The sequence below is a fragment of the Varroa destructor genome, unplaced genomic scaffold (assembly GCF_002443255.2).
Source record: "Varroa destructor unplaced genomic scaffold, Vdes_3.0 BEIS01000006.1, whole genome shotgun sequence".
Taxonomy (NCBI): domain Eukaryota; kingdom Metazoa; phylum Arthropoda; class Arachnida; order Mesostigmata; family Varroidae; genus Varroa; species Varroa destructor.
The window spans coordinates 17,227,420-17,357,555 of NW_019211459.1; the positions used below are offsets into that span (position 1 = coordinate 17,227,420).

A 130,136-nucleotide genomic window follows, 5' to 3' on the forward strand; every position below is an offset into this window, starting at 1 on the left:
TTTTAGTATTAGTCTGATTAGCGCTACAAAGTAGCGTGTTCACGGTACTTCAGTATTTTGTTATTAGCAAAGCTGGAGCTTAAGTACACTTTGCTGTTGAATATAATCCTGATTGGAATTAGTTTATGATTAAATTGAAGCCATACGCGCAAATATGTACATGTAACAAAAAATGTCGTGACACATTCGAAATGATACGCTGCTTCTGGCTGTCTCCCGCACGTCTAACAAACCGTTTGCCTTTGATGGACGTGAGTTAATCAATTATGGAAATTTAACCATATAATTATACTATTTTATTAGTGTTTAAGGGTACTTAGGCCGACCAATTTTACGAGTAACAAGGTGCTTCCCATAGCACCGCAGTATGTCCATGACCTCATTGTGCTTCTGCGAGTGACAGTTTGTCTAAGTTTGGGCGCTCCATTCCGACAGAATGACATGCGAGCAGCTCTAACTTCGCCTTCGAATCTAGCAGCTGCACCTCTCCAAGCGGACAGCGTTGGATTAACAATCCATAGCAAGCTGCTAGAATATTAGTTTTTAATCAATCGTAGATAGTCATATATGTATATATATAAAAGTGCGTGCAGGCTTCCACGTACGACAACTTCTCCATCTATATCTGTGCTATTAACTCACCGTTAGAACTATAAAAATCTGTTGTTAGGTTAGTCTCCTGTTTGGACATTGACAGATTCGATTGTATTTTCATCAAAGTGGGTGTAGTAAAAACTTGAAGTCCTCTATTTTTTTTCATTCATTCAGTTTATCTTGTTGTCACATCTTTCGTAAATGCCATTTTAAAGGGACTTAATAAGCTACACGCGCGGCGTAACACACGGGTCATACGTAAACGCTTCCTTTACGCATACGTCATGTCCTTAAACTCTCGCTTCTATCACTGGTAGCAGCAGTTACCTCGAGTATTTCTTACCGCAAAATTCATCTCGCATTGCCTAATGACAACGACAGCCCGAACAGGAACGGGCTATAGTGTATAGCCGACAAGAATAAGCGTCCTGGTCGTTTCCGGCCCAAAATCTGGCGATCGCAGTATCTTTAAGTGTGTTATTGCGGTTAAGGGTTTTGATATTGTTCGTTTGCTGCTGCGCAAAGCCGCGCATTGGCATGTGGAAGCCGGAATGTGACTTTCGAAACCGAGCAAAATCTACTACGATGCAACAATGATTTTTAGTCGCAGTAATAAATAACGTAGTGAAAAATGACTTGAGCACGCCATAGCGGAAATCACAAGAGTTATATCCGATAGGGAATTTACATGTTTATATTAACTGCAAAATTTGACCGTATTGTATTTTGACATGCCTAGCTTATTTCTTATCTCAAATTTTACTTTTTTCATTTAGTAACGACAGCAGCAGCAACACGGGATTGTCAAAGGTAGACTTATCGCCTGTAAATTATCAAGTTTACTGACTGGTCTGCTGCCCCTCCTCCCCCGGTTTATCAGGTCCGTGCGTGCAAGAATTGTCAAAATGCTGGTGTAGTAACTTCAGGCTTCCTAGTCAGCGCCAGCTGGCCAGTTCCCTAGTCACAAAAGCTACTCATTATTTACTCAATCTCGTCTTCACTGGTTTTATCCTACGCACGTGTCATGCTCATCCTACGCCCGCGTCTTGGGTTTGGAGCGGCACACCCCGTGGCGTTACGATTGAATGCATTACGCCGTCAGTATGACTACTACGTACAACCGCCTAGTGAAACGTAGCGTTACAACGTACCTTTTCCTGTCGCCCGAGCGCTGATGTTGATAAAGTCGTCGTTTCCGCCCTGTCATCCCTATCAGTAACTGCAGCGAGCTGTCAGTTTCCAGCGCCGTCGCGGTCGATTTTCTTAGGTATCAAGTGTTGTTTGCCTTCGTCTTGAATAACTCGAAGAAGACGTCGTAAATATAGGACGTCCGCGTGCAAGACAAACGGCAAGAATTGTGACCAACCTAGCTTGGTTGCAACAGCGGGGCGAACAACGCCTAGGAACACCTTAATAGTCATGGCATCCAATGGTCTCGAAAGTTGCATGCCTCGAATGTGAACAGGACGAGTACGACCCGTTAAGTGTCAACCGGTCGTTTTTGCTGGCAAGAAAAACTAGACGCCGCGATTTACCCTTGACTTCTGCGTAATCCCGTCGATTTTAGCCTTTTGTTCTGACTCTGTCACGCAGTGCATTTAGATTTAGTACAACTACCACTACTGCTAGCCCAAGTGATTGTTACTTTTGCTGCTTCTACTAACGATCGAGTATCAATGGTAAATAATCCTTTGTGTGTTTGGTGCTCGATTCATGTTCGATGTTCGATTCTGTCAGTTCACTTTTTCCTGTTCGTTTTCGCTGTTTCTTTCTTTGTCAGCCATTCTCCAACACTTCGCTCCCTGAGCTCTTCTTTTTGTGATAATACTGCCATTGGCGGAGTAATAGCAGCAATAACTGGTAGTCCTTACGGCATCGCGGTGCCCATTCCGAGCTGATACTGGTCAAAGCCAGTTCTAGCAGCATGGCCTTTGCGCGGTTCGGTCCTTGTTGTGGGCTGATTTGTTCCATATTAGCGACAGTTGAGGAAGAATTCTGCGTGGCACACTTTTACTGCTAGATGAAGTATTATAGCTGGCTTACTAGGCAGCCGGCTGACCGTGACCCTGGAGGCTATGCATATGCATAAAGACGCACGTATGTGACATTTTGTGTGGGAGTTTCCAAACAATCCTCGTGACCCTTGAGTATACCTGAACAGCCATTGCAGCCACCATACCAGCACATACTACTAGAGGTAGAGGTAATTGTAGAATCAGGTCAGGACGAACCGATCAGAAGACGAGACGTAATTTCACGTGACGTCCTTCTTGCTCTAGGTTTCGCCGATTGCGTCACGTATACGTGCGATTATTTTAGCAATACAAGTGAATACATTTTGCAGTGTACTTTGGGATGAGCACATCATGTTAGAGCATGTCGTTTAGGGAAATGCTATAGCTGCTGACGCATGAAAAAATGTTCACTACTATTTAACCATTTGAATTTGGACACGAATGAACTGGTCGGTAGATACAACAGGAATTAAAACAAAAAGGAGAAAAGAAGGCACTTTTTTTTCTCTCCTGTCTCGAAGTGGCGATGTACCATAACCGGCCGACGGTTTGCTCAGTCACAAAGGGAGTCACTCTTTATTGGATAGAGGTGACCTTTATCCCCCTGTCTGATTCCTGCCTGCAATAGCGCGTGAACAGAGCATTATCTGCAATTCGCGCTACGGTCAGACGATGTGGGTAAGTTTTGCATCCGCCCGAGATCGACATTGCTCCGCCGATATTTACCTGTTCTCAGAATATAACAACCACGCAGATGTCGATACACTAAGTGGTCTTTGTATAGCATGGCGGCATAGGGTGGACGGTGGAGTGGAAACGCTGTGGCACCCCGCATAATACTAAATTCTGTACTCATAGAAAAGTTTACTCAAACTTCTTTCCTTCAGCGAAAGTCATTTAAGCTGAGTGTCGAAAAGTTGTGCTTAATTACGTCACTGAATGACGTTCCGTTTCTCGCATGCCACTGTATAACTGACGCTGAATAGAAATATGTACAGGAAACTTTCTAATCAGTCAATATTAACAGGAAAACGACAAAAATATAAATAGAAGAAAAGGTCCCACTAGGAGCCCGAACTCACTAGTGTAGGTGGAGCAAAACAAAACAGGATATTCATTCTTTGGGGTTTGTTTACTTCGCTATGACCCTTTCCCTATGCCTATAACTTCCACGCTTTCTACAGACCCCCCTTAGCAATCCCAATTTGCTATTCACTTCTGCCAGACTGTTGTGGAGTTGGGTTTGTAGTGTTCTCCCTACCTTCAGTCTTCCTCTGAATATTTAAGATCGGAAACGCGGGTTGGGCAAATCACGCAGACGTGTGTTATGGGTACGCCCAACGGCGGCAACGGTGGCGTCAGCATATGGCAACAAACCTATGAAAAGCACATAATGTCTATCGACGGTATTAGCGATGTCGCGCGAGCTTCGGTATAGCTCGATATCTGACAGTGTATGGTAATGATGATGTTCCATGTAGGCAATACTGTAGTAGTAATAATGGTAGTTGTCATCGTTGTCGCGAATTGTTGGTGTCGAGTGTCGCCATAGCAACTGCCGGCAACAACGGCTGCTATTCAAACTACTAACCGATGCGTGCTTTCACCAGCTGTACCGGCGCGTGCTGAGCGTAGTCGATTCGTCCGTAAGGTCCGTCTGAAGGTAGGGTTGTTACGCTTGCTCTGTAACAGCAATCGGGCCCGTTGTCGTATGGGAGGTGGGGGATACAAGGAGAACGAAGGGACCTCAGGGGAAAGGGGAATAGTATCTACGCGCTGTCGTGCCACTGTGGAGCCGCTATTGCTTGATCCGCCACCGATGTACATTGTTGTTTCTGCTGTCGTGCGATGGCTGATGCATCGACCGATGTGTCGTCCGTACGAGTGCGTACCGGCGTCGCATCGACGGTACCGCTGTCAGCAACGGCCCGACGGCAACAGCACGCAGCCACCATCGTTGTCGCCGCCGCCGCCGCCGCTTCGGATTGCCCTTTCCGAACGGTGCTCGGTCGTCATGTAGAACGGCCGTTTGCTCGCCTGGTCGGTCGGGGTGCGTTTGAGGCGAGGAGTAGAAAACCGCCGCTGCCGCCGCTTGTGCTGCTACCGCCATCGTTGCTACCGTAACTGTTATAATAGCTATAGAGCTAAACGGCAGAGACGACTCGGCTCACGGCTGAGTTCGGGGCTCGTCGTCGCTTTAGTCGGTCACTTACGACAGCCACTCGCGGTTGAGTGGTTGCGTTACATAGGAGATATCATTGCCGGAGAAAGTGTAGGACAAACGTTAAATTGACAAACGAGCTAAGAGGAAAAAAAAAGTAAAACGTGTAAAGAAAGAGGAGTAAATCAAACAACTGTTTCAGATTAACAGATTCGCGAAGCCTGTAGTCCGTTTAATTTCAAACAGTTCAACAGTGTTGTTATGTGCAGTTGTTGTTCTCGTTGTCAAAAGTCCAGCACCTCGATAGAAATCGCAGAGTGAAACGGCGAACCCAATTAGCGATTAGGCGGAGTCATAACAGGTGCTTAGCAGGAGGTGCAGGCCGTGGTGCGCGAATACGCCATCGCTGAATTTCTCCTGCAAAGAAGACCTTATTGACGTTCTCTAGATTTGACCTTCACTGCTAGTTGTAGCAACGACAACAACAACAACATGGCGCCGCTGAACAGTAATGGGAATCAGGTATGAGTGTGTAACAATAACTAACTGGCATTGAAGTCCTCAACAGAGAAAGTGAGCGTTAAAGACTGCTTGAGAAAATCGTGTCGATCAGGCCAGAAGGGGTGGCTTTAGACCAACCTAATAGCGAATAGCGGTTTGCGACGGTCGACTTTTGAATAAGTGATAGAGAAGCCCTTTGAACGAAATGCTAGAATATAATATTAAAACTAATTAAATAGACAGTAATTTCGTGTATTTAGTGACTATTATCAATATTGACCTTAAACACCTATTGTAATGCACACAGGGTTATAGTGCCGAGGAAGAAAGGATGAAATGTTTATGACAATTGCAGCTTGATAACCCCAGTGGATACATCAAAGGGCTAATGACATTTCATTTTTTTCTATGACGAAGTCTAAGTTCTACTATCTAGAAATAGTTTGTGGTTTTAGCTGACGATGATAGTGTTAATTTCGAGAATTGGTCTGGAGCGCAACGATAAAATTCGAAGTGGCAAGCACAGTAAGTTGCTTAGCGCATGTTTACCTCAACAAATCAGGTTTTAAGTGGAACTATTTAATAACAGTGCGAATTAAGGATACAAGCAAGGGCTACACGTCATATTGACTCACCAATTTCAGTGCACTTGGACGCACATTGCTTGTAGCCTATGCCGTCCTACACGTCTATGGCGACTCTGGTTGATACTTAGGTCAAACCATTATGAGATTTAGTCATATTTTTATTATTATCATTACTTAACATTCTTACATGTTTTTGTTTTTTAACTTTAGTCTTTTGTACGATGCCTATAGTTATGTCTGTTGAATCCTGAACAGCAACGATAGGGTTACTTACTCAAATTCTGCTTCAGCGATAAATTGATATGGCCAACTCCATTACTTGAATTATAGTAAAAGCTTCCACTGTAACTGCCCATGTGACAGCTTTAGCCCTAAGCATTTTGACCAGAAAACAAGTTTGAGGAAATTGCCGGAAAATATGTTTCTGACATTCCTGCTTCAAAGTTGTTACCCCCCCCCCCCCCATGGGATAGTATGGCCACGCCATTGTCGGTAGCATCTGAGCAGCCCAAGCAATAAGAGGTCGGCTTCAGTTGATCGATTCGTAAAAGGTAATATCGTACCATTCTATTGTAGTTGATCATCCCAAAAGCTCTTCTAGTTATGAATTCTAATGTGTGAAAGTTTGACTGCATTATACACCTAAAAATCACCATTAATTTGAAGTGCAGCTGCTTTTTTTGGACTTGTTGGCATACCAACCGGATGGCTTAATGGGACCGTAACTATGCTGCGTGTTACTTCTCGGAATAATAGTTATAGAATAAGATATATCTATCTTCGTTGTTGGATCGTGTTGACGGTCAGTTGGGTATTGGATGATGGTGTAATTAAGTTCGTCCATCATAACGGATAGTTACCGAATACTAGACCGGTCGTCATGCCTCTGTTGCTGAGTCGGCTACATGTCTAGTAGTCCCTTGCAGACTGTTTGTTCATGTGCGTTTATCGCATAGGCTGTCTGTCTATTCAGTGGCGATAATGGCTATGCTGCCGGCGTCACTGCGTGAACCGATATAGCGGTAGCTCACAGCTCCGTGACTTTGAGACGTCCTCTAGTGGCGCTCAAGTACTCGATACAAGTACACAGGGACACGGACGCTACAAAGTCCGGGCCGTCTACTTGCAGGGCAGAGTACTTGTAGTAAAGTGGAAAGAGTGTAGAAAGGATGGAAATCAAAGCAGCGAATTGTTGTACTGCGTATGATTGTATCCATCCGCGTGCGCAAATTAATAATTTCTTTTTATTGCGTTATGAAGTCATTGCATCCTACCTAAGCGTAAGCTGCACGATATCTGATAGATATGGTCAGGCTCCAGCTAACAGGTTAGCGACCCTGGAAATTGAAATTTTCGTTCCTTTTCTACGAGAAGAAAACACCTAATTGCTCACTATTTACACTCTACGAGAGATAGGTACACGTGATCGCTTGTGCTGATGCTTTGGTTATTGTTTCTCATTTTTACCATAATATCTTACGGTAAATATGTCAGGTATAATAATGCCTGGTGCGGTCAACCTTCAACTGACATGAAGGTCAAATCAGTTGCAGCTTGATATTTAAGTGGCCTTACTAATCGTTATGATTCCTATTGCCTTTGTACGCTAGTCAACGCTAAATCGACAATGGGACGTATCAGCAACATGATTAATAGTGAAATGGGGTCGTAGTGCTAGTTTTTTCAATATTAAAGTTCAACCTATTCAAGCTTTAAAGCAGAGATTTTGAAAACATACATTATTTCAGTATGAAAATAAAGACATTAACAGAGCATTGATGCTATGTGTTTTCTAAGAATTTGCCTATCACTATAAATAAACTTTGAACTTACATAGTAAGTTCAAAGTTTATTTATAAAGATCACTATTGAATTACATAGTAATTCAATAGTGATCTTTAAAACGCTCTATAAGCAGGTGCCACCTTTTACGTTATACTGTTACCAAATGTAACTTAGTTTAAGAACTTGAAGCAACTGTTGGCTTATCAGCTCAAAGCAATACAAATCACTTTGTTTTCAACATAGCCAGAGCTGTGATTCATACTATGATTAAATGTTATTGCCTAAAAGGCGTGAAGGCAGAAAGATAAGTGAAGGCTGATCCATCTACCGGTAGACCTTCTCCATCGTCTGCTACATTTTAGTGTTGAATTTTCGCACTGAAATATTATCATTTAAGCAACCAGCTTACGAGTCGTTCATTCGTGATACCAAACATCAGTTAAAAAATGTGCGAATTATGTAATTGGCTAGTGTCGTGTCTTACTGTAAGTATATTTTCCGTTATTTTCGCTTTAGATAAAGTATTCCGGAGCAACAAATACGATAGCAGGTGATACGCTTGACAATTCGCTGTTCTGTGCCGTCTGCCAAATTACCATTTGACACGAATAATATATTTTATTTAGAGATGGAACAAATGATCGAGACTAGCTCGATAAGTAAGATAGTGCAAGCCGCATTCAGGTTTATTTGGAATCATTATTACTGATTGGTTAAGTTAATTTTTCCTATTAAAAAAAAAATTGAACATTTCATTTGACAGCTATTTCCGTACATGCAGTGACTCAGATTTAATTGCTCAAAGTAAAAAACGAGGAAAAAACAAAATACGATACTTGCCATTTTGTTATGCTTGAAGTCGGGCGATTGTTTGAAATGGCATTTATATGTATCTGGAATAATCTGGATAGATGGAGCAGACACGCTCAAAAAGGAAGCGACAAGAAGTGGCGTTTACGTCAGCATCCTCGTGGACGTTTTTTTGTATCCTTTTTATGAGAACTCGACACAGCAAGGGCAGCTGTAGTGTTGGAGAAACGCTTGTTTCTCGCGTACGAAATTTCTTTAGCGAAGTAGCTTGTAGTTCTATGTAGAGAAAATTTGTTAGCTACAGGTCAGCCAGCTCACTACCAAAACCTATTTTTGACCGATTCGAGTGAAGTTTGCCACCGCGCATAAGATTGAGCGTGTGCTCTATCTACATCAGGGTTATTTCTGATAAAACGGAGTTGACTCTAGCATGTTTAAAAGGAGGCAAAAAGAAAGATGTAGAAGAGAAAATTGGAAGAAAAGATTTCATTGATTAACAACTTTGACACTAACCCTCTTTCAAGAGCAGTGTAGGATCAAGAAAAGGCAAGTGGTTTACTTTTAGCAATGATCTGTTGGTTTCGATAAAAGTATCCGAATATTTTATTTTAGCGCGACATCGACCCGTATCAATTATTTAAAATTCTACAACTATAGTTATGAGAACGCCAGATAAAACGATGCTGTTAATCTATTTGCTTTAAAGTATGCTAAAACTTTCGAAAACACTTAAAAAGATGAGGAGTTTACCCAACTGTTATATTCAGTTACTCAAAATTACTAAAACGATTGCTTTAATACAAAAAAAAGGATAATTGCCTCAAAACAAGACCAAGTTAATCAAGATACGTCCTCCGTGTAGTAACAAACTTAACCCTTTCTCACCCTTGCGTGACGATCCAATTTTATCATATTATTGGTATCTAAGTAACCTTTCGGCAGTTTGCGTGTCGCCAATCTGGTACTCTTTCGTCTCCTTTAATTTTGTTTGCCCTCAAGAAATGCAGAAAAGCGAGACACTACCTATACCTGTTTTTATTCTTGGCTGACCGGTTGCGGTTGACTGCTCCGTCTGGTCGTTCGAGTAGTGTACGACGACAGCCTAGAGGTGGCAAAGAACGTCATCCCCATTTCAACTGATTGCGATTTGCGAGATGCCCTCAATGATCAGCCAACGCCGCTAGCCTGTGGCCTTTGGTGAGCCGTGCATTCTACCATCGAGTGTTTCTTGGCTTAGTAGCAAGCGAATATGAGATTGTAACCGCGTATTTTTAGAGCGGTCAAGAGTAGACCAGCGACGGACGTACGCTGGTACACTTGGGCTTAGTCAACTTAAGCTTGACAGTGATAAGTAGCGCCGGTCGCTTGTCGAGTGTTATAATATTAGTACTTAGGTCTGCTTAGAAGACAAAGAAGTGACAAGCTGTTATTCTCCCTGTTACTCTGTGGTGGCAAATACGTATGGCAAAATTATAGGAATTAAAAATCTGACAAGCCACTTAGTACTTACTGGGCTAATATATGTTAAAATAATAAACAAAATTACGTTTTTTGGCCGCCGCTATTTTACTCGCATTTGTTATGATGACGTATAGCCATTACAGGAGGTAAGATCGACCGTGGTAAGGCTTTTGGCTTCGAGAAACGTGTGCTCAGCTCAAGGTCTCATTCAAACATTCTACAATAATTATACCACAGAAGTGAGAAAATCACAATAAAAATGAATAAAAAACAATGCAAAAGAGGCTTTAGATTTCTGATTTGCTGCTCCTTACTGGGGATTAGACCGCTCAAGATTGAAATTTATATAACGCTGTTTTAGGAAACGGCGAAATTGCGAAATTAGGCTTGCCATTCATGTGCCAAAGCTGTTGGGCTGGTTTATTTCGTCCACTTTTAGCAGAACGGAGTCGGCTCATGCACCAGACAAAGACAAGCCATCGAGCTACACACAATTCTCGACATCTACTTGTTGTACGCGGGATATGAGGTGGAAGTATGCTTGGCTCAGTCCCATTTGCCCTTTCCCTTTTTGCCCACTTAGCCGCTTAGAGTCGAAGAGAAATCGACAACTACCACCACAATTTCTGCTTACGACCCTCAGTTCTGTTTCGGTATAGTACTGGCAAAGCCTGAACTTCGCCAGGCTTTACGCTATAGGCTTCTAATTCTTCTTGATGGTGGGCTTACACTATGTGAGAGGTCACCGTTATATGCCTGTTTGCCACTATCCTCGTCGTCGCTGGAACTTCGCTTAACCTCCCCCTCGCCCGCAGTTGAAGGCTGTTCAGCTTCCTACCCCAGCTGATATGAGGTGAGTCTTGTGTGGTTCCCTTCCGCGTGACCTTAACAATCCTGAAGGGCGGCAGTATCATCACACATGCTGTCCTTGAGGCCGCTCGAAAGAGTCATCGGCTGTCGACCGAAACGATGGAAATTTGCCCGTATAGAAAGAGCCTGTATGCTCCTGGTTTGTAGTAGTTTCGTACCTTAATTACCAGTAAAGTGTAGTTATATACTGCCTGTATGTGCCTTAGTCAGGTCATGTTTAAACAGAAAATGCACGACTATGCCTACCTACAGCCTATTAACGTCTCTTGGCGTCATTAAGCCCCATTTGGTTGAGCCCGAATGACAGGACCACAATTGATAGGCTAACTCACAATGATTCGTATGTCTTAGGGGTATCTGTATTTGTACGTAGACAGAACCGTGTGTCAGTGCAGGGTTCTGAACATGGCAGTCTGCTATGCAGAAGGATGAAATGAAGAAGGATGAAATGTCTCGTCAGAGACTGACGAACGATGAACGTTTCGGAGGTAAACGGTTTTTATCCAACGAGAAACAATTTAGGCTTGGGCTACATTTCCGCTAACAGTATGGGTCTATTAATCCACTGACGGATATAGATATCATAGATCATGGACTTTTTTCTATGATTGCAGAACAACATGAAAACTTGATGTGTGCCTACTAATCAACGAACATAGTAGTGCCGTGTCATAAGAAAGTAGCAAATTGTTATTATCCTGACCTGTATTCTGTCAAGGAAAGGATTTACATGTTAGCTACAGCTGGATCTCTTTTTACTTAACCCTGATAAAGTAATTACCTTATCAACAATATTTACATGTTTTACGTTTACTGTTTAATCTCTCATTGCCCTCTGTGCGATCACGCAGAATCAATATTTTATTATTGGATAATCCACTGCATATTTCTGTGTCCGTTTCTATCAGCCTTCCACTGCACTTAGCCATAATGTCTTGCGTACAGTGTCAACCACGTCACTCACGACTAAGGGAGAATCGACATTTTCTGGTTGACAGCAGCTATATTTTTTTTTCGAGTACCTGCTTAGTTATTATCCGCGTCAGCAATAGTCGACGACGACGCCAAGACGACTCATTATGCGGCTGGCTCAATATGCAAAGGGGTGCAGCAGACCCATTGGCTGCAGTATTATAGTATGATTTACAGTGACTTTGTTCTATTTATATTAGTAGAAGTATTGTTTTTTCATAGGTTAATTGTTTTTTGAACCGGCTCCAGATTGTTATGATAAGAAAGACACTACCAAAGGAAGAACAAGCTGAAACAGAAAAGGTATCGGAAAGGGAATACCAGACCTCTCGATGCACGCGTACGGGAAACCTACAACATGTCAGATAAGATTTTCAGTGGAGTGTTAATGTCGTCTTTCATACATTTCATCTGTTCGCCGTTCCCCCTCATTCTCAAAACCTTTGAGACGGATCGCCAGTTGCCGATTGCGTATTACCGCCGCATATTTAACATTAGCAAATGTACTCACGATAAGATATCACTGAACGGAGTGCCGATATATTAATGTTCGTTGGTACTAACGACACGAACGTAACGACTGCTGGTTCTATTCTACTATTCCCTATTGCTATAATTGACTTGTTGACTACTAAGCCAATCGAGGATGCATGAATTGTAGTGGTAGGGCTTCGTTGAAATAAACGCGTGTGATAACAATATTCGGGTGATTGTTTTGCAATGGGTTGCTATTGAATTTGTTTATTCAACCTTTTTTGAATTTTTGGCATCAATCGGCGGGCCCGTTGGCCTGAAAAAAGAGCAGGTAGGGTTTGTTTAGATTTGATTATTGAAGATTCCTGAGGAGACCCAAGCAAGTTCGTTAGATCGTGTCCAATGACTAGCAAGTCCTGTAAATTATGTGGCCACATTAAGTTTATTCGCTAAATAAAATGGATTCAACCTATCGGTGAAATAATATTGATCGGTGAAACAACCTTGATGAAGTCGGTGTTGCCAGCGCCTTATAATTCGGACCAAAGCAATATTCATGTCGTATGCCATGTGGATAGCTCACTGCGAATTTTAGTCAATGAACGATACCACGCCACAGTTTCGTATGAGCATTTTGTTTCTGTCTGAGAAACTACGCTGCTCTGCAGATCCTGTACCTCATGGCGTTTAGCTATAATAATTCAGTTTATTCTGTGTAACTGCGGGCTGCTTCATCGTGTGAATATGTAGCTACGTAATTCACACTATTACATAGGCGCATATGTTAGGTCTGAAATGAAAAATGCTCGAAATTACATGTTCAAAGGTCATCCTGACATGTTAGTTTTTTAAAAGAGTCGCGTTACTGTTCATTGTATAATATGCGTGTGTAGAGAGAGAGAGAGAGTGAATGGGAAAGTGCTTTTCCGGACTGCTTGAAACGCTCTTGAGCGTTTACTCGTGACGCCCTCTAGCAAGCCATCAATAAATCATGCGAAAGTTAAACCCAATGTAAGCCTGTAAAAAAAAAGTCTTTTGTGTTCATAACCTTCTAGCCTTGATTTTGTTGCCGCGTCTGAAAAATGCATAAATCATTATCGATGCCGCCCCCACCTGCACCATATAGGGCGCGAAACGACATTCATGTGCTTTACTCTATTTAAAGAAGCCAATTATGACTAAAGCGTGAAAGTAATACATTTTTCACTACGAATAAGGATAAATTTATCGTTTAGATACGGTCTACTGTCGGCATTAGATTTGTCCTTATTGACAGTTACGACGCGTGATACCACAAACAGGAACTGAAGTGAGTCAAAGCGTGACTTGTGGTGACGTGGGAAAATGCATTTTCGGTCAGGAACCTGGTTCACTAATTCAGTGTGCGCTGATACGTACTGTATTGAATAGGGACTGAATTAGAAATGAAGCTAAGGTTACGTTGCTGGTTTGAAACTTTAACCGTTTTAAATGTTTGTTTTTCTCCAATATTTTCATCATCCAAAGCTGCTACGCCTTTTAAGATTTTTGGATTTTCTGCTAGTGGTTTCAGTCATTCCCAGAAATATCCAGGACATTAAATATACGGGGCGAAGTATGAGTTGGCGGGTCGATTGATTGATTTGTGCTAAATTATGCCGCCCACCCTAGCCAAAAACTAAAGACTATGTATATAACGCTTGAAGCTGCCGGCTCTAAGGCCGCTATAGCTAGGACTATAATTGCAGAACCTTGTAAGCATGCTTGTACCGCGTGAATGATCCATGATTCTATCGAAAAGCAAACCTGCCAATAATAATTGCAAGCGAAAAAGTTACACACATTTTAACTCACAAAATGACACTATTTAGCAAGCAACTAACGGCAATATGACTGCATTAATTCGGTGATACAGAGGCAGGATTGCCTAAGTAAATTTGTTTTCTTATCCTTGGCCAGAGTTTGCCAACAATTTACCTGTACCAGCGCTTTTAGAAAAGAGAAGCACTTTTTTTCGATCTGATTTATTTAATATGGACTGAAAATTCTTACTAAATTTACGAAGGGAAACTGATATTTAATATTTAGGTACTAGCATTAGGGAACAATAGAATATACTTTTTCAAGTGTATTCAGTAGTAGCTCATATTTTATATATTTACGTCAAATTCCTTACCTTTTTATTTCAGTACGGTCGCGGTGACAGTTATAGAACGGCGGTGAATAAAGGTGGTGCGCCCGACGATGGTCGAACAGCGGACGGGCGGCCCCGTGTGGCCAAGAAGAAGGGCGAAAAGGACCTGGACGCTCTCAAGCAGGAAGTCGAGATGGACGAGCACAAGATCGCGCTGGAAGACCTCTACGCCCGACTGGGCACGAATCCCACCACGGGGTTGACGAGCCAGCGGGCACGCGAGGTTCTAGAGAGGGATGGGCCAAACGCACTTACTCCACCGAAGAAAACACCTGAGTGGGTTAAATTTTGCAAGAATCTCTTCGGAGGATTTTCACTTCTTCTGTGGATAGGTGCCGTACTGTGCTTCATCGCCTACTCGATCCAGGCGACTACATTCGAAGAGCCTCCCGACGATAACCTGTACCTTGGAATTGTACTCGCCGTCGTAGTGATTGTCACCGGTTGCTTCTCATACTATCAGGAAGCTAGATCGTCCAAGATTATGGAATCGTTCAAAAACATGGTACCGCAATATGCCGTTGTTATTAGGGACGGCCATAAGATGAACCTTCCCGCCGAAGAAGTTGTGGCCGGAGATATTGTCGAAGTCAAAGGCGGCGACAGAGTTCCTGCCGATATGCGTGTTATTCAGGCACAAGGCTTTAAGGTAGGCATGCCATGATGCATACCCTTATCAATCCAAATTTGGTTCGATGAATAGGGGAAAATTATTTGACTGTCCCAATTGGCTGTACCTACAGCCAGTTAACAGAACTTTTCACTCGGCTTCAAGAAATGTCAGAAGCGAAATAACGTTTAAGTCAAAATATACTTACGTGTATACGGTCCCAAAAAAGCAAAATCAAAAAATATTGGCAGTCGTGACCCTTTCAAATCTATCTGAGGTATGTTTAACTTGAGAAAAGGTTCGTTATATAGTAGAACACTCTATTAAAATAGCTCAGCGGGTTTAAAAAATATCCTTACTCGACAGTTACGTATGGAAGGTGCAGAAGGTTTCATGTATGCAATAGTGGTACCCTCTAGGCAGAGGATATTCAGGTTTATAATGTACTTTTAGGTGGACAACTCTTCACTGACAGGAGAATCTGAGCCTCAGACGCGTTCCCCGGAAATGACGAACGAGAACCCACTGGAAACCAGGAATCTTGCATTCTTCTCCACCAACTGTGTCGAAGGTATATATATTACTATAACTCTAGTGCAGATATTACTCGTTTAAATGTCAATGCGGCTTCCCACTATTCAGGCTTATTTATAATTTAAGCCTGAAAATTATTAGCAGAATAGGCTAACTCAGTTTTTTTTTCTATTTTAAACGTACCTTCTTCTAGCAGTTACTAATTTAATTACAAACTGGCATGAGCAAGTGAGCGAGCAATTCAGAAGTAGTCAAATTAATTTTCGAGAAAACTGAATTTGACTCTCCGACAGGAACCGGACTAGGCGTGGTGATTAACACTGGTGATCGTACCGTTATGGGTCGAATTGCCAACCTCGCCTCGGGTCTGGAGATGGGTGAGACACCTATTGCACGTGAAATTGCCCACTTCATTCATATCATCACGGGAGTGGCCGTATTCCTGGGAGTGTCCTTTTTCATCATTGCCTTTATCCTTGGATACCACTGGCTTGATGCTGTCATCTTCCTTATCGGTGAGCAACCATTTACTGCAATGGACAGTTTAGCGAAAACTCTCACGTATGTCTACACTGGCAATACATAAATGACAAAAAGTTAAGCAAAAGCAGTACAACTGAATTGGACAGCATAGTAGTTTTGAATAACAATAAAATATTTACATGCTAGATTTTGCTATCTACTGTTATAGGAATCATCGTAGCCAACGTACCCGAAGGACTACTGGCCACCGTAACAGTATGCCTGACTCTGACCGCTAAACGTATGGCTGCCAAGAACTGCCTCGTGAAGAATCTCGAGGCTGTCGAAACCCTTGGCTCCACCTCGACCATTTGTTCCGACAAGACCGGCACTCTTACCCAGAATCGTATGACTGTCGCCCACATGTGGTTTGACAACCAGATCATTGAAGCGGATACCACTGAAGATCAGTCTGGCGTACAGTATGACAAGGTACGGAAGCTTACAATGTTTGAAATAAAAATACCGCTCCAACGATAACTGTTTATTCTAATTTATGGTGCATAATCTAGTTTTGTTAGATAGGGCAGGTCAAATGGTGGAATTTTTATTCGCCTATAATCTTGTGCGTGTAGCAAACGAGAAACAAACCTTATCAATGCCTTTAAACACATTGCTAATGCGGTAGATTGGATTTACTGCGCTTATTTATAAATTTTAATCGCAACCGATCCAGACTTCGACCGGCTGGAAGGCCTTGGCCCGCGTATGCATGCTCTGCTCACGTGCCGAGTTTAAATCGGGACAAGAGAACGTGCCAATTTTGAAGCGCGAGTGCTCCGGAGATGCCTCTGAACAAGCCATTCTCAAGTGTATGGAGCTTGCAGTCGGCAATATTTCCTCCTACAGACAGCGCAACCACAAGATCTGCGAAGTACCATTCAATTCAACCAACAAATACCACGTCACTATTCACGAGACCGAGGATCCCGACGATCCTAGCTATGTTCTTTGCATGAAGGGTAAGCAATGGGGCATTTCTACAGAAATCGAAGACGATTCTTTCAGTGGAAATCGTACAAATCCATTGCGGTAAAAATTACATCCGTTTTTCATCTTAACTAATGTGTATGAAGCTCTTCCTTTCAAATACCTACCTATGTATGTTATAAATACCATGATTCAATGTGAAGACTGCACTAACATTGGCCAGGCTCTTGTTGTGGTGCCGATTTTTAGGTGCCCCCGAGCGTATCCTCGACCGCTGCGGAACAATATTCATCAACGGCAAGGAGAAGGTTCTCGATGAAGAGATGAAAGAGGCCTTCAACAACGCCTATCTGGAACTGGGAGGACTGGGAGAACGCGTCATTGGCTTCTGCGACTTCAAACTCCCTGCCGACCAGTATCCCAAGGGTTACCCATTCGATGCTGACGAGCAGAATTTCCCTCTGACCAACCTCCGTTTCCTTGGTCTCGTATCTATGATTGATCCTCCCCGTGCGGCCGTACCAGACGCTGTTGCTAAATGCAGATCCGCTGGTACGTACTAGTTCCCATTCGCATTAATTAGCTTGTTAATGATAACTCAAATCTCAAAAAATTGAATGAAGGATGATGAAAGCAGTGGCAAGACCCTTATAACGTCGCATTTTGCGTTGAAACTTGACCGTCGTCACTGATTCGTATTATCGCTTACAGGTATCAAAGTTATCATGGTAACCGGCGATCACCCAATCACTGCCAAAGCTATTGCGAAGGCCGTCGGAATTATTTCAGAGGGCAACGAAACCGTTGAAGATATTGCCCAGCGCATGAACATTCCTGTCGAAGAAGTTAACCCACGGGATGCGAAAGCTGCCGTCATTCACGGCTCGGAGCTTCGTGACATTCAAACCGAACAGGTAAAATTCACTTGGATTACTCTATCAAGACAACACGACAGTTAAGCATTTTGTAGAAGTAATCAAAGGCTTAGTCAGAAGGGCGTGCTTCGCAGATAAGCGTAATTATTCTTAACCCTCCCACTTACGTTTTATTTTGATCTAACGCTGTTCGTGTTGTTCTTTACTACTATGTTTATAGCTCGACGATATTCTACGACACCACAGCGAGATTGTATTTGCGCGAACTTCACCCCAACAAAAGTTGATCATTGTCGAAGGTTGCCAACGCTTGGGCGCCATTGTCGCTGTAACCGGTGACGGTGTGAACGATTCACCTGCCCTGAAGAAGGCCGATATCGGAGTCGCTATGGGTATTTCCGGCTCTGATGTATCAAAACAGGCTGCCGACATGATCTTGCTTGACGATAACTTCGCCTCAATTGTTACAGGCGTTGAAGAGGGTCGACTAATTTTCGATAATCTGAAAAAGTCTATTGCGTATACGCTCACATCTAATATCCCCGAAATTTCTCCTTTTCTTCTATTCATTCTCGCTGATGTCCCATTACCGCTGGGAACTGTCACCATCCTCTGTATTGATCTTGGTACCGACATGGTTCGTATACGTCTGATTAGTTTACATATTATTTCACAGGTTAGAATGCCCAATTGTGTAAATGTTATAATATGCGAATTAGGAAAGCCCCGCCTTTCAAACAGAGCATCGTTAAATTTAGATACTTAAATACACCATTGAAACGAAGACACTTCACTTCTTCATCCATCTAACAGTTATGATTATCACTTCATCATTTTGTAGCGTATGCATTATGTCCTATGCGAATAATGGACGTCTAGGTAAGGCTAACGAAAGTCGTTTTATTAACACTGACACTTTATTTCCTTTCTAATTATTATTAATATCATTTTACTCGCTGCTCTGGACACTGCCTTGGATGTGTCGAACGGTTTGACGACGGTCTCAAACTCAATATATGCTTGCCATTCACTATCCCAATATAAAATGGTCTTCGGAAATTCGGATTCGGATCTGTTGGGCCAATTTTTGCTATCTTTAAATGTTAATGAAATAGGTGCCCGCCATTTCGCTAGCGTACGAACGCTCCGAATCCGATATTATGAAGCGAAGGCCACGAGATCCTCAACACGACAAACTTGTCAATGAGAGGTAGGGATCACACGAAAAAAAGAAGACAAAATCATTCCGGAGCGATTGTTAGAGCGGTGCTAGTCATCATTTGTTTTTGGTTTTTCTGTTCAGCGTAAGCTTGGATCATGCTTGTGTAGTACGATAGACGGTTATGTTATGTTTTATTATGTTTTGTTTTGTTTACTTTGTTGGGATTGCGTTTGCCTGATTATTGCACCTATTTAGGTTCCCGCTGTTTCACTTGCTTACGAACAAGCCGAATTGGACATCATGAAGCGTGCCCCTCGCGACCCGAAAAAGGATAAACTTGTAAATGAGAGGTTGGTCTATTCGGTGATGTTTATTTCGTTTTAACGTCTGTTGATTTCGTCGATTGTGTGATGATACATCTCTTAAGTCAACACTTCTCCTGCAAACATAAATCAACCACTAAGTGATATATGTACATAATGTCGCGTTTTTTTTCTAACACGAGTTGCTACTTCTACAGATTGATTTCGATCGCGTACGGTCAGATCGGTATGATGCAGGCCGCTGCCGGTTTCTTCGCCTATTTTGTGATCATGGGTGAAAATGGCTTTTGGCCATCGCGTCTCCTCGGCCTCCGTAAAGAGTGGGACTCAAAGGTGGGTCAGTCGCTTTTTGACAGATCTATTTGTTTTCTGTGCAAATGTTTTTCTTCTCAAAATAGCATTTTCGACAAATTTCTCATTAACTTATAGTAACTTCATTCGCAAAGTATGTAACGCAACCAATCGTATATGATGAAGGGACTTTAACCTAACGCGCCAGTTTACGATCTATACAACGCTTCCTTATCTATTGCGTAAATTCACATTGCGCAGGCGGTGAACGACCTCGAGGATTCGTACGGACAGGAATGGACGTACCACCACCGCAAAGCACTCGAGTTCACCTGCCACACTGCCTTCTTTGTCTCGATTGTTATCGTGCAATGGGCCGATCTTGTGATCTGTAAGACACGACGTAACTCAATTGTGCACCAGGGCATGCGCAATCACGTGCTGAACTTCGGTCTAGTCTTCGAGACAGCCCTGGCTGCTTTCCTCTCGTATTGTCCAGGCATGGATAAAGGTCTGCGCATGTATCCACTCAAGATCAACTGGTGGTTGCCGGCTATTCCATTCTCGATTCTAATTTTTGTGTATGACGAGATCCGTCGTTATATTCTCCGCAGGTACGTTGTCAATGTATACAAATATGTTAAAGGCTGGCTGCTGGACCGCTTTCTATATGTTTGTCTACTCCTGCGTGCTTTGTTAGTCACAGCAACATAAAATAGTTATGATATAGAATGCGATACTGGGTACTGACTGGGTGGGCTTCGTAGCTAGTGGAATATTTTTTGACCTTTCAAAAAACGCCCTAGACCTAATTGTTATATAGCAGTTAAATGCTCGACTACTAACTGAGAGAAATGCTACCAACTGTTTACAGAAACCCTGGTGGGTGGGTCGAACGCGAGACCTATTATTAAATTGCACCTCTGGAAACACAAGCTGCAATCGGGGGCTGCGTGGGGACTCTGCTGTCGCTGTACTAATGTCACGTTCTGGGATTTGACCGTACTGTTCCAGTTGACAAAGGAATCGGACATTAGATCGAAAATTAGCGACTACAACTTAAAACAACCACACCGCGGCCATATTATAGCTCAAACGTTAACATATGCCAGCTAGACGATAGGCACCTGTACAAGAGTTGGCAGAGGGAACGGCTAATTCGTACGCGCTTGCGAATTCAACCATTAGTCAGTTATTACGAAGGTGAAAAAGTGAGCAAAAATCTGAATTAACATACGAAAGCGAAAATGAGTTACTAAAAGATTGAAAAGAAGCAAGAAATATTTGACACATGTTGCCACTCAGCAGACCACGTAGCTGACGATTATATCAGAAGCACTTACAACAACAACAACCACTGCAAACTACAACGCAAGCGAACAACAGTTGGACTATGTCGTTACATACTGTACGAACTACGAGCGTTACTTTTGCCGTAGACATGCCTAAGCAAGATGTTTTTAGACAAAAAAACAAAATGAAAGCACTTGTTTCCGCTATGAAGTTTTAATAACGATTACAAAAATTCTATTGATGATGAAAATAAAAACAAACGAGAATGATGTGATTATAGGCTACCCAATAGCCTTCTTCGAGTTGCATTATTAAGGCCTCTCCCGGCGGCGGCGTCTCCCGGTCAACTTGCTCAATATGCCAACCCTCTAGGGGATACCCGACGCAAGCTGACGAGTTCGGCAGTCACACCCAGTACTACCATTATTACGCGGCCGCTCGCCATTCTGTTCGACCCTCCACTGACGAATTCTCGATACCAGCCAATTGTTCCAAATAACGACAGAAATCGAAGCTATTGTGGTGCACAGTAGTGTGTAAGAACTAGACACAATTAAACATAGCCACACAATGCAACCAAAAACAGCAACAGCAGCGGTAGAAATTGTTGCAACAAGAAGAAGAAATCATCTTGAGAATTAGAGGCCACCCCACTTCGTGGTGGCTGCTTGACTGCTTGTCGTCGAGCAATGCAAAAATGATCGACCGAGACCACTAAATCGGCGAAGTTTCCTGTTTCATTGCAACAACAATAACAACAACAAGTGGGAGCGACCTGCACAAGGCCACGACTCTGCGCGGCCAACGGGTCGGCCGCTGAACCGGCCACCGCCGCTGCTGTTCGTGCTGCTGAGCTTTCTCCTCTAAATGATAAAAAGGTAACAAAAGCAAAGAAGATAGCTGTTGTAACCTTAAGCAAAAGAATTATAGAGCGCAAGTACGAGAGTTAGATCTTAAGTAGAAACAAAAAAATATATATACAAAAAAAGTATGTGTGTAAACAAGCGAGCAAGAAATAGCGAGAGAAAGCGACTTCGAGAGAGAAAGGGGATGTGAGGGTCAAGAAAAATTTCGAGTGAAATTAAGACAGGTGAACCGTTCGACTCGAATGCTTTAGACGGTGTCATCATCTTATCGGCGATCCATCGAAGATTACTGCCATTATGACAACATTCTAAGACTATGAGCGAAAAAATTATGACATCGATCTCAGCCAACTGTTGATATTCCAATACGAAGTGAAACAGCAAAGACAAACGAGTATGATTATTCAAAAACCAACAACAATAACATACCAAAATAAAGTCGGTACGTAGCCGAGGCTTGCAGCCTCAATAAATGGTCGCCTATTAGCGGTAACCGTCAACGATTTCAAACATCGGTCCAATTAGTACTGTACATCAGCAGGCGGTGCAACAAGACATACCCAATCTCGATTCCGCGTCGTACATCCGTACAAACTGTAGTACACTAACCATCATAGAGAAACTTACACACGTAATAATTATGTCGTCTTTACGTTCGGATAAAAGTGAATTGTTGCTGTTCCCAATATCCACAGATCGTACTTTTAGCCGGTGAACAAAATTATAATGAAACCACAACAATGGCAAACACAGCAACATAACCAAGAGCCGCGGCAGAAGATACTAAAGCACGTAATGCGACGAGTAGGAAAATCTCTGGCGTCCCCCCGCTGTCTAGGCAGGAACAGCGTGTCAGACGGGCGACTTTTTTCCTGTGTGTGCCCTATGAATGCACAGATTAGTAGAAGCTTTAAATCGATCTATAGTTCATAGCAGAAAAGTAGATGGCCATTCAACCCAACACTGCTAGACACATGCGAGCAGACGACCAAACGTTACTAGAGCCTTCTGCTACGAAACATCAACAAAAAACTAACGAACCATGCGACATTCGTTGTACAACTTATGCCGCCAGTTACGTCGTTCATCAACTTCACACACAGGAAACACTTCTGTTTAGCAAGAAACTAATACTATATTATACTGCGATTGCCTGTACTTTTATGAGCCTTTCTTGCCTGCACAAAACTGTGAACAGTAAAAGCAAACTGCCCCTGATGGATTAACCATTCGTTAATCAATTTAGTTTTGTGTCCGGCGTACCGATGTGCGTATTGTCAAAAGGCTGTGGAGGCTAGATCACCCCAAAGCGTTCCGATAAAGTTGAATCATAAGAAAAGGTGAGATTTGCTCTAGAATTATGGTCGTGACAATTTGTTCATGCGGAAACAGATCTTCCATACCGAATGTAGTGTCATCGAAGATACCTACTGGGTTAAATAATAAACACAAATAATCAATCGGTCGCTCGAATGCTTTGAGAGCAACTATTGATCTAGAGTAAAGCTCTAAGAACAATTAGTGCGATTTAAGAAACTTAGGACTGCTTTTTAAATAATCATTAAGAATGAACAAATAATTTATGAACGAACTATTAGTAATCAAGCAGATTATAGATGAATGCGGGATGTTTGTTCCGATGCTCGAATCGATTAAGTCGTCATTAACCCATTTCACTCCCGATGCTTGTTCTACCCTTAACAGGGCCGGAATTGCTACTTGTTTTTTAATTTTCTTTTCAACTCTATACATGATGTTGTTAGCATTAAATATCACAGCGTATGGCGCAATGCCACACAAACCTGATTGATCAATTGACCTAGAAGCACTCGCGTCTCATTGGTGATTCTTTCGTCATCGAGTCATTACGTCGTTATACGTAATAGCGTTTCTCAAAACATCCATAAATATATGATGGGTATATGTATCGTTAAATCGTATCGTATGAGTATATGTAAAGATTATCTTTACTGTCAACAATAAAACCTCCTCTTCGTTCAAGGTACTTTTTCTATGTACGGCTGTTTTTATCTTCAACAGCTCTAACTAAAAGCCATTCGTCCCTTAAATGCTTAGCTAACAGTTGAGCTCTTAGAACGTGTGCGCTAAAGAATCATCTTCAGCTGCCTTGCTCGCGTTGACCCAGCTAAATCAGCGTTTTCAGACAGAGGTAGGACTACCCTAGATTGCGTTTCAAGGTAGGTAGAGGAGCAATGTATACTATATCATAACCCACATACTTGGCCAGTGCGATTCACCGAAAGAAATCGGTTGAAACAGATGCGAAACGAATAACTGTCCCAGCCAATCAGCTATTGTCAGAAAAATATTCATCGAGTCGATCCAGTTTCTTGCGAAAGAAGTCAACGGACAACGCAGTTCTTTATCGCCATCAATTTCTCCACTGCAGAAGATGCCCCTCTCACAACATGTCACTTGACAAATGACAAAACAATGACGACAACAACAACAGGCTGGAAATAACATCCATAAGAACAGCAAAGTGCAATATAAACATTTAACATTGACAACCATGACACACAGAGCGAAAGAACTAGCAGGTCATGAGGAAAAAAGCGATATATATATATATATATATATATATCTACAAATAACATAGAAATGAAGTATTAGTATCTATATATATGTTAACCAATATATTGACGAATTGGGTGTCTGTATAAAAGTTTAGCGTGTGTGCTTGCGAATATAGCGATGATGATGATGATGATGATGATGATCGTGGCGATGATGATGATGATGAAGGCGTTCGGTGTCGAAGTAATGCCAGTGGCAACGATGTTTAGGGAATCGAGCAAAGGTAGAAGGTAAACACAGATCTTGCTGATTCACACAATCGTGATCGCACGTGACCGTAGGTTGATCGATCGTGACGAGACATTCGTCTCAACCCTGGAAGGAAAAAGGCAAAGCTTCCACAATGATGAAACAGAATCTGGTCTGTGTTTAGTGATTACGGTGATGATAAAAACAATATTCGTGAACTGAAAATGTTGATGATGTGAATAACGACGGAGGCCATTCTATTAATTATATCTACTATCACAACTACTAATTACCACAACTGTACTACTAGTACTAGATCTGTACTAGTAGGGCTAAAATGGTGAAAAGCTGATGACTGAGATCGATGGGATGAGATGGTGAAACTGATAATATAAATCAAAAGTTCAACACCGACAACAAAAAAAAAAAAAAAAAAAAAAACTATTAAAAGTCGAAGATGTGTGTTTTCATGTGCATGTATAATAGCATACTGTTTGTTAGTGCTAGATATTGATAAACAAACATTAGATAAATTAAATAACGCTGTCTGTCACGCATCATATAAAAGGAATTATGCAAGTCAATATTCTGATATATAACTTTCTATCCTAAACAACTACGAATTTAAGCACACACGCGAGTATCTTCATGACTGTAAAGGCTGAAATCTTCACGAACACTAATTGTATTCGAAACAGGTAAGCAATTCAATATATGTGAGAGATGGGCGGCCCGTTAGAATTCGATCTACGGTCCGATGTAGGCCATCCAAAGATAAGGTTCAAGACGGGTTATTTTATAATAGTCTAGTGTGCATTTTGAGGCTATTCGCACAACCGAATCGGCAGTAATAACAACAACCGTAGTCTTCGCATTGGCGTAGTAGTAGCGTGTTCGCCTACTAAACTAAGAAACGTGTGAAGTGGTCTAAGTTGTTTCGTGCTGGAAGCTAACCATCCGAAATGATATTTATCGCTAGTTGCGGGCGAAAAACATTTAAAAACCGACTGAGCCACAAATCTGAAATTTTTTGCTAAAAATAAAGGCGAAGCCGCGAACAACCTGCAAACGTGTCAGACTAACTACAGATGGATAGACATGAATCTAGAGCAAAGGTGCAGAAACCAATCTACATATACAGAAGGGGACAAAGGAATTTTTCAAACTCCAGCCAAATATCCTCCAACTGCACGGTAGATATTGAAATTAATAAAATCAACATAAACGACGTTGGAAGTGATTGTAATATGATAAGGTTGACAAAAAAAGGCCTGAGAGTCATTTGAGATCGTTGAAGTTTAACGATTGATTAAAACTATATAACAAAACCCGCTTGAGAAATCGTGAATAATAATTATAAAATCATAGAGTAAATAAGCAACAAAATTAAGGCATTACCTTTCACAAGATTATATGAACAACAGCTAAGAGGTAATGGTAAACAGAAGACAGATAGCTTGACATTATGATATTAGTAGAGCATATTTAGAGATGAAAGTATAAACCTAAAGTTGGACAGATTACTTCCTGGAAAACTTAAAATCCAGGAGCCAAAAAACGGAAGCAACCCCGAGAAAGCTACTAAGGGCCTGTAAAAGGATGCTGCACCAAGGGCGCTGCACCCGAAGGGAGTAAGGTAAGGCGTTAAAAAAGACGCTCGAAACACAGGCGTACGTCAGACAGGATATAAATAAACATGATAGCAAAATAGGGCTCAACTATCGTATGTACTTTAGCATTATAAAGTACAAAGACAGAAGCTTTACTTTTGCGGTGAGGACGCTATATCGGTCACGCTTAGTCTTGTGGCTAAAAAATAAGTTTTTTTCAAGAAAGTGCATACCACATGCCAAGGTATCCATAATTCATCTTATTCCTAAACAACGGATAATTGGAAGCTCTACAACAAAAGACCAGTGAGAGTAGCTACTGCGCTTCATGGAATGTTTGTGGTAATGCAGAAGTTAGACAATAGCAAACTGATCGGGCCATACTGGACCACTTCCCCGTTTTGGGCCGATGAATAAGGGACAGTTAATCTGTACTGGCTAAAGCTATAAACTGGGTATGCAAGCAGAGCCTATAAAACTTTTTAAGATGTTTTAGTTAATAGATTAGTATGAAAGCGTATATCTGTGCCAATAGTAACCCACGCGAAGGCAATGGCAATACTAAATGCAAATGTAGTCAATCAATTAGGCTTTTCCGTGGCAATCAGCAACGAAAATTAAGGGCATAGAGTGTAGCAGTCCTGTAAAGATAGCCATAAGCATATTATAGTCTAATATGGTGATATATGTTAAACGTGTAACTGACCAGCTTTTAGTAATTTTACCCAGCAAACCGTGCGTTCGTGATTATATCTCTTAAATATGCCGCATGTGTGTTAGTGCATCTTTGTAGCCAAATATTTTCCCTCTTTCTAGACTTGATGATAGCTGGTCTACTCTGTTTTTCGTCTTCTTTTTCGTCCTGGCGACAGCCTGTCATCGAACATATCGTCAATAATAAATTACATAACGTGATACCTTTTTTCATCATGGTTCGAAAGGCGAAGTCTATAGCTATTCTGAACGTAAAATGTAAATATCTACAAGTTATCTACGATCTTAGGGCGAAAAAAGCTTAGCAGCGCCATACAACAAGTGAACAGTATCCTTTTACGGCTGTCACTTAGAATCCGAGCCTATTGTCTCTCCTATATATCATGTGAAATATAAGCATTAAAGGAAGAGTGTTCTTAAGCTTCAAAAGAAACGACCTTAGGAAATGGAAAGCACCACCCTATTAGGCGACGGTCTTTCGCATTTCTTTTTCATTTCTGCTTTTGAACCAACAGTCGCCAAATCGGGTTCGATCCCCCTTATGGGGTGTCGTTAAGATAAGATCTTCATGCTAAATTCAGTGATCGTAGATGAAATGGTTCAGTATATCGAAAAGATGAGTCGTTTGCAGCTTCAGGTTTGTTAATGTGATCTGTTATAGCAAACGAAGCATAAATAAAAAAAAAAAAAAGCTACCGATATAATAAAAAAAAACGTAGTACAGTGATAATTTTGCAGTGCTACTGTGCTCATTTATTCTGACAAACTTACCGGACGACGTTCACAACGTCTACACATTTTTACTTCTCACTATTTTGCCGTTAATCGGCTATGACTACTTAAATGTTTCTATATTTTCATTCAGTTGAGGTAATAAATTATATATAATCCATATACTTAAGTGAATACTTTATTTAAATGCTGAATTTCGTTGTGGTACTTTAAACATAATCCTTTAAAAAAAAAAACTTTTTATGATCTCTGGCAAAGTTCAAGCCTCAAGCATTGACATTGTACATATTCATCTGCATTTTTTTACAAATAAGTTTTTAACTTCAGTTAAAGCTTTTTAAAGTTTTAGCTTCAGTTACAAAGCATCTTGCTCGGTTCAGTTTTAATATCTATAGATCATAAGTTAGCAGTTAAAAGGTACCACCACTGAGGTGGTACTCTAGCTCAAAGAAATTCGTTTAACTGATTAGCGGACGATTGAGTGCATCTTTATATCACTTCTAACTCATCAAAAGTACAATCCTCATAATATTGTCGTCGCTTGGAATGGGCAAAAAGCCTTTCTGTTCGAATTATCTTATTAATTAACTGACAGTTTGTTGTCGTTCTGATAAAGCAGCACATTTTCTCAAGCCTTGAAGACGCACTAGTTATGGTGAGCTTTTACACCAGGGCGGCGGCAATTAACCTGCCTTTCTATACTACTAGTCTTTAGGTTATTTTTTCTTATATTAAACAAATGCATAAGGTCGACTGACGCATTGTACCTATATCTAATCATTAGCAAATAAGCTTGAAAACTGCTGTTTATTTTCTAATCAAGTATTCTCTCTTATCTTCACGCCCATGGACTTCATAAACTTTATAATCATCTAATTCCTAGCTCTGTCCGTGTAAGAAAAACCGATTTAATTAGAAATCTCATTTTGCAATAAATTAACTAAGTGTTTTTTCTTAATGGCTAATCTAATCTATTTCACACTGACTCATGTAAATGTTTGTGCGGGTCGCTTGGTGTTTAGTTATAATTTTTTTGTTTGAGTGTAAGTATCTCATAGTTTACTTGCATTAAATTCGTGTAAATACTAGATCACTTACTGATGCCTAATGTTTGACTTGCTTGAGGAACATTGGATGCCGATATCCGTAGGTGACTATTTTTTTCTGATTACTCGTATTCAGTTGAGCTGACCACCGCCTTTAAAACAAGCAAGCGTCTTTAAAGAACTCAGGAAATAATTCATTTTGAGTTGAATCATAAGTTGACATCGTGTAAATAGTTCAAATAGTGATAAATGTAGACCGCAAACGAAGATTCGAGCTATTTTCTCTATAAAGCTATAAATTAAGTGTGACAAGTTGTTACGTCTATAACCTACTATATAAGAAACAAGCGGGTCTTCTTTTATACACACACACACACACACACACCTTTATTTCTATTTTTTTTTTTCTATAAAGGCAGTAATTCACATATAATTACACATTTCCGAAAGTGGTATTTGAAAGTAAGTTACTTTTCGTAAATTTTAACTATTACCGGTTATAATATAGTCGCGCCCTACATTCTTATTAGAGAAGATTTATTGAGTTCTTTTTCCTCTAGACTTTTGCCGAGCCTCATGCGAAGCATATAGCTATATCATTTCAAATTGTGCAGTGGGCTAATAGTACATTTACTAGATAGCCGCTTGTATTAGAAAAGTTGTTAAATTACTGGAAACCTTTCAAAGTTTTATTTCTAGTCTTTGACCTTATCCTCATTTAGTGGAACAACTTTATGCTACATATTAATATATAAATAAATAAGCAAGGTTTATCAAAAATAGACAAATCACAGATTCCGCTAGTTACATCGTGCATAGCGTACGTAGAAAATACTGAAGGTACAAAAATAAAAATGCCCAAAAGATGAATCTGCAAACTGTAGACACATGCTTACGTGTTGTTAGTAATAGGAAGTAAAAGAAATTTCCGTTAGAACGATCAGGTTGGCCTTAAGCTGATGCAATGAAAACCGGGATGTGGTTTCCTACGTAGGCCAAATTACCTGCACTAGCTCTTGTTTTCAGTTTTGTTTGTTGCAGTACTTATTGGTAGAATGCTATATCAATGAACTGGAAAATTCAAAATCTCTTATAAATTTCATCAAACATTAAAATTCTTTGATAGCTGTTTGTGTGAGAAAAGATGCGAAAATTGTCTAAAGCTATTAGCTAACGTATCATAAACTTCTTTGCGTAGATGTAAGTTCTGCAAAACATAATTTCCTATACGTAAATTTATTTTTTCCCTAGAAAATATTTGGAAGGAGTATCTGAATTTACAGTTTGCTATTTGTTTAATCTCAATTTGATCTACGAAATAGAGGTTGGCCAGCGTCAAGAATAGTGCGAATCCGCTGAACGCCCTCCTTTCGCTGGTATTTGAGTATCCGAGGTCAAATAGTTACGAGGACAAAAAGTTCCCAGACTCTGATGGACCCAATGTCCTTGTTTGTACGATTTGTGGAGAACTTAAAAAGTGCGTAAGATTTACAAGAACATTAGAAAGAAATTTTGCTCAGGACGGGGTAGAAAAATTAATAATCTCATTCGGTAAACATTGTTTCGGTTTAGATATTAATCGATTCTCTTTTAAATGAAATCACCCATCGGTAAAAATAACTAAATAATACTTTTAAGCCTGTAAATATTAATGCTAAGAGGTTTTAGTAGTGTTTAAAATGCTCTTAAATACATATTCAACGCTTCCTGCCCTGAGCTACGTTGCATATCAGGACTACGATAACAGGCAAGATGACACACGCAAATGTGTGTTACGACAAGACTGGTGTTACTGAGTCTACTTAGCTAACTTATCGCACCTCGTTCGATAGAAAAACTCGTACTTGTTTCCGATTTATCCTCTAATAAAGAAAACTTTTGCGAAAGTAATTGCCCTACAATTTCAACTCGAAAAACAGTCGGAGCTCTAAACTATAAGAGTAAATGTCCAGACTATTTGTATAAAAAACACAGATCTTGCTATCCAACCTATTTTGAAGACATTTTAAAATGCATTTGCTTCTCGTAGATCTATATAAAAGAACATAACTAATAAACTATAGCTAATGAAGACCTACTTGCAGTAACCGGCTTTCGATTAATTTCAACTCAGTCTATTGCGAAAATTTACTGCCGCTCCAAATCTTAGAACTTATTCGTTTTATTTTGATGTGTGCTCTGTTGATTTGCGGTTGCCAACCGAAACCGCCGAAAGACCGTAAAATGCAACGCGATCGTAACGCAATACACGGAAAGCATGGTCGACCACAATGGCTCTGAAATAACGATTTGCGAAAGTTCATTGGGAAAAACTGCAAAGCCGACAGGAGATCTGAGCTACTGGTACACGTACGAAAAGAAGAAAGCAACGAAGGTTTTGTAAAGGATTAAAGATAAATGATCAGTATTCAGCAGTCTCTGGCAAGGCTTGTTCTCGTATTTATAGAGTTTAAGGCGTTGATTCGAAACGCAAGTTACGTTCGGTGACGAAAATTATGAACTGCAGACTCTCTTGCTTCGATATAACTTTCCTGTCATCAGTGTCAGTTGCAAAGGCTCTATAAGTACGCGTTATGCTCTAAAAATGAAAACATCACGTCTTTTTACTAAGAGATTGTTGCATTTTTTTAGTTTATTCAGCAATTTATTTAACGCCTTATCATCTGTACTGCATCAGTTGATGATACCCCCTTCAGTACTCTATCTAATCTTCGTTCGTTTTCATCTGTAATTATGTTTGTTGTCGACGTTACGCCTCCTTGACGTTCACCATCTTATCATTATCACCATCACTGTGATCATCATAATTAGGATACATTGTCACTTTTTTATTAACCTTAATAGCTGTTTTATTTACTATCGTTTATGATTTTTTTAATAATAAGTCGTGTCGATATATTATGTCTAGCAGACGACGACAGGGAAGGAAAGTGCAATGTGAATTCAACGGGTAGTAAAGCTTTAGATGACGCACTTTTGCTAAAGTTCCCGTTTCAATCAAAACCTAATAGATTTCCATCAGATCTCTTTCTAACAGAACTATTTTAAAAAAGCAGGTTGAAGAGAGACCGCTATTGTAGCGAAGAAGCTCACAAGTAATAAGCAGTTTTAATGCTGTTGTAGTTGTGTGTATTTGTATGATGCGCGAACGTTGATATTTATTTAAAACGTTTAATTTTTGTAGGATTTTCGGCTTTCATTGCCGCTGTTACAATATACTTGCTTATAAGGAAGGGCTTCTATCCTAATTAATCTTACCTTACGTATCGAACCCATTTTCCATATTCGAATTTTTCCTGAAGTGTGATTCTATAGGGTATTTTATAATGACATTTCTTTTTTGCGATGCCTTTAGCTCTATGCTTTAAACTGTTGTCGACCAAACGCACTGTTTTAAGTTAAAAAGGTGCATTTTATGCCCAAAGGTAGTTTTTGGGCTCATTTTTACACGAATAGGCTTTAGTTTGTTTTTTAAACCCGTTTTCTTCATTAACCCCTGTCTATTTTTATTACCTTATGGTTACAAAAACCTGACTATTCTCAAGTATTTTATAACTACTGTTGGGCAAGTAGGTGCTTTCTCTAATCCACAAAAAAGTGACTCCAGATCTCCGAAATCCAGCATAGCGCCGTTCGCATACGCGCAAGGCCTTCCGAACCACGCGATATGTTTGTTGATTTTAGATAGAGCAACAGCCCTGGACGTAATGCAGGGAGTCATTATGTGAATTACAGACGATGGGATCTTCCGACCCTCTGCACCTGTCCGCCGATTTTGTTTTCAGCAATAGTTAGATGTTACTACTAATGATAGTATCGGCCCCTCTAGGTTAGTAAGGTATAAATTTTTGGTTCTTTACATTTTTACTTTTGCACTCAGGAGCTGAAATATGTTTCGTGCAGTTACAGTGGAGTGTTGTATTGTATCTATGCCGCCATAGACCGCTTCATTCATCAAAGTGGTCTTCATTTATCAATGTCCATTTTCATTAATGACGGCACCCCCCCCCCCCCCCCACCCCCCAGACAACCTTGTCACGTTCCACCAACTGTTGTTAATACATCTCAGAGTCGCATGAGCCTACTCAAATGCTTCTTTAACTGATACCAACGAGAAGCAGTTAGTCAATATTTGTACCTCACTTATTCTTTGATTCGTTCAGCTAGATAGGTCTTCGGTTCGTCCTCTGAACTTTGCACCCTCATGCTACAATCGCGCTATCACTTTGTCCTGTCAACTAATAATATGCATAGTCTAAGAATAATGTATACTTAACGCACCATTCTTTTATCTTTAGCAGATGTTCATAGCATTAAGATTGTTTGTTTTTTACGATACTACGATAATGAGTCTGTATACCGGATCTATCATCCATTATATTGTTAGAGACACCGCTGAAGAACAACAAGTGCGCATTTCTGCGGTCGTTGAATAGATAACGTTATATTACGTGCAATTTAATGATGGGCTATCCTAACGAGAAGGGTCGCCATGAGCACGAATTCCCATTTCGGCACATATTGGTCAAAATTACAATCTTTCTTAGAAACTGCAGCGTTCGTAGGCCGTCACACAAACCATTGAGGAACAATCTAACGACCCACACGAACTCACTGCGGGTAATGTCTCGTAATGTCATAACGTGCCTTTATTTTAAAAACTGGCCACTCGAGAACTTTTCACCATACCAGTTAATATCTTTCCATACAATACTAGCTGAGAGACATTAAACTTTTTGTCATTCGTTATGCTAATAAAAATTTCAAGAATTTCACAAGTTTATAGATGTGAAGTAATGATTAAGAAGGGTCGGACATTGTTTTTGATGACCCTCTCCATTTGCCATTCTTAACCAGATTGAATGCTTGCCACATTCAGCCTTTGCAGAAATTGACATATATAAAATTTGAAAAAAAGCCTGTGCGATATCTTGAAATTGTGCAGACTAGTGTATAATGCCTCACAGACGTCCATAAGGGTTCTTTATGTAGAAACTGGCTGTGTATTATTCCCGCTTTTTATCATATGCGCAAAAATCGGTGCCAAGAACAACAGTTCTCAAATACAGAAAGACTACGTATGTACGTCTATGTTAATGTCTAGCATACATAACGTTTCGTTTACGGTGTACCTTGTCTGCAAATAAGGGAAATGCATATTTGTGTTACATATAGATGCAATATAATCCTATTTTGATTCGTCTTCATCATGTCGATATAATCTTCAACATGTTGAAACGTATATTATAATAGTAATGATTAGTATAGCAATATTGATGCAATTATAAAAAGGAACTATAAAAAAGGATATGATTGATATTCGATAGCGTACGTGCACGAGATTACTTGGCTGTTCGCTTAACGCCGATGACATTAATCTCGAAGCCATCCAGTGCAGAATTTTGTAAACGGCATGTCTACCTGTCTGAACTGTTAATAACAATTATGGCCATTGGATAGCTATTTCTCGTATAGCAAATCTCGTTTTCAGTTGCGCGGTGTATGATCGAAACACCTATATAGCCTATAATATTTCGGTTACTTCGTGTTAGTAAATTAGTCGGCTTAATCGCTTACTGCTGTTCGTGCTTCCGTTAGCTTGCGAGGCAAAAGACTATTACTTAATGTGGCATTGGTATTTCAACCGGTGTTGCTCATGATTGTCGGCGCTGAGTTACTATTTAATTAGCTCGTGTGCATATAAGTGTATATCTCTATGATGCGGTGTTATCGAATGAGTGTTTCATGCAAAGATAGAGGTGCTACCATTGAATGTTTCCAGTGAAGATCTCTGATGACCTTCTGTCACATTCTCTTTTTTAACCTGTTTATTATTAGAACCCTATTGGACAATGGGGAAAAATGCCTTTGTTCACAGTCGATTTTTCCATCAGTTTTAGCCAAGGGGGTAGCGTCGGTGATTATTTGTATTAAATGCGTATTGATATTATTGAGTGTATATTTTGTGTAATGATAAAATTTGATAGGCAATTAAGTCTAAAAAGCTTTACACGCCTATTCAAAACTTATTTCAATTTCGCATTATAGAACAGACACGCATGCACCCTATACCTCCATAATCAAATATTCTGACAAATGCACGCTTTGCCCCAGGAGATTATTATGTACAAGCAATGGCCATATCCAAAGAAGATCTCTGTCTCCGAGGGTACCACCTAAAATAAGGCTGCTGTGGCTATTCTGCCTAAGTGCAGGGTAACATAGTACGGATAATCTAAACCAGACAGAAACTCAGCCGTCCTATTGAGGGCACGACTGAAATTATACCCAATCAAATACAGTCAGTATTTTTTTTTTCGAAAGGTGAGGTACCTATTCAGTTCTATAGGAAATCAGCTAAAAACATTATCACAAATGTTCGATCGAAAGTTTACACAGGGGCAATGTACGTTCAGTTTGCCAATTCGGTAATGAACGTCTGTTTAGTTAATACAGTCAATGTTGTTTTACTAGTTCTACACGTTATATATACTTAGAACAAGCAGTGAACACGTTTAGAAAGTAAATCGGATGTTGTCGTCATCTAAAAAAATAATAGCTTGCGATTTTTGTTGGCAGTTGTGCTAACTGAATATTACACCCTTCGTCCATTTTGAACGGCGCGGAAATGGGCCGTGGGGGGGGGGGGTGACATTTGTCTAGTTGACGATCAAACGTCTAGACTACTAGTTTTTTCGTTAGATAGATAGAATAGAGGGGAGCTGGTGGATTCGCGTTTCCAGCCCAGCTGATATTCGATGGCCATTTGGTCTGTACACTGTACGCAAGTATATAGATATATCGAAGATAAAACAGATTTTTTTGCGTTTCACTCTTGTTGGCACGCCTGTGTACGGGTTCTTGATAGTTGTTTCTTTTATTTATATAAACTTTCCTAAAAATAAGTATACTTTTTTGACAGTATATGGACCGGTACCAATTACTAACCACTACTGTGAGGATCTGTTTTATGGCGCATTCGAAACGACTCCGGTGAAGATGACGAATTATGTTTCCAACAGGAGAAAGCCCCTGCACTTTATCGTCGTGATAATACTAGAAGATCTAAAAATCGTAATTGGGCTTCTGATTCAATAGCTTATCGTTACATAGATGTAGGTTTTTGTAGGTAAAATAGTAACCATATGTGAAGAAAAAACGAAGTTTAAATAATTCCCAGCTGTGAATATATTTTTTGGGACACAATATGGGGTATAAATCAATTAACTCCTAGACAATCAGTCCTCAATAATGCAGTGCGGCTTATGTTGTTCTTCCTGTTGGGATAATCTAAGGAGCGTGAAAATATTGGTAAACGGTGTATGTTGTGAGCGTGATTCGTGACAACCTGTCTGGTTATAGAAAAACTCGAATGGCAATTTCGTCACAATTGTCAATGGTGCGAATCTCAGTTAAATTTTCTGTAATAGCACAGAGATCACATCTAGGGTACTAATAGATGTCGAACAAGATGCTATATGTTCGTATGATTAGTATTATCGAACAGCGATCTTCGTGAGTAACAGTAAACGCGGCAGAAAGGAGTATTCGCTATTACTTGCCTTCAGTGCGCCACACACGGTTGATTAAATTACACTAGCTTTTTTGAACCTTATTGATTTTTTAAACCTAAATATTACTAATAATAATAAATATAAACGTCAATCATTATATATGTTATTATTCGTTGCAGGGACGAAATAATGCCACCTGTTGCGCTGGGTTTGTAACCAAGAGATATGTGCATGTTAGGAAAGTGCGCTTATTATTACATATATATATATATAATTATTTTCCTTGTCGTAGTAGTTCTATAATTTGCCCACTATAATCAATGTATGAACGAGCATTAGCTATGTACAGAACATACGGTATAGTACAACCTGTCGTCGTCGTCGTCTGCTAGAGCCCGTGGTCTGTTAAAGAACGAAAAATAAACATCAAAAACAACCGGCTACCCATTCGCCACTGCATGAAGCCTGTTATCTTGTCGTTGAGCTTTTTTCTCTCCACTGCCTTTCTATTTGACAAAGTGAAACTGCTGGCACCATGCCTTTGCATGATGCATGTTGTGCAACATCTGTCAACAACAGCTTCTCGTTTATTGATACTATAGTTTGGTATTACTATGTCGAAGATTGTTAGACAAACGATAGTTATCTGTTATTGTTATTGAAGCCGGTTTTGAACCTCGCTGGGATCGTATATTGGTTGTTATCGCTTTTCAAGAATGGTTAGAATAGACCAACGTACACAAACATCTGATAATTATGATCAATATTCTGAGGTGACGTTTCAGCTTTTATCATGCTACTTACTTGAAAACGTGTACGTCACTCTCCGGTACGAAAAAACGTAAAATGGCGCCCTCAATATCAGGGATTTGATTGGCGCTAAAGATTTTACTTTCAGATTAATTTTTTAAGCGCAAATAGGAAGTCTACCTCGTGTTAGAACTATCACTGTTAAAGTATTTCCATTGTCCTGTTTGACACAGTTGCCTGTAATATTCCCACCAGGCCTAGGCATCGGATAAACGTGTGTTCGACCAAAACACTGCGCAGCCCTACAACAGCAGTAGCGATATGAGCGTCCGGGGGAAAACCGCGTCTGACAAGTGTGTAAGTCGTGTATGCGTTATCAGCATATTTGTAGAAGTGATTGCCCGTTGATATTACCAATGTAAATTCGGTTGTCTGTGCGCGTACATTCTGTGTGTGGCATGATAAATAGCGGAAATTGTACGAAAATTATTGTCACTATAATTATTGTTGTTGTTGATACTAGTTAGTACTGTTGAGACGTTCCCTTTTTATCTACTGGCCCTTTAGTGATCCGTTCCGTTTCCCCAGCAGTTTGAGTATAGAACAAGAACTCAATAAATGACAAAACTTACTTTTGACGTTGTCATCATCAGTCTACGTACACACTAAACTTAGAAAAATGTACAAGTATATATTTAGATTTATGCTTGCTGTTGCATTGTATATTGTCATAGGTATGTTTATGGTCTCTCAATAATAGTGATAATAATACATTAATTATCGTCATCGTAAATAGTTTCATTAATATTTCGCTTTTCTATCTTCCTCCCTCTCAGTTTCTGATCATTAGTCTCATATTATGACTGTTTCGATCTTCAACTGACCTCTCACCATTATATGAAGTAATATTATCATGCATGATGTAAATATGATTGGGGTTATGTCACATATGATCATTCGTACTACTAGTCTTTTCTAAGTTAGTATTGTTTTTCTCATTTCATTGTCATTATTACAATTAATATTATTCTTATCAGAGTGTTATTATTAATTAGTACTATAGCGTCAATAATGTGAAGGGTGAGTCCCCTTGTAGTACGTCGCGGGGTACATGGAATTAATCCATTTTTAGCGTCTCATTTGGAGTTAGTACGCAGGGATCTGTATCTGGCCTCTGTGAATTGACCCTCAACCTTTCGATTCATTTCTTCCTCCTCATTCTTTCTCATCGGCATATTTCCTCTTCATCGACAATATTATATATATATATATTGCCGTGAGCCGATTCAGGCTAAGCGAGACGACACTCCGGCGGCGGCGGCGGCGGCGGCGGCGGCGGCTAAGAGTGGTCGACTTCGTCCTCTAAACATCTTACATGGAATTTTCTATATGAATGTATAGAATATACAAGCTACGTTGCATTTGGTAGTGTTATCGGCATTATTCTATATAATAATATTTGTTTCCTCCACGTCGTCTTATCATTAATAATTACACATTACACGGTCATGTTACAGCGTTTGGTTGATGATGTTGCGATGGTGGTCAGTGGTTGGCAGAAGTAAATACAGTAACACTAACAACGGTGAAAAAATCACCGAGACAAGGTAAATATGAAAGTTTCTTGACAGCAGTTGAGTGTAGGTAGGGTGTAGATGATGATGACATCGCGCAGAAGGTATTGTGCAATGTTAGCAGTGACGCTAATAGGAATAGCTATTACATCATCATCATCAGCAGCAGCAGCATTATAAACTGTCACTTATTGTTGCGGCTGTACGTAGTTTAAAAGTGATACAAAACGGTAAACAGCAAACTGATCTTGTCATCCGCTTCCGTGCGCTCTCGTTATTCGACCACATCCGGTCCGTTTCCACCCATTCTGATCCTGTTCCATTCACACATGGCAATATTCATAGTTCTATCAATATCTAGTTATTTTTCAGCACTGCGACATAATCTGCTTCTTTATATATATATATTTGTTATTGTTCCTATTTTTTCATATCGTCTTTATCACCATATTTTTTTTACTACCATTAAGTCTATTTTCATTTTTCGAGCGATCGTTTGTGTCCTGCTCTTCCATCTGGAGCCAACAGGTCCGAACCTATGAGGTGTGGGTTAAGAGGGTGTTTATCGAAACTCAAAAAGTTTGCTTAGAAATCCACTGTTCCTCATGGTATAGTATACCGGAAATTGGCATACATAGTCTCCGTATTGTGGACGACCCAAGACGTCTCGAAAGCTGGAAGACAGACTTCCTTGTTAATAATTTTTTTTCTCCAGTTTCGGTACATGGCTGGCATCAAGTGACAATCGAGAATGCATATTGGTCTCTTGTTAACTGTTTAAGTTAATGCATGAGTGCCAAAACTGCGCGTACGATTATCATGATAGATGGGACTTGCGTTGCACTTGCGCTTACCCATTTTTGCGTATCGTAATCAGTACTATCGTATTACTTGACACGACATATCTAGTCGTCAGGCGTGTTACCGTCGATTGCATTATTTCTGTCTGTGTAATACTAATAACAGCTGGCTAGCTTCTCCGCTGCGTTCTGGCTATCTTGTATGTATTATTGAGGTTTCATCGGAGGTTTGCGGCTTTAGAAGTGTCGCTGCTCTGATGGACATTTATCTGTTCTTGTCTGGCCGAGGTTATCTTGGAGAGAAACATTCGTCAGCTGATCAGACAGTTGTCAACCGGTCCATCAGTATGTTTGTCGTTCGTTTACTATTCTTCTTATGTATGGTTCATGTCAGATATATTTTCTAAATTGTATCTCGCCTATTATTGTTACCTAGGCGATCATGCTAATGCTTTCGCCCTGTAGCATCGGTTCTTAATTTACTCAGATCTTTCGCTCATATATTTATTTCTTCGTTTCTAGCCCTCGGACATCTATCGACTTATTGCTAACAATACAGCAGCAGTATAATATGATTAAATTGGTAATAATCAGTATTTTTGCGCTTGCGAGCAGCGCGATCTGTGTGGGACCACGCCCGAGCTTCTTCCTATTACGAGCCATTTGCTATTGTAATTCTTGCGCATCTTCACAGTATTCGTCTTGTCATTGTTAGCATTTTCAATATTATCGTTCGTCTCATAGTTCTTACGAGCCATAACTGCGTGCTGAACATCCCTCATACGTACCACTCCTGGGGATCTTTGACTTGTTCCGACTTCTTATTGCCGGCCACGGCCATACCTTTGTGCAACGTTGAATAGGCTGGCGCTCCGCCGGCGATGCCTCCGCCTGAAGCCACCCCGTACGGAATGCACGCACCACCACCGCCTCCAGGTCCGCCGGCACCTAAACCTCCAGGACCGATGGGCGCTCCCATTCCGGGACCTGCACCAGGGCCTGTGGCTCCAGTTTCACCGACACATGGATTATAGTATAAGCTGTTTGGCTTGCAGGCACCACCAGGTCTGCCAGTGCGAAACCGGTAGAGAAGCAATGCGAGTATGACGAGACTGACAAGTATTCCCGCTACGATGCCTATGACGAGTGCCGTTCCGTCGGCTGCCACTGCTGTGTCAACACGTGCAGGCTGTTAAATTAATTAATTAACAACGGTTATTATTATTATCATTTTCATTATTATTATTATTACCACATTGTAAGCAGACTTTCAACGAAGCGGAAAATGATTTTAGGGAAAATAATAATTCGTTCACGATGTAAAGTGCAGGTACATTGACGCAAAGTTTGGACTTCTAGTACAAGAAAGGTCGCTTAGAAGCCCTTAATAATTAAAGATGTTCCAAGTAAAATATATAGCGATGTATAAAAGGAAAAATTTTGAAAGATGATGATCAAGAAAAATGTTTACATAATGTTTAATCCGAAGCAGACAATCACGAATTTTATGTAAGAAATCGTTAGTTAGCTACTTCCGAAAGCGGACGGCAACCTCGCAATTACCCTGGCTGTCTGTCTTTAACTCACTGATTAGGCACGAAAAAATTGTTCCGAGCGTCTGCCATAGGTTGCAAGCATTGAGATACCGTTAAGCGCTCAGATTCTACAGGCTGGGCGCGGCTAGCATAGAAAATAATAAGCTGTGAATATCGAAAATCTCAAATAAACATATAAGTATAAAGTACTATATCCTATATAAAGTTCGTCATCATGATTATTTGAGTTTACCTTCGTTTTGCTTTTGTCTTTGTTGATCTGCGTCGGTGTGTGAACTTCAGGAATGGGTACGGAAAACACCTCCGGGATGCCCGCTGAAAATGAAATGCGCTACGGTATAACATGTGCGTTTATTATTGTTTTGGTCCAGCATCATTCGGTTAAAATTAATTGTAGGTAGTTAGATAACGAAATCAAGTATATCAGAAGACAGCGTTTACTTGAAGTTGTTCGTGGCTTGAATGGTGGCCGTGTCGAGAATGTTTTAACGATGATCCATTCATGAGTGGTAGTTGTAGTTGATGGAGATGGAGTTGTGGACGTCGTCGAATATATCGACGTTGTCGTTCTAGATAAAATAGCAAAATCAAATACAGTGAAAAAATGTACCAGTTGTATCAAATGCATATACAAGGATTGTTCGTTGGGTCATTGGTAAACATTTAGTTTAAACACGCTACTTTAGGGACGATGTCTAATAGCTAACATATGTATAATATAATATACACATATATATATATATATATATATATGTATCGGCAACAAATCAAAGGAGACGTCAGCATTCTTGACGTAAACAGCATCCGTTTTTTAAGCTTGTAATTATTCACTGAATTACAAACGTGGGAGTAATTCAGAACTTGCAAGCACTGAGATAGCGTTTTAAGCGTTCGGATTCTATGGGCTGGACGCGGTTAGCATGGGGGGTTACATAGAAATATGAATGCTTATTTAAATTACTTTACGTTACCTCCATCGCTTTGTTATAACGTTTATCCTCGTTCCATTACCTGGCCGTAGTCGTGGTTATTTGCGAGTGATCTCCGCTGTTCGGAGATTCGTAAGGAGCTCGGGGCGTTACAATAATACCGCTCGATTGCGATCTCGATCGAGTGGCATCGATTCCGTTGCCTGAACCTTCTTCGACACAGTCCTCGTCGTCATGACATGAATAGATGGCTTTCTTTTGTGAGGGTCGTGATGTCGTGCCGCCGCTACCGGCCGAAAAACCAACGGAATTTCCGTTGTAATGTGGCGCCGAACTACGCCGTTGCGAAGGGATGTAAACGGCCGTTACGAGTTCATCGCCCCCGCCAGCTGCTCAGTGGTTCAAAGATCGTTCAAATGGACAGTTCGTAAATTTATGGAACAAAAAAAAGAAACTACTCAAAAGAGTTTGTTAAACTATTGATTGTGCGCAAAGGAACCCAGGCCAATTTCTATAGATACAAGTACGTATAGTATGTTTCTTGCTTAAATATATATTTGCTGGCGGTTCATCCACAATTTACTTAGGCTTTACTGATTGTTCGTGTCGTTAACAATACGACCAGACCTGTACCGTCAGTGTGTGCAGTACGACTCTTTGTCATTACCTGAGTTACTATTGTCATCAGCCGCGTTATTGTTACAATCGGCGTCGTCATCGTCGCTTTCATAACATCCCGACCCTTCTGAGTAAACGAGGTCATCGCGTTCGTAAACTTCTACTGGAGGTTTCGCATCCTAAAAGAGAGGTCGAAATTAAAGGTGAGGCTCGAGCTAAGCTAATGTCTTAAAGATTCTGTGAAAGCTATATATTTCATCTAGCATGTAATGTAAATGTTGTATAAGTTTATTGGTGTATAATAGAAGGGAAGGACTTACGTTCAACATGAAAGGTTGATCTGCTGGGTAGTTATGTGCCGGGCTGTACTTGCTTTGAGCAAGGGACTGAAGGCGAGTGGCATCACCTTGAACAACGATATCGCCCCTTTCAGCGCTGAGCTCTAGGAGGCGAACTCCGTTAAGTACCACTCCGGACAAAACACCTCTGAACCCTTTAGATACTGCTGCTGACGCAGAACCAGATAACACGCCCCCGAGCTGAATCTTAACATCCGCTGAAATCCCACCTCCGACGGTTTCATCGGCTGCGCCATCTAATACAAGACTCAGGCGAAATGTGAGTGGGGAAATAAGAATCGAGTATACGTTTGCCATTTTTGTAAGTTAATCAAAATTGCTAGTACCTAATAAGTGGTAAATTATTACCATTTTCATAGCGAAGCATGCAAGTTTCATAGCGAAAATTGTACTCACGATCATCATCAGCTAGCTGTTGAAGCTGCTTATGTTTTCGAGTCTGTACGGGCAACTGGTCCAGTTGAAGTGTAGAGGCCCGCGCTCGGTGCGTGAATCTCACTATGTGATACTGTCTATCATGCACATAGACACCCGGCACATTCAGTGCATAATCCTCACCAGCCACGTTATAAATGGCAAACAAGACGCCGTCAATCTGAATCAGAAATTACTTATGCATTTAAAGCGTGCTTGCTTTTTGTTAATCAATAAATTGTACGTTTTCCACACTTCTTATATGTATGCGGATATCGAATGCAATACTTACTCCCATAATGAGAGCTCTAAGCCAATAATGTTGTATAAAAAAAAAGGAAGGGCAATTTTAATGTATAATATTTATATTTCGGCTACGAATGCTAGCACTTTTGTTATTTGTAAAAGAAGCAAGAAAGTCACAATTGTGGTCACATTATCGAATCGTTCGAATCTGATACTATAATATACATAAATAGATCTAGTAGGCTACATGAAGTGGGAGAATACAATTCGAAATATAAGCTTACAATTTCGATTTGGATATAATCGCTCGTAGCGAGGAATTCAACTCGAATGAGTACAGCATTGTCAACTTCGGCGACTAAACCTAAAGCGAGTGCATCCCCGGCCCGGGGACGACGGAGAGCGGATGACGTAAGCAGCAAACCACCGCTATGAAATTCATATGATGCGCTTTCTGCAATAGTTAGGCCAGACAAAAGAGTCGTTTGTTATTGTTACGTATTTTACCCTGTTAACCTCCAGCGCTCAGCTGAAGATATGCTTGGACGACGCCCGCGACAGGTGCTCAAGAAAACCTTTCTTAGGTTATTATAGGAACAGTGTTTCTAATTTGGTCTATTAGAAAAAAAAAGATGTACATATACCAACACGATCGTATCATTGGCGCGTGTAATTATAGATGGTAAACAAACTTTCTGAGCTGTCCCATTGTCATATTGTTAAAAAGCAGTGTGCGATAACGATTTTTTGACAGTAGCGACATGATAACACATTGTGTCGAATGTAGAAACTTATGTTTTTCTTTGTCGTACCTTGGGTGCACGTTGCTCCTCGGAACGACGTGAATGAGCAATCACAGCTGAACGAATGCCCACTGGAAGCAGCTGGGTCAGTTTGCTGTTTGTCTGCGTTCGGACTGCTGGAGTCCTTCTCGTGACAGACTCCCCCGTGGGCACAAGGTTTCGATGAACAACCGCTTGCTTTTCCTGCAATTTACAAAGTTCGGAGAAACAATGATGTCCGAAACAACTATATATAACTGACTCAGTGATTTCAGTTTACTGACTTGTCGCGCTAAATGGGCAAGCACATTATTGCTTTTATTGCGTAAGTTTTTCCCTTTCAAACTGTTCATCAAAATCCAGAGTTGTATCCCCGTAGCTAAAACAACGCTTAACTTAACGGCAGTACTAGACGCAAAACTCGAAACTAATTATTGTTGTCTCATGGAGCCAGAATTTCTCATTGATACTTTATTTAAATGTCGTCTAGCTCACAACAACATAAAGCTCTTGGGTTGACTTTAATTGAGCTGGAAAAAATAAGTATGAAATAACCGTTGTGAAGAACGTTATGTCCGTAGCTGCAGTTGAGTACCGTTTTATTTTCTCAAACCCCTCAATCTGACTACAATTATCCACACGTATAGCTTTAACATAATCTAGTTTCTAATCCCTATTTTACTGTGGTCAAGAAGTCTTTGTGTGCATCCCTCCGGCGGTCGGTCAGCCTGTAAAAGAAATTCCTCTAGTCAATCGCCCGACTATTTATCGGCATTAGTTGATGTAAACTGTGAGAACAAATCACTTGCAGTCCAACGAGACAAAGAGTAATTCAGAAAAAGGAAAGCTTTACGATCTGAAATTAGCCGGAGAAAACTCTTCTTTGCTTTCCACGGCTAGAACGGTCTGTCTTGTTTTTTACCGTCTACGAAAGATCGACGAGTTGATTGACTGAGAAAAAGGTTTCTCAAGACACGGCTTCAGGGATGAATCAACGATAGTGGTTTGGGGTCGCTTGCAACTGATTTGACGGCAGCGTTAGCGTTCGGTGGACTGTAGTGCGCTGTACCAGAATGCAGTATAGCGATGCTAAAATGAATACCAATCCTAGTTTGCCCCGCCTTTGCTTTCATGCTGTTTAATCAGGCCGGCAATATGGAAGGCTCCACGCTACCCAATGTAGAGGGCGAAGGCGTTTATTAAGAGGCAATCTGTAGAGCGTTGTTCAAGCTTCGTTCAGATGACAAAGGTTCAGTTTCATTTACTAATTTTTTGCTGCCGGAAATTGAGATAAATATACGTAACTTGTTAGCTAAGGCACTTCGTAGTCCTGTTATACACGTATACGTATCATGGGACACTCACGAAAGACTCACAAAAGCGTCGGTAAATTTCACCGAATTAAAAGATGTGGGTAAGCGAAACACTTGTGGGGCCGCTTTGGCTATAGGCTGTTTAGCTTCTTGCTAGTTGGTCCGGACGGTGCTATGTCGATGTTACAGTTTTTCTGCGTGAATTTATCATTAATTATGTTATCGGAGTCCACTCTTTATATATAGGGCACGAAAAAAAGATCCTGTTGTTTACCGTTCGTCAAATAACCTGCTACATGGTCTATTCAGTTACAGACTCTCATCATACGAAATGGTAAGTAAAAACAAACAGAGCTGTTCTCTAAGGCCTATTTGGATCTTTTTAGTATTACCCATCAACGTAGGATTATACGAATTTTTTTCAATTTTTCACCTCGGCAACCTTGCGACACGACATCACTAGGGATAACAGCTTCTTCTGCCAACTTGATGCTTTGACCATTAACGTCCTCAACGCCGATGCAGCCTGCGAAGCCAGATTGCGATGAAACAGGGGCAGGGAGTATGCTGTACTCTCGTACACCGCCAATGTACACCAAACCTAATCAGAACATAGCAGATCGTACACGTTTACGCTTAGTTTTTCTTACGATGCTCTTGGTTAACTGTTTAACCCATTCTAACAACACCTGATACTAATAGATGTTCCCGCCAGCCTAACTGTGTTCAATGTCGGATATCAGCTTTTAGTGGTTTTTTGTTCGTGTACCATGTGTTGTGCCGTGTACTAGACGCTACCTTGTAAAAGACTAGCGTCAAGGGTCTCCACTGCTCCAGCCTCCTGGTCATCAACACGAAGTCGTAGAAAGCCGGTCGTAGAGTGTACTCGAACTGAGTGCATAGCATTATCGCTCAACAGCAAGCGGTCATGAACGACGTCACTTCGATGGCTGACGCTTCCACTGTCACGGAGAGCATAAGCAGCTATACAATACAACATCCACATGCCGAGAAAGCAGAATTAAGACCGTTCGATGACATGTCGGCGAAATACTATTAGAAAACATTTAAATTATTGCCACATCGGACAGAATAGCTGCTGGCGAACAGCAGTAATGCTTAAACCAGCATAAGCTCGTGTTGCTATTATCGTTATATTTCTTGTTGTCGCTTGATATCTAGCATGAGTATGGATAAATTATTCTTCGAATTCTGTTCTGATGAAATTTAGCTAGCTAATCTTTTAATCCGACATTCTCAAAACCAATATGGTTTGTATATACATAGTTTTTGAGCTTTGATATATTGTTTAAGTCATCGTAACGTGCATATTAATACGGTGTCCATAAAACCCCTCTCTTACATGATTGATAGGACGACGAGGAAAATGACGATGTTGACCTGTGTTGATGCCTAAGACTTTTCGATGAATCCTGACGGTCGCTTTGGCTCTCAAAACTGCTTCCATTGTTATTTGGCATCTCTCCACGCTGATGGCGTCCTGTTGAAACAGCCAACGTCGCTGCTGCGGCGCCATACGTCGCTGAAGGCTGGGTAACGATCATCTTGAGTCGAGCGTCCTCGAGTTCGAGGGTGAGCCCGCTTCCGTTAGCGCCAGGCCAATGAAGCACGAGACCGCTGTCAACCGTCGGCTGAATCCGGAGAGTGATCTCAAGTCCGCGAAAAGGCGACGCACTCAGTGCTACGAAGCCCGTGGGCGCCGAAAAGGTCGAGAAGTGCTCACTGTGCCGCGACAGCAACCAGTATGACATTAATAAATATTAATCTATATACAATAATGTGTTAATTAAGAGACGAATTCTTGGAGAATTTAAAGAATAATACACATGTGTGCTGCGTTACACGTCTGTTTACGAATTTAAAGTTCAAAGAAACTTCTTGAATGCTAGCCATGCCTCAACAAACCAAACGTTTGTTATGTGCCTGCGGCGAAGGCTACACCCTACGATCCTATTAAATCAGTTGAACTATAAAATCAGTCTTGTAATGAGACTTATTATAAAGAGATACAGTACATTTGACGCTCACTTGATCAGACGTCAAATTTGATATTTCCATAGCGGTAGATAGTTTTGCTGACACAATGACATTTAACTTCTGAAATTACCAGTCTAACGGTTTAAAACATACTCTATGTATGCACGCATTCATACACGCAATCATACACTACTTGCGCACGCACAGAGCTGAACTTTCGAGTTTTTACCATTCAATCGAAAAAATTCACTCTGACATAAATATATTGGTCCGGGAAAGTTAGTTGGGCTAACTTGAAAAGTTTAAATTAGCTTTGCCAAATGATCTATTAGATTTTTTTTATGCGATTTGTGTGCTTCGACATCAACAGTACATTGGCCATTTACTGTTATTAGAACTCTGTGAGGCATATATCTTCCACTTGATCACGAAGTACAAATTAAAAATGCGATAATCCACGGCGAAGTAAAGCTGAACGTTCTATCACCGAGTGCTCACCGAGTGTGTTCTATTTATAGAATTTAGTGCTAATACCGCAGTTTCAGCTAGTCTTCTGGAGGTCTAAATCCAACGTGAAGTGTTACTATATGTCCAAAACAAAAAACCCGTTATAGTTTTAACCGAATTATTTGCTCACACAATTCTCCATATACTTCTAGCAAAATAGTGAATAAAGCCGAAGATAATCTTCACTGAATTATTAACGTAAAGTTTTCATTTTTCCAAAAAAAAAAACAATGTTTACCTTGAAAGGAGCAGCGACCCACTAGCTTGAATAAGTCCAGGCGGAAGAATGTTAGATTCAATGGAAAAACCAGAAATCTCTCCGGGTCTTAACGACTCTGACAAGGGTACTCCATTGACTCTAAGATGTTGAATTTCACCGACGAAGGAATGGGTCGCAATGGTGTCGGCACCGCCTCCATTTGTGCCCCCCTCGAACCGAAGGAGCTGGTGACCGAATCGAAGTGAACCCATACGAATCCGAACATTAGATGGAGTTTCTAGAACAGAATGAACCAGTACCTTTAGAATGAATTGTGCAGCGCCTTCTCGAGGTAGGCTGACCGGAAAACGCCTTGTTTCCTGATCACGTTCCGAAAGCGGTCCCGCTTTTGGCCATGCATCAAATTTCAAAGAGAACTAATACTGTTTAACGTATATTTTTTACCATGCGCTGCCTCTGCTGTTGCTTGGCGTTGCCGAGCACGGCATTTATAATATCGCAGCCACATTTGAAAGACGCCCAAGATTGTGTAGTCCCGTCGGCGTTCCCCTTTTTTATACGATTTGCTTGGATTGCAGATGTTCACACAGTTGGTTAGGCCTTACGATTCTGCCATGCTGTGTATGTAAGAAGCTTTCAGGTATTTCTGAACATGTGACCACATATGTCTATGGACATGGACCTACAGCGTGGTGCAACGAAAAGGTTTCCAAAAAAAACACGGTACATTTCGTAATAGGCTGCGCTACCTTCTTTTATCGTACCTGAAGTTTGGGCAATCAATATTCGAAGCGCCTATATTACGGCTGAATCTTATTCTAATATATATGCAAATAAGCATTTTGGTATAAAAAAAAAAGTCTTTTTCAATGAATGCCTTAATATTCTTAAATGTTATTACTCATTTTTTTATCCTTCCTACTGTGGTTTACCATGTGCGAACGCGGTTAAAACTGATTAACTTCAATGAATAGAAGACGCGCAAACTAGATCCAAATAACTGTTCGGCGCCTACAAACCTGCAAATGTTGACTCCTGATCAACCATAACAGCTACATTAGACGCTGTTCGCAAGATCCGAACATAATGCCATGTACTATCGTCCAAACCGTAGCCTGTTACCGTGACAACCTGCCGCGCAAAACATGACAAAAAATACATCAAATATGTATATATATATATATATATGATAAGGCAATAGATAATAAATCTCTCAGAGAAAAGAAACAACGTAACTTCAAGGGTTGGCCTTTTATCTACTATTTAAGAGTGTCTCGAGATCTACAACGTTTGTCTCTATGCGCACATGATTTAAAGCTCCAAATAACGTTCTGTTACGATAAGTTTCGCCTATTACTACTCTGCCTTGTTCGAGCCGAAGGACTTATCGTAGTCTAACATGTCTAGAAAGCTCGCAGAGCCCATCTGGTCATATGGGACTGATCAAATTTTCTGCTGGTGTTGATCAAAGTTTGAGCTGGGCAGTAAAAAATCGTACGCGTGGTGTTGCTATTATTTACGATAGTCGGCCAAAATTGCACTATCGATTCCGGTTAGTTAATCGAAGCTCTGCTTACGATGGATGCAGTTTTGTTTTTTCTCGTGGATACAGAGCTCGATCTAACCTTGTCATGGATAGGAAAGATTTCTTTATGCACGGCATCGTACAAAGATGCCATTTGTTCGCGTTGTTGGATATGCAGGCAGCGGATGTTTGTTTATTGCGACAACTTGGAAGAGATGAGGGAGCATCTATGAATCACATACTTTATTTATTGATACTTGTATAGACATTGCTACATGGCATCGATCATATACTAAACAGCAAAAATGCTATTTACAAAAAAAAAAAACATACATATATAAACCATCAAACGGAGAGACGAGTCGGCTAAACAACTGGAAGGAATCGATTGAAATATGGTTACCAAAGAAAACTAATTATAATCAACAGAAAGTGCTCGGCATTTTGTTGCTGTACTATCTGTTAGGCAGATCAACACCGTTGCAGATCCTGAGAAAGCAAACGACAACTCTAGATAATCGGTAGTAGTAAATTATTATCGCTCAGTGCTGTCCGTATAATATTTAAAGCATCTGTCCGGTCCAACATATTCCCTATTACAGTAGATTTAAGTATGTGTTACTAACTATCACGGATATGCTCAAAATGACAAAAGGCTAGAAGGTCATGGCCTTCATTTAAACAGACGTAGTGTCATGTCGTCACTCACCTGTGAACCGTTTCTTTGACTGAGGGAAGCTGCTGAGAAACGGTAGGCGAGACGGAATTTTCCATCCTGGAGGGAGCCTTGCAGAAGGCCTCCGGGCTGTGAGGCAAACACGGTGCAACTGGACATCTCCGTACGAAAGCGAAATACGATTTCCTCGCCGAAACTTGCCTGATGTTCGGGTAAGGTCGCCGTTATGTGTTCCGATCCAGTGAAGTGCAAGCTCAACGCAGCTGGATTTGATGTATAGAAACGTAAGGATGCTATTTGTGCTCGCAAATTGAATGGTTCCATAAACAATCGCGGAAAGGGTGAACTAAATCTATGGAAACTGCTCATAATTGATGTAAGTCAGCAGAGTATAGTGTAACGTTTAGTAAAAATGGCACACAATCTCCCGATATTCGTAATGGTATTTATGTGCTTGATTCTAAGGTAAATTCATTATTCGTATGGCAGTAAGTCTTTAATGCGATTCTTTAATGATGGATTGATTGGCCAATTGGGCATTTGACATTGAAAGTGGAAGGCCACTTACGAGTTTCGCAAGTGGGTCCTGCAAAATGTGTCCGTGAGCAGTCACAGATCGGCCGATTCCAACCTTCATTACAGACAGCGCCGTGAAAGCACGGGCTCGCTGGACATTTGGGTGCGCCGGCACGACTACAACCACTTTGAACTCCGGCTACGGCCAGATTTGTCCTGAGGTCAAGCTTAACGCCACCAACCGAGAGATCTCGGAGACAGCCAGCAAAACCCCTGTGTAAGTCTGGTTCTGACCACAGCCCTTCAAATGTGCATATACAAAAATCGTTAATACGTTTGCCTAAGAAATTTCAGCTTTGCAACGCTTTACGTATACCGATATGATTCTATGACTAGAACTGGTGTTCAAAAAAGACTAACTTGGAAATTTGGCTAATAACATACATACCATATTCAATATAATCATCTTAAAAGCCACTACGCAGGTGTTGTCTAAAATTCAAAGGTTTTTGAATTAATGTAGCGTTTGGTACACTTTGATGGCCATCCCACACATGTGTATCGCCTTGTATCACTCGATGATTGACTTAGATTGGCGTTCTATAAAGAGTCAACTTATCTTGATTTCGCTAAAGCTCCCTCTATATTGCAACTAGTTTCTCTAATTACTGGCATTAGGAGAAGTAGTTTTATATCCAAGACAGATAAGTATGGTCTCATTGTCTCGGAAGTGCCGAAATACCAAGAATAGGGATTAAGCCAGAGTAAACTACGGTGTGGAATAAGATAGTGCCCTCCTGGTCAAGAGGACGCACCAGACGGATAGCTGTTCTTGCCAAGATCGCTGATTCCGCCGACGAACAGCGGTCCGCCAGTTTCGTACAGACTCCCCGGCGAACCATGAACTCTGAACTCTCGAATCGCTCCGTTTGTTTCGGCGTTGGATGCGCCCGGACCTCTATTTCCCTGTGCGTCGTGATCCGCGCGGAATATCACGTATCTACATGAGCAAAAAAAAAAGAAGAAATATATGACCCTTATCTTTATTTCAGTTGGGTCATACTTCTAGTGTCTGTTTGATGTTAAAGTCCGAAATAGGTTTAAAAAAAGGCGAAGGCTATGAATATACCTTCCCCCATTGGGGGCTTCCGACATTAGGAACAGTTATATTGTATTCTGCCTTTGTATGTCCTCTCCGCGCGACTTGTCGAAAACTATTCTTTTATTATTTCCATTTTTACAGGTAACTCAAGGGTTGGTGCATCATAAGGAGGAATATCGACATCACGGGACTGTCCTATTGTAAAAGAAATGACTAAGTTGCGTAGATTTATATGACGTACCCTGTACGATCCATTGAGAGGGTAAGTTTATGCCACTGGCCATCGCTGGTTCGCCCTCCGCCCGGCAGAAATACGCTGGCTCGGCGTCGAAAGCCGCCGACTCCGATACGCAATTCCAGATGCCCCTGAAAGCAAATAGCACTCACATGTCTCGTTTTTGCAACAGAATCAAATCAAGACCAAGCATCTACATCATACTGGAGAATTATAGATTATGTTTTCAATATTGATGGTTAGTTGTATTAGGCTACATTTTGATGTTTACATCGTGAAATCGCGTACTTCGTTGCTTTTTGTGCGCAATTTACAATTCTCCCAAGTTTCTATAAGGATAATCTCAAATACTATTGGCATCGCATAGGTTTTGAGTCGTTGTATCTATTTGGAAACTAAGAACATGATTCCCCTCGACGAAGTAGATGTAATAATTTGACTATGGGATATAAAACTCGGTTTTCTAAGCAAGCTTTTCCAATACGAATTCTATTGTATACGAGTTAGATATCCTGTTGGAGAAATGCGACCTATTGGAACGGTCCTATTTGGGATGGCACAGGGTTGACGTAAAATCGCGTTGTACGATATACTTTCCAAGTATCTTAAGCAAGCGATATTCATTTTATAACAAACTTGGCACGAGGTTACAGCATCATAAAGCCTTCAAGCCTAGTTTCTTCCGGACGTTTTCGGTCGTACAACTAAACATATAGAACAAAAAAAAAAACAAATTCTTTAATGTATTTCCGTCGTCACTACAATCACCCGAAATCGCTCATAATAAGTTGCGATTTTTCCAAAATTTACATTAAACACTTTTTTTGCTCACTCATCTACTAGGATTCTTGTTTGTAACTCTTGTAAAAGAAACATATCACGGTTTTAAACAAGCAGTGCCACATTTACTAAAGAAAAACAGTACTATCTGTTGATAAAATCAGCCATGAAATTGCCCCGCGTATGCTATGACATACTGTATTGAATTTACATGGGGTTTAGGACATCATTGACCCAATCCAACTTCACTTTATTGGTTCACGGACGGCTCTTTTCATTCTGACTGCAGTAACGACGAAAACTCATACTGTGTTTATCGAATAGGAGGTTCATGTAAAGAAGGAATAAAAGCATATGACCCCGGGCTTCTGTCTGTATGGAACAAAGCCCCATGACTCAATAACAAAGCGTTTCTGTACGCTAACAGGGACCATTCGAAGAATACAGATTTCAGTTTTCTATTATTATTTATAATACAACTTTATTTTAATATGCAAAGCAACTTTAACGAGACTTCATAATTGGGACATATTGTAAAAAACCGCTAAGAAACATCGGAAGCTCGTAATTGAAATGTTGCGGCCTTGGCAACCGTTTCAAATTCTAAATGTTGTGCTAATTTACATATGTACTTGTATTTTAAGCCATTGGTTTGTTGACGATTTGCTGCTGTTCGTGTTCAGCTGGTTGAATCGAGTTCGAGTTCAAAAAAGCAGGATCAAAAGGTACCCTTGTTTTTGCCGGCAAAAAGGTTGCCTGGAATTCTACTAAATAATATATTATCTTAATAGCTTATATATATAATATAATATCTTGATAGCAAACGATCAATAAAGCTGCAGAATAAAACACATGTGTCCAACTGTGGTTCTATTCTGAATAAAGTGCGCAATTCCTATCTCGTACTTATTTATTCATAAAGTGTTGGCTTCTTCACCACGGGGCAATGTCTTCGAACAACCGTCTCTAATTATTTTCTAACCGTAATCTAATTCCTTCGCGGCTCCTTTGACATCCAGTTTCTAGACTTCCGAGGTCCCACTCGACTGCTTACATTATCGGAATAACTGCATTATCTATAAATGTCGTTAGACAATCCATTACCTTCAATACTGGTTATTAACGACATGTTGCCTGCTTAGCAGGATCTGTGGGAAGCACGAATCATGTGCATATTTACCCTGCAGCACACTGCCGCGATGTAGTCTTAGCAGACTGATTGTCTGATAAGTCCGAGCGATATCTGGTCGACCGATAATTCAAGGTGAATGACAGGCGTCGTCTTCGCTCATGGGCAGTTTAAAACGTATGGAATTGTTTGCTGCTACAATATGTATGAAATCCTGCTGACCGATAAGGACATGCGGTGTCGTTCGGTTAGTGATCCAATGATGATAATATTATAGAATAATTATAATTTTCTAGTTTCAAAAAAAAACTGGCCTCTGCTGACCGTAATCGGGACACAGCTTCGTAGCGTCTTCACGTCACCCGGTCCAGCATAATCCAGATGCAACCCGCTTCTATATAGGTTACCCAACAATGAGCTGCGTGCCGATTATAGGTTCGTGGGTCCGTACGCGCACAGCGTGACTGTCAACTACAGTAAGATATTTCATGCGGAAAATTCTACCTGGCGAAGCTCAATCACAAAGAAGAAGGCTCGTTCATTGTGTGACATCGTTGCCGGAGAGGAATATAGAAGGACACCGGAATCCTCTGTGGTACGAAACTGAAACGAAATTTCAGATCTTCCTTTACCGCCGACCCATCCACCGAGAACGGGCTTTCGCTTGTTATAACCACTGTTTGAATAAGCTTCACCAGAAGGCGTCCAATTGAGCACAATCTGTAAAGACAGCGAAAGACGTTCCCTAAACTAATTATCTGATTAGCTTTACAACATCGAAATACCATAAACACACTGTGAGATTCACAAAGACACCGAATTAAGTTATTACTTCTTCACTAACACTCACAATAAATGACTCCGGTGTGAGAAACGAGATCGCCTGATCCTTATGGTTCTTTTTCGCCATAGCCCCGGTAGCTCCGAGCGGATTAGCCGAATCCGTTCCGGAGGGACTACCCTTCGATCCTGCTGTGGCCGAGTTGTTTGCGCTACTCCCTGAACAGCGATATTCGATTTCGCCGCTAGCTGTTATGAATCCAAGGTTGGTCTTGGCGATGCGAATCAGGTCGAGATGCAGTCCTGACGAAACCAGTTCTACCTACGACGAACGTTCGTAAAAAGAAATTAGCCATGAAATTGGCCACCAGTTCGACCTACAGGTAGCAATCCACTGAAACGGTAACGAACAAACTAGAACAACGTTTGAAGCATAACTTCCTTCTACTTGTACGTTTTATGGCCATTCCAGTTCCTAACGGCCTAGATAGAAGCAGAGGCTCGTTGAAAACGGCGGACGATAATCATTGGGAGCTAGCTAGGGTCATATTTATCACGAAGTGTGCAATCCGTTATTACATGCTTTTGAAGGCTTGTGGACCCAACTCAATTGCTGGACTGTCATTAACAGCTGTTCGTTAATTACGACAATGGCACTGATGGTAATGGGTTTTCTTCAAATTATTAATGTTTGTACAATTAATCCGCCGGCGCGAGGTTGCAGCGTCGTAAAGTCTTCAAGCGTTTCAATGAAAAATACCAATAAAAATGCTGATAAGAGAACTAAGATACCAGTAATGACTAATCTGAGAAGATCATTATTCAAGGGACTTCACTTTCCTACGAAATATAGTGGCGTCAGATGCGTACAATAAGCGATGCGTGTGGTTTACACACAATGCGTTCTCTAATGTAACTGTAGTACACTCAATACGATTTCTCTATAAGCAAATAGAAGTGGCTCAAACTCTTCATGGTCGAATAGATCAAATCACAGGTACCTCGCTCTGCTAACGCTTGAGTTCAACAAAATAGCAATACATACATAAGGAGATATGTAGCTACATTGACGATGTGTTTTCAGAACGATAGTCCGTAAAACGTAACGTTTATAACTTTCTCCGTTAAAGCTTGGCACCTATTCGACTTGCGCCCGCCCATCTTTCGATCGTAGACTAGTGCATGACACGTAAGTTACACCTCTGACTGCTTTAATGAAAAGTACGGACCGCTATTCGGGTTCGTTTTGTTCCAATATGTCTAGATAAGTTACGACGGCAAAAGGTCGCCGGCCGGCAAAGGTTCGGTGTCACTGTGTCGTCAAATAACGAACTGATGATTTAACTGTAGTAGTTACTGTAGTAAGAGTAGTTACTGAAGACAATAATTTCACTCATAGGAATAAAGTAACGTACGCCTATACTGATTAGCACGCCCGTGTTGATCACATAAATGACAAGTTGAAGCGCCCAATGAAGGTGGACCATGCTCCACGAGAAGGACAAGTATGATAGGTATGGATTGGATCGGTGTTCTGTCGCTGAATGGCTCTGAACTCATACGCTGTGTACCGCTGATATTATTCAAGCAAATTGAAGGATTTCTATGGGCCTAATGTGGTTCCGCCATACCGACAGATGAACGCCTGGGGAAATACCAGTTCAATGCCAGGGGAAACATCATTTAATGAAACATTGCCCAATATACATTTTACCGATTCTTATGTATGCTTATCATAAATTAGTAATTATAGCGTTAAGGCAGGTGTATATTATTATCTTTACCTACTATTAGCATTCCTTCAATGAACACTTACTTCTTTGAGGCAGCCAAAAAAGTATGGCGGCCCGCTGCTAATTCCAGCTTCCGGCGGACTGGTGTTTCCAGAAGCTCCGACAAGGATCGTCGACGTGTAAAAGTGTTCCGGGCCCTCTCCGACAGAAATGGTTCGAGTCGCCTCTTTCCCATCGACATTCAAGCTGATCTGTATCGAAAATTACGACTTTCGCTATAGCTTTCATTAATGAACTCGGCTATCAATCATGTCGTGTGTCAAGCAAAAACAAACAACGGGTGTCTTGCGCCTCACGTATTCCGTCACGTGACAACTTCCATTTACTATAGCATCGAAAATTGCACTATCATTTGAGCGATACACAGACATTGATATATGTTCTTCGGTCTACAGTAAACCTATAGACTCATCATCTGTGAACGAGATGCTGCGTATTGTTTCGTCTGTGACCATTCGGATAATAGGACGAGGTACATGGTTTCGCTTTTACCTTACCTGCGGTAAGCACCGTGTAAACAGTAGAGCTTTTAAGCACCTCAAGGCGTCGGCGCCTGCGTTTAACCTAACGATTCGAAATGCAATACGCGACCTAAGCCCCTAGAAATTCGAGGGTTAGAAAATATTCTAGTACGTATTTGGCAGTCTCCAGCTTTAATGTAGAACAGTAAACCGGAATTAGTCAAACGTCGCGACCAGTGTCGTAGGTTTTGAGGAACATTAAAGAAGTTAACTAGTTTCTGGAGCACATTTGAAAATCAACAATGATTACAACTCCTGAGCATCAGCTGCAGTAACAGCTTTTCATTGCCGTCTACCGTCAGATGGCATCCGTATCGTAGTGCTATTTGTGCATAGATCGACTGCTATAGAAAATTCTGGCTTGTGCCTACTTTCAATGTTTCTTTCACTATGTGTACTGTGGCCTGCAATGGTGTCCTGCATGTGTTATTACGTCGACGCAAGCCGTCCTTGTCGACTCGCTAAAAGAGCGAGATGAGGGTATGTTGCGATGTGCTTAAATGCAATAAAGTAGAGAATTAAACAGAACGCGGAACAGCAACATCACGCACATTTCTGGCTAGCGATGGAATCGTTTGTGCCTATTCGAATATGATCGCCGCGTTAAACGTACCACTTATGTAATAAATTAGAATGTGCCCTTCATACGTTTATCAAGTTGAAGTAGTAAATAGATCGATGTAAAGAAAAGGTAAGAAAAATTGTTGATAAGGAAATGCTAGCAAACGGCAGAACGCAGCTGACGTTTAATCACTCGTACACGACTCGGCTCTATATATATATATACACATATGTATGTATATATATATCACACTAAGGGATTATGTATAAAGTTGCGTCTGTGTCAAAAAAACAAGTGCTGATCGAGAATCACTTCTATTATGGAACAGAGAAACGGAATAACCCCGTTAACGGTAATGAATATGATAGCAATGATGCGACTAAGGTAAGAAGCGTTTTAGGAAGCCTGTCTGAAAATAGAACAATGATAAGAGCGTCTTATTTGACCTTGTCTAAAATGTTCCGCATTCGGAATTGGGACAGCACATTATGAGCGTTACGATCAAATACATATGTATTCTACCTGATCAAGCCTTCTTGTGAGTACGACTCGGTGCCATCGTCCATCATCGAAGCGTTTGCCTTTCTGTATGGAGTGCGAGCTGATAGACAAAACAGTGGCATGCGCAACGGCTGTTTTGCCCGCAACGTTGGCATCTGGCCCTCCACCGGCGTCCAGTTGACGTAGAGCCCCGTTGTGGCTGTGACTCTTCCATTGAGGGAAAGTGATCGTGACTTCAAATCGGACGCCGGCGACCAATCGAAGCTCGACCGATTGCGACTCGTGTCCGAGGTACAGAAGTGTTACTTCATCTGTTACAAACAAGAGACAATATATGTATAAAGCAATTTCCGAAGTTTGGCACCGATGTATCTATCGGAGATCCAAATACTAGTTAGTAAATAACTTACGATCGTAGAAACAGTCGTTAGCACGAGAAACGAAAATGTATTTTTCTAGACAAATTTGATTGCTGAAGTAAATGTTATCATGCTTCTGTTGAAGCCCAAAACAGATACGTGGAATATTGTTTTGTTATTGGGTTTACGTTTGCGTCTCGTGGCGGAAATTGTATCCACATCTTGACAAGGTAGAATGTTTTAGGATTAACCAATAGCTGAAAAGCTGATTTGTTATCGTAGTTAACAAACGCTTTATGTTTTTTACTCTCGGTATTTAAACCTTTGAACTATAACTGTTTCAAACGGTTCGATCGTTCTACGTTGGACAATCACCCCTTCGTTGATGCTACGATAATCTAATACGTCCACAAAGTTTTCTTCTGCTACTCGTTACACGTTGGATAGGTATATTTCTGGACATTAACGCTGTTGTTTACAAACGAACGAACACACATGGTACGCACTTAGAAATGCGACTGCCGTATATATAAGCGTCAATTTAGAAACGCTTGGAAATCAGCTATGACGTCAATATTGTTTAGCTGGGATAGTATTCCGGATGAACGTTGACGCTTTATGTACGTCGCGTTTGACCTAATCCAGTAAAATGACATAAATACCTATTACGTATCGACTGCTTGTATTCACATAGATGCTTAACAATTTCATGTAAGCGACGTTTTTCGTCCTAAACGCTGATTCAGAATATCTGAATAAGTTTCGTCTGCCCGTTTACCACGTCGCATCCTTGCCTGTGGAAGACGGTTCCTTTAGTTAGAGCTACGGCTGTCTTTCGGGGGTCGCGTAAGTGACATGCGAAGCTAAAGCCGCCACTGTTGTCTTATTTTTAGGACTCATGCTACGATTGTTGCCAAGATCAATCAATTGCTCTCGCACAGATTCCGCCCAAAGAAAGGGGCCGCACAAAACGCGAAAAAGATCCCGGGAAGGAGCGATGTAAAACGAATCATGTCTGCTTAATTTAATGAATGCACGACGTCATTACTAGAGGCGCTAACTGCTATGCACGTTAACCATCACCCGGTTTCATCGGAACGAAAATGCAGCGACCGCGAGGCAAGACCAACATACGTCACCATCTCGTAGCTACTCCTGCTGCTGCTGCTGCTACTATCGCTTGCCGAGATATACGCAGAGCTAAAAGGGTACTTGTAAGGTTCGGTACACCGGCAGGCCATCCAGTCGATCACCGTCGGAGAGTTTCAAATTGTCTGGGGGCGTGATAGCGACTCGGGACAAGCAGTGGGGTCAGGGGGCAGCCGGAAGGAGTTGACGGTTTTCACATGCAACATCGAACACTATTTGCTGGCCTTTCTGGCGTATCCCGCAGCAAGCGACTTTCTGGCGAGCCAGGAAACGAGATCGAATAAAGTTGTCAACAATGGAGCCCCAACTCTCTTCGATATTTGCAGATCATGTTATTTTTTTATTACATTCGTACTTGTTATGTCAATACATCATTTGCAATTTCAATAAGATAGTTGTTCGACGAAAGCGGACTGCAAGCCAAATTCAAGCGGATATATTGCCACCGAAATCGGCTCCAACCGCCATATAATGTTGATTCGTATATTTACATCTGTCGCTCGCCACCAGTCAAGACTGTATTATCACCGGGTACATTTGAAGTATTCAAGCTTTATTAAAAGCTTGCTCCTCCCTTTTGGTACTGATGGCCTAGTTATTTTTCTATTATTCTGCCAATCACTCGTCGCGTCTAAATGCAGATGGCGCACTAACTTCGTTTGTCTATTAACGGAAACTTCTTTTCAAAAACTCCTGGCGGGAATCATGGCGTAAAAACTGTATCAGTTTCGAACATCTGCTACAGCACCCTCACCTATGCCAGCGTGGTCCAGAGTGCCCGGTCGAATCGTTCGTGCAACAATGCAAATATATAACATTTCATCGCTATTTACTATGAGATACCTAGTGTAGCTATGCTGTACCTCTTTATTTGGCTTTCTGCAGCTTTTCGCTCTCGTCGGGTTCTTTGCGATCGTTCATCCTCCGGATGAAGACGTCGAAATAGCCTCAATACCTACCCACCAGTATAAAGCTCACAGAGAACTTCGACACTTTGAAAAAACCGCTTCAATCGGAAGTCTTTACAGTCGAAAGAGTTGAATACTTTTTCTCACTGCAACTTATTCGTTGTTACCGAATTCAGCTGAGTTCGGCGTCCAACTGAGAACTCTTCAACGCCTCCGACTCGCCCATATGACAACGGCCAAAGAGCCACTGGTAAACGCGTGCCGTACAACGTCATCCTGATGCATTGCCCTCGTCTAAGCCTAAGGCCGACACTAAGGTGGCTCAACGAGCTGTCTACGAACAATTCAGCACTAGCAATCTACAATATATATATATATATATATATATATATATATATATATATATGTGGCCGTTACAAGTGAATACGGCGAACTCTGGAATTGGATACCATGCGTCGCTAGTAGATGAAATTTTGCTGGGATATCCTCCAGTCTTCTAGAAACCTGTGAGTGCGAATCAGTTAAATTAACTCCAGAAGAAATGAGTCCAGAGGAAGGAACATCTTTTGGCCTTGGAAATCAATGCTCGGTAGCTAGTTATTGTCCCTCGAAGGCCACAGCACTGTGAAATTCATCGAAAATTGGTGGAAACATTCGGCATCGAAATCCCAGGCAAAGGCACAATACATGAGTGGTGCGAACGTTACACGAAGAGAGAATTGGAGTGCTCAAAACCAGTAAGAAGGCGACCAGATGTCGGAACCTGAAGGACAGGAACGAAAACTTTACGGTTCCCATGTAGCATGTTACAAAATTATAATTTCCAAGTACTGGAAATGTGGAAGCTTTGTAAAGAATAGGTCCTCCGCAAATGAACTCCAAGTCAGCTAGAAATGCATCTAATCTATTCCACATGAAATCTGTGGAACTTCAATCAACAAAAGTTTGCGTTAAACATACGGTCACCATAGACGAAGAATGGTTCGGTCTCTATCGCCAGCCAGAACGGGACATCGGCCTAAAAATATCGAGTTTGGTGATAGGATCCAGTAGATTCGAAGGACCATCGGCTACTGTGATATACTTGCAGAAAATAAAACAATAATTACAGCTCGGCGTCTTGTGTTCCTTCGGAGACTCGTGACCGTCGGCACGGTAATCGAAAGCACGTAGTAGCATTATTTACGGACAACGTCAGTGAAGTTTCATCATTACTCCTCAACTATTTTCTGTACTGAGTAACAGAGTATACAACGATGGCAACCCAACCTCAATCAGTCTAGTTAAGAAGCTTATCATACTCTGAAAAGGGACCTGGTGGGCAAACATATTCCACTATCGAATTACTTCGGGAACACATAGAGAAATTACATAGGGAAACGAGAATCGTAGGTACATATAGTATGTCCAGAAGCTGCCAAAACGCTAAGTTAAGTGAGTAAAAACAAAATTATTAATACACATTAAAAGCATTATTCTAGCCCACTTAGTTGAGAAATTACTCAGTTTCAAAGTCCGCTGCCGAATTTGCTTGTAACAGTTCTAACATTGCTCCTACCGCAACGTGAGAAAAAAGCCAAAGCAATGCCTAGAGCACAAGACTTAGAAGGTATCTCTGCGTGGGGACTTGCTGTCGCTAAATTGCACACTCTGACGTCACGGGCACATAACCCATAAAATAACCCGAGCGCGCCTGCATCCCCCATTGCTCCCTGTCAACCTTCCCCGCATTCATCGGGTTCGCACGCCCGCCGACCGCCCACGCTTGCGACGGGTACGCTTGACTGCTTATCAGAAAAGCAAAGCCAAGCATTTTGGTTGAATGTTGGTCCCCTGAATAGAGCCTGAATTTGCTGACCAACGAGCTCATGAATGAACTTGGATGAGAGTTGGTCTTCTTGTGTGTTAATCGTTTGGTTGTAACATGAGGCGGATCGACCACAGTACCGGAGCTCGAGATCACGAAAGCACGACGAGTTATATTGTATGATTTAATAGACGTTCGTAGAGAGACTTTCGCAGCTTTCATCTTTTTTCGGTGTACGTTTAAGACTTTACCAATCGTTGGACGACATTTCTCGATTGCTTTGCAGTTTCGACGGTTCCATAAAATTATTCGACGGTATTTGACACACAGTAATATTAGGATCATTTCAAATAAGCTCAGCATATTAAGAACGCCCTTCCGACTGTATTATTTACGAAGCAATCCGAATTCGTCGCAGGTCCATCTTCAGTGCAAGGCATGTTCATATTGAGTTTGCCTTTTTGTGCAGACGCTATCCATGGTATATATATATATATATATATCATATGTGTGTCTGTGAATGGTATCAAATATTCCTCTGGGGGGAATATGAACCAATAAGTACATTACTGTCCAATGTCAGCTCGAAGGGAGTTAAACCCTCCCTGCGTGGACAAGTCCACTTGATGGATATGTGTGTGTCGAAGATTTTCTCACACATATGCACGATATTATCTGAAACCTGGCCACTATACGCTGATCTCGACAACAGCGCGTTAACATTTCCCCTATGTACCCAATGTCTATAAGCCGTTGCTTTACTGAAACGGGACAGATCTGTCGCCCCGCCGAACAGGCCTATTCCGACCCTGTATTATTATAAGGAATTCGTCTCCCATTCCGTTCCGCGCTCCATTGTGCGCTTGGGTCTGTTAGGCATGGTCGATCTTAGTAGACCCAAATTCATATGGCTAGATCCAAGTTTTTATTGCGAGGCTGGGTTCGTCAAACCTCTGCTCTTACAGCTGTCCTTCGAACTTCTCGTCGGTATGGTGAACTTCGCGACAGGGAAAGCGCTCCTAGAATTGAAAGCTACGTTTCGTAATGGAGCCTGTAAAACCACCAGGGTAGGTTGGAACTATTAAAATATGTTTGTGAAACGAGTTAGTTTTTCAATATTTTTGCCTACTCCAGATGATGAAGTCATTCAGTTAAATAGAACGAGCTAGCTGTCAGCATGAAAACGTTAGTGTGGCTGAAAACACAGTAAAAATAGTAGGACCAATTCCTACGTGGCCTAACGATGTTCACGTATTATGAATACAATCCTGTTGTTTCTGCGTTGAAAAGGACTTCAGATCGCTTTGATCTGCCCAGTCGCTCAGTGGGCTGATAACGATTGTTAATCTATTATCATGTATTGTAATGCTTGTACAGATGTACTAGGCGATATATTTGTACAAGCGTTAGTGAGAGAAGTTTAAACGAATCGATTGAATGTATCGGTGTACTTTTATCAATGATGCTATTGCCAAAAACACGTAGTGCAATACGCTACGTCTTTACGTTCACCTATGATACGTATATGAGTCAGCTGACTGGCTGACAAAGATGGCTCGAGCGGGTCGCATGAATGGCTCGTTTACGTGAATACGGAATAACTGTCTGTGTATTTGTACGACGAAATAAATAAAGGTAGCACGCTTCCATGTAGGTGTATACAAGATAAATCGAGCAATGAAACGTCGGCGCAATTCGTGATGGCCCTAATGCTTTCGGCCTGAACGCATGCCTCTAAGGCTTCGTATAGACCTGATGTACCCGCGTCTCAACCTATACGTATATTACGTTTCCTTTTTTCAAGCAGATGTGAACTCATGTGAATGTTGCCCAGAGCCTATCTTCTAAGCTGGTATAGTAGACAAGATAGCTAGCGTGTGATGGGACGTTATAGACGACCCTATATAAGCTACATACGAATTTTTATATAGGCGAATGATTCATTATGGAGGCGAAGAACGGTGGGCTATTGAGATTAACGAATAAGTAATAACAGAGATGCGCTTTTCCCATAACAACGCAAAAATATATGGTCATACAAAGCTCGCTTTCCAACGTTAGAAGTTACTTATTGATAATGCAATAAGCAAAGAACGATATATATGAAAATAAGTTTGCCGACCGGATTTCGAAATTGACTCGCTTGGCCAATTCAGCCCTGTGCCGTTAAAGGCATCATCAAACAATGTTCGGTTATTCATTCCCTTGTAACATGTACCTGAAATATCTTCAGGTGCTTAGCGCTGATTATTTAGAGTACGATTACTTCAACAAGCAGTGGCTTCAAGTGTCCTTTTAAACTAGCAAAGGATCAATGACTGAAGATCTAATGGCGATACTGTGTTCGTTCCGCCTGTTTAGTGCAACGAAACTGTATATTCCCGATTCATTCATATAAACGAAACGCGCATAGATTCTACGCAGAGAGTCATTTGGAAGTAGTTGCTGAAATCCTCTTCAAAAACGGATTTACCCCGAACAGTGGCTGCGGATTACTTCGGCTCTACCAAAAGTAGATTTCATCAAACTTCCTTTGCAGGCTAAATAGTTACAGAATGTTGCAATAGCAGGCACTTAACTTCGGCCTAGCAGATACTGCTACCCATGTTGTATTATACTCGCTTTGTTTCATCTATCGATTTTACCATAACACGCCATAGCGTTAATAAAATGCTCGTTTGGAAGTGGTTAGTTCCTTAGGGTATCAGTCTAGGGTCTCCGCTCGCGTTACCTGAAAAAGGAATCGGAGCGTCTCGTATTTTCCACTCCACAATGATTTGCGTGGCAAGTAATCAATCAGTTGATCATTCTAATCTCTGGATGAATATATCCTTTTTATGAAATAAGCAGTAGACCCCTTTCCGTCATTATCGGATACTTTTGTGACACGTGCACTTTTCTGCCTAAACCGAACCACTAAATATACACACCTCGTGGCCTATTTGTGACATTAATTTATATTATTAAGCAGTTGAATTTATTCAGATCCATTCATTTATCGGCCGAAGACCTTTTTTATTTGCATTTGTATTACTTTTATTTGGATATCATTATGTACGTCGATCGTTTACGAGCTCTTTGAATAATTGTGTTACTTCCTGTTGAGATTCAGTCTGACCGAGTGTGCGGCCCTCAGAAGGTCAATGCATATCTAGCATGAGGTTCACACTGCTATTCAACTGTCTAAAAATCTAAATTTTTGCTGAGGTACACCTAAGCCCTCTTTGCGCAGATTGAATTGATTTAGCTGAACAAATTCGAGCTAAAACCAATCACTGAACTAGATTTTACAGGAATTCTTAATTGTCGTAATGGTACGATGGTTAAGCACCAACAACGATAAACTATTTAATGAGCGCCTAATATCTGGATCATCACAACTCATGATAACTGTTCTACGAACGGGGACAGTTATTCCGATCCGTATCTCAGAACCACTCATCTTCTGCTACTGGGTAGATTTTTTTGCTTGCAGACATTCTCGTAAGTAAGCTTGACGTATTTCAGTAAACAGGCGAAGTAGATCAAGTCGGTGTCTGACGTCTTCGGACAAATCGTCAACCCTCGGCCGCATCCAAAAGTCATAGTGTCTTCCACTAGACACTCCCACTAGTAGGTGATATATACACAATTGATTCACACTCAACCGTCAGGCGGTAAAGCGTCAGAATGCGGTAAAAGCAATCAGTCAAAGAAGGCATCGACTGACGCCGCCGATTCATGTAAGAAACGAACGACCGATCTCCGCACGATGAGAAACTTTTGCTGGGGACCAATCGCAACGGGATCGTTTTGCTCTTCATCCACATCATCGTCCTCCATCATCGCTATTGCTGTTGTCCTTTTTGCCGTTGACGTCGTGACCAGTCGAACGCACGGATTGATATATAAATCGACCTGATTCCTAACTGCGCTGTTCGACGAGAGCCCTATTGGAGCCAGCCAATGGTGACGGCTGGCTCAGCAGCAGCGGACAAACGGCTCTGTTCAGCTTCGACTTACCCGATCGCGAGGAGCGAGCCGCGGCAGTGGCCTGGGGTGACGGTAGCCTTCGTCCTAGACACCGCCGGCACGGAATTGGCGGCGATAGTAGCGGGACCGACGCCGACAACGTGGATGGCAGTTGCGGAGGCAATGGCGGCAGCTGTCGAGCATCGCTGCATCTGCGGCTGGTGCCTGTTTCAGGTCCTCCGCGCCTTTGGCGTCTGGGGGAAGGCATAATCAGCTATTGATTATTGATTGATGTTCCTTAGCCCACAAACGGCCAAACCACCCTAGTTCCCTCTGTTCAAGCCGCGACAAGCAAGCTAGTCCTAAAGTCTACCACACCACTCCACTCTCTTAACTTCCTAACTTTCTCGCTCTTTGTCATTCCCTTTCTCGGCTCCTGAGTTTTCGCCTTCAAGCTCCCTTCGCCTAGAAAGCATCCTTCACAAAGACACCATCGCCCCCCGCCCCTCGTCGTCTCTAAAAAAGCCTCACTGATTACAGCAAGGCTCTACGCGGCCCGTTGCTTTTTTACTGCCTTATACGCAGTAGCGCATGGCCCACCTCTCGCCTTATGTGACCATCTATGTGGCTATTTTGCTTAAACTATCTTACCCCTTGCACATTTACCCGTTCTTGTTACCCTACTATTGCTTCTTCTCGTTCGGATTTTTTCATGCGTGTTCATTCTGTCGCTCTAAACGATGCTCACACGATTGGTGACTACTTCCGCCGTGTTTGGCGCCGGCAAGCTAATTAATTAAGTAACCATCATATGTGATTAATGACATCTTTCTGCACAGATAGAGCCCTAAGCCACGTATCGGTAACCGGAAAAGGCACCGATGAATGGTCACCGAGAGTGACCGACACTGGTGTGAGGCAATGGGGTTCGTTGTGGACGTACTGAGAAGATCGGAAAGGAATGAGGTGTGTTTCTGGGTCAGACAGATCACTTGTGATAACGTGTCCCTTCTGGACCATATATGAGTAGATTGCCAAGACAATTAACATAGGATAGGTTTGACTATAGATTCGACTAAGCGATGTCTACATGAAGGCATTGTAAATGTCTATTCGCCAGGAATATAACAGTTGCGTTCAGAAACTTGTTGTTACTTTTTCTGATAACGGAGCGTCATCATAAGGTGGTAATGATGCTGGTATCTATGATAGTTATGCTATTGAACTTTTTATCGAGAGATCAATACGGAGTGCTGAAATGTATGGATAACGCTGAGTAGCCACTTAAGAAGGTAAACCAACTTGGAAGAAAACGCAGAGAGCGTCAGAAAAAGGATGAAAGTTCAACGAATTTCCAGATGGGTGTTGACTTGTGACAAACGAGATAATGTAAACAAAGTTGAAAGATGTCCGTAGTAAAGCAAATGCAACGACCACAACGTAGAAGTAGAAATCTAGTGACAGTGGGCATTGGCTAGCTTTCAGATTAATAGAGATATCGGCACACTAATAGAAAAAGAAGATGTTGGTGAATAGCGGTCGAAGAGTTGGGCTCAGGTAATTGGCAAAAAAAAAACGTACAGCAAGAGGAACATCTAGGAATTAGTATAATTTCCATAGAATTCTCCATATTTAATTAGGCTGATTTTAATAAGGCGGCACAATGATGCATTGAACTATAACAGGAAGTACAAGTATTGTTTTATCATACGCTATTGGTCATTTCGGCGAGCTGGGTTTGAAGGTGCAGTCATATATGGATGGAGTCCTGGACATGCCAAGGAGCCTATTTTTTTTTACCCTGACTTATTATTCTAAAAGCCAAGCCTAGATGTTCACGGTATCAGAGACAATTCCAATTAGCCCTCGATGTCTTAGAAATTAACTTCACCTATTCAAACGAAATAACCGTTGATTTGTGTTACAACATATGCACCCAACATGGCTCTACGATTTTGTGCATAAGTGCTTTGATATATCGTTATTAATTATAGGTTACTGGGAATAAAGCAAGGGTCTTTCTGAAGCGAGCACGAGAACACTCTAGGCTGCTTGGTTATCGTAGGGCCTGGCCGTTATTATGCCCACCAACATTAGAGGCCTTCTGCAGAGGACAAGTATTCTGTAACGTGTGTTTATATATTGTACTACGTAGGGCCAAAGTTGTTACCCTTTAGCGTTTTGACGAATCTGAGGGGCACATGAGAAAAAAATGCTCGGGCCGGTAGCCTCGTGAAGGCAACGTAACGATACATTCGGGATATTTGTTAATCGACCCCCTACAAATATTTGACAGGGCAACGATCGGTGATGAATCATTTACATCTAATTACGGTAAGAAGAGTGTCCGTATCTTAATTCAGCAATTATGTAGATCCGGTTCCGTACATAGGTTGCTTTATTCTCTGTTAGAATAGGATTTATGATCTTTTGCATAGCGCTAACAAAGCCAGTCTACGTAATACAATTCCTCTGCAGTACGCGTTTGAAGAACAGTCACTACGAGTAAGGGGTTTTAAATCGGGCGCCAATCTGTAAATGGCCGCTTGACTGGCGACAAACTACACAAAGCTTACGATTGGGATAGCTGCCAATACCAGGGAGAGAGAACTAAGTGTATTATGAATCCTAGCCGGACTGGTATATTTCCTCTTAACGAAATAAAAATTTTTCGGATTTTTTCATAGTTCGGTTCCTCTGTGATTAATGAATTTATTTATGCGCTAAAGCTACGGTGCAATTATACCTATAAATGCTCTGGCAAATACAAAATCGTAATATTAATAGCAATTTTGAGTTATGATTTAAGTACGACCTACATGACGGCTCCATCTGCGTATTTATATTGACAACTATCGAGCGGACCATTTTAGTTCGCAGTCTCATTAATGAGGCCAGTGGGAGATATGGCGTATACGTGCCGAAAAAACGCTATCGCTTGGCGAAATCGCGTCACAGCCTATTGAAACTAAATAGATTTCAACGAGCTGATGAGATGACTCACACGAGCGTTAACCAATTTAATAGGCATCTACATAATCTTTTGTTGTCGTACGAATGAACACCAGCTTCGAATTGACAAGTTCGCCATCTTGTAAAACTGTGAGTGCCACACAGTTTACGGTCATATAAAACGAGAAGTGTAACGGCATTCGTGCCGTAATGAAATCAGAATTTGTTTGTTGTTTGATAAATACTTGGACAGGAATACATTTGCATGATTCTAAGGGTCGTAGTCCTCACCACGAGACAAAAGCGGGAGTGAACGGGTATAGACTTACCTTTATTTTAGCGCTCCCTTTATCTTGTGATCTATATATTTCGATCTTATCTTTGTCTCCGAAACTAGAATTGAAATAGCGACCCACGTCGCGGCTATCTCATAGCTACAATGATTTTACCTTTCGCACCGTGTTTTTCCGTCGGCTAAGCTGCCCAGTAAATAGAGGGTTGTAGCGTTCCATTAAACTATAGTATTGTAACGCAGCTCGTATCCATCAGTCTGTTCGTATTAGCTTTGCGTACCATTAGCCAAAGCTTTGTGGCAGCAGATGCGTCTACGATCAGCCGATGACCAGCCAACGATTCGCGTACATATGCATGTTTTTATATCTTATAATAATCGTCATCATAATTGTAGCGCTCAAGGAGGTTAAGGAGCAGGCACTTACCATTGCCTGTGCTACTGTTTGATGGGTCATCGTTCAAAACGGTGCCGGACGCGGCTGCCATTGTAGTTCGAAATTGTAATGATATGTTTTCCGTTGAGGAGATGATCGGCTCGCGTTGATTGAAACGAAGGAAAGATGCGGCCCCGTTCAGCTGAATGACGTTTTCTCCAGCGGCTGCAGCCGATGACGACGGTGGGCTGTCCTTCTCTGCTACTCGTGGTCATTGAAGCACAGAGAGATGGTTGAAAACATGCCGTTCACTGATTAACTGCACATACACACATATATATATATATATATATATCTATAGAAGTATTTTTCAGATCATTACATTAGAAATAGAAAGCAAAGAAACTAATGTATGCTTAAGTCAACGGGTGCCATTTCCTTGAACCTGTGAACTAATCGTTAAAACGTATAACGAACGTCTGCTCACGTTTGTAACTGTCATTGCAAAATCGATCATTATGTAGGTTATCTTTGCAGTCTTGGACATTCTTTCCATCGGGACATATCGGCCCGTCTGGTGTGTCTATACATTTTGAACCCCGACCGCACGTGTTCCGTTCACAGATAGCTGGCGCGCCTCCGGCGTTACTATGAAATCCTGTATCGTCCTGGTTCTGTGACGTTGACGATGGTTCAAGTGCGGCCGACGCTCGCACGTGGCTCGGTCGCAGTTCGGTCAAGGCCGGTCCTTCAGGCGGCCCGGATAGGATGATATTGCGCAGTTCGCCTATGAACGGTCGCTCGAAAAACGCAGTCGGAACGGACCACGAATTTAATCGGAGGTCTCTAGCTGTCAACGGTTTCTCATTGCTGCTTTTACGAGCAAATGTGTTTATTGATCTGGAAGGAACAAAGCAGAGTTCTGATAGATGTAGATGGTCATGCACGTCGCTACGTTGATATTAACAGCTCATGTGTTGTTTATCATGAACCATCGCCATAAGCTTTATAGATACTTTGTTAGTCCTCTAATAAATATTGCAATATAAGATATGAAGCTAAATTAAAATAGCGATAGCACAATGCTTAAAGGGCTCTCATGGAGAAAAAGCTTACGTTTCAAATAAATGCGACAGACTTGAGCACTTCTGCATTTCATTTGTGACTACATCTTCTTTTGCTCATCTCAGAGGGTGTTTCAGGCCCACAGATACCCTATTTAGGTACTATACACATACGGAAACACTATACACTTAGGTAAATATTTTGTTGTCATCCATCATGTTCCATCGTCGTTCATCTATAGAGCCTTAATATTAACGGTTTAATATTTTTTTTTTGGTTTAATAACCGAGTTTAATGCTAACTATGGCATTGGTCAACTGTTATTGCTATAACAGATAAGTAATAATAAGATATAAGATAAGTATAACAGATAATCTACTTCTACACGACGGACACAGGGTTAGGGTAGCGAAATGGCTAAAACAGACTTAGCCTGTTTTTTATTTGAACAGTTGAAACTTCACAGTACCAGCAGGCCCAAAATGGCCAGCGCTGAACTGGGATAACTGAACGATCGAAGCACACTGAAAAAACTACTAAGGTCATCTACTCAAAAAAGTATAACAATTCAACGTATTATACACAAAAGGCACAATAGCCTAACCCAAACAGTATAAAACGAGATCTGTGATTGCAACAATGCAATCAGAATAAGTGTAACGCCAGGAAAGTCTTGATTCTTAGGGGAATCAGGACTGTGAGTTTGCCAGTCTGACAATTAACTCAGTCAGCCGCCGGTGACGCGTGTGTATCGTAAAAAACGGTAACCGTAACAAATCAACGGGATTAGTTCGATGCGGCAGGACAACAGCTGTAACAAACACGAATTTGAGTTCAAGTTAAACACTCTAACAATTCTTGCTTTAGATTCTACGGCAAAGGTAATCGAATAGTTTTACGTAACTTCTAGTGTTTATGTATAGTGTGGCTTATGTAATTGAAACGTACTTAAACCTTGAGGTGTCGATAGTTAATGAAAGCGGATAAGTCCTTGGTGCAAACCTCACGAGTCGACCGACTTGACATATAATATCTATAGGTACATTTCATTCAAATTAAGCTAGTTAACTTACAGCTAATGTCATACTATGTTGCGACCAATTCGTTCGTATTTCTAACTTTTACCACATAGTATTACACGTCACTGTGAACTTATCGAAGATTAATGTTAATCCGCCTGCCTAGAGTAGAATGCGGATCATGCGTATTCGAGCTTGATCCTTTTACGTATTATACTCCGCACTGATGCACGTTCGCCTAAGACAGTTGTTGTCCACAAAGAAGAAGATCAATAGATCAAGTTAAATTTCCAAAGGAAGAAACGACGTAAATGTGCTTTCTGGTGATAGCGCGTGGTCGACTTCAGCTCTCCTCGCCCCATTCATTCGAACTCAAGATGGCGTCATCAAATGGAGCAATAGTACTAATGCGTTTCTTTAATGTTCTACAACTGAAAATTATAGTTCTGTAGTCCACTCTTTTTTACGATTCGCCACGGAACGCCGTACAACAGAGAAGAACGGAAACGATCGCTCCGTAAAAAATTACAGATACATACATAACGTCATCATATAGACTCTAGAAACGTGCAACATCCTGCAGGCATTTCGTATCGAATATAGTTCTAGCGGGAGCTCAACATTCAGCAGCCTCACCAATGACTATCTGTGACCTCCCAAAAATTTGTAACTTCACTATATTACGCTGAACATTTCACTATATTACATCGAAGTTATTATCTAACATCAAGCACGGAAGAATTTTCATGCAATTATCGATCTGAGCTTGAACGACACGGATCGTGTTTAACGGTATTCTCTTATTTGCCTAACTCCAAAACGGTCTATAAACAGCTACTAGAATTGAAGCATTCGCCATGCTTCAATATGAAAATATTGCATTATTATGCTGACAGAAGTCTACCTTTGCCCCTGTAGTCAACAAACTGATGACTGGAAAACTTCAATTAATACGGCTCGCGGTTGTCCAAAAAAATAGTAAATATAAATATTCATGGGTACGTTTGACAGTGACGTACACAGTATTTGTTCCGGCCTACCATGCTAAGGCTATACAGATGTGCGAATAAATTAGGTCGAGACTCACGGGTGGGACAGACCGCCGAAATACATGAACAGGTCGGCTGACATCATGGAATCGTCTGCTTCATCGGCGTCCGGAGTTGAACTCGATACTATGTAGGATGCTGTGCTGACATCAGATCGCAGTTCTTCATCTAATCGCCAATGTGTAAATTCTGTACCTGAGCGGAACATCTCAAGTCGATGCCACAAGCCGTCAGAAACGTTTCGTCCTGAAGGAACAAATATAACAGTTAACCGTTGTATAATTTCGACTACGGTTTGTTTTGCCGACACAATTGATGGCGTCCTCTACGAGCACAAATACGTGACGATTTAGTGGGAGAGCGCTTCGGGAAAGGACAACATTAACTGGACACTGTACCATTATGCGCCGTGTTAATAATAGGGCGTCTAATAGAAAATTTGCTCACAGGGGAGGCGAACGAGGAAAAGCTGGCGGTGACGAAAATACTGAACTCTTCGTTGAACAAGAGACATTGTTCGTTGTAAACAATTGCCTGGGTAGGGTTCCAATAGGACTCCCTGTTATCCATCGCTAGCAGCTTGTGCGCATCGCTTCGAATACGTAACCATAGACATACAGCCATCGCTTGTTTAGATCTCAGCGTCAGTAAATGGTCACCATGGCATATTGTCACCCTATCGTTTCATAAATCTATTCGAACCCAGATACGTTTAGCTAAACTCGCAGACTACAACCGATTGAAGAAAAATATGGCATGAAGCACTTCATATCGGGACTGACGCTTCACAATGTAAGGGTACTCAAGTGGGCCCAGCTGTGCCGTAGGTCTTTTCTCTAATGATTTCCTTGGTGGTATTACCTTACGATTCAATACACCATAAGTAAAAGCTAAATATCAGCCATAAGCTTGAAAAAAAACTAAAAAAGCTTATTGGCCCCCTACTGTTTGAGGTCCCATCTTTTCGTTTGCCTATTCTCCACGTATAAGTATCGCGATTTCAATATCTTAAAGTAAATGGCTTTACTACACACGGCTGTAAAATTCAATCCGAGGTGTAAAGGAATAAAAGCTCGATTATGAATTAATTCAAGATATTAGGTTTGAATGAAATGAAAGCAAGAATACTGCTTGGATATAAGGAAGACAGAATGTCGTGTACGAAGTGTCCAGCTTGTCGTTAGTCTTTTCTAACTGCCGAATTTCCGCTCTGTGTAGGTGAAGTATACGATTTACTTCAAGGTTCGAGACATGTCTGCAACATCTGTGACTCATCAGTGTAGCAAACCTACCGAACGTGATTCGGCTGGCTATTGTTGCCGATGAGGTGATTCCTTGTTGACTTCCCCGCTTCTGCTGGCTCGTTAAGCTGCGGTCGCCACTCCCGGTGCTGCTGCCTGTCGGCAATCTATACCGAAGCGTCACTCTTCCATCAACGAGCTTCGCCTCAACGAAAAAACCGTGCCCAATTGCGTCGTCGGCGTACAACAAGAGGCCATTGGCATGCAACGAGCGAAATTCGAACGCCAGCGAAGCATTTGGTCCTGCGTACCACTTCCCGCTGAACTGTGACGACTTTGATGTAGACGTTGGAACGTCTCCCGGTGGTGATTTCTCGCTAATTATGCTGCTCTCTGACAGCGTTGATTCTTCACTGAGGGTGATCTCTAGTGCCGAGGACAAAACCAATGCTAATGCCCAGGGAGCCCAGCGGTGAGGACGCCGCCGCATGCTCTGAAAACAGAAAGAGAACGAGGTTAGCTCAATTGATTGACGTTATAACGCTGACCTATATAGACTGGCAGTGCAGAGATAGAAAGATTCATTTTATCAACAGCTGTTAAATAGATGACTGAAACTGACTATGGCGGGGACTTGCAAATTCTTCGTTTGCTACCAGAGGTCCAGTTTAACGTTTGTAGGCAATTGATACTGATGAATGGTCAACCGTACACACAAAAGCGATACGACTCATTCATTCATTCATTACAGATATATTCTTGTGAACGATACGTATTTTCTAGCGCTTCATTTTGAGGCAAATGAATATATTCGATTTATTCTTAGCTGTTAACATAGCCTAGCGGTCATTGTTCGAAGCATCAGGTTTTTCATAAGGCGTTTGTCCAAAGTAACACTGCCGTTTACGAGCCGTGCCCTGCCCGTTGACAGCTAGCAGATTGTCTTCTTGTTTTTGTTTTAGACTAGGTTCCGCAGTTCGCATAAACTCAAAGGCGACTTCAACCAATTGGGGGTGAACAGCCGTTGGGTGATGCACGAAGTCGACCTTCCCGCCTTTGCCTTGAAACGTAATGCTAATTGCAAAACCAATGCCTTTTTCCTATCGTGCACTAAACCACAAGTGCCGCTTGTGTCGTTGAACGTACTCGAACGGATAAGTGTAAATTTTGTTAAGTGAAATACGCGCTACAAATACACAGTAACCACTAGGATCATCTAATTTTTTTAAGGGAGTTCCTCACTTGTCGCTGCTCGATAAAGGCTACACCCAGATGGTCTTTCGTCTGTTGTAGCCTTTCCACAAATTCAATCAGACTCCAACATTCATTTATAGGTGTTGCCATCAGATCCGCGATACGGTAACGAACGACAAGTACTGTGAGCAAAAGTTGGCAAAAACCTAATAAAACTTAAGCGGTCACATAAAACAAGTTATGCCGATACATTTTTCTGTGCGAATACCGCAACGCTCTATGACTGAGCATTAGCAAGGGTACCCACCCTGAAAGTACCTTTTATGCAAAAGGCAATCAAATGATCTTCGCGGCAGTCTCTCACTGCAAAGCAAATAGTTGAACATAAAGATCTAACTGCGTATAGATGATGTTATGTATTGTATTGATACATTTGTTCACTAGCGAATTAAGCGGCTGAAATTGGGGGGTTTGCGTCGACCCTCTCGTAAAGTGCTCATCGGAAATCATTACGATGGCGGCAGTGTTGGGGCAAACGGGTCAGCAGTCTTTGCACTGAAGTAAGAATGGGCGAGACACATTCTGGCTGTACTTGTCGCACCTCGACGCGTTCCAACGTTCCTTCATTTACGAGAATTCTCAGCTCATTAACAGTGTATGCACTTAACGAATTGTCGCGCATCATCGTAGTGAAAGGCCTGAACAACTTCGCACTGAGCTCCCTTGCCAACAATGTAGTGTCCATGTTTGAGCTGTATCTTTGATAGCCTTTCTTCCGGCACGAATTACAGAGGTAGGCCCAATAAGTAATGCAAGCCATCAGAGACAAGTTTGACGATCCAAAAACGACTCCTTTCTTTCTGGGATTACATTAGTTTCAGTGATGTTAGGTCCTACTGCAATAGTAACCTATACATAATAGTGAACGATCGTTGGCCTATGAATACTTTTTATCTGGAACAAACAGAAACGCAGACTACTAACGTGTATGACTAGTTCACTTGGAAGCAGGTTCATTGATTGATGTCAGCAACATATATACGAGTACTTTGTACAATTAATGCCTTCCGAAGCTGGGTCTACTAGTTTGCATTGATTTTCACTATTGCTATAGGAAAGTTATAGAAAAAGCTATCAAATACAGACACAGCTGTATTGAAAAGCAACCGTAATTCAATAATTGTCGCAGATTCACGAAATAAAAAAAACTCTAATAGTCCAATTCACCCCTACTTCTAACTACTTCGGAAGAAAAATGTTTTTGGATTCATTTGCTCACGTACCTAGTTGGCGGATTTTCTAGTACATATTTTGTATATTTTAAAACTATATTGAAAACCATATTTTTATAGGTTTATCGGTAATCACGTTGGCGACTGCTAGGGTTAAAACGATTTCATTATAATCCGCCGAGTTCGTTAGCCCTTCTACCAGACCACTCGTTTCCGGCACGAAACGAACCTCAAACCTAGACTACAACATTTCCCTCAGGTTAGCAGGCAAGAACGTTACCCACCAAAATATCCGGGGGCTCTTCATAGTATCGAGGTAAAGCAAAGACAACTCGTTCTAGCTTTTGACTTGTGTAGTAAAGTAATTAATTTACTTACTCGTTTGATGGCTATATCTGTTTCACGGTAGGGAATAGGCATGAATATTGAAAGCTAAAGATCCATTATCATATTATGCCTTCCACATCTCAACCTAGATGAAGTATTTTCCTGCCAACAAGTCGTGCCAGCGACATCAAGGGTCATGCCCTCGAGGAAGTCAGAGCTAACGCTGACAGATTTCAGTCTATGCTATTCGCCTGTTTTAATTTCAACCCGATTTCCTCCATATCTAACGCACTCGGCCGTATGTAAGACATAGCACTTATATTTGTTGATAACGTTCTTGGATGGAGTATATACAAATCTATGTATAGCTGGTCGTTCAGCGAGCGCCAAACTCAATAAAAAAATAATAACGCATTCGTAGTCAACAGCGGCGTACGGTCATCAAGCGGGAAATGTTCTTCAGATCTGCATTGGAAAAATGAAAGAGGCTGGTCAAGGCTGGAAGTATATATTCGATCAAAGAGAAATATTCTGGGAGACGGGCTAATATGCCTGCAAAAGCTGATCGCCATGAAACACACGTTTAGGTAGTGCAATTACGCTTTTCCTCATATGAGTTCTGATCGTATGAAGAACAATAAAGTTCAATGGATACATACTTCGTAGAATGTCCTGCAAGGGTTTTTCTAGCTTACGCTATTAAAAGTGAGTAAACGAAGGCGTTTACGCCGAAGGCACAGATCATTCAATTTTGAGTAAATCTGCTCCTTATTTTTGATTCATAGATAGCAGATGCCAGTGGCAAAATTTCTGACTTTGCAATTCAGAATAATGTCAATGTTCTGCCTAGATATGTACGTGAATAAACAATGGATGCGGATGATCAGACGCCCATCTCTGTCCTGGAACAGGCTCGCACTGTCTATCATGTTCTGACTTTGACATCCAAAGACAACGCAATACGCAGGACGGGTTTTAATATTAGTACTTTTTCCTCTAACGTTAACTACTTCTACGTTAAGGTTCTCGAAGGGAGGTTATGTACCCTAATTCAGGCACGTGTCAATAAATAGAATTTTTTACAGTCTGAATGTTCATTTTGTAAGTTCGCCACCTTTCACTTGCTAATTTCATCTTCTGGACTATTTGAAGTTATTTGGCAAACGCTTCTTTGAACCCAAAAGATCTCCAAATTAGCTATACACAAGAAAGTTAATGCAAAATGGTGCTTAGTTCAAATCATTTGTTCGTTTTAACCTAAATGCCTTAATAATGTCTACAGATGGTATATTGTCAACCCAATACCGTCTCATTTTTACCACTACATCAACCTGCCTGCTAACATACGCTAGGGAACTCGATACTCTATTAGATCAGTGATAGCCTAGTGAGTAACGTATATGCACGCTGATTGTAGGAGCACATTGTGATCTAGGTTCGAATCCTTCTTCGAATCGTCCGAAAGACTTTGTTGCGTGGTGGTAGCTGAGACTCGTACGTAAAACTCGAAACATAGAGGGCGGTCGATATTGAGAGGATAGAAATTGTCGAAAGGAACTGATAACGACTCAGTTGTCCTTGGGTTCAGGCATCGTGTGCCAGCTAGTTGGTCATAACGGCAGCCTTCAGTGGGCCGATCGACCGGCATTACTCATATTGCTCATTGTTTATTTTCCTATTAGGCTAAAATATTTGCAGAAGCAGTTTGCTGCAATACCTAGTTGCTGGCGACGGTTCTCTGCATCGAAGCTTAGCAGGACGCTGCGGGATACCTCCGTTTATCTCCTGTCGCAATAACTACGAAGTTAAAGTTCGCATAGATGGCTTACACGCACCCATGTATTCAGAAAACTCTTCCATGTGCCAACGCATGAATGCTATACCCTGCTGGCAGACGAAGGTGCTCTATGTAAATCTTTTTAGTGATAAATGTTCACTCGTTTTCTATCTGTTTAGATATTATAGCTAACTTACGGGAAATTGTAACAGAACTTTTAGCACAATACTTGACGTGATAGTGTAGTTACGTATTATTTTGTCGACCGCTGCCTATTATTCACTTCGCATTGCTATAAAATAATACTCATTGAAACTACTTGCTCGTGCTTCTAAGAGTGAAGACCTTGGCTAGACGAGCGGCAGAGGATTCAGAGCACTTGCCTTGCGTCGTTGAAACATCTGGCGCCATCTCGGAGCACATGAGAATACTCAAACAGGGGAAATAAAAAGGATGGAAGGAAGATTTGCAGAGCAAAGCGATTAATAGGCGCGCAGGGCAATTGCGTGGTGTCCCACTTACCAGCCGTGGCAGTCAAAACGAGCTTAGACTAGAAAGCGTCTGGACGAAGTTTTGTGTATAATTATGCTGCACTGAGTATTGTATCCCGATGACAGATGGCAGAAGGTAAAATGGAATCGAAGCCGGCAACTCTCCTTCGACAGTTTGTGGTCCTTATTAGATACAGCCAAATGGAATCATCAATACGTACCTGCCATAGAACATTACAACGAGATGGAAACCTCGCCCAAAAATATCGGTCTTCCCGAAGCTATTTTTTTTTATAATGGTTAACGGTAGCTTGCACTTCCTACGAACGCCATGAAAGAGGTTGTGCAGCATAGTGGATGCTCCAGGAAAACATGAACGCTACTGAATGTCACGCTCTTCGGCCTTCGGAAGAAGGCCTTCGTCACCTAACTGGAAATGCCTGACAGTCGACATTTTGAAGAATCAACAGACAGTTTTATAGGTGAACTCGATTTCTGCGATACGCAAATGGAAATAGAAAATGGCCAGAATGGTTAACACTACGTTACGAAATTAGGCCAAACACGTTAGACAACAGACGTAACAAAGAAGGACTCCATAAAGCATATGGCTGATACGTCGCATTCTAGAACTGTCGTTCACCTATTAGTACCGCTGGTGTCACTTATATAGAGACAACAAAAAGTCAATCACTGACGATATAATAAAGGAAATTCGATTTAGCTCGCATCAAGAAAAATGCTATGTTGCTTAAGTCTAAATGAATCACGACCATAGGACCTGTATTCTGAGAGCAAAGATATGAAGCCCTAGAGTTAGCGTTCGTGGCATAGTTTTGTGAATTCGTTTAAAATCCAATGTACCAGGCGCTTACTCGAAGTAGGTCCAAGCGTGTTCTGTTCAGAACTTTTTTGCTAGGGGGACAGTGTAAAATACGCTGACGAGCATTGTGCCGAAAGACTGAGCGCCTGAAGTTATTTTTAGCAGTTTTCACATGCGGTGGCATGTAGTGACTCCTGGCGTCCTTGATTCTGAACTTACTCACATCTGGTTGTTTGTATGCCATTTTCTAACGTAAGGTGGGGTGCAGCAAATATATACGTATGTATAAATGTTTACACCTCTTTACTTTCAGGTACATCTTAATACTGTATACATAATTGTGCGGTCAGTCTTTTTAAAATTTAGTGTTTTATGCTCTCTGTTTAATGACCTGTTAAGAGATCAAACAGATTGAGCCGTGTCCCGTTTAAAAGGAAATCTATAAAAATCTATCAAGTGAACTTTCCAATTTCTTTTAGGAAAAAATAGGAAATATACAAAATGTCTAGGATATCTTCTCTTAGGTGAACTGAGTTATTTGGAGCATATGAATTTGCATGAAAGCTGTAATTTTTTCTTAAAGCAGCTTTGATAGCAACAAAAACGACCCTGCCCAAAAAAAAGACTTTTTTCGTTCTGTCGCTTCTTTCTTCAGTCATTTTTTTCTATCGTTCGCTCTTTATGCCTGCACGCAAGATAACAGTTGAATTATCAGAATTGACTTTCAAAGCTTTTCCAAGTTTAATTGAAATTAATTGCGTAACATGACGTTTTGCTCATCCTTAAAAACGAATGGTGACTGACTACCCATTCCTTCAAATTTCTTTCTTACCAATTTCTTGAACAACAAACTTCTCAAAAGTCCATGTGCTCGCAAAAGGTGACAAAAACTGAACTTTCACTCTCGGCCAGCAGTATTACACAGGAAGCTTGTCGAAGGACCAGCCCAGTTCAGGCGCGGTGCCATTTCCTCCACCTCGGCCTGCATTGGCAGGGTGTCGGTGCAAAGGTGCAAAGTTTAACAATCCCTACCCGGTTCGCTTACGTTAGGCCTTCGTCCTGAACTGCCTTTCGTGTCCTGTGTCTCACGAATGCGACAAACTGTGTCTCTTCCTGCCTTCACTCTCGTCTTCGCGGCCTGCCGCCTGCCAGGTCACAGGTCGAGGCACACCCATTGCTCTGTGCAGGGAAGCAACGAACACCTAAACGCTACAAGGGCAAATACACACAGCTGGATCCCAGCACCACTCACATCAACCTTTCTTTCCCGGTCGTTGGAGAAAATAAGAAACTCGTGTTGTTGTTGCTGTTGTTATTGACGCTATAGTCTTTTGTAGAGCTGCAGAGTGTTGCCACTGTGATACGGGGGAGAAGGGGGGAAACAGTCGAGCCAATGAAGCCAAATCACACATTGGGTTCAGCCTTATCGGATAACGTTTCCCCGGCTTGCTCATCCACGGTCGCGTAACACCACGTCGATAGATAGAGGGGAGTAACAGAAAGAAAAAATAAGGGGTGGACTAGTTGGGGTGCGCGGTTAAGTACGTGTAAGAGTTCGTATATATTTGTGGACACGGCCCTAGCCGCCTTGGGGCCGACTCTGCCGATTGCCATCTGCAAGTAAGCCGTATACGCGACACGGTGATCTAACGTCACGACGCAATGTAAAAACTCCATAAAAACTTTGGCTACGCTGGAACTTCGACGAGTTTAATGGCAATGGCGGCGGCAGCGAAACTAGGAGAACTTAAGACGAGGTTAGTTCCCAGCGTTGGATGTGCCTAAATTTAACCAGAAGGAAATCATGAAGGAAAAACGCACTTTTGTCGCATTACTGCGCACCGTTCAATGCCACAGACGCTAGCTGCACGGAAGCATGGAGCTCGGACAAGCATTGAAAGTCCCTACTTGTAGTTGAGATCTACGTGCGACCTCTAAGCGTCAGTAAGGTTTTGTTAGCTGATCGAACAAAGGGTGCGACAGACGTAGGAGACTTCAAATCGTCGCTTTCGTGGTAAGCACTGATATATTGTATCGAGCATTCAAGAAGTAAATTTGAGAATGTTCTTTACGGATTAGCCTCCTGCGCTACGATGTTCTGCTGTAGATCGTGATAAGACGTATCCAGTTAGATAGATTACTGTTGTCAATCTTTGCGAAATAGGCCAGTATTAAAAACCAAAAGTAAAATTATTATATATTTTTATAAGCCGTTTTAAAACTAGGGTAGATTCAATATCGTTCTGCCACTTATGTATCAAGTGATACTCCTTTCCAGTTAAATCGGTTGTGTATGCATCAATTCTACATGGTCAGTTTAGGCGAAATCGACTATTTGGCGATCTGCATAGGTCCTTAGTGAGGTCAAAAGAACTTTGTCCTAGTGTTTTCGTAGATATGATGCCTCAGTTAGATATACGCAACGTTTGTCTAGTTGGGCAAAACATTAATTGTACATAATATCTAATATTTTCTCTCAGATAACAGCAGATGAACAGGCAAAATTTGGTCGAGGGCAAAGCCCAAGGGTGCCCATATCACCTAAGTTTTCACTGCTCGTTGACATTTATGTCCGTTTTTTTTTTAATTCAGCGATCATCTGCTTAGCGACAACATTATTCAAATACCGTAAAACAAAATTTTTTCAAACATTCTGTATTTGATAGTTGATCCTACTTGTCACGCCGACCTAGCCGCTATACTGCTATTAATAGGATTTCTAATGATACTTGCTGTCGATAGCCGCGCTAACGTAATAGGATTCAACTAGGAGACTTGGCTTCTGAATGAAACAGGACGGTACATGTGGCTTGTTTAAGGACCGATATGACTGTTACGCACTGAATCGGTCTGTAAGACAGATGCGTATCATAAAATTGTTTGAAACAATACTAGCTCTATCGTAGTGGACTAGTTGCTGGGACACAATCATTTTTCTTTTAATTTCATTTTAAATGTTATTGTGCATCGCCCAAATAAGCACGTCTCTGTGCTTACGCCGAAATGCAGCCGAAAGCGGCATTCGCAAAACGATGCAAGTACATATTATCGATAAGGTTAAAACTCAATACTATCGGTATACGTTCCCCTAACTGGATTTGCGATAATGCCATGTTTTATTTATTCTGTAGATGTTAATCAACTGTGCTTAGTTAAAAGGTACCCCTCTTAGATTAAGTCATCATTTTACCTTGTATTTTTAATAACCCTTATCGAGCCTCATGTACACAATCCGACATATTTCTGAGCCAGCTTGCAGCAGACGATAAGAACAATGTCACCCATTGTGTCACACGGCCATCCCGAGTTTCTGCTTATCGCTGCTCCTTCGTACAGACGTAGTCTTGATTCTGTTCTTGTCTTCGCATCCATTATACAAGGAGGAACGTCTCGAGATAGCCGATGCCAAGAGTTCCTTTCTTTCTATACACAGATGGTTAAATGTAAAACACAAAAACGGCGGTACTGTGTTTCTTTCTCCTTGACCCCTCCATCTGCGCATGTGTGACCGACCAACCTTGATGATTCCCAGAAAGTTGAGGCCTTTTACATTTCCTTTCAAATCGTAAATCTCGAGCGTTTCAGCTCGGATACTGATCTTTTTCCTCAGCACTCTACGACACATTTGAACATGAAATGTATAAAATCTTAAGCAACATAAATTAAAAACCCGACGCATATCATCGCAGGGAAAGCAACCATCCATTCTGTGGACAGACTGACACTTTGGTCGAGCTTATTTACAAGGAACTTTAGTGCAGAAGTTGTGTCGCTTTCATTCTGCGCATACGTTGTCATCACATCTCGTAAATGAAGGCAGTGCGTTATCTCGTGACTAACTGTGACGAAAGTCCTGATTGGCATAGTAAACGTACCATTATTGGACGACGAATAGTTTTTTTGGCTCTGAACGACACCGGTTTGCTAAGAACAGCTCAACGACCCTCTACTGTTGTAAATATGCTATAGTCGAGCGGATGCATGTTATCGCGATATTTTATCATGCCTATCATAGAATAGCTTTTAGCATTCTCCTTCCAAATTCGTCGATCCTCCGAAACAGGATCCTGTGTGTCGGCTAGGTGGCTGACCGAACTCCTCTAATAGTGTTAAAATTTTCGACTGTTTGTATAATCGGAGTCATTGCCCCTTCAATGCACTTCAAGAAATTCGATTTTAAGCCCCTTAGATATCCTACTTCCTTGTAGAATCTTGGAAATTTCAAAAGCGTTTACGAAAAATGTTTACAGATAAATTGTGTGATATACTACGAAGACTACGTTGAAGTTGTTAACGAAGCGGCTAAGAATGATTTCCAGCCCGCGATAGATTTCGTCTCATCAGAGCGCAAGCAAAACTGCCGAGCGAGCCATTCCGAAAACTGTTCCTAATGTCATGATCCATGTATTGGATAGTCAGATGGTTCCAGGGGTGGCCTTTTAGGGCTCTAGGAGTCACCTGCTATAATGATATAAAATTCGGAGCCCGCATTTCAAGAAAGTCGGCTCCTGCGAAATCTGATTCTTCGGACATTCTTAGGTACCGTCTATACATATATATCAGATCGTACAAATCATTAGTTCAGCGTTAGCTGACGTATCAAGGCCTTCGTTATTCGAAAAATACCTTATAAGCTCGTAAGCTCTCTTTCAGTTCCTTGTGCTGCGTCACAGAGTACTAGCAGTGAAACAATATTCGTAAGCGTTATTCAACACTGTCTCAGCCGTTACACAGGGAAGAGCTTTTAAAGGTGATAAGTAAATCACCTTTCCTTTCTATTTTGCTTAAAAAAGGGGAGGCAGGGATGTATCGTTAGGTCTATTCACAGTGTCTTCCTCGCAACGTGCTGCGCAGTTTCGCCCCTGTTCCGCCCCATTTTTGGCCTCAGCTGCACATGACCCTTCTTCTTTTCGCTCAGCTCAAACCAAAAGCTTTTTTCGGCAGATAAAAATAATGTTTTTGTTACGGTAAAGAACAATGTTGCGCCGTCCATCTCGAAACTGCTCTACGGTCATGCAGATAACAACACCTAATTTCTGTAGTCGACTAAATTTTTCAGGTAGTTAATCTACGGGAGCACACAGTCCGCGCAGATAAATTAATGTAGGGGAGGCCGCGTCTTTTTTCTAGTCGGTTCTATTGTGCAGTATACGATATATTTTTTTATGTATGCAGGAGATGTATTCCTATTGAAATTCTTAGTAATGGTAAAAAACTTAGCAGGCATGAACTTTAGCAGTGACTCGGCGTCCCAGCAGCGTTGACGAAGAGCACAGCTTAGGCCAACAGAGTCTGTGCCCTTCTGGAAAGAGGCCAAGATACTCCCATGGTTTCCTGTAAGCTTTTCCAACCGTTACCGGCCACTTCATCCCACTAAGGTCCTTACGTAAACCTTACACTCTTCCCCTAGCGCCCACGCCGAGAACGTCATTGACGCGGTTTCTGGTAAAAAATAAAAACAAGTTCATTGATCCAATTAAAATAGAACAGAACAATGCAGCAATCTCACATAAGTAATTTTGAACAGCATTATTCGAGTGGTAGTGGCGGGAGGGTGATAGTATTAACTGTAGTGCTGTAACTCGGAATCAATAGATAACACCAGTATTAGATGTAAAAACGTTAAACATTTATTTAATGATAGAAACAGTGATAGTTGCGTTCGAATTTATATACGTTTTTCTTTACAGAAGCCACTGATGCCGTCATCATATATATATATATATATATATATATTGAAGAAGGTTCCTGCGCTTTCTTTACTTTACAGTAGAAAACATCGCATTTTTACTCCTGTGACGATAGATTATTATTTTATGTAAGTTCATATCATTGCTCACAACCTTCTTCCATTTTGCCAACCAAATTATGTATGTCGTCTTACCAGAATGGTACAGGTTTCTTTCTGAAAGAGTTTCTGAGCTACGTTTTGAAATGATATGTGTAGAAGGCAAGGCTACCAACGAAAATGGTGCCCAGTGAATGGAAAAGGTCAAAACCCGACGACGTATATTTGGAAGAATATGGAAGTTGCAAGTATACCTCCTATTCGAAGTCCAGAAAGACTAGCTTTAACGATGTGTGCCCTCGCGTTATCATGACGCAGGATGATCCGTTCTTGTTTGTCGGGTCTTTTCCCTTGAACACCCTGGTTGACACTACGCGACTCAATCAAGTAAGCGTGCCGAACAACTATCTGGTTCGCAGGAAGTAATTTCCAGTGAATCAGGCTTTTGTAGTCTCATCAAACGGAAAGCATAAGTTTTTTAAACGAAGATCTGGCTGAATCTTAAGACTTGGATTTCTTCCTGGAGCCACTTGCTCCAGCCTGTAGTTCTTGTTGACACTTCTCAATAGGAGATTATAATTCTGATAAAAATCGATCATTGTGACTGAATAATGCTTGATACCAGGCGAGATATTGAGATGCAGCGCTAAACTGTAGTTCGCTGTTGGATCCAGAGAGCTGATGAGATTCAACCATCGTCCAAGTTTTCGCAAATACCAAGAGATTGAAGTTAGTTTATGATGGTCGTGTGGCTACAACCCATCTTTTCGGCCGATTCCTAAGTTGTTGTGAGTGAGTGAAGGAAAAAATTCCCTTCAAAAATCTGTTTAGATGGTCGTTTTCAAACTCGAAGATTTGAACCGGGCGGGGAACATCGTTCTACGCTAGATCCTCTGTTCAAAGTTGCGAAATTACTCTTGAGCAGTCCTTTAAGTGATGGCGTTGTAGACAAATCAAATGTTTCAGGCTGCTCGGACAGCTTTTTGGCCTCGACGAAATGCATAACACAGAATATGTCAAGAAGGCACTTTTTTTTACGTGAAAGAGCCATCCTTGAGAAGTTCTTTCGAGAAATTGCATTCACAATAAAACACCATTGCAATACGCTGATAGAGTAGAAGCGTTTTCGAACCGTATATTAGAAGTGAATGACAAGTGTGAGAAAATGGGAAAAGAAAGCCTTTTTAAGCGCCGGAACTTTCTTTTCAACCTAATCCTTAACCCTATATATGTAGATCTTCTACCGCTATTGGCTGTTAAAGCTAATGTATGTATTTCCTTGCCTGAATTGGGGCAACCAAAAGACAATAAAAGCCCGATTTGTTATTTCGAGTTTTGGATAAACAACAACGTTGCCTGGCCCACCCTGAGTCTGTTAGCAAAGTGCGAGATCATTTAGGCGTCATAGCCACCTCAGGACTACGTAGATCACGGTTCTGTCAAACTGTTTGGCAAAATCGTAATAAATGAATTATCAGTATGTCCAGGTCAGGCGTAGTTTATTCGGGCAGTAACTAGATTAAACCATCGTTAACATAACGCCACCATGTACGCAGGGAACAACAAGTAAAAAATACAAAAGAAACAGCACACATTGAGGCGACACAGCCGAAAGAAAGGGTAAATGTCAAAGCTTATTAGACATCGATAGTCAGGCGCTTTCGGTTACGTCAATGGATAGCCAATGAGGCGTAACTGTGCGTAACGCCATGAGGCTTAAACGAGAGGTACAGACGGTACGGGTGGTCCAGATAGGACAGACCATTTGCCAGAGAGGATACAAAAAATATACGTCAAATTACATGCTGCGTTTACCTTTCTTGGATACATGTTTCATTATGTAAATTGCCTCGTTGAAATAAATCTATCGAAGAGCGGATTCTTCATGCTAATCGTCACATGGTCACAAAATATATATATATATATTGATAATACTGCCGCTAGTGATCTTTTCTTAACCTTGATAACATGTGCAATCTGAGGCTTGTAAAGGGCACATGCGTGTATGACACGCCTCATTGTGCTATTGCGTAGGAACAGATCGGCAAAGCCGTTCCGCGCCTATAAGCTATCCTAATTCAAGATCTCGTCTATCTTTCTATCTGCGTGTCCGTTAATCGTGAACATCCTAGTTTCTGATTCGTTAAAGAGCACCAAAATCTATCTATCTATCAGTCATATACCAGTCTGTTAGTGAACGTTACGGCACCATGCAACAAAAATAACTGCGCCTACATATTTGTCATCGTTTGCCTCTGGAGGCTGGTTCCATATTTCATTATGAGCTATTTTTTTTCTGTGGCGCTGATGATGTTTGTAGATATATCTCGTTTTGGTTTGGATAACCGGTAGTGCGTTGTCTGATGATGGTCGAAGACAGAAGCGATATCAGCCTAAGCCAGAAATACGACGCCTTCTTGCCTCGCCAGTCAACATTCAGACCGTACGTTTTTCTTTTTACTGCTTTTATTCTCATAATCATCCAACCTCTCCCATGATCTGCCTCTTGTTCATTGGTTTCACTGTGTCTCGCAACACGATCAGATTGCTCAATAACTTTACCCAGCATATTGCTGATGTGATGATGGCTGGTGGCGTTGTCGTCGTTGCTGTTGTTATTCTTGTTACAGCTGATTACTTCGTCTATCTATCCGTTCTTCCATATGCGGCCTATTTCTGCTCTCCTAGTTATCATTGTTAACGTTGGCACTGTTACTACTGGAACTTTGCGAGCGTCGAGCGAGAAAAAAAAAGGAAGAAGAATCACATCAAAGAAGACTCGCCCCCCCTCTTCTAGTTGCTTTAGCGGCCTGCCCTTTGTTCCTACTAACACTCCCGAGTCGCTATACCTACAGACCTACTCGCACAGATATATACAGCCACATTCACAGTCTATAGTGGATATCCTGGCTGGAGGTTGAAACTTCCGGCTACCGAGTGGACGCTGGGTGGAAAAGAGGCTGCCACGTCCGAAGCGTCGTTGAGGGTACACTACTTCCGGCAGTCGCTAGCGGCCACCGCTGCTCGCCCGCGGCTTAACTCTGCCCCAGCGGGGTCTCTACTAGCGAGTCCTGTGTGTGAGAAGTGCTGCTGCAAGTTGTCTTCATCGTCCCTGCAGCTGGTACTAGCAGTATGGACGTTTACCGGTCTGTCGATCGGTGGGCTTGGCGCAGCCACCACCATCGTAACCCGCTGCCGCTTGTCGCTCTCTCCCTACAATCTAGTCTGTCCCCGCACCCCACATGCGTTACCGCCAGCGTCCCAACCGGGAATACTGCTATTCTCATGAATGGTTAGGCGACAGACTCTTACAGCTCGTCTGAGAAAACCAACCCTTTCGGACTTTTACTCACTCCGTAGCCTCAGACGCAAACCGTGTACCTAACTCCGTGCTAGGAAGTAAGTAAGCCTTGTTACCCGTACTGGTCACCTTAGTTTTGCTTGGTCCTGAACCTAGTACAGGCCTGCCGATTACCCCCCTGAATATCCAACAGCCAATGAGCTGGCCAACATCGATAACGACAGTGACAACCCGGCAACCACCGGTCTGCAAACGGTATCATCAACAACGCTTGATTTAACAGCAGCGCCTTCAGCAGAACCACCGCCGAACTAAAACGACTGCATCTAACACTCTAGCCCACCCAGCAAATTCCCTTTTAGTTTTCTATTGCTCTTTCACGTTCTTTCAATATCTTCATACTGTCCATTTCTCTTGGCCTGACCTCGCCGGCCTATGCCAACCCAATTCCCCTTTTCTATTTGCCTTCGTGTGTTCCTTTTAGTCCTTACCCGACTCCTAGCTGTTGGGGTTCGTCCCTCTCTAGTTACGGGTTTTTCTTTTCTTTCCATACTGCCACCGATCCAAGCGGATGGTGCTTTGTATGCAGTAGTGTTATGCCGTTCATTCGGTTGGCGTGCAGACACCCGTCTAACCCCACAGAGACATTCGTCGACAAGTTTTCCTCACTGTTCCAGTTTCTCGTTCCCCCGTGAATCTCATTCTATCTCCTTCAGTTCTCTTTGCTCCTTGCTGTCTCGTGTTCCCCGGTAGCCCGACCCCCACAACCTCACGCTGTTCAACCATCCGAAGGTGTGCATTCTGTCAGTCTGCAGCTGTGCAGAAAGCGGTCTGGCGAAATAAAGCAGGCAAGCCAGCAAACAGGCAGGCAAGAAAGCAAGCGGGGGTAAGAAAGAGCGTCTACAACCGACCGGGCACCACAACCGAGATGAAGGAAAACGAACACATTGCCAAGTTGCTTGACTAGCGAGACATGAAAGAAAACTGCAAAGCAGATGGCAAACCGATGGAGACAAAGAAATGGACGGAGAGAGAGAAATAAGTGCCGAACTGGAAAGAGAATTGTCGTGATGCTCGTATTATGACGCCAATGTCTACTGCCACTACGGCTACTCTCGCCATTGCTACTGCAACTTCTGCTACTTTCCTAAGACTAGCTACCGTTTCAGGCCGCTCGCAGTTGCTCTATCTAGTTTTAACCGGTGCGAATCCAGGTAGATCTGATGGTTCACCGTTAGGGCACAAAACAATGGACAACGAAACGACTCGGAAGCGCGAAGGCACAGGTAACAGTGGACAACAGTGAGAATGAAGAAACTTGCGCGGGCACCTGAGAACGAAAAAAAGGGAAGCGCGGGCGAAAGCGAACCAGAGTTGATGTGGACCGCGGGCTGCGGGTAAAAGGTGTAGAATGGAATAAAAATAGAAGAACGCTGAGCAGGTTGAGACGATGGGGAAGAACGGAGCGAAGGAACGCCGATGCTAGCGGAAAAGAGGCTAAAAGGCTGTCACCAGAGAGAAGACGCGCAGCGATATCGCCGCTGCCGCCGCCTCCGCCGACAGACGATAAAGAAGCAGAAGACGCAACAAGAAAGAAAAGCGAACAGGCAAGAAAACAGCAGAATTCAAGAAGGAAAAGGGGAAAGGAAAAGCGCGACGGAATTCTGGGGGCGCTAGGGACTAGGGCGAACACAGGCCGGCGACAGCGGAAAAACATCCACCTACTTGCAGTTTACTTTTCACATCGGTTAGAGGGCTGAGAATTTCGGGGATTTAAAAAAACGGGTTCAAGAGAGAGTTGGAGGACAACAAGGATGAGATGCAGCAGTAAAGTCATGAGACCGCTTCTATTAGCAAGGAGGCAAGTAGGCGGAAAATTGAAATGGGCTAACTGGTGATCGTGGTAAAAACAAAAATGATGCACAGCGAAAATTGCCGTTGTTGTCATTTGTAAAAATCTGCCATGACACTGCAACAGTAAAATCTATAAAAAATCATAATGTCAAGCCACACGTATTTTTTGTGTATAGCAAAAAGCATACGTAGAAGCAGGATGCAGCGCTAAGGGTAAAGTAAACAGAGATAACAGACGGAATTAGGGTTAAGCTAGTGAAAGCTATATGCAGAATACGATCAAAGATAACAATGGTTCATAAACAGATTATTGGAAGTGAACAGAACTGAGCTCGTGGTATAGCAAATTAGCGGGTCAGTCCATAAGGTCGTTGCCATACCATACACGATTGAAGTAACGATCATGCTTTCTAGTCTTTCTGTATTCAACTAATCGCCCGCCTCAAATAGGTATAATAAAAATCGAAGTAACAAAAAAAAAAAACAGGTAACATGCGTAACAAACGTAGAAGTATATGGTATTGTAAAACTTTTTAGGTCAATTTAACCCGAAATTCGGAATCAAAAAATAATGGCGTCATGCCAATAGTAGACAAGGCAGCTTTTTCGAGAACTTCTTAACGGGCTCTATGTAATCGTATAAGCGCTTGTCAGCCTGAATACTATGTTCATGTTGTGGAAGAAGGAAGGCGAAGCCAAAGCAAGCTGGATAAGAAAGCCGTCATACTCGTTGGTGACAGATGAAAAAGGGAACAGCACATTGTTTGGTCGCCGCGCTATACGCGTCGAGTTCCCTAGATCCCCGTGTGGGAAGGCAGCGCCCGGAAGCGAGAAAACCCAGACAGTTTGAGAGGAAGTTTGAGCGATTCAAGTTGGCAGGGATCCACCTTGGGACTATCGAAGACTCACCTAACAATGTCACCAATGACAGTTATAAAGCTGCAGGAAACAACCAACTATCGACGCAACTCTCCCTTTCAAAAACAGCAGTGAACGGCAAGAATAGCAGAAAAACCAGCAACAACGGAAAAAATATGACGCATGTGGTTGTACAGGGACATGCCAACATGGACTGTTTGGTTGAGGCGACAAGGCGGGCTAAGGTTGAATAGGGAGAGAAAAAAAGGAGCCACAATGGCTATACTTTTGAAGAATTTAAATATCATTTGAATAAAGGCCGGATGTGGGAAGGAGGCAAAAGCGAGGTGCTGAAATAATCTACGTTCACGGATTTACGCTGCTGAGGACCCTCCCAGCCCAACCACTGGTGTTAGTGAATCGCGAATTTTCGTAGTCACCGTGAATATCTCAGCCCTTGATGAACATTTAACCGAATAAACTACTGGCTGAATTTATTGCTTGCGGGCACCTGATGAAGAGGCGGGGGGTACTAGAAGAGGCCGCATGTACTCAACAACTGAGCTACCTAGATTACATCGTAAAGCAAGTTACCTGTATGTGTCTCTGGGCGCAACATAGTCCGTTACTAGCTTCAAACCATCTTTCGTCATCGAATGACCTGAGTCCTTTCTACCAAAGGCGCCCGTAACGTACCACTAATTAGCAACAACAAAAGTTGCTGAAAGAACAATAATCAAGTACTAGAGAAAAGGAATAACGAAGGTCTGTTGTTCGTTTTTGCTTTAATAATATTTTAAACGAGAATGACACTTGGGCATAACTAGAGCCTATTGCGTTGACTTAGATGTCATAACGTATAAGACGGACTATGTCCTATTCTATATTGTCTGGTTAAAAGCTATACGGCATCATCATCAGCATAACAGTACGGGGTTGACAACAAAACGATAACTTTTTTTACATTCTCTTATATACTTAACAGAGATCGTCGGTCCTTGAATTGTCGTCTTTAAGCAGAACTTATAATTCAAGTTTCAGAATATAGGTGTGGAGCCCACACCACACAAAGGCTGCGGCACAAGTTTATACGATTGATCTAATATGCATATGTTGCTTTCCATAAACCGTACGTATGTTTCCACCGCCGTGGGGTAGATTCCAGGATCGTGCCGTTATAGAATCATACACGCACGCCACCGCTGCGAGCGTTATTGAAATGTCAGCGACATCCCACGGCATCGTCTACCAGGATTCGGACGCCACTCAGTTGGCCCTCCACTCCTCCTGGGACCTGGCACTTCCCGCCACAAAAATTTGTACAGGATTTGTACAAAACTCTCACTCCCGCTAGCTCCCCAACTAACTTCACAACGCCTCGAGCCTTGTCGGCCTAGACAGACCGGTCATGTATAGCAGTGAACGGGCGAGCGAATGTATACGCATTGTTGATCAAATCTTCTAGCGGGGGCTGTAGCGACGGCAACTAGTCCTCGAAGCCTTCGACAAGGACGTTGTAGTTGGGGACAATTTGTCGCGAACGTATCGCGGGGGTTCACGCACTAAGGCACTATGCTTATTTCGGTTTTTTTTTCTTTCTTTCCTTCTTCATTCATGGCTAGGTCCTTCCACACCAGACTTTCTCCGTACCGCGGTATTAGTGTGCGGCTGCTTGACGCTAAAGTTGCACCAACTTGGCGCAATGTGCAGGTAATCTCGAGTGAGCCGCTGGACCGATACGATGGAGTGCTAATATGGAATACAACTTCCAGTGAACTTCAGCGGTTTCTAATTCAGCGAGCACCTTCCAATAAATCCACGATAGAAAGCCGTCGTTAGCATGATACAGCCCCACAGAGTTGTCCATGAGAGTGGCCAACTACTGGTTAGAAAGTTTGCAACAAGGTGGCAGCTGCCTGCAAATAATATCGTTGCTTGCATATCTAGGAAGATGAGATCAGATTTTCGGTACTGCGTTGTCTTCTTTCCGATAGGAGTTTAAGCACTCAAAAACTAGATACAGAATTAAGGCGCTAATCTGACGGACAGACCTATGGTTGTGAGCGAATTGGCGATTAGTGGCTACGCGCGGTAGGCCTGAATCACCGCATACAAGAATTATTGATTTCGTCATCCTGTTTATTTATCTCGGTTCCGTAAAACATTTATAAAATACTGGAAGTCATTTTTTTTTAAAGCAGTGAATACTTGGATTTTTAGCTTGCAGTTCTAAATGAAATATTTGAGTCGGTCGAGGACACAGGAGAAAGGTATACAATTACGGCACAAGGCTCGATCAGTGGCGTTTTCCCTCCGAGTCACTTTATGCCACTGATCATTACCAGTTAGGCCATTGAAGTGGAACATCTGTGTGTACGTTGTTGTATATCTATTTGACACCTTATCATTATATAGTTTACCATAGTGATTAATTATTTGTAAAACGTTGGTACAAATAATGAGTTTCGGTAGCTTCGATGCGAATTGGATTGATGCATCGATATTCATGAAAATTTCAGGAACACGTAGAAGGCTGCACAAGGGAGATTTGGCATAAGAGGCAATTTTCTTATTTGCATTAGGGCAATAAATTGTGTAACCTTACAAGAAAAAATTGCCTGAAAATTAAAAACAAACTCTTATAAAAATCAGCCAACATGATTTCTAACCCGTCCAATAATTAGCTGGATTACAGCGACCACTATTCAGAAAACAAACATGTGTAATACGGGGTAACTTGAAAGTTTCTAATTTGTACCGCCCTACTCTTGGTTCCAATTAATAATCTAATAATTTTAGAGAAACCATCCGTTTTTAGATTTGATTACGTATGCTCCGCGCAATCATAGCGAGAAGAAGACCCGAGATCGTACACGAAACACGATATATTTATATAAATGATGGTGATGATGTCTGCTGGCATTCGCATAGTTGGGACTTCAGCTTTCACAGAGGTTTTTCTTGATGCTAGATGACCATGATCACGCTGTCGAGAACGTCTTCAGCGTAACGGTTCGGGTCGGTCAGGATTCTACGCTATCAAGATAATGAGAGTTACTAACGAAGATAATGACAGGCCACACTGTACATTATCAGAACTGATTCAGCCTGCTATACGAATGGTGCTCATATACTTAGCCTACAGTCGCGTTTCAGGGGAAAAAAAAGGAAGCGTGTTAAAAATCGCTCTCGCAGAGCTCCATTGGCTACGCTGCGCCAAGAACAATCCATCGTTCTGGCTTCTGAGACGGCCATGGGTTTGCTGTCTACAAGAGCGATAATAATGCTCGTTCCTTTGCCATCGACTTCGTGATTTTCGGGTAACGTTTTCTCCGTAATACGTGGGATTTAAAAGCGCTGGCTTTTTAGATAGTGTGTTGGGAGGTTCTCAGCAAATCTTCACGCGTCTCTATAACCCTTTAAAATAGGGATGGAAAGTTAATTTTAAATCGTCAACTTTCCTTAGTACTGTAAATGTAATACTCGTATGCATAGGCTAATTGGACTAGTGGACAATTCTGGGGTAGACATAAAATCCTTCGATACATAAAAGACCACGTGTCATTCCGTTAGCGCTAGCAGGTGCCTAGACGGACTTGTATAGTTCGAAGGAATGCCTAAAACATCACCGAGGCAATGACCCGACAACCTTGATTTGTTATCGGCGCTTAATTGAAGTTCACTATAAGAGATCTTATTATATTGCTTAAACATGTATCGCCACACATCTAATTTTAAACGAACGCTGATTTGGCATTGAAATCAGAATGCCTTCACTCTTCAGAAAGTGTAATACAATTGCTAATGATGGAGGCGCCGAAGCACTTTGAACGTAGCGGGGCCGGACTTGATTAACCATCAGTCTATGCACAGATCGATGAGGACAAACATCATTAGGTAGAGCTGATAGTTTGAAAAATCCATATTAATAGATTTTAGATCACTAAGCTATACAAAACAATATCATGACTTGGATTTATTTGTACAGTTCGATATTGAGCAGCTCACATTGGTAAGCTATTAGTTTAGCCAAAAACGGTAGACGTATAAATGTTCAGACGTACATTACATTTGAGTGAGCCGTTAAATGTCGGTGTTACTCTGATAACAATCAGTTCCTTTAGCCCTCAAGAACTCACCTACCTTTCGTGATTTTACGGTTTACTTTTGGGAAGCAACAGACATCGATATTTATCACAAAACCCTAGTTACACCTATAAAATGAGCTTTTCACATGGCAGGCTAGTCCAGAATCGGCTCTACGCAGAGGACGCTGAATCCGAAATACGGATACATCCGATCAGATAGAGTGTTGAGGGGAACATAATACATCTCGACGCAGGATCACAACTCGCTGACAAAATAAAAATCCCTTTTCATCTCGTATGCTACGTTGGGAGCGAGAAGAGCCCGGTTGTGAAATCACACGATAGGAAATGCGGACAAAAAGTAGTGAGTAAAACTTTCAGTCGGCGCAACTGTTTCTTCGTGGGGCAGATATTGGGCCCATTACCCCAACTGCGTGGTACAGCTGCGGTAGTGAGTTCGTCCCAACGCCAAAAAACACTCAGACACAAGCCACCCATAACAACGAAGTGGTCATGATGATAACCCATAAATCAGATGATCGCAACGATAACAACGTCAACAGTGACAACAGTGAAGGTAGCAACGGCGATTCGACCGCTTCTCGAAAACTCCTCTTTATTTCTCTCACATTGTCTGCACCGTCGTCTTTGCGCAGACTTAGGGACTTCCACACGCGGACGAAGGGCCCCACAGATAAATCAATAGGCGCCTCCCATCATTAACACAACATACAGTATTATGGAGATCTGTAGAAATCTAGCTTCAAACATCCTGTATACAGATACATTCACGGAGAAAATCCAACATCAACCCTTTAGGCATTGTGGCCTATCTTTCTCAGCCCAGGTTCGCGCTGTTCAAATGAAGCCGCTTCGCGTCAAAGACACATCTACAATAGGAAGGACTCAAATGTATAATAAGATACAACGGAACGTATCCACATATCACAGTCATTGAAAGTTGCGATGTCATAGCGTAGAAAAATTAAGGCGACACGATAAAAAATATCATTCCGCTACTCTTCCATACCTATGCACGTGTTGAATGGCACTAAATAACGATCCCGTTCCTGATTCCGCCTCTTGCCCAAGGCCGATCGATTTAGCTGTACACGATCTCCGTACCGTTAGCGATAGAATTTTATGCGTATTTATATTCGGTCGGTCCCTCCGTTCCATGCACGATGTACGCGTCTCGAATGCAGCCAAAGTAGTCACGACCTCAATAATTATAACACCGTACTCGCCACCTCGACAAAACCTTCGAACAAACCGCCTGTCCATTGTTGTTGTTTCTTCGATATACTCTGCCAACATAAATGTAAGGTGTATTTTTTGTTCCCGCAGGGTCGTGTTATGGCCGCGCATCATCTGTTTTCATTCATTTATTTATATACGTCGCAATTGTTCAACGTGCGGTCACGTTAGGATAACTGACCAGTGAATGTTCGAGTTATACGTTTACGACACAGAGGGCCACCTAGAGGACATTTTAGAATTACGAGTAGCGACGACCATCTCTCGCTTTCATACAATGTATGGTAACAAACCGTGACGTACAATTGCTGATGCCTGCATCCGCCTACGTTGTCCTACTTCGTCTCGAATGCTCCATACTCGTTAAGATGCTAAATCGATGCGACACCGATAGTTGTCGTAAAATCGTTCGGAGACACTTATGACAGGCATGACAATATGTGTTGCATTATCTCTACTGACATTACTAGTCATTGTGATGAAATGGACTTTTTTTGTCGTCGCGTATGGCCTAGATTGGCCAGCTTGTAGCTAACTGTTTCTGTCGTTGTCGCCAGCTGGAATTATTGACATTAAGGGGCACAGCTTTAGATGTACCAATGATAAGTAGATGAAGACACACAGAGTCGCGGCGCTTGATAGAATACGTACTGATGACTATCGGACCTCATATTGATGCGAGGAGATAGTGTGTTCAGTGAAGGACGAACCTATTGTGATAACTAGGACCTAGTATATACGTAAAATAATGACACACCGAATTCTGTTGATAATGAAAATCGTGTGGAGAGAGGTGACCGTAAACGGTAACGTGCGCCTGTTTGAAACAAGTTGATGTTATTATCATTGTTACTGTGCTTTGACATTACCTAGATTATCCTATGGAGTTTAATTGAATCAATTAATAATATCTTTGACCTCGAACATAATTCAAATCAGCGCTGGACAAACGACGAATAAGCGTTTGTGGGTACGACATAAACGGAATATATGGATCTTGTCTCTAGACATTTTAAGAAAATCTTAAAGGTATCAGGAAATTATGCACGGCCTATCCGGGCCTTTAGCTCTTGTGCGCTCGCCGATTCTAAGATAAACACTTTTACTAGGTAAGCACATACGGCAGCAAGACTTTGTGCGTGCCGGTGTACCGTGCCCTTATCTTGCCGTATTTTATGTGTGCATATTTCATCAGAAATAATCAATTCGATACACGAAAAGCATGATACCCAAGACGTGTAAGACGTCGAGAAAAAACGGCCGCTATCGAGAACAGTATTGCGTACAGCTTTCATAGAACTTGAGAGCCTTTGACTGGGCTCAGGCCAACGTACTACAAAACATATATGTACATGCGTTCCTTGACAGAACTAACATTCGATACTAAACGACAGTGAACAATTTATTTTGAGCCTCAAAATTTGATCTGACCGCTCGACCACGTTTGGAAATGATTATGGCTTTCCTAGACGACAGTCACAAGCAATGAAATCAGTTATTACATGACTGAAGAGGAGTCAATGAAGAAAATTTGATAACGGGATAAATCTCAGGTACAGGTATACGAACGTATGTCTGCGGAAACAGAAGCCACAATACAAACAAATCAACCAATTAAAACAGAAAGACTGAAACGTCAGCATATGCTTGCGCTCAGACGTCCTCCATATGTTATCGGCCGGAAATTGAAGACAGAGCTGCTTTCCATGGATATAAATAAATATAGACATTTCAGAACTGGTGCATTATCTACGGAGCATGATGCGGCCGTATAATAAGGCTCGTCCGCAGGAGAACGTGTGGACTAGCATCGTAGCCTGGCGTGCAACTTTTCTTTTGGACATGCAAAACCTTCATTTTCAATTCCAACTATTCTACTTATTGAATTAGCTATTTGTGCAAAGTACGTACCCAGAAGATGCGGCAGCATTAATAATATTAAAATTAAGCTAGTTACACTTTAACTTCGGCAACTGTAGTACGACTGTATACTAGATTAATGACAATGTAAGTTTATGCTATTTTTCAGCGAATCTGCTTTTTAATAACATTTTTTTTTTAAAAATACCAGGCATTTAGAAAAACCCTGCAAGGTTTAAATGAATAAAGCTCGTCGACGGATGAAATGCGGAGCCCTCGTCGAGACGAAGGCTGAACTTCGCTCCACCGAGCGCCAGACATCGCCTCATTTCGTAGATGGCTATGTAGTTTAATTAAGATTTTGTGAAAACACGTTAAATAAGCAAAAGACAATATCTTCACATGGATGATTTTCAAATGGTAAACGACACAAAGTGACGATAAGATAACCATTAATAATTTACTATATGCCTGTGCTTTGAACTAAGACAGAAGGTTCGTGGTTATGACTCTAACATCACCTACACAAGCTCGCATTTCTGCTTTAATAACGCATTAATATCACTATACTTACATACTTTTGAAATGAAGGGTTATTGTGTTCTCTCGGTTTTGTTTTTTAAATTTGCCGCCATCAAAGCTGGAACAGCTAAATAAGTACACACAATTATTTTCCGGCCGTTCTTAGTGAAAATAGTACGTGGCCGATAGTTTTTCGCCTCGACACGTTATCTATTTAAGAACGCAAGAAAGATGTAGAAAGAAACGGAAGCTTTGCAAAATGATCAAAACAAAGAAACTCCAACGGTGCTCCCTGATTGCCCTTTGGAGTGGCCTCTTTCTACCGCTTCTTATGCTCCCTCATTGAACAATGGCGTCGCGCACTACCTAGTCATACGACGAGTAAATACGATGATAAGCGACACCCGACATGGCGAGATCTGGTCGCATGTACAACAGGTACTGTTTAAGCATTACCCCAGTCGAGGATTACCAATTAGCGCATAAACAAAATTCTCTCTGGCCACTGGTAATTATACACGAATCATTATTGTTCTAGCATAAACTTAAGATTTGGACAATATGAGAGATTTTTAGGTACGAAATTCACAATACTAGCGAAAAAATCGCGTACTTTTCAGGCCGCAGTTGAACAAACAATATAATAATCAATAGTTAAACTATATAAAAATCAGCCCGCATCATTCCAAGCAATCCTTTCTCATGTAAGTTCTAAATTACATAAACTGCATTAAGTACAACTATCTTGTCCAACTCAAGCATCATCGGTCACCATCTTTCGTGTACACTATAACGGCTTTCAAACAAAGAGCCGCAAATCGACAAATCCAATAGACCACGTTTCGAATGCCGCATAGACCATCCTTCTAAAAGAACCTTCTTCTATAGTAACTCGTAAAGGTATTCTGCTGATATCAGAAATATCATCGCCGGAACGTGTTTGTATTACGTACGGGAATAAACTAGCAGGTTTTGCGGTCTGATTTCCCATCCCCTGTGTAACTTGCAAGCTGCAGCGATTGCCGTAAGACAAATACCTCTTGTTCGTCGTCTAGTTCTCCGCTTCGCCTTTTTCACCCTGATTCTTATATGTTCTCGATATTTCACACCTCTAATAACCACTCGTACAGGCGAGAACGGCGCTACCGGTAAGTGTAGCGGTGAAGGATCCTCCTTCCGTCATGTCCATGCCGTCTTGTGATGGATGTGCATGGATCTTTCCACTCACCGTGTGGAAATCAAACGACCGACCACTCTTTCCAGTGCGAGTACTCGATTCTCAAACTTGCGAGCAGGTTATAGGAGGTCAGAGGAGGTAGAAAGTATTAAAGAATGACGAGTGCCAACAGCGACTAGAGGTCCCCTAGCACTTGCAGCCGCATTCCAGCAGGCGACGACAGCAGCGGCAAGCGCTCCGCCGCGTTAAGCGGATCACGTCAACATCCCCTTGTACGCACTCACCCAACGACTCTCTATCCACACGGAAAATTATACCCCATTTCCCTCCAGCGTCCTCATCCAGGTCAAGCCAGCCCGCCGTCAGGTATCAAGGCCACTCCATCAAACGTGCACAACTGCAACAACGGCAGGTAGGCAATCAGGCGGCCGTTCTGCCAGCTGAAATCGACTTCAAGTTACAGCCAATACGTTGACGGCGGCAGCTACAACGACAATAACGACAACAACTATGAAAGCCATTGGTTGGTCTGTTTCGCTACCAACAGGCAGCTGATTTGTTTTGGCCGGTGTCGCCGATGCCGGATCATGGCCTCAGTAAATAGGATCGATATCCAGTACAACATGACCGGTTTAGGTGAGCACTCACAACATACGCAGCCTGTGTGCGGTGCTAACTTTGCGGTAATTCGTGAACAAATGGATCACTAGGGAGAGAGAGAGAGAGAGAGAGAGAGAGAGAGAGAGAGAGAGAGAGAGGAGGAGGAGGAAAGCAAAATAAAAAAGCAAAAATAAGAAAGACTAAGTATCTAGTAAGCAAACGGGTATGTTACTTCTTTTCGACAGATGATCGCTCGTTGTGAAACTTACCATTGTCAAGTGATACACAAAACTGCATACAGCAGTTACAGCGCTTAAATGTTTCTTTAAAAGAATTGTTTTTTTTTGTTGATTGGGATTTTTTAAAGTAAAATATAAATCTAGTAAATAAAAAAAACACCAATCTAGTTATATTTGAACGATGCAAATTCAAACATTATAATACAATATGAACTAACTATAAAACACACAGTAAATTTGGGTCAAGAAAGGCATATTGTTAAAATGTTCTCCGGTGAATGTACGGAAAAATTTGCTCGGGTAAGAATTTTTTTTAGCTTCGTGATGCCGCCGCGTTTGTATCTTCGCTACGATTGTCGGCAAGGGTGAACGGCGACGCTCAAAGTCTATTTCGGGTCCTGCTAAAAAGGGTAAAGTCATGCTGCGTTTTCTTTTTTGTCATCCCGCATTTGTGTCTATTATTTTATCACTACCTCCATCCAGAGGAGGATCCGCCCAGAGGGGGGGGGGGGGTTTTCTGTGAGAACTGGAACGCAATTATTCCACGATGGTACGTCCTCTAATCGGTTTTTTTAGTTTCAAGCCTGCCGCACTCCAGCGTACGATTCGCTTTACAACCGTGCAAGACGTTTGCGAGTACCGAGCGCTATACGAACACTCGTACGAATTGACTTGCGTTTGTAGCGCCTATTGGGCAGAATTGGGTCAGGCTATTCTTTTCGAAATTTAGTGATTTTATAATTAGCTGACACCCGTGTACACATGCAGATAGGAGCAGCGGCAGGTACAAAAAAATGTGTTGACCTAAATAATTCGATGCCAGGCCAATCACACCTGTTCTTTTTAATACCATCACAGCAAACTCTGCTCCTATAGCAACCGCTCGGGAATGATTTAGCTTATGCAAAATTGCGATCTTTCATGCTGCTTGTCTAGTAGGTTAACTTGCCATCTTTTTCTTTGTCAATTAAATCACTTAATTCCACTTTTTCTCTATTAGCGAAAGAACCTACGGAATGCCTGATAACAGATACGCGTTACCTGTCCGAATCATAGGCGACCTGAAACGTTAAATTTCAACAAGCATCTTTTTAACTAGTGTTGAACTTCCACTAGTTAATAATAACGTGACTAAAGGGTGTTCACACAGCAACGAAGGAAGACATTTCCAGTAAGCCTGTCGTCACCTTTGGCAGAAAATGGAATTTCTACTAATGCCACCACTCTGATGGCTACCATCTAATTGAATTATACTCATGTTGATGAGTGTATCCTTTGCACACGCATAGTTTTATTAGGAGAAGGGTAAATGGACTCAAGGAAAACCACGTAGAATAGAATACTCGCACTTAGCAGGTCATAACAAAACATCACATATTTAGTCAGGCTCTAAGGAGCGGACCTAAAGAAACCTCGGTCAATGAGTAAGGAAGTGCTACTCGTGGAAATAGTAGTCATGAACTTGTACGCATTCATACGACGGTACTTTTCCATTCGATGGAAAGCTACTTTCCACTATTGAAAACTGGCCACTGGTCAACTTCCTACGGCAAAGATACCGCTATGTACACATAATTTACTGCATATTTACAGTAATTGGTCATAAAACGCGTCCATCAACTTCCAACTTGTCAGTCGCTAACACTTCATTTCTCGATCTTTTTTCGGCCACCTCTATTACAGTAATTTATAAGCTGCCTAAGACAGAAAACGTTCCCGCAACTCAGGCTGAGGGAAACACATAACGTCGACGAAAATTCAGTCCCACGACAGCAGCAGCGGCGGCAGCAGCACGAACAAATCCGCCGATAAAACAAAGTAACGGCCTTATTTTCTATCCACTATTATACACCGGGTACGTCTTTGTGGAGTTGTTTAACGTTGAAGGGCGAAGACAAGGGGGTGCGATTACTGTAAAAAGGAATCCTTTTCCACTCACTCGGCTGTGGACGCTCATTCATTCACCAAAAAAAGAGGTAATGTCAGGCCAACTAGGGCAGGTATAAAAGAGAGAGAGAGAGAGAGATGACGAGATACCAATCCTGGTCGTCGGTACTCCCAAAGGCAACCAACGCAACGAGGATCGCTCCAACGAGTGTGATAAGGCTGGCGTGACTCGGCTCATTGGGAGGTGAGAAGAACACCGCAAAAACATCAAGAGCCAGGGGTCTTAACGCGTGAGGGGTCGACATAATATTGTCGTCAGATATCTCTTCTTGTCAGGACTCTAGGAGAGGCGATTCGTGGTGATGGCGGTAGTAACGCCAATAGTGGCAGGACAGACGACGATCCTCTCTCTCTCTCTCTCTCTCTCTCTCTCTCTCTCGCTCTCCTAAGGGAGCTGGGGGATTGACTCTCTTCCAAAGGTCACCTACTCAACGGTCCTTTCCCTCAACATTCCATGAACACGGAGATCTGAGCACATGGGGAATTAACGTAGCTAGCCAGCTCTCAACGTAGTAACTGTTAATGTCTTTTCCAGTTCGTTAAATAAGCTAGGTCAATCAATGGGAATCTATTGTTAGAATGCTATGTATAGTTGACACTTGTGATTAAGCATACGAGAAATGGGGGACATGGGTTGCACGCAAAGTGACAGCTAACATGAAAATGATATGAATACGTGATGTTCGATCATATCGACCCCTAAAGTGTCGTAGAGTTAGCGTATTTTGCGCAATCCAACAACACGGACAAGCCTTTATTGCACTAAATACATATCAGATCCCATTGCCCAACGTACCAATCAAACAAACGCTTATCCTTCTCCTTTAATAAGTAGCTCGTGGCCTTAGGTTGTCATTTTTTCTTTGAAATTCAAGAACCCCGGCTTATTGAATAAATAAGACTACCACTACTACAAAGACTGTTCGATCAGCTCCTCTATAATTTTACCAGATATAGGTGTCGAACGAACCTTAAATGTAGTTGACATCGTAGTAGTTATCGCGTACTATGATGATATTTTCTAAGCTCGAATCGAGAGCATGTGCCCTGCTAAGAATCATCGTTGTCCAGGAATATGTTAAAGCTTGGTTGCACCCCTATAGCAATCAAAACGGTTAGTGACGAACGAAAACAAAAGTCAGTCAGTTTAGCTGCAGCTTCAATTTTGACAAGCCGAAAACGGCATGCTCTAGCACGCTTCGAACCGAGCTCTCACTGTTTTCTTGTCGTCACATCCTGTACTCCGTTGAAGTATATTAACACGTCTAGCTGGTAGGAGCATCAGCCTTCACAAGAATCACTGAATTGCGTAACCAATAGCAGAACACTGATAACGGCATACGTGAAAAAAAGCGAATCGTACGTAATTGATCCTATGCAGCAATGTCCACATCGTATCATAGTTGAAGTGTACACGGGCTGCAGCAGCTAAGATAGTTGATCGTTTCCTCCACTTGGCTGGCAGGCACTCCGTCTTACATTGTTCAGTCATGTATGGCCTACTTTCAAGCCCAATAGGATTATACCTATAAAGAAGACAGAATCGGTACCGACTGTTTTCCTGTCACAGGCACAGTTAATATTCCAGTTTCTCCTTTGAGGGTATTTGCCTTTACTTCGGCGTTCAACAAATTTGGCGAGACCGAAGAGGGACAGAATTTAGAAGATCCAGTAGTAGTTTCTTTTAGTAAAATTTAATAGTTTTATCGATGGCCGCAAGGCAAATGGTAAACGTACTTTGCACGTCTGCCGTGAATCTACTAAAGCGCCATTAGACGAGATGTGTATTCATACCAACAACAGAATCGATGGGATAAAGAGATTGAGTTGTTCTTTGAATGCGGATTGTACAGTGCATATACAATTGATTTGGTCCTAGCCTTGGTTTCAGTGTCTCATTTTTCTGATTACACTTTAGGGGCTTGCGTGGCGTTTAAACGACGACGTGCACCCGTAGCAATAATAGGAGTAGTTTTTATTTGAAAGTTATATTTCGATGCGTAGGATCTGTTTGGCCCGAGTGAAGAATACTGATAGCAAAACGTCTTCAAGATCCTAGCAAGGGTTTCTACACAATCGTCCTGGTAAGATGCCGTTGAATTCTGTCTAACTGTTGACTAAGCCGTGTCGCAGGCATTGCATCAGATTGCGTCACTCTCGAGATCATTCTAGGTCGTATGGCGTGTCTTTTGGCAAGATTCAAGAGAACTTTGATATTACGATAGGTCGTGAAGCAGGACTTTGCGGGACGGCACGTGCGAAATAATCTGAGAATGTCTTACACAATGCCCATTGTGTGTAGGAAAGGAAGCATCCACACGCTTTTGAAGCGGGCTATAAATATGTGAGCTTCGCCCGCTTCATCAACTCGGTGACCAGACTGCACACCTCTGGACCTTTCTGACTCGTCTACTATTAGACAATGGTAAATGGTCGTTCCACTGATGTGAGTTCTCCTGTCAAAATTCATTCTTCAGAAGCGCAAGCCAGTCAGGAAAACATTCCATGTTTTCTAGCGCGCTTGTGTAACATCTATATGATTATTTGTGTGTCTATTCTGACGATAGTACGTTTTTGTAACGCAAAATCTCTATGATAATAAATTACCCAATAGTCGTACACAGACGGACTTCGGTTGGCAAGCAAAACCGTAAGAAGTAATTACAAGATGCTACAATAATGGAAGTAAGTAGATCTGACATATATTTGAACATGCAGACAACATACGCACACCTCAAAGTGCAGAAGGTATTTACTAACTTTTTATAAACACTAGAATCCTTTCCGTTACCGAACCCGTAATGAACCCATGACTGTGATGCAGATTGCGGGTGACAGACACTTCGAATCAGCTACGGAGCAGCTGGTGCGTGGAACGACGTCACTGCCCCGACGGTTGTTTGTTACGGCGGACTTTAAGGGGCTGGGAGGAGCCTGCTTAAAAGTGCAGTCGAAAGCCTCTCTAGACACCTCCCCGTTCTGCTATTGGAAAGATCTATCGATCTGAACGATACCGATTTTCCATTTTTCTTCGTCTTTAATTCATGACAAAACAACTCTACAGGCATTTTAAGAGGAACTAGTCCTGAGGGGAAACTTTTTAGCCAAATGCGAGCGGCATTTACACGGTTGACAATTTGTACTTTTACAGGAGCGATTCTGCGCGCACCTAGATCAGCTGTGCTTTGCTCTATATTCGGATAGTGTTATGTAAATGTGTTCGTTAAGTATTCAATGCCATTGACTTAAAAGGGAATGAGCTTGTGGCTCCTGAGTTACGAGTCCTATTACCTCTATTACTGCTGCAAGTTACTTCTGAAGTTGGCGATTAAATGGTTTTTGTGAAGCATAATGAAGTTGAAAACGCTACTGTGTAGAATGGGACATCCATATCGTTAAGTTCTCAAGCAAATTAATGTTTTTAATGAGACTCGCAGTTCATTCACGTCTTTGAAAAACGTCAAGATGCCAGTTTCTCCTTGAAATGCCGCTTGATTTGGCGCACGCTGAAATCCGGACCAGAGTCATACGTTGTTTGTTGAGATTGAACGTAAACTTATTCGAGTACATATATATGTTATTAGGACACTATAGCGTTACTAGGTCAAAGTGAGTTCCTGTCTTTTCGTGCGTCTTTCGTGATCTTCGACAAACAAACCAATTTTATTCGACAGATAAACATTGGTAAAAACCGAGTGTGACGAAACTTCGTAAAAGTCACTAAAGTAGATTGTGCTCTACGGTTAATCGCACTTTATAGCTCAAAAAATATGCAGGTTTAATATGCAGGCTACATGAACGCTGCTAACTTACAGGCGCAGTTCTTCTCGGAATTCGGTCGATCAGGATCTATAGGCGCCTTGATTTAGGTCTCCACTTGCACAGATTGGAGTGGGAGTCTGCACTGGTCCAACTATAAGAATAGCACATTTACAATTAAAAGATTTCTTTGCAAACAGGCCTGAATTTAGCCAGACAAAAATGGAGCAAATTCACTTTTTTTTTTGTACGCGGCATAAGTAATAGGGTTCATTTGTGTTCTTTCTCAATCTACTAGTAAATCCGAGCTGTATTTTTAAGCTGCGTTTCGTGTCGAGTTTTGCCTTTGTAGTTTCTATGGCAGAATCTGTTGAACTCCACTCAGGCCTGTTCAAATAGCCAGCGAAAAGAGTTCCCCTTGATTATATTTGCTAAAATTTTAGTCAACTTTTAGAGTATTTATACTGCAATTTATCTGAGATACGTTGTCAGATTGTGAAGGGCATCAAAGTAATTTAGTGAGTATGTAGGGAGAAAATGAAAAAAAGGCTTGAGTACTTGTGCAAGGCGAGTCCTATTTTTGGTTGGGCGTATTTTCTTTTTAGCTTACTTGTGGAGCCGTACATTTTGCCGGCACGCTTTGTCGGGTTGTTGGGGCTTTTGAAAGGACTCCCATGATATATAATATAATACTAAAGACAAACGAAAAACGGACTGGGGCTCCTGTGCGAAGAAACTCTTCAATTATAAGAATGGAGCGGCCATCAGGGACTAAATGACGCTGTTCTACAGTAAATCTAAATTAGGAACCTATCTTGTGCTAGCCTGGTACAGAGAACGATAAATATAATTGCCATTATTATAATTTTTGAAGCACCGATCCAAAGGAGCGTCCCTTATCAACGATAATATATATGCAACCTATAACGTACCTTATAATGGACTAGTTCACTAACTGATGGTTAAGCTATGATCATGAAGTGTGTCTATAAAAAGAAGCTGTTCAAAACTCGTTATATATATACACTCTTATGACCGAAGCTATTTAAGGTTATTAAGGGAATATCTTTTTCATGGTAACGCAAATGTTCACTGAATGACTTTCTGCTCCATGATTTACTCAATCATGACATGTCAGCATTTTGTTCAAGCTGTGACCTCCGTTTTAATATGATTGTTAATAACACGCTTAAAAACATGTTAAGCCGTTTGTTTCTATCTATTGTTGTCTGAAATAAGCCGTGCAGATGACACACACAGCGCCGTAATGATGCACGCCGACTCTGGGTATACTTGATTACGTATATGTTCATTGCCGCTATAGCATTGTTAGTATCGCTCGATGCTGAGATTAATTTCGAAAAATTTGGTGATAATCGCGCTACGGACGATAGCGTCATGTCCACGTGAATCACTTCGTACCCCTTTTAAGCGAAACATTCTCACCACACGATTCGAACCAAACTTTCCTATTTAGTGTTTTTCAAGCTTCATCTTATTTATCATTATCTTCTATCTATCTATCTATCTTATTTAGTTGGGCAAAAGAATTGGAATTTTGAAAAATAACAACGACATTTGACACTGTCATTTCTGCCCTCTGTCTCCCTGTAGATGTAGTCTTCGCTACAAAGTTGTAGTATTTAAATGTCTCATCAATGGATAACTAACGTATGCAAGTATGAAATACATGAACATAATTAGTCGCTTCATTGTCGCCCTTTTCAAATGTGCATATATTATGTCTTATGTATGGCCGTAGATATGGCCGTTCGCAGCCTGTCATCCCCATTTATCCCTGTGAACTTCTCTTCTGCATCTCATCACAGGCCCCTTAACAGGCTTACTACTAGCATCTGCGAGAAAGAAAATGAAATTACCTCTATTAGGCGTCATTCCAATATGATGCTTTATAGCTATCTTCCTTTCTTTTCCCAACTTTCCTCCACGGTAGCACTGCATGTAGTAAGCTGTTAGACGTGTTGGGAAGCTGGCAATTGTGTGCCGGCGTGCGTGCACGCGTCTGTGCATCGCCTAAGACTGGCACCGGTTGTCTCAGCCTTACCCGTCTGCATGGACACCCAAGACGGAGCCACAGCATTATAGTTGATTGCTATTGCTAGGGAACGAGCTTAACATAAGTGGCGGCATCACCCTCAGGATGGCTTCGCCCAGAACTCTTTCGTCTTTGACGCGCAATGCCGGGCCGCTTTGTAAGGGGAATGCAAGCAGTAATGCACGCATCGTATTGCCTGTCCCTATTCGCATGGGACAGAATATAGGGAGAGCATATGTTGGCCCTGAGGACCCCACATCCGCTTTTCATTGCTGCACTCAGCGTGGATGACCCAACAAAGGGACATTCCAACGCTGGTCGCGACGGCGAAAGACAGAGGCGACAACGTCATCTAGTCCGAGTCAACCCACAACAGTCGACCCAGCCCTTAGGAGGCCCAGTTTTTCTCAAGATTCCTCGGCAAGATAAGCGACCATTATGCTTGCGTCGAGAAGGCAGTCACACAAAAGCTTCCAATAACTCACGGTCTCGGTAAGCGTGCCACTGTAGGAAAAGCCCTGTAGAAGCGGCCTTACAATCCAATCACAGGACAGCGTCCAGCCAGTGCCGCCGCCATTTCTTCAACTTCTAAGCCTTCGTTCGATATCCGACCTGCTAGTCTATGAGCATCAGGACATTAAAATGATTACCCTTTCTCAAACAAAGTCCAGCATTCCTAGCGAGTGTAAGGAAAGGACAGACGAGTAAAGATCGAGACGAAAGCAACCACCGTAAAGATTTGCTGGGCATAGGCGCGCTAACAAACAGATGTTTCCTTAAAAGACGGGCTAAGATAGGAATGAGTGGATAGACAGTTTTCAAACTCTGATTTAAATATTTGAATGAGATCTAGCTGAAGGTGGCAACAGCGTGAATTGTTCCAGACGAGAATAAACTTAGGGCTTAAAGTATACATTAGTCGGTACCAGAAACGTACATCAGTAAACGTACAGCTATTGGTTCTCCATAACTGCGCTAATGTATTTACTAAGAATTGTCGGAACACATTAAGCTTTGCTTATTTAATAACTAGAAGCGTGAGCTGATAATTTAACGAAGGTTTAAAACATTTCAAAAAAAGCATGGCGTTTTTTACAAACTGAGTATAGAAATTTAGTAAATAATATACGTGAAACCGAATCCATTATACTTTTCATTATGCAGCAAGATTTGGCTTCAAAGAAATCTGCGATCAGATCAGGATGGGCTACAATTTGGGTCTATAAAACTGTTTTCCTGACCGACACTCTAGCCAGTTTGGTCCTCGATAGTTTTAAGCGTTTCTGGTCAATAAAGATCCTCAGCTTCTGACTGATTGAAAACTACATCGATTTTAAACTATATATTTGTTGTGTTCGAACGAGTACATTCTTCTGCCTTGTCAGCTGTCGGCAGACACGGCCGGAAGCTCCGCGCGCAATGATTTAACCTGTCGTTGGTAGGACCATACCAACAGTCAGCCTCCGGTTTCGCTGGCAGGTTCTGTTCCACAACAACAGTTACAAGAGCTTAAGTTCCTTATCGCCCGATGTTCAATAGATCGCCCGTATCGATCTCGGGGTGTTCCGCCAATAGGGGCAGATTTTGCGTTTTGTTCCATCGCTCATTCTGTCGTCTTCGGAAACGCAAAACAACACAGAAAAGGTTGTGAAGAAGCGACACAACGCTCACATCGTCTTTTATTACTACAAGACCAGCCGTAGCAGAGCTCCGTTTTCGCCCGTCGTCTAAGGACGTCGCCTGGCTGGCTGCGAAACACCACAGATGTAGGAAAGCAGCAACATCGAAATAGCCACTTGATGATAGCACGATACCGCGCGGAACCACCAAACGCCACCGAATAGTTCGATCTCAATGGCGGAAGCAGGGGGACGAAGCTGGCGGCAGGCGGCTGCCGTGCAAGCAGATGAAATTGGCTGAACTCAAACGACGTCGCCTCGCAGAGAGCAGAGACAACTTGCCGATCTCATACCCATTCTCAATTCGGCCGAGCAAAATAGAAGAAGCTAGACAGGAACGGCCACTGTAGAGCCAGACGGACAATTTTAGCAAAGGAAGCCGAGAAGTAGAGTAGATTGAGGAACTTACTAGAACTGGAATCGAGTGGCGGCTTGACGAACAGCAGCGGATCGTTTCTCTGTATCGTTGCCTCACCGACAAAGGCAAGCAGGAAAGCTTCTCTTCACTAGCTCAAAAAAACGTCGGTCAGAAAGAGGCGCAAGACGGTTCTTTACCTCTTTTCCGTTCCCTTTTCTGTTCCCTGCCCCCTGCACCAATGGTCACTTTAGAAGAGAAGTTTCTCAGCAAAAATCGTCCGTGTCCCATCTCAACCTCGACGAAGAGAAAAGATTGCAGCAGCAGCAGCAGAACGGTGCTTACTGGTCAACCGGGGCAAAATCGGGAGCGGTTGACGGGCGCAGCGCCGGTGGCAGCAGCAGGACTATACGACTACATCCTTGATGATTAGGACGGCCACCTCATTGTACCTGAGGACAGGGCGGATAGTCCTGGACAGCAGCAGTGGTCTGCGAATTGTTGGAAGGATCCTCGCAATAGCTTAGTGGGTAACGTACTTGCCTGCTAGCCTTAGGAACACGTGGTGGTCTAGGTTGGAGCTCAGTCGACTAATGGGATGCCTAACAGCGACACTGGACGTAAAATTCGAAACATAGGGAATGATGGAAGAACTGAACTAATTTGAACCAGCAACCGAGAAGCGGTAGCGCCATTGTACACAAACCAGCTGACGTAAACAAAGAAAAAGCGAAAACATGGGCAGGCGTCTGTGGTATGCCGTTGGATCCAAAGCCGCTTGCGCTGTTAGTCATTCATTCCGGGTAGTGTAAGACAAGTAGGAGTGTCATCCATCTGAGACAAAAGGTAAAACGCCGTCGAAGAGTCTTCGTTTTAAAGGGTCAGGCACAGACGTTGTTTGTACAGGCAGACAAACAGTAGTTCAAAGACGGGTTCTGTGGATCCCTTCTGTGTCGCTGAATGCCTTTGTTATGGAATAACCACGGAACAAGCGGAAGAATGCTCTATCAACCTACCGGTATATTAGCGCAGGCGGGACAAGTTGAAATAATCATGCTGAAAGCTTATTGTATCGCCACTGATAAAAAGAGGAATTCCAAAGAGGTATGTCTAATAAAATATATGTCTACTGCATCGAGTTAACTGGAACAGTTTTAATCAGATTTTCTCAGTCCGATACTAATTTAGCGTTCTGTGTCTGCTATTCAAACCATCTCAGCTTGGGTGATAAGCGCCTATACTGATTGCAAGTATGACGGTTCATGACAAGTACATGACTGAAAATACGAGGATAGAGTTCTCTGAAAATGTATGTGCTTATTACTTCGTGCTTCACAGTGACTAAGATGTAAACCTCAAGTCAGAAAGCGAGCCAGTCATTGGCTTTCATGCGAAGAATCTCTGCGTAGATCAAGCACCTACCGGACTGTATCGCATACAGTCTTTGTTGTCATGAAGTTAACCCTTTTCCCGCAAAGAATGGTAATTAAAGGGACACTCCGCGTTGCAACTTCTTTTGACATCCCCATCGCTTGTCAAAGCCATCTTGATCGCTTGAATGCTTCGTGTACAGCCAGCGCCACCGACCGGTTACAGATGTAAGAAGTTTCACCGGGATGACGACGCTCTTGTACACAACATCGACATGTCCTTCTATCCGGCCCTAATAGAGCCATTATTCGTGCGTCGGTTCCTGACATAAGCCTAAACGTCTTACAACCGTCGTGGCAGGGTTCAAAACTTAACCTTCAAGGCTCTCTTGGCTGCGTATCTCATACGCGCACAATGATATGAACTATCCTGTTTATTATAAAGCAATCGTGGACTTTGTCGACAATATATACGCCCAAGAACACTAAGAAAATGTCAAAGACTTATCTTTGTACAAAGTGATAAAGTCTTTTTTTGATTGCGCCTTATCAAGTAAGTTTCAAATAATTTCAAAGTCGAATAAGTTAGTGCTCGCACTTACCGATAGCGTAGGTTTGCAATTTGAATCAATTATCAGCGTAACTTTTTTTTTGAGTAAATAAACGTCATAAAATCATTACAGCACAGAATAGATATCGCCATTATCATCGATCGAACTAGATAACGTTCGATGACCAAGACAGAAAAATTACGTAGGGAGTTTTTGTGTATTAGAAACCTGCAAGCTTAGAGCTATCCGTGCGATTAATGGACACCTAGAATCTTCTTTGGCTCGTCAAAACACAAAAGTCCGTTCATTCTCTGCTAATTAATTCTAAACGAGTACAAAGCAAATGCGAAGTCAGTAAGGCTTGTCGTACCCTCTCGATATACGAAAGTTATTTGAGACAAGTGAACTTAGATCAACCTGGGAAAATCGTATGTTATGCTACAATTTGCAACCATTTTAGATAGTTGAAGGCCAAGCAGGATCATCTATTCGGGTGCGTTCGTGACACAGTGAACAAGATATTTTTAAGCAGATGGATAAAAAAAACTCTTTGACTCTTTTACCGAGTTTTTCCACCTCTGTCTACTGCGTGAACAAGTGTTCGGGATCTAGGACGTCGCCTTAAGTAGAAAGTCTAACCGTAGTGGGTTTTTCTGAGCACATTCGAAGTTTCTCTAGTAGATCTAATAATTTCGTGTTATGGTAAGCGTTCGGCGACGGTAAGCGGTGGCCCTACGTCCATCATTAGCATGGCAACGCGCTCAAAAGAGTTGCACGTTAACCACTTTGTATTTCGAAATTATGCAAAGTAAGTATGCATAGGAATGCTAGTAGTCCATCCTAAGCAGATACCCTCTGTTGAGTGCGAGAAAATAGGCGAAATACACCACACTATATGTCTATATATGTGAGGGTGCGATAAGTTTGTTTGTTTTTTGATTATTATTGCATTATATATATATATATATTATGACAACTGCTAGTTAACTGATATCTGTTAGTCACGTATGTTGGCGTAAAAAATCCTACCATACGCCCATCACAAAAGGGCACATGTGAAAACTGCGTGACTAGGAGGCCATAACTTCAACGTGACTTCAGAACAAAGAAGCTTCTTAAAAAAATGATAATATATCTGGAACCAATACTAATACAGGAAGGACAAAAGCCTGACGAAAGCGAAAAGACATCAAACAGTGCAGGCTGAGATATTACGAAGGGTTGTTGTATTGTTTACCATCTCATATTTGACAAAAAAAGGTGATATGGTTTAATTCAGATAAACTTTATTCAAAATATAAACGCCAAAGCCGCATTCGTCTATAGCGATTGAGATCAGCCAGAAGTTAAATACTTGATGGTGTAACTGATGTAGCTCAATAAGAAGTTCCTACGATATCTGTGTTATTGATTCGGGAAATTCATATGGAGTTCCTGCGCTTAGTTAAGTAGCAACGCCTTATGTGATGATTTGCGCATCAAATAGCAGGCTAGAAACGCGCGTAATTGTGAAGCAGTAGAAATTCTGTACCCACTGAAAACGATCTGACGTGCGAGAAGACCTTGATAATCCAAAACTAGCACGAAGTCCATTACGCTGTATCGCCAATACCATATTTAACTCGCGATTCGTTTAAGATTTTTTATTACTATTATTATTTAGTACACTGCAGATATTATTTAGTACACTGATTTATTAGCTTGAAAGCGTTCGCAGCAACTCGTGTGCCTAAAAATGCCCGGTTGAGCTTCGTTGAGCATAAATTATCAATATTTGATATATGAATCCGTAATTAGGTTGTTTGTCTACCGTGGCCCAACATGTATGATGGTCCTGCTCTTTAATTCGGAGCACTATGCCATAGAAGTGAAGATCTCATCGGGTCTTCACTGTATTATTTGTCATTTGAATTTGCGACTTGCAAAACAATCGAGTGGATGTCAACAAGAATATATATCTGCTAGCTGTTTTAAAGCAGGTTCGAAGATTTCTTCTCACATATCCGGCTAGCAGCAACTCCTAATCGATACTACGCCCATAGTGCCCATCATGTTAGCGACCTCAAGCTTTTTCCTGCTTTTGCAGCTCAAATAGGGGGACGTCACTTGTCAGCAAAATTCACTCAGATAGTCCATCAGAGTTGAAAGACTCCGTGAGTAAAGAGTCCCGCATCAACAGCAACACCAGGAGAGGTGGCCTCTTATAGCCCCGACATAGTTTACTACACCCGCTAACATTACGACGAAGACTGACGCAATTCGAACCAGCTACCCACTAACTAGATAACTAACTAACAATAATAGCAGAGGAACAGACACGCATTCGGCAAATATCTAGAGGTGCGCGCGTACATCCGTAAACAATTCTCTTAGTCGTTTGCTCCTTCCCTTTCTTTTCCTTCACTGTTGTGATGTTCTTTTACGGGGGTTGCTTTTTTTTTACAGTTGTTGCTACTATTTTCGGCCTTCGAAGCTTCAAGGTCTTTTCCTTTCCATTCATTTATCCACCTCGACGAATCTACTTCAGCCCGGGTCCAAGCACTTAACAGAATTACAGACCACGACTCCAATGCGCACTAGAACCTCCACACTCGCCTAAGAAGCATCGAATGTTTAGGCCCGGGCGTTCCATAGAGTTTCGTCCGTCTCGCACACGACGCTAGTGTACGCCGGTCACTGACGCGGTTGCCAAGCCAAGCAAGGACCGTTCACGTTACTGGACCAAGTACAAACTCCGAATGGCAAGAAAGAGCCAGCACTTACAAATGACTTCTTCTTTTTCTGCGAGTAAAGAAACGGTACGGCGGAACTCTGTCGCTCGGCCTATGCGCCGCTGAAGGAACCAAAAAGTGAGGCAACGACAAAGCGAGATGCATTCCAAGGCGGGCGGCAGAAAACAGACGAGTCCGGGTTAGACTATTTGCTGCGTGGGAAAGAAACAAATCGTACTGCCCCGTACGGACCTTCGCTTTCTAGGCCAAGCTGTTTTCCAGTGTGGGAGAACGAGTTGTCTTTATCAGGCCTTCTTGGGCTAGTTTAGTTGCCAGAAAAGAAGGACCAACACACCAAGGAAAGTACTCACGTATCCACTCGTTTCACTTGACATCGCGGAAAAGCGCGCCGTATCTTAGGAAAACATCCGTTTCGTTGCGTTTGTATTTTAATCGTTCAGGCCAGAGATATGTTCTAGCGTCCCTGAGCGCTATTACTTCACAAACGGATGCCGTTACACCTTGGGCAAAAACTACGACAGAATCTCATATTTTGTACATGAACTGGCAATTTTAAGTTATTATGCGTGTACGTAACTTTGGTCCGTAGATCTTCTGAGAATTTGTCACAGAGAAATGTATAAAGTGTGCCGCCTCTTCTATTGTTATCGTATGAATAATCTTTAAAATGAAGGCACAAAAATGTGCAATAGTGGCTCAGTCAGCTTGAAGACAGTGTGTAAATATGATGCCCAGGATGCGTCTATTTCGCCATGTGCATATACACACATATATATATATATATGGGTGCGTGTTTTTGAGAAAATACATGTAGATTAGTGTTACGTAATCATTTAGTCTGTGGCTATCATAAGATGTGACGCTGTTTGTATACAATCTTAATCTTACCGAAACTTAAAATAATCTAGTAGTAGATAAACAAAAGGGGAAAGACGGCCACCTAAGCGACTTTCGGTTAAAGTCGTTACCCAGAAAATAAAAAAATGCGTCCCTGTGGAACACCGTGTGACATAAGCGGAAGCGACTGGATAGGATCTGATGAAGCCCGGTACGTGCTCGAGTAAATCTTAAGCAGATGTTGAAGAGGTCATCAACGTCAAATTCCTCCACTGGCTAGCTGAGTAGCAAAACCTGCTTAAAGCGACAAATCGCGTTCAAAAGCGTTTCCACGCAGCGAGAGACGAGACCTACGATGTTTAAGCCGGGCCAGTTAAGAACAGGAGAGCAATAAGGAGGTTTCCTTGCTAGGACACTTGCGTGCCAAGACCAAAATAATAATCGTTTAGCGCTCTTTATGCGACACTAGAGACACTCATTACTTCAATAATTTCGATAACGATTTCCTAATAAATTAAAATGACATCGCTTGCTGGTAAGCAATATATAGACAAAACTAGAACTCAAAGTACGGCAAAGAACAGCGATAATTGTAAGACAAATAACAACTAGATACCGAATTTAGTTAGATTTTGCTACATTATAAGATCAGGTAATATTTAGCGAAGCCCGTCTTTTCCTTTTATCTGTTTTTACAAGTTTTGTTAATGTGACACTTCAATAGACCGACCAAATTACCTGGGATCCGTTAGCTTTGATATTATTGCTCCTGGTAACACAGACCAGATATCTATTCAAGGTCTGCTAAATTGGCCTTGACCTGTTATTACGACGCAGTGTCTAAACATTTTATTACGAGCACCCCGTAGATGGTCCGGTGATGGCTTAGTGGGTAACGTATTTTTCTGCTAACCTCAGGAACACGTTGTCGCTTAACTTCGCACCCGATTTCGCAGTCGTCGATAAGTCGTTTGTTACCTGCCGTACACACCATCTAATATTTATAGAATATGAAGACTCTGTTCGTTAAAGGTACCTGTTATACCTACTTGTTTATATCATTGTTTGAGCTATTATTGAACACTTGTTCTTTTTCGGCGATTCAAAAACTTCCTTCAACGTAATCTTAACTTATTTTTCACTTACCGGTCCATAGTGAACTACAGCGGATGTTTACCGGACACACAAGAATAGACATAAATATCGTCAGAAACGTCTTATTATTAGCAAGCAATGATTCATCCTTATTTGTGTCACGCGAAGGTAGGGGAATTGTTTTTAAGAGCACATCATTTTTCTAGCCGCCCATCTGTGTAGGGGGATTGTATAACTAAGCCCATTCAATTTGATCGGACCACAACTTACTTGTGATCCTTTTAGAGAAGTGTCGAATTTATGCTTAGTACTATCACAATTAAATAACAACCTTTTTCGGGCATGAGTGCGGCTGCCAAGAACGGTGGAAGTTGACCGTGTTTACTTTGACGTTTGCAAGTGTTTAACAAATTCATTTGCTGGCAATTATTTTCAAATATAAGTAAAAGGACGAGAGCTGGATTTGTGTAGTTTTTAAGCCAGGCGACGATGTTCCTTGCTCGAAATATCGTATATAGAATTAGAATAGTAATACCTTTTAGACAACTATAGAAAGCTACGAAACCGAAAATATTGCTCGTCATATATAATAAAGTCACGACGTTGCAATTAAAAAGTCCTATATAAGCTCTACCGAAAAGTGTTTGTCAATAAAAAAAAATCAAGTTTCCTAATTTTCTACTTCTCAATTGTGAAAAAAAAATACATTTAAGCTCATCTGCTCCTTTAACATGCACCTCGTTGTCACTTACGGGCATTTTTGTGAGTGTCTATCCTCGTTGACGCCTCGGCACTACTCCTTAGCGTCAACAGCTCTCGCGGCCTTCACACATTCGCACCTACGAAACAAGTTCCTAATTTTATATATATAATATGTTTATCTACAAGTTATATGCGCAGTAATTGGTCTCCTAGTCAATCGTAAACAAGCCACCTATAGGAGTCAGTCACTGATAATCCAAAAGTGCTATCTCTCGGCACCCCGCACACACGCCCACACGCACACATGTAACACTTCAAGCTGCTCTAATCATCCGCTAATTGCTATTGCGGTCACTGGCTTTCATTCACCACTTATTTGTGTAAAATCACCGCTACACGATTAGTTGTTGTAGTTATAGCATGTAGATGGTGGTAGGCTGTCTTCGCACTGCGTATCTAATAATCCACTTGTATAATGCAAATCACTAACCAGTTCCACTGATGGCTCGACTTCAGCTTCACGCTCATCTGCCCGCACCAGCAGTGTTAAGCGTAACCTCGTAAATCCTCACCACGGCTACAGCGGCAGCACCAGCGCGGGTCAGCCGGTACCGTGATTAAATCTAACGCGCGCTTTTGTTTCTGTTAAGAGATTGTCAAGCGTCACGAAGCAAATCCTGTTCCGCGTCTGAAGAGATCCTTGCTTTAACGTTGACGTCTTGCAGCGCCTAATTTCACTGTTCACTATTCGGCACCAGTGACGAAATCAATAACTGTATTACCTGCCTTCAGCGACCGTTGTATAGGTCATCTGACTAATTCACTGATGTCGTGATCCAACGAGTATGTAACTTCACAGTATTTGCTGGGTGACACGGAATTACGTCCTCAATCCCTTCGTGTCGAAACTGCTGCCGCTGCTGGTGTTCAGTTGACGACAGCGTAAGCGGCGAACGGCTAATTTAGGCTGCTTGCCGACTCGGCGTTCCGTTGTTGTATGCTTCTCCTAGTGATGTTTACCTGGTCGATCGGTGACCCCGTGATCGAGTAGCTCTCGCTAGCTTTTAGACACATACGCACGCTTTCCAGAATCAATTGGCAAATCCATGGCTCTGAAGCGTGGCACCCTGTTTCGTTTAGTGACCGTCTTAGGTCCTGTTTTTACGTACATATGCGCAACAAATATACATTCGAAATGTTCGCAGCGACACCGAAATGTGATAGAACAACAAGCTAATTCAAGTATAAATTTCCGAGTGCAGCGAAGCCGTATATGGCTGAATACGCTGAGGGAATATCTCTCAGTAGCTTTTTTAAACTAGGAGGAAATTCTAGCCCGCTCGTCAGAACTTATTGTATCCGGTCTGGCCACCGATTCACTCATGACAACTTGAAGAACATTAAAAAAGTTTTCTAGGACAGAAGAACTCAAACCATCTGAAGCGAACAGTGGAGACAAACCTGGACTCACTCGCACGTTGTCTGCGAGTAGTAAAACCTGAGTCAAATTTAGACAGGTAGAAAGAAAAACTGCTCAGTGGTGCTTCACGAAGACAAAACCCGTAGCCACGCGCGTCCAGTTTTATACCGTTGCAAACCGCTGAGGTTCCGTATTATTATCGTGCCAGAATCGTGCGACTCGCCATAGGCATAAAGCCCCATTTTTCCTCAGGATACATTGGTAAGACAATTTTTGAGTGTTTTTTCTTACACGATCCAATTGAGTGGTTAATTCAACTACGCAAACTAGCAAGGCTTTAGGGCACCGTTCACACAACCGTCGGATCTAACAACCGTTTCATCAGTGATTCTAGGGCACATTCATAATTTTGATCTTACAAGTTTATAAGTCGTTCAATGCGTTTTCCTTTACGACAATAGTGACAATAGTGATCATTCTTCACAAGTTTCTTTTTTTGTCGACAGAATTCCACGATTTCGAAAAACCAATATAGAAACGGATGGTGGACCTCTTTTCTGTGTATTTCTAATGTTGTGGCGTAGGTAATACCCGCCACGTAATCTACGATTCTGAGTCTGCGAATTTTGCTTCCCCGCGCCGAATATTCCACACAGTTTTTCTTACTCTTCTGGCTAACGACTTCACGTTTCTCACACAGCCGCCACTAAGCAATAAGAATCGACAACATGACGGCGGTGCCGCAAAGATTCAAATAGGACAAAGCCAACGAATAAAGGTAAGAAAACGACGGTAGGAAGCACATCTCGAGTTCAGCTGTCGCTGTTCATGTAACTACGTCAGTTATCTTATAATATCCTTGTTTGCTCAATATCCACACAGTCACAGTACCCCAGGACAATCGGCTAATGGTCAAACCGACCTGGCGGTCGCGGCGAACTCCGTGCGGCGCCGCTGGTGATGATTTATATAACTCGTCAGCTTAAGATCGTCTAAACAAGGACTTCGTAGCTCATCATAGCTTCGCCTGTCTTAACGTCTCAATCTTCAGTTACCGACAGCGCGACGCTAGTGGACTGACTGTGCGCGGTGTCGAGCACCTGAACCAGTTAGCTACCTTGCCAGTCAGGCAGACAGCGCTTCAGAATAGTGTGCTTTTCCTATAGAGTTGGCACTGCAGCTGCAGCAAAGGGCTACCCACTCATACTACTCCTGCTCTCCTGAGCCTAGCACTCAGCTTCGGGTCCCGTCGTCGCTCCGCTCGATCTATGCTCGCAGGATGCGCGCGCAGTCAAAACAGACAGTGAGGACGTCGTACGCATGCGCCAAGGGTCTTCAATTACCCCCCCCCCGCCCCCCGATTCTCCTTAACATCAGACTACCCCAGAGCCAACCCCACAAACTCGCTTTTCCCCAAAGCTAAACTCTAATGCTTGTGACGCACTGGCCCCGGCAAACTCCTGTACTTGCACAATTTATAAAACCCATACGTCTCATGTTGTCCCCGGCGGGTCGGGATCCTCGGGTCTCCCAGACCGCCTCCCACCCCCACGGGACGCTGCCGTCGGACATGGCACACATTGCCGGAGAGTAAGATCGCAACGCCACCCTGCGATTTTTCCCACAAGCAGGACGAGAGCCCGCGCTTTGAACTTCTGCTGCGGCATAGGAACAAAGCCGCTGAAGCTCCTGCTAGACGTCGAGGACGAGTAAGTAATAGATCACACGTGCATTAAACGTCATTAATAAAGGAAATTAGCTATTATGTAACTGACTGCATTATCATTTGTTTATTTTCGCATTTATCTATCATTATAACGTGTGGTCAATCAACGTTTGCTGCAATTTAGTGAACATCTACACTCTTGGTCAATGGTGGAATTCCTACGAAAGGCTTTAATAAAGGCCTAAGGAAAATAATCCTGTAGGGAGTAGTGGCAATTCTCAATGAACTCATCACATAAAAAAACGTCTTTGGTTTTCTTAATCTTACAATTAATTTATTTTAATTTTTAATAAGATATGTGGTTAGAGCAAAATGTTTATTTTGCTTCTGGCTTTACCTTTTTTTCTATCATACTTTTGACTACTTTTATTATGTGAATAAGTTTTTTTGTATCACCTTTACACTAAAAACCTGCTCCTACTAGAAGGTCTAGTTAGGGCGGATTCTGCTGAACCTATCTTGGATTTCTCCAACAACCGATGAGAACGAAACGCAAATTGTCTGCCATGGTAACCGTTTGCCAACGTCATGATTTGAACCAGTGACGGCCCAGGATACTGTAACAATGCAGTTGATGTACACTGCTTTTTGGGCAACTCTGCCTCCACGTACAACCTTAATTACTTGATAATGTATCACTCAATTATTACTTAAGTAGCTTAAAAAATGTTCTAAGAGTTTCTGCCAATCGATAATCTGAAACTAATATTATGTCGTAATAACGCAAGTCACATAGTCAGAGTCGTCGAGATACTTTCAAAAAAATGTATATATCTACCTTATATGATGATCACGCATGTGATTAAATAAAAGAGTTCGATTATTATCAGACTCATATTTGCTCTCATATTTTGATACATTCTTAAATTTCTATACTGTTTATTGTGAAACGCAATGCTTAAGACAGTCTACTAAACGGCATGAAAAAGGCTGAATTTTTAGTTCAATTTCTTAAAAAATATCGGCTTGGTCTTTCATTAAAGGTAACTGTTCCTTAAGTTTGTTTTTATTGCAGATTTTAAAGCAAATTTGTCGCTATGTTCAACAAACAACACTTCACTAGCAATCGATGTGAGCTATATTCAGGATGAAAGAAACGACCATCAATGAAAAAAAATCTACGATCTCCACAAAGTTGTCTTCATACTGAAATCAGCAAATACTAATTAAATCGGAAGACACGCTTCACACGTCCTACTGAAAGATATACAATTTTAATCTAAAAATGTTTTAATAGCAAAAAGTATATGTTAAGCATGAACCTAACTCCTGTCTTAGGTTTAGATTAAATTGTGAATTTGTCAAAATTTGAGGGTGATCCAGATTGGCCAATTTGCCGACGCCCGTGAAGTAGTATGTTATTACTGAACTGACCCGCTGCTCTCTTCTAAAGTTGCTTAACAAATCAAGGCCTGGCAAACCGGTCCTAAGCTAATTCTTCTTAATGAGTTCAAGCAAGAACCATCTTTAATAGGGATTTAATGAAGGAAAACGGTGTCCACTTTGGATGCTAAATTCGAGTCTTAATATTGCCGGACGGACATTGAAAAAATTAGATATTCCTGAATACAAATACACTAATTGGCCTACTTTGCAGGTATTTCCAACTCCCATAGTGCTTCACAAAGTAATTATTAGTGATAGTTTAGATGCACATTTGTCTTCCGTCTTTCAAGACAAGATCAGACTGCAGCTTGATCAAGTTAAGACGTTTATGATGAAGATTAGCATAAAATAGTTTTTCCTACAAATAAAACTAAACATTATTGGGCCTTTGTCAACTTCAATCATCGATTTTTTCGATTCATCGCGGCGACATTTTATTATTATTATTATTATAAGTATTATTATACTTTCACGCTCCGTAAACTTACAATGTCGCCTAACTTCTGCCGGTAGCGACATTGGCGTGCTGAATACTTGACACATAGTTGAGACTAGAAAAAGCATATAAAACATTGATGAAACTCAAGAACATACAGATCCACGACCTGTTTTGAAATCTAAAACAAATATCCTACATTATCTTCTTGAATGAATGCTACGCCAGCAGCAGAATCTAGACCTGGATAGCTCTATAAACTGCGTTTTCCGCTGGTAAGCGCGATACTTCTATGGCTACATTATATGAGAAAACATATTATAGTAGTGCTGCGTTTATTATTAAATTAGTACTACTAGAACTACTTTATGAAGATGCCAGTAGTGCCATCAGTACGGGCCGTCCTGATGTGCTTTCCAAAAATCATTCGATAGGTGCATTTCAGTAAAGCTCAATATTTATTGCATAATTCCAGCAATGTCCTTATTCCCTGCATATATTCGCAGATCTTATAATACTAATAAAATAGTCATTTAGCTCAAACTTTAGTGTAAACTTCTTTCATGATGCTGCAGCTCGAAAAAAAAACATTGATTACGCAACTCATCCACAGTATTACCTTATATACAACAGTCTATCTTCGGATTAACCGAATTATCTGTTATCTTACGTTATTATCGAATTATTTTACGTATTACTCTATCATTTAGATTGTACATCACGTCCTTTCGCCAGCTAATAGACACCCTGTGCACTGTATGTGCACTCTATGCATGTCACCTAAAATCAAAACTAATTGCAAAGCCTTTAGACTATATTAATGTTTTATTTTAGTCACGGCTGATGTCGTAAGCAGCAATATTCTACCAATTTTCACCCGAAGTCCTTTTCCATTAAAGCATACCGTTATCAAGCTTTCAATAATAACCAAACTTTGAGTAGTTCTTCATCGGATTAACACGTGATGCGTACTCCACCTCGATAGGCTTTAGAAAGCACAAGCGAAAACTCGTATTTCATTGTTCTCCATTATATTTCCTATTTGAGATATTTAATTGTGCCTACATTTACGTGCGATACTTAGCTAACCGTATCGATTCCGATACCGATAACTATTATGCCAGTGGATCGCCCTAATCCAATCGAGTTCCCCATAACACAAATGCGTTCATTCGCCATGTTTTTATCTCTGTCTTAGTGTGTATTCGTCTGTTGTCAAAACAGTCTCCCTTTGACCTGTGCAAGCTTTGATCGTTTCTACTGGTGACGAACGACCGCCGGGAACATTTCATTAAGGTTGTGTGAGTCCGGTAAGCTGTTTGCTTTCTTGTAGCTATTATTAAAAGGATCTCTTGTAAAGCTTTTGATACTAGTAGTACGCGAAGGACCTTATCTTTGTAGTGCGAACCTTCTAATCAAATCTGACTTGCCTAGCTGTTTTCTTTCACAGTATATTTTTTTTTTTTTTCACAGTATATATATATATATATGTATATATATATATACATATAGAGATTCGATATCGGGACGTGCGTTTGGGTGGCGTTAAGGCAAGCTTTTGAAAGGACGTTGATCGAAGGCAAGCGACTGAGTTTACAATGTCCCTCAGAATTTTGGTCGGATGCAAGCGTGTCGTCGACTACGCAGTTAAGGTAAAAGGGTGTATTGCTAGTAAATGCCAAACTTTGTTTTTCGATATTATTTCCTGAAAAATGGACATGGCACCTGTGGTTTGTGATGGGTTACCAGTTGGCACAATAAAGTGTATGCACAGTATATCCCCATTACCATATATCGCCTTTTGTTAATGCACCGCGCGAACCGAGAATGTTATCGAATGCACTAAAAGCGCTATAAATATGAATAAAATATATCAATTAGAAAGAAGTGACATGTTATAATGATTCACTGGCTTTAATTGTTTTCATAGTTTAGATGAAATTAAAATATGTTTTTCTACCAGATGAATAGGCAACTAGTTAGTAAATATTTTCGAGTACTGCTTGATTGACGTTGCCTAGATGGCGCCATTAGATGATACCCAACGATGTCCAACGCAACTGGGATCTGTGGTTTTATTTAGTTACTGTTGGGCTACGAATTTATTCTGTGTTCTTCATCGTCGACAAAAGTTATAGAACAAAGGCAAGAGTAACTTGTATGTATGAATGAAGTAGATAATATATTTTGAAACAAGTCTAAATATATTATCTACTCCATATAATTTTCCTTTAATGGGCCAGCTTAATAGTAGTAGCAACAAAGGAGTACTTTTATCAAAACATAATCGAATATCACTGGTTATTTCACCAGGTCCGTTTTAGCAGCCCTCTATAATATTTTAACTAAAACCAGCGCATCAACTTTCGTCCTGATAATATTTTGTCGTCGTGTTTTCATAGGCCATATAGTTAATACGGTTGAACTTGAAAGCTGTAATTTCTACATATGTGCTAGATGGCGGTAGCGGCGGTGTCAGCGAAGATGATGATCTGAAAACGAAATCGGGTCTCTGTAAGTTACTGCGGGCGCGCTTCATTAATGCAAGTCACCTGCATGCATTAATTAGAATTTTACCATTTGTAAGATGCCACTGGTAATTCGACATTTTAGGCTGTATTTGTATTTATTTTACTGATTTGAATTCACTCATACGCTCGAATTTGATTAATCAGGTTCGCGTGAAACCTGATCAGACCGGAGTTGTAACACAGGGTGTAAAGCACTCTCTCAATCCTTTCGATGAAATTGCTGTTGAGGAAGCCGTCCGACTCAAGGAGAAAAAGTTAGCTCAGGAGATCATTGCTGGTAAGTGTAGATACATTCATATCTTAATACAACTCATTTTAGACTATATAGTACAAGTATGTTATTTACAAAACGTAAACATACTGCGGAGTCCTAAAACAAGGTCATGTATATCTACGAATAGTGTAAATGGCCAAAGTTGATCGAAATTACTTGTTTAAAGTGATTTCGAATAACGTAAATAATGTAAAACAGTATTATAAAATTTATGAATATTATAATGGTGATGACTTAGTCTTAGTGTTGGGTTTTATTGAATAGATGACGCTGATAGAATAGTAACAATTGTAGACGTAATAGTACTTATGACTTCTCAAGCTAAAGTCAGTGCATCTATTCGAAATTTCCTTTATGTCGTCAAGATACAAAAATATGGACCTAAAAAAGATTTATGAACTCTGTAAGTAGTGGTATCACTTTTCAACCTACAATTCGAATCTAAATGAACGAGAAAATAAAAAAAAACTTTTAAAAATGTGTTTTTTTTTACAGTGGATATTCTTTATTCGAAAAGACTAACGAAGGAATATCCCTTATATATACTGTATGTATAAATCATAACTTGTTTTAAGTTAATGATTGACACTGTACATAAGATCAGTTATAAATTTATCTAATCAGTTATAATTTATCAGTTATTAAGTTAAACGGTCAATTATAATTTATTTAAATATAATTGAATGCATTTTGTTGCATTGTATTCTATTTCAGTTTCATGTGGCCCACCTGCATGCCAAGAGACATTGCGCACAGCTTTAGCAATGGGGGCTGATAAGGCAATTCACGTAGAGGTCCCCGATGCAGAGTATGCAACTCTGCAGCCCCTGCACGTGGCCAAAATTTTTGCTAAGCTGTCGGAGAGGACACAGGCTAACCTTATTTTAGTAGGAAAGCAGGTAACTTGATTCTTCACGGAAGAGCTTGTTATGGAATTGTTTGCTGTTAAATAATAATAAACATAATTATATATTTGTAAATGTAAGTGATATGTAGTATTGACCCAGGCGCAAAAAAAGACACGGGAAAATACTTGCTAGTTATAGCGGAAGTTGTAAACGAAATATTACAGCATCTGAAAAACCTTAAACTTCATTCATATGCCCTGGTGGTTGATATTTTCGTGTCCAGCTCTTTTGTCAGTTCTACGCTCTTTTGTTCAAATAAAATCTATATTAATGTAACAGGCAATTGATGATGACTCGAACCAAACTGCGCAAATCACCGCTGGTCTCTTGGATTGGCCTCAGGCCACATTTGTATCGAAGATTGAGCCACAAGGTAGCGACTCTGCAAACATTGTTCGTGAAGTCGATGGTGGACTCGAGCATATTAAGGTTTGTGTTGATTTTCATCAGCCTTTACATTGAGTGTGTTATCTGTAATGCATAAACACGAACGGATGTCAAGCCGGAACTATTCACAAGACTAAGTCTCTAACCTAAACGCGTTGATGTATCAGTGAATTATTTTCACAGGCACATCCATCTATCCTCTTTAAGTTAATTAATGTTAAACGACAGCCGTTTTTTCGAAAACAACGTGCAGTGCAAACCTTTGTTAGTGGTTAATACAGTTTACCACGCAGTTAATCAATGCTACAGGTAATACCAGAAACCAGGAGTTTACAAGCATCTCATAGTTTTAATATCAATACAGTTTTAATTGTCGGAGAAAGACTTTTGTAACTAAAGCGTAACTATCAAGCGGCTCAAGGTAACAAAAGCTTGTAGCTTGATTAACTTATGTTGTATCTTTGCGATCTCACACAAATATTGCAGTAGTTTTATATCCACAATAATACATATAGAACGGCGGGACTCAAGCTACACGTAAGGCGAGAATGTTGTTCTCTGTGTTATTTATTTTGCTAATTTTGTGTTTCCGACGATTTAGGTTAAGCTTCCAGCTGTTGTAAGCGCTGATCTTCGACTCAACGAACCGCGTTATGCGACACTGCCAAATATTATGAAGGCGAAGAAAAAGCCACTCGAGAAGTTGACCGCAAAGGATCTTGGTGTGGACCTTAGTGCTCGAATCAAGGTTATATCAGTTGCAGAGCCACCAGTTCGTGAGGCTGGAGCGAAAGTCGAGAGCGTAGACGAAATGCTTAGTAAACTCAAGGAGCTAGGACGCATTTAGATAACTAGATCTTAGGATTCATCAGAACAGGTAGTCGCCTTGCATTTGTAACAATCCTTGACTGTCACAAACAAATTCCGGACCCGCCCAATACCGCTCAAACGTATGTTCCATGGGTCATCTCACATTTGACCCGAACTGCAATTTGAGCCAAAGCAGTAAAGAAACGCACCAGCGATATTTTGTAGCAGCTACTGGTGTCACGTAACATGTACTGACTGGTTGGAAACACTTCGACGTACTTACTCATCGCACCGGGTCAAGTGTTCTTCGAACTTTTGCATTAAGCTTTACCATGCTCAACATAACAATGATGAAGATATATGCAAAGCTACATATCTGCGCAGGTTGAATTGAAGACTGCACTGATATTTTACAGGTGTCGTAGGCGTCAAACACACACGGCGTTCTGGGCAATTAGAGTATATATATGAAACAAGATGAACTGTAAAGGTAGACCAGAAAATGCGTTGCTCCGTATGTGTCTCTGGCAATAAATAGTCTCTTTTATAAACAAACAGTATGTGAAAATATATTAAACGTATGCGAATGTTACGCATAACTATTTTAATAATGTTCGAGTACATGACCAACTCCAGGCACAAGCCGTGTTTTAAAGAATATTCACTTAATAATAAATAACTGTTTTGTACAAAACTGAACCAAGGAGCTATTTTTATGTGATTGATTTAATCATGAGCTGATTTTTTTACTTAGTAAATCATTGCAGGATTTCTAGTGAATTCTGGTATAAGAACATGCGCTTGCATCACGATTGATCGTTCCAAATACCTTCTTTTTTTTCTGTTTTTTTTTTTATAAAATCACGCTTTCTAAGCTTTGAATGTTGATACACTTACAGTCGAGTGAATATTTTCTGGTTGGTAAAATCGAAACATAGCTATAAACGGTTAAACAAGTTTATTTTAATTTGCACGAGTTATATGCGACTGATATTCTTACTCGAATGAATACAATGTAATATTTATCGTGTATTTTTTTTATTAAAATATTGAAACCGAAAAAGACGATATTTTGTAAATATATATATATTTTTTTCAAGTGATACAACATTTTTCTGTTGGTCCCGGAAAAAGCTTTCACCACCAAAAGGGTTTTTAGCAGACCCTCATGAAACAACAGGCGCATTCAGTGTGTTCGTAATTCTGTGTATATATATACAT

The 130,136-nt window shown here is 41.6% G+C and overlaps 4 protein-coding genes and 2 long non-coding RNA genes across 31 annotated transcripts in view; 4 read left to right on the plus strand and 2 right to left on the minus strand.

The window, feature by feature from the left end:
* mRpL51 (mitochondrial ribosomal protein L51) overlaps positions 1–2,042 on the minus strand; it is a 19,907-nt gene extending 17,865 nt beyond the window's left edge. Inside the window, exon 1 of the mRNA XM_022812891.2 lies at positions 1,746–2,042. Coding sequence (XP_022668626.2) covers positions 1,746–1,801 — 56 coding nt within the window. The 5' untranslated portion in view covers positions 1,802–2,042. The remainder of the gene's footprint in view (positions 1–1,745) is intronic.
* The window catches only part of LOC111253468 (sodium/potassium-transporting ATPase subunit alpha-like), a 33,114-nt gene extending 8,062 nt beyond the window's left edge, over positions 1–25,052 (plus strand). For 2 of the 5 annotated variants that reach the window (XM_022812869.2, XM_022812870.2), the window contains 12 exons: positions 14,399–15,052; positions 15,467–15,584; positions 15,841–16,062; positions 16,239–16,501; positions 16,746–17,031; positions 17,249–17,551; positions 17,711–17,913; positions 18,095–18,511; positions 19,292–19,386; positions 19,557–19,692; positions 19,912–20,264; positions 20,525–25,052. In XM_022812869.2, coding sequence (XP_022668604.1) covers positions 14,399–15,052; positions 15,467–15,584; positions 15,841–16,062; positions 16,239–16,501; positions 16,746–17,031; positions 17,249–17,551; positions 17,711–17,913; positions 18,095–18,511; positions 19,292–19,386; positions 19,557–19,692; positions 19,912–20,264; positions 20,525–20,564 — 3,090 coding nt within the window. In that variant the 3' untranslated portion in view covers positions 20,565–25,052. Of the gene's footprint in view, positions 1–4,728; positions 5,293–14,398; positions 15,053–15,466; positions 15,585–15,840; positions 16,063–16,238; positions 16,502–16,745; positions 17,032–17,248; positions 17,552–17,710; positions 17,914–18,094; positions 18,512–18,989; positions 19,085–19,291; positions 19,387–19,556; positions 19,693–19,911; positions 20,265–20,524 lie in introns of those variants that run through there. The other 3 variants (XM_022812868.2, XM_022812867.2, XM_022812871.2) reach the window with 3 other exon arrangements.
* A 6,246-nt stretch (positions 25,053–31,298) lies between these two features.
* Positions 31,299–121,693, minus strand: LOC111252432 (neurexin 1-like). Of its 6 annotated transcripts, XM_086992030.1 has the most exons (29): positions 119,528–121,693; positions 119,088–119,174; positions 117,979–118,218; positions 74,618–75,059; positions 73,364–73,571; positions 70,680–71,092; positions 70,244–70,453; positions 58,420–58,709; positions 56,838–57,005; positions 55,092–55,343; positions 54,746–54,961; positions 52,339–52,463; positions 51,811–51,995; positions 51,048–51,296; positions 50,513–50,742; positions 49,298–49,409; positions 48,297–48,555; positions 46,917–47,296; positions 46,352–46,537; positions 45,987–46,154; positions 44,271–44,444; positions 43,743–43,912; positions 43,195–43,393; positions 42,760–43,034; positions 42,489–42,618; positions 41,904–42,210; positions 41,334–41,461; positions 41,125–41,207; positions 31,299–40,525 (listed from the first exon to the last, which is right to left on the minus strand). In XM_086992030.1, exons 4-29 carry the CDS (start codon positions 75,054–75,056, stop codon positions 40,115–40,117), a joined length of 5,967 nt encoding a protein of 1,988 aa, XP_086848156.1. In that variant the 5' UTR covers positions 75,057–75,059; positions 117,979–118,218; positions 119,088–119,174; positions 119,528–121,693; the 3' UTR covers positions 31,299–40,114. The 6 variants fall into 6 exon arrangements, with proteins under 6 accessions (XP_086848156.1, XP_086848153.1, XP_086848155.1 ...); XM_086992027.1 differs by lacking the exon at positions 117,979–118,218; XM_086992029.1 differs by having other exon boundaries at positions 119,088–121,693.
* Positions 36,685–48,255, plus strand: LOC111252433 (uncharacterized). 17 transcript variants are annotated; one of them, XR_015329612.1, is made up of 7 exons: positions 36,685–36,818; positions 37,218–37,319; positions 38,480–38,569; positions 40,200–41,237; positions 41,914–42,642; positions 42,873–43,057; positions 46,928–48,255. It is a non-coding gene; the product is annotated as an uncharacterized LOC111252433 (long non-coding RNA). The 17 variants fall into 17 exon arrangements; XR_015329607.1 differs by having other exon boundaries at positions 36,772–36,908; positions 37,196–37,319; XR_015329608.1 differs by having other exon boundaries at positions 36,772–36,908.
* LOC147754933 (uncharacterized) lies at positions 50,634–54,004 on the plus strand. Its single transcript, XR_015329617.1, has 3 exons — positions 50,634–50,763; positions 51,122–51,272; positions 52,239–54,004. It is a non-coding gene; the product is annotated as an uncharacterized LOC147754933 (long non-coding RNA).
* A 3,510-nt stretch (positions 121,694–125,203) lies between the features above and the next one.
* Positions 125,204–129,614, plus strand: Etfb (Electron transfer flavoprotein beta subunit). The gene is made up of 6 exons (XM_022809820.2): positions 125,204–125,315; positions 125,479–125,657; positions 126,681–126,813; positions 127,525–127,709; positions 127,998–128,147; positions 128,707–129,614. The coding sequence occupies exons 2-6, from the start codon at positions 125,604–125,606 to the stop codon at positions 128,950–128,952; spliced, it is 768 nt and encodes a 255-aa protein (XP_022665555.1). The 5' UTR covers positions 125,204–125,315; positions 125,479–125,603; the 3' UTR covers positions 128,953–129,614.
* The last annotated feature ends 522 nt before the right edge of the window (positions 129,615–130,136 follow it).

Coding starts and splice junctions, on each gene's coding strand:
- LOC111252432 (XM_086992027.1), bottom strand. Junction 55,344..56,837: donor TTTTTGGCTGCCTCAAAGAA/GTAAGTGTTCAT, acceptor CGTTCGTCGTAG/GTAGAACTGGTTTCGTCAGG. Junction 54,962..55,091: donor TCACACCGGAGTCATTTATT/GTGAGTGTTAGT, acceptor CTGTCTTTACAG/ATTGTGCTCAATTGGACGCC.
- Etfb (XM_022809820.2), top strand. CDS start 125,604: ATGTCCCTCAGAATTTTGGTCGGATGCAAGCGTGTCGTCGACTACGCA. Junction 126,814..127,524: donor AGCTCAGGAGATCATTGCTG/GTAAGTGTAGAT, acceptor ATTCTATTTCAG/TTTCATGTGGCCCACCTGCA. Junction 127,710..127,997: donor TTATTTTAGTAGGAAAGCAG/GTAACTTGATTC, acceptor TTAATGTAACAG/GCAATTGATGATGACTCGAA.